Source organism: Equus asinus, chromosome 1 (assembly GCF_041296235.1).
Source record: "Equus asinus isolate D_3611 breed Donkey chromosome 1, EquAss-T2T_v2, whole genome shotgun sequence".
NCBI lineage: Eukaryota > Metazoa > Chordata > Mammalia > Perissodactyla > Equidae > Equus > Equus asinus.
The window spans coordinates 208,986,282-209,130,460 of NC_091790.1; the positions used below are offsets into that span (position 1 = coordinate 208,986,282).

A 144,179-nucleotide genomic window follows, 5' to 3' on the forward strand; every position below is an offset into this window, starting at 1 on the left:
CAGTGGCCTATGACCCAGCCTGCAGGGGCAGGAGCATTTGGGAAGATGAGGGTTCTCAAACTGAATGTGTGGGGCACACTTGGGTGGCTTGTTAGACGCAGATTCCTCTCCGTGTCCCTCCCTTACGATGTAGTCAGTCCAGGGTAAGTCCCAGGAATCCACTTGTTTTCCAAATCCTGATCTTTTAGAAATACTGATGTGTTTGGTGCTGATTGGCCAACCCAAAGAGAGCTTCTCTCTAAGGAGTTGCACAGGCAGACACAGAGGCCACTGCAGACAGCGCAGTCACAGGGGCTGAGAGACACGGAGGCGGATGGTGGCAGACAGAAGCGATGAGGCGGGAGCTCCCATCAGGTGGCAGAGCAGGAAAAACAAACTGGTGGAAAGAGAAGCAGAGATGATGGCGCCGAGTCACAGCGTGGCTCAGGTCTGGAGTTGTTTGTCCCACAACGGCGGGGGACCCTGAGCTCTCGTCATGTGCTGGATGACCCATGAGCCACCTCTGAGCTCCAGTCAGACCTGGCTGGTGGCTGCTCAGGCCGCTTCTGCCCTTATCTCATCCTGTCAATGAACCCCTTAATCAGAGCTGAGTGGTCCTCTCTTCCTTGCCAATCAGGTAGCACCTAACTCAGGAACGCCCTGGACCGTCCCCAGAAGGACAGGGCATCAGCTGGGAATGCTTTGGGCTGCAAGTAGCAGAACACTCGACTTTTCACAGTTCGGACAAGGAGAGGTTTGTTTATCTCACAGGAAAAGAAGTCCAGGAGGTGATGCGGACATTGGCTCAGGGATTCGATGATACCAGGGCTAAATTCTCCTGTCTTTCACTCATTTTCCCTTCATAATCACAAGATGACTGCTCCAGTCTTCACATCCATATCCTGGCCAGGAAGAGAAAAGGATGAAAGGGTGTTTTGTAGACCTGGTCAACATCTCCCACCAGCCGATGTTAAATCAAGGCTTTCCCCGATGGTGTGGGTGGGCTGCCTCTAATCAGTAGAAAGACCTTAAAAGTCTACCCTGAAGTTTCCCTGAAGAAGAAGAGATTCTGTCTCCAGACTGTAACGTAGTGTCCCGCCTGCCGGCCCCCTGCAGGTGGTGGAAGGCCTTCCACAGGAGCCTCTGCCACAGCATGGCAACTGGCAGATGGGTGGTGTGGTTCTGCAACCGGGGAAACGAACCTGGGCTGCCAAAATGGTGAGAGCACTGAGCTTTAACCACTAGGCCGTTGGGGCTGGCTAAGGATTATATTTTTTTATTTGCATTTTGTGTCTATAACCAAAGGGTTCATGCATTTTTTGGACTGTTTTGCTTTGACTCAAGCAGCCTTGTGGCAGCCAGACTTGTGCTGTGATCTGTCTGCAAGAGGAGTGGCCACTTACTGGAAACCTGAAGGCTGAGCTGTGGGCTGGGGCAGCGCTTCCCTCATGTGAGCTGGAGCCAGCCTTCCTACCTTTCAGCTCCATCCTCACTTGTTAAAGTGCCACCTGCTCTGGTCCTTGAGTGAAATTATACACACGTAAGTGCCTCAGAAACAGCCGCTGCTCTGCAGAAGCCAGACACTGCCATCGTTTATGTCAGACATGCCCTCTGCCGACCAGGGAGGCTGGATCTGTGGGAAAAGGAGCCGTGTTTCCTGAGCCAAGCTTCTGAGGTCTATCTTCTGAAATGGATTGTTCCAGAAAAAGTTCCGTGCTATCTGTGTTGAGTGATCTCACAGCCATCAGTGCAGGCCAAACCCCACTTTAGCAAATTATTTTATAATTCATTAATTCTGTATCATCAAAAAATGATTTACAATCTTCAGAATAGGGCACACTAATCTGAAAATCAACATCAAAAAACTCTAGGAAAGTACTCAAATAATGTTTGAACAGAACAGATATTATTTACATCTAGGGCCAAGCTTTCCTAAGAAAAGAAGAAAATGGGTTTGAATGAAGTGAGAGGAGATGAGGGGGCTGGGCAGACCCCCCTCCCGGGTCAGGAGCAGAGCAGTCCCTGTTCCCTGGACTTCGGTTCCCAGAACGTCTGCTGCGTCGGCACTGGGACGCCCTCCGGGTGACGGTCTGTGGAGGTGAACGGGGATGGAAGGAGCTCCAAGGTGGTTCTAACAGGTCAGGTGCAGAGCCACCTCCCACTGTGGAGCCCCATCCAGGACGCATGTTGGAATTCCCTGGAGAGCTTTTAAGGAGTCTGATGGCCAGGCTGAACCCCAGCCCAACCAAGTGAGAAGAAGTGGGGAGGAGCCTGGCCTCACACTGTGGAGCCCCTCGGGGTGAGAACCCTGTTCTGGAGCACTTGCCACTGTGCAGAGGCATGGCTAACCAGGTGCCCACCACCGTGTCCTGGGGGCCGGGACCACCGCCCGAGAAGGGATACTGTGCAGACGGCCACATGCTCCACACCATGGTGGCCCCGGCACCTCTTTACACACACTCATCTTCCCCTATGCAGAAGGTCTCGGCTAAGCCTCTGCACCCCATGCACACTGCGAGGGAAACCCCAAGTCTAGCTAAGGGGGCTCTGTAGGAAGCAGGCCGATCAAGCGCTCTAGCCCTAACCGGGAATCCCCGGCAGTCCTTCCCTGTGCCCGTGTCGTAGGAGGCAGTGTGGAGGGGAGCTGTCTCAGAGTCCAGAACTGGAGGCGTCCCCACAGGACCAGGGGACCCCCTCCCTGCCCCAGAGCCCTACCGTCCTGACTAGCAGAGGGTGCTAACGTCACAGACCTGCCTCTTGTCCCCACTCGCCCTTCACCTAACGGGAACTTCCCCAGGGTCACTGCCTCGCCCCACGGCTGTACTTTGGGCATCAAGAGGCGGCGGTTGTCTGTCTGCCTGGTGTCACACTTAGACGTGACTGAGGGGACACATGCTTCTGCCTGGGAGGAGCGTTTGGTGAGGGTTAGGTCTGAGCGGTCTTCTCTGGTGGAAAGGAGGGAGCGCCTTCTTCTTATTGTAGTGAGGACACAGACATCCCTGAAAATGTACCTGCTCTGTGGGTTACCTCTGATTCAGGGGCTCCCCTGTGTCAGTGGAATAGTAACATGATTAAGGGCATGAGAGGGGAGCTGTGCTCTGTTGTGAGTCCTCAGGCTGGTGGACAAGCCTCTCTGGTCTAGATTTCCTCTGTGGTGAGTGAGGGGTTGAGTTCCACGCTCCCTCAGGACCCTCTATCGTAGAATCAACACAAACTCCTTTCTACTCCTGGGAGATGGGTTTTTGCTATTACACCCCTGATGATGTCGTGTGGATGTGCCAAAGCCCGAGTGATAAGTCGACAAGTTGTTCTTGGACTGTGAACATAATAATTAAAAATGAGAAACTGAATTAGAGAAAGACACTTGCTTACAGGTGATAAAATCTGAAGTGTATTCCTTAACTTATCCTCTGAAACACGTCATCAAAGTTCTGTGTAGAAAGCCACGTTTGTAGCGGGTGAGCTCAGCACAGCCGGTGGGCCTGACCAGCCTGGGGTCTCGGCAGTACCCTCTCTCCCAGGTGGGCCGTCCGGGTCTCTGGCTCTGACGACCGTTTGGTGCCTTCTCCCTTGTCTGCCACAGAAATCCTTCCCACTCTGATGCTGAGGCTGTCCCTCTGCCGGCCTGTCCCATTCTGATAGCTCTGTGGGCCTCGTGAGGAGGGAGCCTGGGAGCGTGGGGCACGCGGCCTTGTCAGGGCGTCACCCGCCTCCGGGGTCTGAGGGCCCAAAGGCCAGCCCGGCAGTAACCGCTCGTCTTCAGAGTCCATGGGGAGCATGGGTTCCTGCTCTAGTTCCACAGACGGGCTTCAGGGAACCCAGGGTCTCTTGAGCTGTGCCCTCAAACCCCCACACGCACGTTTTCCTGGGGTGCCGTACGTGGGTAGGGCTAGCTTGCTTTTGTCAGGGTTATGGGTTCTGACAACGTCAGATCCTGTTGGAAATGCCCTTGCCCTTGACCCCAGAAAGGGCAGGTGGAGGAAACTCTGCACAGAGTCCCGACGGCTGACGCTGGTCCTTTCCGGGTCGGGGCGAAGGTGAGTGGGCAGACGGAGAACTGGAGGCACAGACGTGTTAGTCAAACACAAGAAACTGCAGAAGAATTCTCTCACTTCTCCTCGGGACTTAGACATTCTCTTTTTTCTCCAAACTCAGGGAAAATTTTTTTTCCACTTGAATCTTCAAATGCTTCTTTTTTCTTCTGTGCTTCAAATCTTTAAATGTACAATTAATTCAACAAACATTGATGGAGCCTCCATGGCGTGTCAGGCACTCTCATGAATTCCGGCAAAGAGCAAAGTCCCAGCTCTCACGGGACTGACGTTTTGGTGGGTTCACGACAAAGCAGTCATTTTGTGCGTGAACCCAGTAAGGAATGAGAGGTTTTCTTAACGAAGGCGACAGACTGTTCCTTCACTCTCCTCCCTCTCTTCCTTCCTTCTTTCTTTTCTTTCTTTCTTCATTCCCTCTTTTCTCTTTTCTTTTCCGATAAATTGGCTTTAAACTTATAAACTGAACTCTGGGAGAGAATCTTCCTTTAAGTCTATAAAGGAGCCTGAAACAGCATTGCCTAGCTCTATTTTTCCACCAAATCGGCGGGATTTGTGAATCCTCGAAACGTCTTCCAGAGCCACACGCGTGGCTCACCCAGCCACTCGAGGGTGACACTCCCTTCCGGAATGATCCAGAGGGAACCACATCCTAAAGGTCTGCTCCGTGTTTGGTTGTGAGGGTCTTTGAGGGAAACACAAGCCAAGGAAGACCAGCCCTGCGGTAGAGACGCCGCAGTGTAGCTGTGCCTCCCAGGAGCAGCTTACTTTTCAATTTACAGACCCGTGGAGGCCTCCTTGCCTTTTCTCAGAGGCAGAGTTGACCCCTACCCCGGACTCCTTCTCTCCGTGGCAGCTTTCCCACCTCGCGAGGCTGTTCACCGTGATTCCGCCCCAGTTCCCGAATCGGGACTGAACTTTCCTCTCCGTCCCTCACTGTCTTCAGACGTGGAAGAGAAGCATTGCCGCTTTCCTTGGTACCACCTCGGAAACTCTCGCCCACAGCCGCCGCGCCTTCAGGCTCACTCTCCTCTGATTCTATTCTCTGCTCCTGGTGACGAGGCCACAGAACCGACATCGTCCCTCCTCCTGCTCCCAGAGCAGATGTCTGAGAAGCTGGGGTTTATATTTTCAATAAAGATGAATAATTATTAGGTGCTTAAATGGAGAAATAAAGCCCCAATTAACTAAGTCTCCACTCAGAAATGTTTCCCCAGAATTTCCCATCAGCGAGAAGCTGGCTGACTCTCATCCTGTCAGAGGAGTAAGTAGGTCAGGGCCTGTAGAAACCCCCCCGAGCTCTGGTTCTGCTGGTGTCTGTTCCCCTGTCGCTGGGTGAGGCCCTGGGGTCTGACGATATGGCTGTCATTAGTGTTCCAGGCTGGGGTGAGCCTTAGACGGAGATGGGAGGGGGCCGCACAGGGAAAGTTGACGAGGCCTGTGTGCCCGCCGGACAGGAGGGGCCCACGCTCAGACGCGCTTCTGTGAAGCCTCTCGGCTGCTGGACTTGAGGAGGATGCAGGCGACAGTCTGTCCAAAACCCTGTTTACACCTGCAGGAAACGAGACCTGAGGTCGCCCACCGTGGGAAAAATCTCTCAGGGGCTCAGGGCCCAGCACTCCTCTGGCCAGTGTGTGTTGTTCACCTCTCCCTGGCGCCCAAGACAGCCCGTCTCCAGGGCCCTGTGCCTCTGGTGGGCCTCAGCTCAGACCACGGGCCCTGTGGTGCAGCTTGAGTATTTGTGTGCATGACAAGGATGATACTGGGGGTGGGTGGGGTGGTGGTGGGTCACCAGGAAGGGCCGCACACCTGAGCCCTCTTCCCCACGGCTTGCGCATGTGAAGTGTCCATCTACGCCCCAGAGAGAGATTCAGTCTAGCAGACTCCCGGGGGTGAATGCTGTCCATGCCTTTGGATGAGAAATGGAGTTGTCTACCGCACGGTCCCAAGCCCACGGCTGGAGGTGAACCTGTGCTGCCCATTCCTGTCAATACGCCTGGACGCTCGTCCACGCTCTGTCTGGTGCTTCCAGGGCTGAAGCTGTTACTCACTGGCCTTTAGGGAGAAACCAGCCCTGTATGGGCCTGAATGCCGCTGATGGATTTCAGTGTGGGTCAGGACGCCTGGGAGAAGCCCTGGCATCCAGAGCTGGATGGGTCCACCTCTGAGAAGCGTCATCAAGGCGGGCAAACAGAAACAGTGGTAAAACTCTTGTTTCTCAAAGAGTAGTTCCTTGCAAGTCATAAGGCCCCTAGCAACAATCCTTGTGCTGTCTGCACCCCCAAATTCTCACGTCCTGCACTCCTGGAGCCTCTCCACCCGCGTGTAACCCCTCTCCCAGCCTCCTCCCGTCTCTGATTCCTGCTGTGTGGATCCGCTTCATCTCTTACTCTATCCTCTGACTTCCTCCCTTCTGCTCACTGAAGGCTGGACCTGCCCGGGATGGGGACAGGATTCCCCAGGGTTGGGCTGGGGTTGGTGGCAGGAGCACCAACATGCTCCTGTGTCAGTGATCCTATTACACTGGATTCTCCTCAGTCCAGCTGCTCGGCAATCTATATCCGTATTGATTTTTTGTAGCTCGTTCTATCAATTATACAGAGCGAAATGTGCTAAAATCTCCAACCATGACTATGGATTTGCCTATTTCTTCTTTTAATTCTGTCCATTTTGCTCCATGCATCTCGAAGCTCTGTCATTAGGTGTCTGCACGTTTAGGATCATTTTGTCTTCCTGATGAATCGACCATTTATCATTATGAAAGGGGAAGAAGATGCTGAATATGGGATGGGATATCAGGGAAAGATGTCTGATATACAAGAGGAAATTTGAGTTTAGGCCTCAGGAAGAGACAGTGAGCTGTAAGTGAAGATGCGCACGTTGTCTGCATTGTACTTGAGACCACCTGTGTCAGATGGCCTGGCCTTTTCCTTTTCCCAGGTCATTTGGTCAAAAAGTGGCTATCCTAAATTTCATTACTTAATATCCTTGCTGGGTGAGTAACTGGATCACACACAGACACCAGTCACTTTATGATGGGGATATGTTCTGAGAAACGTGTCTTCAGGTGATTTCATCGTTGTGCGAACATGAGAGTGTGCTCACACAAACCTGGCTGGTACAGCCTCCTACACGCCTGGGCTATAGGGTACTAATCATGCAGGACCACAGTGACTGAAACGTTGTTATGTGGCGCATGACTGTAATTTGTGCTGCATTACGAATGGTTTGCCTGGCAGAGTTAATCACTACAGGGATGCATAATGGTGGGAATTTCAGGCTGCACTATCCAAGAGAACTAGCTCAAGGCAGTGAATGTCGCAGCTTATACAGGGCGGTTAATTGTTTCCCTGCTACTGGTATCTCTCTTCCATAATTTCGACCTCATTCAAGAATGCTGTATCTGGACAACCTAGTGTGCTTTGTGGAAGATGGATTGGTGTGTGGCATACGCTCTGTGTAACCTCTCCCCGAGTGGGCCCTCTGTGTCGGGGTCTCCATCCTACAGTCTGAGTGGAGAGTTATAGAATCATTCTTTAAGGAGTAAACATTTTTATTGTTTCCAGTTCTTTGACCTTGATATTATAAATAACATCATGATGACCACTTCTGCACATTAATCATTGTACACAACTCTGAATATTTAATTACGGAAAATTCCTAGAAATGAAATTACGGGGCTAAATGGAATGAACATTGTAAAATTATAACATGTTTAAAGTTAATAGAGTAAATAAATACGGGATAATAACATGCTGTGTGATGCAATAGTTACATTGATTATGATAACAGTATGATGTACTGAGCCCACCAGATATAAAGTTTACAATGTCATAGCATCAGGTAACCCCACCTCACTCTCACCCAACAGCGCCATTTTGCAGGCGAGACCGGTGTCCAGTTTACTTTTGGGGGGGTGTAACTTTTTCCTTATTCCTTTCGTCTTTTATAGTTTTTGGCTCATGATTATCCGCTTTTTTCTGCTCGTCAATTTTCTGAGTGTTATTTTCTTACTCACCTGCGAGCTCCCTCTGGGGAGATTACCACATCTTCTGTCCAGAAGAGAGAAGCAATAGCTAACACCTTGTGCTGTTACTGGGTCTCGGGCTGCTTCTAGAGCTTTCCAGTGGGCACATTCCACCCTCACAAAAGTCAGGGGCCCGTCACAGGTCCCGCAGTTGGAACTGGGTTCAGGGTTCACACCTGGACGCTCCAGACCCAGAGTCTGCTTGTTAATACCTGGGCTACGCTGCTCACAGGTGCCCCTCGTCAGTGCACTCACAGGGCCTACTGCGTGCAGTGCACACCACCCTGTCAGTCATGGAAACTGCTAGGACACACCTAGCATGTCATGTCTGCCGGAAAGTGCTCCTTAAATGAATGAGTGTTCCTAAACCTCACAGTGGTCAGCTCTGGGCACCCCTTGGATCCCAGCTCACTTGAGGGCCAAGTAATGCCAGGAGCTCATGTGACACAATTTCAGAACCCGTGGTCAACTGTCTCCTTTTGGCCTCTGGATGACTCTCATTCTCTGGAGCCTGCATCCCAGGGTCCATGCCTTGAAACAGCCTCGGCCAACACCAGCCGGAGGGCTTTCTGGAAGGACGTGGAGGATAGAGGGAGCTGCAGGGCGGGTTTGGCCAGCTCCATGAAGGAGGCCTCCTCCAGCCAGCCTAGCAGGGGCTACACGCCAGAATGGGCATGGGGCAAATGCCGACCAGACCCCATCACGGCCTGGACCCTTGTCCCATCCAAGGGGGAAGTAAGAGGGGTGAGGCCTGGGTGAAATCTCGGCCTGTCAGGAACTGGGACCAGATGAACTGATGGTCAAATGCCACCGGGCACCATTTACTTGTCCCGTTTATTTTGCAAACAAGCATTCTTTCCACTTGCTCTTGGATATTATTTAAAGAATTTCTCAGAGAAGCTTCCCTGTGTCCCGGGGCCCAGGGGGCAGACCGAGGCATCTGGAGGTGATGTCCTCTCAGCTCCTCTCACTGCCTGAAGCCTCGGCCGTGGGGTGTCCTGCTCAGGGTCACCTCTGCGCCATGCAGCAGGCCAGGGCATCTTTTCTCCCGGACTTTCCACGGGGTACATGTGTCTCCCGACCCTTGAGCTGAGTGTGCTGAGGGGCCGCCTTGCTCCCATCTCCCGGGCACCTCCAGCGGGTCCTCTCACTTGTTTGCCCCAGCCGCAGATTAGCTGGTGGCCTTGCCTGGGCTGCCTGCAGGACTGGCCAAGAGCTCAGGAACAATGTGCCACAGTAGTTTCTCAACATTTCTCTGGCAGCCACTCGCTTTCTTCACAGGGAGGCTCATCGATGGGGGACAAGGGGATGGCGGAGGGGTGGTGGGCCACCTCAGTGGGATGCAAGGGTCCTTGAAGCGGGGAGAGGGCCGTGAGGGGCTGGCTCTCCACGACTGAGGGTAGGGCATAAGCCAGGATTCAGGGCTTGCTCCAGCACCCCCACCCCCCCAACGTTTTGTAAGGAAGTTGGTGGAGGCCTGGGTTATCTGAGAAATCAGCCCGAAACCACACAGAGGAGGATGCCATCCTGCTCCTGTCGCTGGTGTTTTTCCAGAGCAGCAGGAGGGCGGAGGCCAAGTGCACCGTCTGGATGTCAGCTCCGCTCAGAGGCCCCGAGCACACAGTGCCCCGTCGTCTTCCTGATTCCCCTGCTCAGTGCTCACGCCCAGAAACCATCCCAGCTGGGGCCTGGAAACAGGAGGGAACAGTGTGGAGACCAGGAGACCTCCTGGTGACTGGCCAGGCCGAGACTGGTGGGGTGGCCACAGGAGGGCTGCGTTTTTATTTATTACTTTATTGGTAATCCACAAAAACCCAATTCAAGACGGCTTGCAGGAACAAGCACGCAGGGTTCTGTGGGACGCTGAGAGCAGGGCCCACTCCCAGGCATGTTCACCTGGTGGCCTGAGTGGAAGGCACTCCTTGGGCCATGCCAACTGAGGGCAGAGGCCATCCCTCTGCTGTAAGGCCGTCTTCAGAGGGAGATCCAACCGACGAGCCTGGTGAGCCAAGTCCAGGGGCCTTGGGTTCTCCGCTTTGGCCCCTGGACTACCCGCTGCAGATACGTGGGCGGCTGGGCAAAGGTGCTGAGCAGATGCAGCTGGACACACTCCACGTCCTTGCTCCTGCATCACCCCTGTGCACTACAGCGGGGTCCTCAAGCACAGGGTCCTCGAGCGCCGGGCCTGGACCCGCCTGGTGGTTTTTCTTGACAGCAGCTGGTTCCGTGTAGGGGATCAAACGGCTGGACCCCCACCCCGTCCTCCCAGCGCTGCTCTGTGACGGCCCTGGGCCTGGCTGGACTTGGGTTTGGGGCCTGACTGTCCCCACCCCCTGCTCTCCTTCCTTTGAGCCTCGAGCCCCCCTTACTGCCTCGGTTTGGGATGCTGACCTTGGCCTGGAAGCCTGACCTTAACCTTAGTTACCTACCCTGGGAGGTAATTTTCACTGACAGACCCCTCCCCCCACAGCCTGCACATCCCTGTAATGCCCCAAATAAGGTTCTGTAAAAACACACCTTGACCTGGCTCACGGGACCTGTTGTTTGTCCAGGTTTAACCCAGAGTGTGGGGTGGGGCAGGCAGTCCTGGTGGTCCCAGCTCTGAGGATGGTCTGTCGTGGTGTGGGGCCCGCAGTGACGGCTTCATTATAGCAGGGACCAGACTGTGTGGTGGTTTCATTCAGATGCTCTTTCCTTGCCCTGGCCTGGATCCGCTCGAGCAGATTTCATGCGTAGATTCCTTTCTCTTTTGGTTTAAGGTCAGTGAAAAGAGCTTCTGGAATCAGTTTGGTTGGGGTTCCGCAGATTCACCTGCTCTGCTACGGTGTCGGTTCCAACCTGTCTCTTATGTGATCAGTGCAGGCTGAGATGCAATTACATCAAGATGGCAGAACAGAGGTCCAGAGGGGCCCTTGGACACCCCCTTCACTTGAGAGAACTTCACAGGACAGGAAAAACCAAAGGCTATTGGCTCTTGAGAAAATCCCCTGAGCTGGACTAACAGACATTTTACAAAGTGATGTATTCATTTTACCCTAAAAGCGTCAGAGCAAATGGCACTTGGAAGCTCACATGTTGTTGCTCGGGCATTTAGACCACGGACGTGGATGCAGCCGTCGTGTCCACTGTGCGCATCAGTGTCTCACGGGCGTCTCAGGGACTGTTATTCTGACATCACCTCTTTGAGAAACTTCTCACCAAGCCTGCGGTTTCCCTCCTCTCCGTCCTGCACAGACCACGGCTCACGCTGCTGCTGGCATCTCCTTCTCTTTCCACCAGCCTCGATTCCCCTCCTGAGACACTGCCTCCACGTGCCATGTCCCAGCTCAAATGCCTTGAAAAATACCCAGTTTTCCACCTGCTATGCAGCATTGGCGTCTGCCTGTCTGACCTCACCTCTGCTATTTCTCTGCAGGGCTGTGTGCACCAACCACATCTGTCCTACATTTAAACTCACTTTTAATTCATACTCTTTTATGAATTCCACTCATCCCCTCAAATCTAAGTCAAGGCCTGTCTTTTCCTCAAAGCCCTTCTTTTTCTTGCAGAACCCTTGGTGTTCTCTGCAAAGCCATGTGCAGCCACGTGATTAGACAGTTGGACAGACGGACAGATGGATGGGTGGATAGGGAGACATGATGTGAACCAGATGTGGTTGACAACAGTATGTGCTTATCAATCCACGGTCCATGGTTTCCTCTCCAGGTGGTGAGATCCAAAGAGCAAAGCTGTGCATGGGCAGTGACTATAAATAAGCCAAGTCCTGCACTTGCCTTTTCTGTAGATCACAGAGGAAGCTCTGGGTTTGGAAACTCGTGGTGCCGTTGGTCCCCACTGTCTGGCATGGCTGCTCCTCTGCTGCCTCCTGTGCTGTTCTATTAAAATGGTCCATCACACCCCCCTGCCTCTCCACCCCCCATGAGGAAACCCTCTCCAGCCCTTCTCTCTTCCTGGAGGTTCTCCTCACAGAGCCCCAGGTGTCTGAAAGGAGGGAGAGAGGAGAGAGGCTTGGGGAGGCCAACCCACATCCTCTTCGGAGGGCGATGGGGAGGCAGCCGGGTGCTTCCAGCAAATGCTCCTGTCCAAGCATTCATGTGTGTTGTATGTGCGTCTGCAGGAACTGGAATGAAACTCACAGAGATGGCGCCTCACACGTCTCCAGCTCCTATGGAGCTAAGGACAGACAAATACTCGGGTTTCCATCGCAGGCGAGTCGGGAGGGCATAATTTACTGTTTCAAAATCTGCAGAACTATGAGTCACTGTATACCGGGGTTTAGTGTATTGTGTGTTTTCAAATCTCAAAGGATTTTAAGCATTCATGTTAAGATTTGAAAATCACAAGTTTTGCATCTTCTAGATTCATAACTGTAATTATTCAAACATGAAAGCCTGTGTTTTTAAGGTGTCGAGTTTACGTACTGCTCTCCTAGACTTTATCACTTAAAAACTTCAGCACACGAGGACGAGTAAAATTCTAAATCTCAAAGATAGACTGGTCCTGCTTGGTCTCATTATTTTGTGATTAAATTCTAATAGTTTATTCTTTCTGTTGTTTCTTCAGTTCCCAGTGTTGGACAGAAGTAGCTTTAACAAGGATCCTGTGACGGCTCTGGGGGCAGTGTGCGTGCTGAGGCCTGCTGGTCAGGGCTCCGTTGGGGCGCCCCTGGGCGGGTGCAGTGGGACTGTTTTCATGAGCCACGGCTGCCTCTACATCCCCCACTCTCCTTGTTAAACCTTTAGAGAAGATAAAGCGAGTCCCCTTTCTTCCCATCTTCCAAACAACACTTTCTGTATAAAAGATGCCCTGAATCCTTTGTCACGGCCACACGAGAAGCGGTGCCTCTGAAAGTGCCGGTGGACGACAACGCAGATCACCGGCAGCCTCTGCTGCGAGCGTCCTCGTTTCCCAGGATAAAGAGGTCAGTTTGTAAACTTGCAGCAGGCCTGCGCTCAGGCGGAGCGGCCTCCGGGAGGAGCCGGGGCTGGCTCTCCACTGCGATGTCAGTGGGTCAGGCTGAGGCTCAGCTTTAAGTCAGAACCGAAGAAAAAACTTTCTGTAAAGAGATGTTCCCGTCCCTCATGGCTAAAGACAGGCGACTGGGGGAGGAAGAGAGGAGAGCTCAAGGTGCTGGTGTTTGTGGGGGAGAAGCTGCCACACCCTCTGCAGTTAAACCTGCACACCCAGGACCCAGCGTCTCCACTTCTGGGAGTTCATTCTGTGGGAACCCGGCAGACACATGACCATGCATAGGAACAACTCAAACATTCATCAGCAGGGGACAGATGGAAGGAACCAAGTATGTCCGTGCCATGGAATATTATGCAGCTGTTAAAAATGAAGCAGGTTGTATGTGGACAGCCAAGATCCCCCCAATCTGCCTTAACCAGCAAAGCAAGTGGCAGAAACTTCTATACAAAATGCCCTAATTTCCATGGAGAAAAAGAAGAAAGAGAGACGGGGTGGTGGGGGTGGGGAGGGGTGAGAGGGTCACTTAGACATAGAGGAAAATGTTGGGAACAGGATCAGTCACCCATAAGATTTACGTCTGGAGGGGAGGGGGCAGAAGAAGGATGCAATTCAGAGCTTTTTCACTTTCTAGGTAACACTTATCTATAATATTTGAGGTTTTATAAATCTTCTGTATAATTTCTGCAACTTGAAAACCTGGAAAAAAGCCATTTTGGGGCCAGCCCGGTGGCTCAGCGGTTAAGTGTGCATGTTCCGCTTTGGTAGCCCAGGGTTCACCGGTTCAGATTCCAGGTGTGGACACAGCACTGCGTGGCAAGCCATGCTGTGGTAGGAGTCCCACATATTAAAAAAGTAGAGGAAGATGGGCACAGATGTTAGCTCAGGGCCAGTCTTCCTCAGCAAAAAAAAAAAAAAAAAAAAAGCCATTAAAAAAACTGCCATTCTTGAGAAGGAAGACAGGCTCTTTCCATCACAAGAGGAGGCGCCTTCCTCAGGGCGGCTCCTGAGCGCTCGTGTCTCGGTCTCCATCAAGTCTTCACCCCCTTCAGCTCATCTGGAGCAGCTCCTGCGTGAGCGAGTCCTCACTGAGCCCCTCCACCAGCAGACGGCTAAGAGCATGCTGGTGACGGAGGCCTGGACCAGGCTTCGTGCCCACCCTCCTCCCCATCCTTCCCCTGCTTTGTGCTGGGGAAATTCACCAGAGGCTGGTTGTCTGGCTCATTTCCAAGTTTGGCCTGGAGGCTTTGCTTTTGGTGGATTTGGTGGAAAATCCTCAAGGATTTGGTTTTGGTGGTGTGCTATATTCCATTTGAAAGGAAGCAGTTTGGTTGGGCACGGAGTTCGTTAGAAACAGATTTTATCTGCCTGTGACATAAACGAGGTTAATGGTCAGCTCATAGACATGCACACAGACGTGCACTCACAGGCACACACGCAAACACACACATGCACACACATGCGTGCACACACACTCAGCCCGGTCTCAGGTTCTGAGGAGCTGGAGGGGGTGCTGAGAGACACAGGCCCCCACCCCCAGGGCTGCTGGGACCCCTGGGCAGTCACTGCCACCCCTACCCAGCTGCTCTGTGGAGGAAGCCCTGACAGGCGGCATCGTGCCTTGGGGACACTGGCCCTGCCCTCCTCTCCCTCCTCCATCCAAGCTCCAGGTTAGATGAGGAGACGTCCTCCTGGGGTGACAGCGCTCAGCTGAAAATGTGAGTCCATCCTCAGTTTGAGAGCCTAGGGCCTCCGGATTCGCTGGTCAGAGCGGCTTCTTACTCAGTGGACAGACATGAAATCAGGTTTTATTGAGTGTTTACACGTGTGGATACTCCGTCCACATTTACAAGTTAAAGCAACACAGGAGCACTTGACTCATTTTTACACTTTGTTAAAATAACTCTCTATTTAAATAGAAATGACTTCAAGATTATTTTCATGAAAAAGAGAATAGGTCTCCACGCCCACCAGATAAAACGCCTGGTATTGCCCTGATGACCCGGAGCCTGAACGGAAGCCTGGCTGCAGGTCACCCCGTGGCCGCAGGTCGCCCCGCTGGGCGAAGGGGACTGAAGTCACCCGGGAGGCGTCTGTCCAGGGTCGAGGGACCCTCATGCAGCGCCGATGCCCCGGGGTGACCGCTACGACCTGCTGTCACACCCTGAGCTCTTCTCCGCACTTTCCTCGGGCCGGGCGGCCACGGCGTTGGTGAAGCCGGGAGAGGAGAGCCCTGGACAGTGGGGCGAGCGGGCGCCGGAGGGAGGGCCGGGAGGACTCGCCTGGGGAGCGGCGCCAGGAGGTCGTGCCCCGGCTTCTGCACGTGCTGCAGGCGGGGGGCTGCCGAGGGCCGGGCGGGGGCCAGCGCTGGCGGCACGCGGGGAGGGCCCGCTCCCCGCCGAGAACGCACGAGGCTGGGACCCCTGTTCTCCTTCCGCGGCGGCTGGACTCACGTTCTGGGGCGTCGGCCTCGTTTCGGGGGCCACCTCGGTCTCCCCTATTCTCTTTGAAAATGGGTCTGTCTACAAGGCCAAACAGCATTATGAACAAAATTACCTAAATGACGGAGTTGAACAACTGGATTAAGTCCCCGTCGGTCACGGCCTGACCCTGCTCCGCAGACGGACAAGCACGGGGGGGCGGACGAGCCGGGGGTCCGCCCCGCCCCGGCCCCGCGGGCCCTAGAGGACCGAGGTCTCCGTCTGCAGCAGGGACGCGGCGCGCGAGCCCCGGGGGCCCTGCAGGGCGCCCTCCGAGCCGGTCCTCGAGATGGACGAGCTGTGGAGCCGGTAGTCGCGGCCGGAGGGCTGGCTCCGGCCCAGGCTCCTCCATTTCCTTCTCAGCTCGCTCTGCACCTGGTGGGGGCAAGGCCGGGGGTGCGCTCAGCCAGCGTCCAGCCCAGGCGGGCGCTCAGGTGTCCCCCCGGGAAAACGGCCGGCAGGCCGAGGGGAAGGCGCTCAGCCCGGAGCCTGAAGCCCTGAGCGCAGGTGAGAGAGATGTGCGTGAGACGGCGACACGCCGACCCCGGACGGTTACTGGTACTTTCGGGGAGGAGCTTCCGAGGAGCCAGGGGTGCGGCAGGGCGTCTCGTGGGGTCCTGGTGCCGCTCTGGCCCCCGTGAGGGTGTTGGGGGGAGGCTGGAAAGAGTGGGGAGAGGCAGGTGGGGGGTCGCTTGGACCAGTGTGAAGGCAGAGAACAGAGCAGGTAAGAAATGCTCGACTATGGTAGACGTGGGGGGTGTCCCCACCGAGCAGGGAGGAAGCCAAGAACGGGGGTGGGGGTGGGGGGAGTAGTGGAAAGGACGACTGCGGCAGAGGGAAGAGCGGCCACGGCGTGCACTGCAGCGCCTGCATTTGGGCATCGGGGGCGGGTGGGAGGGTGCCGGGCGTGCACCCCGCCAGGCACAACCACCACCCGGTGCCCAGAAGGGTCCCGGCCTCCCGGTCAGGCTCTGAGGGGTCTCCTGTCTGGGGAACCCGGACGGCAGGAGGTGCCGCCGGGGCAGCAGCAAGCTCAGGGGGAAGAGGATTAACTAGCGGAGCAGGGGGTTGTCCTGCTCCTCCTGCTGGGGGCTCCGCTGGAAGATGGGGAGGGAAGCCGGCCTGTGGAAGTACGGCGCTGACGGCGGGGGGCGGGGACCCCATGAGCATGTAGAGGGCCTGAGGAACAGCGGGGCGTGGGCACGTGAGAAGAAGGGATGGCACCCAGTCAGGGAGCAGAGCAGAGCGCAGTCAGAGGGGAGGGCAGGGGGCAACGCAGAGGGCGGTCAGAACTAAGAGCAGAGGGCAACCAGGGGCAGTAAGAGGGCAGTCAGGGGGCAGAGCAGAGGGAAGTCAGAGGGCAACCAGAAGTCAGAGGGTAGAGCGGAGGGCAGTCAGGGGGCAGAGCAGAGGGCAGTCAGAGGGGAGAGCGAGGGGCAGAGCAGAGGGCAACCAGGGGCAGTAAGAGGGCAGAGCAGAGGGCAGCCAGAGGGCAGAGCAGATCGTGGTCAGGGGGCATAGCAGGGGACAGTAAGAGGGCAGTCAGGGACAGAGGGTAGCCAGAGGGCAGAGCAGAGGGCAGTCAGAGGGCAGTCAGAGGGTAGTCAAAGGGCAGCCAGAGGGCAGAGCAGAGGGCAACCAGGGGCAGTAAGAGGGCAGAGCAGAGGGCAGTCGGGGCAGAGCAGAGGGCAGTCAGAGGGCAGAGCAGAGGGAAGTCAGACGGCAACCAGGGGCAGTCAGAGGGTAGAGCAGAGGGCTACCAAGGGCAGTAGGAGGGCAGGCAGAGGGCAGTCAGGGGGCACAACAGAGAGCAGAGCCCACGGTGGTGGGGCGGACGAGGGGCTCCCGTGCTTCCTCAGGAGCCCCTGGCGGCAGCTGCAGGAGCAGGCGCGTCTCCCCACCCCCGCCCTGGGTCTGCAGGGCCCTCATGTCTGGGCCCCACAGGTCCTGGGTCAAGAAGCAAGACTGGGACCATGCAGACCCCGCCGGGGTCCCTCACTGCCCGCTCGGGAGCTCTCTAAGTGGGACTGCACAGGACTGCGATCATGTCCGGGGTGCGGAGAGGAGGCGGCTTGGGAACGTGCTGGAAGGGCGGGCGGGAGGCTGGAGAAGGCGCTGCCGCAGCTACTAGGCCGAGAGAGCTGCAGAGCCGGGCAGGGCTGACCCCACGGAGACAGGCCTCCTTCTGGGGCAGGGGCGGGGCGGCGCATTTTAGGAAACCCCTCGCGGATGGAACGTCTGCTGCTGTCCTGAGGCGGGACGCAGGACTTACTTCGCTGTTCAGAAAACAGTAGAGAACCGCCACCACCAGGCCCTGCGGGAGGAAAGGGTCGTCAGCGGCCGCCCGTGCCCGGGAGGCGGGCCCAGGCCCCCGCACGCACCTGGAAGGATCCGAGGCACAGCTCAAACAGTATCTGGTACTTGGAGGAGATGCCCATGGGAAAGACGGCGAACACCATGTAGTGGACTCCGAACAGCGGGATGAGCAGCAGCGTGGACTTGGCGAGCCTCCTGCGCCGGAGAGAGGGCCTAAGCGCTGCGCCGGGGCCTGGGGGGGCCGGGGCCTCACCAGGACGCGCCTTTTCTCCTAAGTAACGCCCCCCACTTTATGGCAGAATGTGCAAATGCGGGATGAAGCCACTATCCTCAGAAGGCAGCAGAGCTCTGAGGAGGAACCTCGAGGAGCCGGCCAGCGACAGCGCTGGTCTGTGGGTCCTACTGCCCCGTGTCCCTGGCTGACAGCTGGGACCCTTACCAGTAGTGGAAGGACAGAGGCAGGCCTCACTCTGAGATCAAACGAGCGACTCAGCAGGGGTGAGGCTCTGACAGGAGCCGGACAGAGTCCCTGCAGCTGGTGTTACCCTCCCGGCGGGTACCCATGTGCTAGATCCTACAGATTCTGTGGAATCAGGGAAATGATGTACTTTCTCTGTCCATCAAAGAGTTATCACCCTCCATCACTAAAAAGCAGGCCTTCTGCTGCAATGTTGCATTGTGTATGGGAAACAAAGAGCTGAACTCACTTCCTCCCTCCCCAAGGCTGCAGTGTTATCCTCTGCCCCCTCCCGCCTCAGCAAACGCAGGCGTGGTTCTCTAAGTCAGCACTTCTCCAGCTCATCTGCACCAGAATTATCTAGAGGTCACGTTAAAATGCAGACTGCCAGCCCCACCCTCATTCCTGGCTCTGTGAGCTGAGTCAGCATTTCCATCTGGGTCCCAGGCTGCTGCCTGGGAACCCCACTTCGAGAACTGCTGCTCTAAGCCAGCGACTCTCAATGCTGCATGTCAGGATCACCTGGGGAGGTTTTTAAACTGCTCAAGTGCAGACTTTCTCCTCATTCCAATTAAATCAGGTCTCTGCAGGTGGGACCCAGCATCAGGAGTTGTAACATCCTCCAGGTGATTCCAGCGTGTGGCCAAACTTGACCCCTGCTCTCCAACAAGGTCTGTGGATCAGGAGTACTGGATCACTGCGGCTCGTTGGGGTGCAAGACCTCAGTCCCCAGGCACAGTCAGGCCCCAGGTGATGTGTGTGCACAAGGTCCCCTAAACAAACATCCAGGGGTCTCTCCAACCACCAGTCTTATCCTGGAAACTGCGTGGGGGGAACTGAGGGAGGAGGCTCCGCTTTGCTCCTCTCCCAGCTTCTGTCAGCTGGCCCTGCCCAACACTTAGAAAGAAGTCTCAAATTTCTTTACGTATTTTTGAAGCACTTGCCTCAAACCTAGCAGTCAGGGCCTCGAATGCAGAAATGCAGAAGTTCGATAAATGTGTTCATTTCTCCAAATTTTCCTCACAACAGAACACCACATCCTGTGGAGTTTACAGCAAGCAGGGTTTCCCCTGTTTCAGGGGATCTGCACAAACCCCAGAAGCCCCAATGATTCTGCAGCAGGAGTGAGCACGGCCCGAGCCCAGTCAGTGAGGAAGGCCATCACTGACCACTGCGCGTTGCCCGCTTGCAGGCGCGCACATTGACCTTTATAAGCTCCTGGTGCACCCGCTGCATTTAACATCTTGGTTCCGAGTCGGCTGGTGAGTGAAAGCTGGGGTCCTGTAGCGGGCTGTGCCCTTTAATGAGATGCTGGAGCGGGAGCCTGCCAGGCCCCCACCATTCAGATGTCCAGAGTCTGCTATGGGCGCATCTCTAGAGAAGGGTTTCCGTGAGGCTGGAACCCTGGGACCCTGTCCAGGGAGATTTGCTGCCACTGTCATGAGACAGTTCACAGAAGAGATGTCAAGATATAAGCAGAGGGAGTGTCACAGACACTCTGCCTTTCTTGTCCTGGAAAAAGGGCAGAATCTATTATCCCCAGATGATTTTGTTTCCAAAATAAAAGTGTCTGTCTCTAAGATCTGCCTAGCGAACACTCCAAAGGACCCGGGGAAAAGGCCAGCATGGAAGCTAAACAGGCCTGCAGAAAATAGGCAGTTCGATGTGACGGGCGACTGAGAACGGTCTGGTCCCCGAGCCGCAGGGGCGTGTGGGTCCCGGGAATCGGCCCCCTCCCCACATGAGCCCTAAACGCTGCTCAGATGGCATGGCCAAAACCGCTCTGTCCTTTGTGGTCTGAGTGGAATCCCACCTGTAGGTCCGTGCAGCCTCCTCTGACGTGCGCTGGGCAGAGAAACCAATTCCCTGGACTTTCTACATCCCAGGCTCAGTTAGAGGCACCCTGCTCACCAAACTCTCACAGTGCTCACTGGTGCCAGGCACCGAATGTCTTTCAAATGTTAACTCAAGGAATCCTCATAACCTCCGTGAAAAGTAGTATTATTTGCACTTTACAGGTGAGGACACTGGGGCACAGAGCGTGCGGTCACTTCCCCCAGGCCTCCGGCTGGTGTATACACCCAGCATCGGGCTCCTGACCACGAGGGACGCTGCCCTTCCATCTCCCCAGGTCCCCCGGTTGTCCAAGGAGGGAAGGAGACCCTGAGTGGGCCCCCCCAGTGGGCAGTAGGGTGACCTGCCCAGGGCCACACAGCTCTCAGCGGCTGCGATTCCAACCCTGGTCTGTCTGAGCCCGAGGCGCCCACCAGCTGGAACAACCACTCCACACTAAACTAGCGTTTATTTTATACTCAAGTTGCGGACTTTATTTTTCTTTATAAATTCTTAATAGAAATTTATAGACTTTAAATTCCTTTACAGAGTCCTCAGGTCCTCACTAACTAGCTGGATGACTGTGGGTGACTTACTGAAACACCGTTCTCTTTCCCACTGAATGGGGAGGACGACAACCATCGTCATGTAATCATTTGGTCAATAAACATGAAACATTATTAAGCACGAGGCTCAGCATTAGGTGCCGGCATGGACCATGTGGTCTGATGGGGAGAAAGAATCAAACATAAAATACAAATAATGTGTGGCCAAGGAGAAAAAGTCGATCACAAGACGGGAAAGTGGGCAAAACCCTCTGGCGACAAGCTCACTGCAGGAAGTCCACGCGACAAGGAAGCAGGGCTCACGAGACCGTCCCCGTGCATCGCCCTGCCTCAGACAAGACTCGAGCTCTCACCCGACACACGAGGTCCCTGCACACCAGCCAGGAGCACACTCCAGCGACTCCAAGAGGCACACTCGGGCCATGTGCTGGGTGCCCAGACCAGATCCAGTCTCTGCTCTCCGCCCATGCCTTCGTCCCCTTTGCCCTCCGTCCCAGGCCGTGTGAGGTCTGAGGGCTGCTCAGCACTGGATCTAAACTCATACTCACTTATATTGTGACTGGTCATTGCCGCCGACATCTGGGGATGTCAACTTCTGCAGTAAAATTCGTATAATACTAATGAAAAGGACAAAATTGACCTGCACAGAAAGAGACAACACATTTGTGTGTGTCTTCCCCTGCAAAGGAGGTGGTGTATGGGGGGGTCTGCAGCCTGGGTGGGCTCCTCACCAGAATAGGGCTGGGGGGAGGTGGGGCTGTGGTTACAGAAGCACGGAGCCCTGCCCAGCCGGGTCTGCCTCCATGTCGGAGCAGGGCAGCCCAGGCGGCTGTGTACCCGATCTTATCACCCCAGGCTGTGCAGCATGAGTAAATTAATTGTTAGATGTGAAATGGACCAATGGAAATGCAGTTCAGCCCAGACATCGCTCATCAGCCTGATGGTGATTCCCCTGGAGGGGAGCATGCAGGAAGGCTGAGCAGGACACGGCTGTTTATCTTTAATAGAGGACAAGGGGCTCGCTCTCCACCAAAGTGTGCAGCCCATGGGGAACTCGTTTCGGCACAGAGATTACTTACTATGATAGAAATTAGAATTGGTGTTCGTATGACCCACCAGGGAACACTGTGGTCATTGGTGTCCCAGCAACTGTGGAAGAGAGAAGGAAGATCACGTCACCCCTGATCCCCCTACAAACCAGGTGCGCGAGGATGAGTGCTCCCTCTTATCTAGAGGCAGAGGGCACTGCTCCCTCTCATCTAGAGGCAGAGGGTACTGCTCCCTCCCATCTGGAGGCAGAGGGTACTGCTCCCTCCCATCTGGAGGCAGAGGGCACTGCTCCCTGTCATCTAGAGGCAGAGGGCACTGCTCCCTGTCATCTAGAGGCAGAGGGCACTGCTCCCTCTCATCTGGAGGCAGAGGGCACTGCTCCCTCCCATCTGGAGGCAGAGGGTACTGCTCCCTGTCATCTAGAGGCAGAGAGTACTGCTCCCTCCCATCTAGAGGCAGAGGGTACTGCTCCCTCCCATCTGGAGGCAGAGGGTACTGCTCCCTGTCATCTGGAGGCAGAGGGTACTGCTCCCTCCCATCTGGAGGCAGAGGGTACTGCTCCCTGTCATCTGGAGGCAGAGGGCACTGCTCCTTCCCATCTGGAGGCAGAGGGCACTGCTCCCTCCCATCTGGAGGCAGAGGCACTGCTCCCTGTCATCTGGAGGCAGAGGGTACTGCTCCCTGTCATCTGGAGGCAGAGGGTACTGCTCCCTGTCATCTGGAGGCAGAGGCACTGCTCCCTCCCATCTGGAGGCAGAGGGTACTGCTCCCTCCCATCTGGAGGCTGAGGGTACTGCTCCCTCCCATCTGGAGGCAGAGGGTACTGCTCCCTGTCATCTGGAGGCAGAGGGTACTGCTCCCTCCCATCTGGAGGCAGAGGGTACTGCTCCCTGTCACCTGGAGGCAGAGGGTACTGCTCCCTCCCATCTGGAGGCAGAGGGTACTGCTCCCTGTCATCTGGAGGCACAGGGTACTGCTCCCTCCCATTTAGAGGCAGAGGGTACTGCTCCCTGTCATCTGGAGGCAGAGAATACTGCTCCTCCCATCTGGAGGCAGAGGGTACTGCTCCTCCCATCTGGAGGCAGTGGGTAATGCTCCCTTTCATCTAGAAACACTGTGTGCTGCCCCCTGTCATCTGGGGGCAGTGAGCACATCTCCCTCTCATCTATAGGCAATGGCTACTGCTCCCTCTTGTCTGGAGGCAGAGAGTACTGCTCTCTTTCATCTAGAGGCAGTGGGTACCACTCCCTCTTGTCTGGAGGCAGAAGTGTGGGCAGAGCACTCACCCCGTGTCTTCTAGGGAGAGCCGGGCTGCAGTCCACGCCCCGATGCACACAGTGGGGATGCCTGCAGAGAGACACCTGGTTACCCACAGCCCTGCGCTAGTTACCCTGGAACAGCCCTGCAGGGACATGGTGGGCGCCTCCATTAGCCAGGGTCGTTATGGATGAGGGCTTTCTGATGAGAAGATTAAGTGGAAACTCTTCATAAATGTATACAAGGTTATGCTCAGGCTTACTAAGCATGGAGATAAGTAAATACACGTTTGAAAGCTGAACCTCCACGGGCCTGGAACGAATCCTTGTGCGTGGCGAGCGTTGTCACTGAAGCACAGGAGAGGGTGTGTGCACTGACGTGGCGACAACCGGAAAGGTGCCCCTGCTGTGAAGGTGGGTGTCCCCCAGCTTTACACCCCTTTCCAGTTCTGGCTCCTGCGAGGCCCCTGCTAACTGGTGTGTTGTCAGGCCCTCGTGATGGAAGAACTTCCTGCTGCTCCTTTCTTTCTGACTCCCCCCACCAGGGAATGCTCCACGAATGGGAGTCTAGAGTAGTTTTACACTCGCTTCCTGGTTCCCAGAAATATTAAAGTGTTGCCTGTGGGAACCTCCAGTCATCCTGGAAAATCCTTTCCTAATTTGACCTGAAGCGCCTCCTACAGGAGCGGCAAAATGTTCTTCTGAGCTGAAAAAGTGCATTTAGGTCAGAGGGGACGAGGATCAGGAACTGGAGGCACTGGGGTGGCAGATGGGGCATCGGGCACACACGCGGGGAGCCAGGGAGGGGAGTCCTTACCCCATCCAATGAGGAGATAGGCCACGAAGCGGCGGCTGGGGGAGAATATGGCCACCAGCAGGGTGTGGAGGTACAGCCCCTCCACCAGCAGCCAGTAGAAGTTGGCCATGATGCAGTACTGGAACAGCACCAGGCTGAGCTTGCAGCCGACCTGGAACGTCACAGACAGAGCGAGAGCGTGGCCCCACTGGAGCAGAAACGGCTCATGGCGGGCGGAGCTGCCCCAGGGCACGGGTGTAAGGAACCAAGGACACCCCAGTGCCGAGGCGCTGGCTGGACGTGTGCGCTACGTTAGAGCGAGGCCCTGTCACCCGTGACACCCTGGACTCTGAACTCGCTGGAAGGTAATGGGGGATGAGGCAGAAGTACCCAGCCATCCCTGAGTGTGAGGGACTCGTGACTTTGAGAGCGAGCCGCTGGAACGTGTGGTTTTCAGCCGGCTCGCCTGACCTCTCCTCCCGTCCTCACCACCGTCTTGCGTTCTCAGCCCCACTCTCTCAGTCCCACTTGTCCTTCTCGCTGCTCCTCCTTGCCGTCTTCTCTTAACAAGAGGTGAAAAAATAAAGGGGAAAACAAGAGAAACCTAGCAAATCAATGATTTCCCCTGAAGTTTTGAAAGGGTTTTCACAGGGAAAAGAATCACATGTTATACAAAACAAATAATAGTATTTTAATCTCTCAGACCTTCATATAACTAAACGTACCAGGTATTTCAACTTCATGAGCCGCGTGAAATTGCTTTTAATCACTCAGTTTACACAGTGTACTGAAAAAGAATGCACTTCATTTCTATTCTTTCTGTGTCTTTGCAGGCTCTTCTCAAAATATATATAGGTGGACATACATATTTATATACAGACAGACATATGGATGTGGGTATATTTATATATATAGGTGGATATACATATTTATATACAGACAGACATATGGATGTGGGTATATTTATATATATAGGTGGATATACATATTTATATACAGACATATGGATGTGGGTATATTTATATATATAGGTGGACATACATATTTATATACAGACATACGGATGTGGGTATATTTATATATATAGGTGGACATACATATTTATATACAGACAGACATATGGATGTGGGTATATTTATATATATAGGTGGACATACATATTTATATACAGACATATGGATGTGGGTATATTTATATATATAGGTGGACATACATATTTATATACAGACATATGGATGTGGGTATATTTATATATATAGGTGGACATACATATTTATATACAGACAGACATATGGATGTGGGTATATTTATATATATAGGTGGACATACATATTTATATACAGACAGACATATGGATGTGGGTATATTTATATATATAGGTGGACATACATATTTATATACAGACATATGGATGTGGGTATATTTATATATATAGGTGGACATACATATTTATATACAGACAGACATATGGATGTGGGTATATTTATATATATAGGTGGACATACATATTTATATACAGACAGACATATGGATGTGGGTATATTTATATATATAGGTGGACATACATATTTATATACAGACAGACATATGGATGTGGGCATATTTATATATATAGGTGGACATACATATTTATATACAGACATATGGATGTGGGTATATTTATATATATAGGTGGACATACATATTTATATACAGACAGACATATGGATGTGGGTATATTTATATATATAGGTGGACATACATATTTATATACAGACAGACATATGGATGTGGGTATATTTATATATATAGGTGGACATACATATTTATATACAGACAGACATATGGATGTGGGTATATTTATATATATAGGTGGACATACATATTTATATACAGACAGACATATGGATGTGGGTATATTTATATATATAGGTGGACATACATATTTATATACAGGCAGACATATGGATGTGGGTATATTTATATATATAGGTGGACATACATATTTATATACAGACAGACATATGGATGTGGGTATATTTATATATATAGGTGGACATACATATTTATATACAGACATATGGATGTGGGTATATTTATATATATAGGTGGACATACATATTTATATACAGGCAGACATATGGATGTGGGTATATTTATATATATAGGTGGACATACATATTTATATACAGACAGACATACGGATGTGGGTATATTTATATATATAGGTGGACATACATATTTATATACAGGCAGACATATGGATGTGGGCATATTTATATATATGGGTAGATATACTTCTGTACGGGGGTGGACATACACATGTGGACATACTTTTACATATATGTGTGTGGATAGACTTATATGTGGGATATGGAATATTTTTATATATATATGTCTGTAGATATACTTAAATCTATCTTTGGGGTGGGCATACAGACATACATATGTAGATATACTTGTGAATATGGGATGGATATACTCGCACATATTTTTGGGGTGGATGTGCTCATGGCAAACTCGCAGCAGCCCTCCAGGCCGGCCCCGGGCTGAGAGGAGCTTCAGCGTGAGGCCCCTCACCCTGGATCCCGTCCCTCCGCCTCGCCACACCCCCACCTCCGGCCCCGCTCCCCCATTCTCTCTCCTAAGAGGTGCGAGGTTCAGTTTGCCTTCCTGAGGTGCTCACACATACTGGTTCTGTTTATTGACGTGAGCGCGGATCTCCAGTGCCAGGAGCGGGATCCGGCTGGTGGAAGCCACCCAGTGAATGTTGTGACCTGGGCCACCATCAGTGGAAAGACACACATAACAACACAACTGGGAACCAGAAGAACCAACTTGGGAAACTCGTGACTTAGCACCACTCGTTTGAACAGCCACAGAAATCGTGTCAGGCGTCCAGGACGGCGCACTCTGTGCCCACCAGCGGGCAAAGCGTGACAATCCACGTCCTCCATAGGTGCAGGAGGGAGAGTCTGCACGTTGCTGGTTCAGGTGTCAGTTGTCTCTGGCTTTTGAAAGCAATCCAGCGACATTTATTACAATTTAAAACACACGAGCCCTTTGATGCGTTTCACTCCTGAGTTCCACCTGACAGAAACAACACAGAATGTGAAGACACGTGCAGTGTGTCTGTGGTGGTAAATCCCAGAAAACCAAGGTGTGCGTTACTGGTGGAACGGTTGAATAAATCACGTCACAGCCACACACTCCTGTGCTACCTGACACACTCGTCGACTTGGAGGATTGCCATGATGTCCTGTTGAATGAAGGAAAAAACGCAGAAAGAGTGTGTTGAAGATGATTCCTTTTTCTTGGTAAAATTGTGAAACGCCATCCCTGTACTTCTTTCTGTTGCTCATTCACCATCGACACGCTCCCTGAGGACGGGGCTTGGGGAGTGACAAGCCTGTGCTGACCTTTTATTTTCAGCGATGGTTTCAATCCTCCTCCGTCAGGTTGGACGGGCTGGGTGGGCCACGTGGGTGCTCCAGGGCCGGCTGCTGACCAGACGGCATGCCCCACGGACACCAGGGCAGGAGACTGGCCAAGGCCAGTTGGCCATTAGCAGCAGGTTCCACCCCGACACGTCCTCTGGGCTAGAAGCCTCCTACCACCGCACGCTGCTGGGCACCGAGGGGAATGAGCCTCGTCTTCACCTGGGCTCCTGCAGGAGGTCGAGTCCCAGGTGCTCATCCCGTTGTTAATTTTCTCTACACTAGAGTATGGTTTTCCATGGAAGTTAGATGAAAACCAAACAAACCAGCACAGAGAAGGAGGGAGCCCAAGTGTGCACAGGAGCCAGGCAATGGTGGCACGGGGGGCGGAGGCTCTGTCTCCTGTTTAGCTTTATGACCTCACACAAGGCACCTGGCTTCTTCGAGGCCCAACTCCTCAGGAGAAGCCACACCCACCCCAGGGCTGTCAGAGGCACAATCAGGAACACCCTGGAAACGCTCGTCCACCCCAGCCCTGCAGGGGTGCAAGGTGTTTCCCTGGTCCCTGGGGCACTCACGGCATCTGCACTTGCTGGTTAAGAGCAAGAAAAACAGGCAAAAAAATTTATTTGAATGTGTGAAAATGCCATGAAGCAGACAGCTACAGGGCTGGGGACACGTGTGGGCCTGCATACAGTGAAGGGCAGCGTTGTACGCCCATGGCAATGCCCACTTGTGCGGCCTCATGTGTGTCCTGTGTCCACAGCTGCAGTGCACTTGAGGACATGGGGCTCCCACAGCACCTCGCAAACCCCCAAACCAGCAGTCCTTCCAGGGACAGATCCAAACACGGGACAGAACAGAGTCTGAAGGGGTGTGTGCACATGTGTGTGCTTGTATGTCTCTGCGTGTACACAGGTGCCTCTGTGTCTGCACACATATGCCTGTGTTTGCACATGTGAACCTCTCTGTGCACGTGTGCATGTGTTTCACATGTGTGTGCGTGCATGTGCACATGTGCGTCTTGACGGACTCTCACTCACTTTGTGCTGCTCGCTTCCCTTCCTCCTGATCCCTCTGCCGTTTTGACCTAGGCTGTGGGCTAACACGGCAGCTCGGTGGGCCCAGGACCCTCTGGGATGTGGCACCCTCAGCTGGACCTCCAGCCCACGTCTCTGGCTCCCATGCTCTCCCCAGCCCCCTGAGGCCGCAGGCAGTGGCCAGGTCAGAGGTCAGCTTTGGGCTGGGGTGTCCTTGTTTAGATGTTTCGGCCTCATGGCTGCAGTGTACACCCCTGACCCCCCAGGCAGGGGGACTCGAGCTCTCAGGGAGCGTCTTGGAAAGCCTGAGGCTGGGGTTTTGAGAATCCCCGTAGATCCTACATGCCATCTGCTCTGGTCTCCATGAGAAGAAACTGCCTGTGTGCCCCTCTCTGCCCTCGGGCAGCCTGGCCAGCCCAGGGGCAGCCACTGTCCAGGCCACGTGGGAAGGGGCGTGGCAGGGGGGAGCCTTGTCTTGAAGGCGGACAGACTTCCTCTCATTCTTGGCTCGACTGCAGTCTTGAGGAAAAGACCCCTGCACCTCCCTGGGGAGCTGCCCCAGGTGTTCTGCTTGGGAGAATAATGTGGGTTTGGCTAAACCCACTGGGAACAAAAACGTCCAAGAAACACAGCTGAGGGGAAGGACGTTCACTCCTGTCCCTCTTGCTGAGGTCTGGCTGTTTCTGGCTAATTTACAGGAAACCTCAGCCTTCTCCAGGGGACAGTACAGGGAAGACCCAGTTCTCCTCTCCTGTCCCCACACTCTCCTGCCTCGCGCGTCCTTTCCTCCCTCCTGTTTCCTGCCCCCCTCCCTTCTTTCTTCTGCTGGCACGGGAGTCTGGGTGATTTCTGGTGCCAGGGGTGCAGCTGGGACCCTCCACTCCGCTCTCACAGCTCTGGGACAAAGGACTCCTGCACCTGCTCCCCCATCCCAGACTTCAGTCCTGAGAACTTGCTGGAAACGCAGTGCCAGGCCTGTTCTGCCGGTGTCCCGGGTTTGAGTCCCGACGGCAGCCCATCAAGGGCATGGTGCTGTGAGGCTGGGCGGGTGGCTGGGGTCCTGCAGCCCAGAGTCCTCTTGCAGAACGGGTGAATCGCGCTCTCAGTTCCTGGGCGCTCAGCAACAGCGTCCCACAAACAGCGTGGCTCTGGGAGGAGACCCACACACAGCAGGGAGTGCAGTGCTCCTAGCATGGGGGGCCGCACGGCAGGGTCACCTCTTGCTGCCCCGGGTTCCTGCCACTCCCTGACCCTTCATGAGGAGCCTGTCAGGTCCTTGTCTACGAGCCAGGAGAGTCGAGAGCGCTGCTCCCGTCAAATGCATGGTGTCTGTGGGCCACCAGGGTCACCAGGTCCTTTAGCAAAGGGCTAAGAAAGGAGGGCTTCTCCGAGCAGAGCTTGGAGACTCACGTGCTCCCTGCTCGTGAGCTGGGGTCTCACCCTCGTCGTGCACACTGGAGACTCCTGTGCCAGGGGCCCAAATGTCCACTTGTGGGTGGAGACTTGCCAAGTGAAGGATCTTGTTATTAATTTTGTAATCACAACAGGCTCCTTTTATTAATTCAATCCACGTGCATCAAGAGCCGACTGTCCCCAGGAATATATCGACCTGCAGGCCTACGACACAGTTGATGTTCTGTGGCGTTACAAAGGGCTTTATCATCTTAAAACTAAATTAATTCAAATCCATTGAGTCCAGAGCACAGTGCCAGCAGATGATTCCATCCATTCAGAATGTGAGACGAGAGCCAGCATCCTGGCTCCTTACGGATGAGAGGAGCCAACCTCAGAAGCTACCATCAAATTAAGGGCCATCAACCAGAAACCAAACGCCTGCCAAAGATTCTGAGGACACCGTGGCATTGTATGGTGGCAGAGAAAACCTTCGTAGGATGACTTGCATATCGGAAGAGCTCAATCAGTGTTGTACCAAAATGAACTCAGTGCTAAGACCCACTAATATCCACCACAAACCCAGCCGGGGGTGAGGACAGCACGGGCAGTGTGGAACAGCCTAGACTACATTCGTAGACACTAATAACCAAGATGGTTTATCCTCGTATCAAAGAACTGGACCCAAGCGTATTCACAACATGCAAGGGGCTCCCGGCTGGCGCTGCGTGGAATTCAGGCACCGCACAGGTGACTGCCTCCCAGCAAGCGGATGGAAGCGCCCATTGCTCAGGATCTGGGAGATGCTGGGAGAAAAGAGTGGAAATGTGTGTGTCCATCTATGTCAGGATTTTCCAGCCTGGAGACCTGGGCCGTGTCTGGGACTTGGCTCACTTGCCTGCCTGTGTCACCGCCATCTCACCTGCTGACCTGGGCTGCTCTGGGTCCCGGCCTCTTGGCCAGGCCCTCTGTTCCTCAGGCCTGACACCGCCCTCCCTCTCCCACCACCCGCCCCAGGACCTCCGACGGCTGTGGGACTTCATCACCACGAGAAGTTGAGGCAGAGAAAAGGGGTTGGCAGTGAGAAGGGAGGTTGGGGGGCTAGAGGTCACATAGGCCACCCTCCCTCTGTGAGAGGACTGTGTGCAGGGTCAGCCTTACCCAGGAGGACGGCTGGTCGGGGCAGTGCAGTGTGCCCGAGCTGGAATACAGGACATCGTCCTTGACCAGCACTGAGATGGCTCGAAGGATGAAGGAGAGGAACAGGTTCAGGTGGATGTAGTTCCGGGTGCAATGCAGCTTCCTGTGGGGGCGGGGGGAGAGGGAGGGAGGGGAAGGGGGTGGTGGGGGAGGGATGGAAGCAGGAGTGGTGGGGAGGGATAGATAAACACTGATTTTGTCAACACTTTAATAATTGCCTATGTGGCTTTAATCTTAAAGCTTTCTTCTTTTTTATGGAAGTTGGTCATTTAACTATTCCTGATTGTATGTTTAGGATGTTTTCAGTTTTGTGTTATGATAAACATTTTTGTATATAAATCTCTTCCCTTGCTTGTGACTATCTCCTTAGGTTAGAGTCCTAGAAACAGGATTTCAGGGTAAATGCATGAAGCGCAGCAGCACGGGGTCCTGAGCCTGCAGCGGTGTGCACCCACATCCCCGATGTGAAGACCAAGCTGTACGCAGAGAATTTCCTCAAGAGCAACATCAAATGACCTGTCTTTGAACTACTTTATGTGATATCTTGCCTCTCTAAAAAATGTTCGAAACATTTTGTTTATACTTCTCTTTTAACACAAATTCTGTGTTTGTGAAGAAGACTTAGCTGGACATGTGACCTGACTTGTAAATGTTTAGAGTCATTAGGAAACAAGCTGTTCCACACAAATGCGCTTCGGAGACCATCACACATTAACGTTTTAGGTTTACATTTAGGTTAAAAACTCTTAAGAACATTAAAAAATATATTCTGAAGTGGACTTCCCCTTGTGGCTTCGGAGGAGAAGCTTATCTGACTACCCTCCCACCAAAGGGCCAACATAGTTCAAAAAGTTGTCTAAGGGCTTCGAGAGGAGCCAAAGCAGCTGGGACTTGAAGGACAGGGACCCTGGGGGAAGGGAAAAAGCACAGAGATGTGTCCATCGCCCACCCCTCCTCCTGCTGTTGGCTGACTCTTGCCTCAGGGCATAGCGGCCATTTACAAGGCAGAAGCCTGGAGCCTATAACAGTCACCGGGCAGAGTGGACAACACGGGAAGATAAGGGCTTTCAAGGGAGCAGACGTGAGGAGCAATGATTCTGGAGGAAAGGAAAACACAGGGAAAAGAGTCCAAATTCCAGTAGGAGTTACCTACTAAGGTTTTCCTTTTTTTTATCCCCAAGGTGTTCAAGTGGTGGTTGAGAGGCTGGAATGAAGCAAGAAGCAGCAGCTGAGAAAGCAAAGCAGCTGGAAGAAATTTTAGCAACCTCATGTACTGAGTGACAAAAGTGGAAATTCTGGGTGTCAAGAGTAGAGGGACTTCCAGGCTTTCATTTGAAACCCCTGAAGAGCTAAGACCCAGGAACAAAGACAAACCAGAAACCAAGCAGCCTCCACAAAGCCTGAAACGCAGCCTCAAATCAACTCGATCCCTGGCCGGCTCAGGGTGGTCTGCCCATCGTGCCAGGAAAACTACATCCTCTCTGGAGTGAGACATCACCCAAAACCTCTGCAATTTAATTATTTGTAATTTCAATAAAAAATTACTGGTATGACAGAAATAGGACCAAATGACCCAACACAGCTAAAAAGAAAAAAAAAGCAGATAGTAGATATTCCAGATACTGCTATTTTAAGACATGGACTGTAAAATTACTCTGAGTAATACATTCAAGAAAATGGATGACGAGATGGAGAATTTTATTAGAGAATGTAATTGATTACAAAAATTAAATGAAAATTTGAAAACTTAGAAGGATCCCTGAAAATAAGAATTAAATAGTTGGGTCTAACATTAGATTAGACACAGTGAATGAGAGTATTATGGATTGGAAAACTGATTAGTAGAAAATGTCTAGATTAAAGTAGCGAGGAACAAAATAGTGGAAAAGATAGAAAACTAGCAGGAAATATAGGGAAATGGTGAGGACCTTGACCACATGTGAACAGGGGGTTTCAGAGGAGAGAGCATTAAGATAGAAGAGATGTTTGAGGAGATACTAGCCAACGAGTTTTTGAAACTGATAAAACACAATAACAGATTAAAGAAACTCCATTAACCCCAAGAAGGAGAAATACAAAGAAAACCACATTAATTTCCATGGCAGTGTAACTGCAGAAAACCAAAAATAAAGCAAAAAAAAATTCAAAGCCCACAGAGAAAAAGACGCGTTCCTTCAACAGAACGCCAATTGAGACCAGCAGCTGACTTCTCGAAAGTGAGGATGCCCGTCTTCAGTGCGATGTTTTCTACGGAGAACCCAACACTCCCCAAAATGTCCTCAACAACGGGGGCAAAACTAAGATGATTTCAGGCAATCAAAAACCAGGACAACTCATTCAGTAGGCCGTGCTGGAAGAAACACCAAAGGTTGATCTTCAGGCAGCAGGAAGATGATCCCAGATGGAAACACGAAAATACAGGAAGGACGAAGAGCACCAAGAAAGATAAATGTACGGGTAACTACATAAATGCTGCCTTTTAAAGCAACAACAATAATAATGAAATCTTGTGGTATTTATATGTAGAATTAAAATACGTAACAATAACACAAAAGGCATGAGGGGGTAAATGGAATTAAAATGTAAAGTCTTTCTATTGACTGGAAGTAGTAAAAACAGTAACTGGAGGTTAACTTCCATGAGACAAGCATGCATGCTGTAAATCTGGGGTGACAGCCATAAGAACAATATGTAACTAACCATGTAAAAGGGGAAAAGTAGAATAATAAAAATACTTGATCAATTAAAAAATAAACACAAAATGAGTGTAGAAGCAACAAAGAGCTGAGACAAGAGAAAGCAAACAGACAGAAGGTGGATTAGAGCTCCAAGTTGTGAGTAAGGAGTCTAAATGTGAGTGTACAAATACTTCATCTAAAAATAAAAATAGTTGGACTGGAAATAAAAAGCAAATACCAATTAAGTGGAACTTATAAGACACCCAAATTAAATATAAAACACAGAAGTTCAAAGTAACAGCATAGAAAACAATATATTTTGCAAACAGCAAATAAAGAAAGCTAAGACAACTACATGAACATCAGATAAAGTAGATTTTTAAGGCAAGGGGCATTACTGAGCACAGAGAGTTTAATAGGAAGATAAAACATTAAACTGTATGTCCCTAATAACATAACCTTAAAATATATAAAGTAAACAGAGAAAAAGAATAAAATGAGAGATAGACAAGTCCACAGCTATAGTTGAAGATTTTAACATGTGTCTCTCAGTAACTGACAGAACAAGTAGTTACAACAATCACTAAAGATTTGGAATATTTAAATAACATGATCAACAAACAATGTAAATGACAAATGAGGCATAACAAACAATAACTGCAGAGTTTACGTTGTTTTCACATGAAAAGGAAACTTTTACTGAAACAGACCACATTCTGGATCACAAAGCAAGTCTCAACAAGTTTCAGAGGGTTGAATTCATGCAGCTCCTCTCTGATCATCACACGTCAAGCCAGAAACGATCAACAAAGAGCTGAACTGGAAATTAAGCTGCATACTTCTATAGCCTACGAGTTACAAAGAGTCATAAGAAGAGCTTAGAAAAATTAGAACTAAATGATAATGGGAAACACACAGACATCTTAAAACTTGAAAGACAGAACTGAAGCAGGGCTGAGAGGTAAATCTGTAGATATAAATAAACGCAGTTTAAACAAAGAAAGACTGAACATGAATGTTCTAAGTATTTATCTTCAGAAGCTAGTAAAAGAACTCCAAATTAAAACCAGAGAAAGCAGCAGGAAAGAAATAAAGATTAGAGGGTGTCAGTAAATTAATAAATAAACATACAAGAGAGAAAACCAACAAAGTCGAAAGTTGGTTCTAGGAAAACACTGATAAAATTGATAAAACTTTATTCAGTAAGCTTCATCAAGATAAAAAGAAGGAAAAACTAATTGCCAATACCAGGAATGAAACAGGAGATATCAGTACAGCTCTTATATACATTAAAAATATAATAAGGGAACCTAGAAAATGTAGATGAAATGGATAGATTCCTTGAAAAATACAACTTATAACTAACATAAGAATAGAGAATCTGAATCATCATGTCTGTTTTTAAAAACTTGAACCTAAAAATAAGTCTTCCAGGACAATTCTCAGCCGAGACGACTTCACTGGTGAATTCTATGAACATTAAGGAGGAAACAGCACCTTATCTAACCCAAACTAGTCCAAAGAATAGGAAAGAGGGAACGCTTTCTTATTCACTTAGGGGCCAGTATAACTGTCATATCAAAGCCTAATTTTATAAGAAAGGAAAATTGTAGATTAAATTCATGGATGTAGATGCAAAAATCCTCAACAAAATATTAGAAAATTAAACCCAGCTATATAGTAAAAGAATAATATGTCACAACTAGGTGGGGTTAATTTGAGGAATGAAAGGTAGATTTAATATTAGAAAACCTATCTATGCAATTTTTCACACTAAATGAAAAAAATGATAAAAACCATCTGCTCACCTCAATATATGCAGAAAAATAGTGATAAAATTCAATACTTATTCATGATTAAAAACTCATAAAACTGGGAACTGAAAGGAACGTTCTTAATCTGGTAAAGTGCATCTTCAAAATATCTGCAGCCAAGGTCATGCTTATAGTGAAGTATTGAGAGCTCGCACCCCGAGCCCAGAAGTAAGAAAAGGTGTTTCCAGTCCCTTCTGTTCAACACTGTGCTTCACAAAAACATAAGCTGCACATAGAAGAATCCAAGTGAATTTACAGAATAATTGTAGAATTCATAAATAAATTCAGCAAGGTTGCTGAAGCAAGATTAATATACAGAGATAAATTCTTTTTCTAGAAACAATTAGAAGGGAGTTTTACAAAATATATACAATAGCACAAACAAATACCTAGGAATGATTATCAAAAGATGTGCGAGTCTTTTACTCAGAAAACCACAAATCATTATTGAAAGAAACTGAAAAAAACCTAAACAAATGGAAGTATACACTTTGATCACAGGTTAGATGATTCAAAATCATAAAGATCTCCAGTCCATCCAAGTGGATCTATAGACTCACTGTCATCAAAAATGAAATCCCAGTAGCATTTTATTTAATGGCAACTGACAAGCTGATTTTGAAAAATTCACATGTAAGCACAACTGGAAACTCTTCCTAACAAAGAAGAAGAGTCAACAGGCATACGCTGCTGGAAATCAAGACGTATTATAAAGGTACAGCAATGACAACAGCGTGAAAATGGACCAGTGATAGCAGAGAGCCAAATGGAACAGAACAGAGTGTCCAGTCCCAGGAGACACCATCGCACGGCCACCTCTGCAAAGCCGTGTGAAGGACAGTCTTCTCAGTGAGCGGTGCTGGATAAACTGGATACACGTCCTGAAGAAAACGAATGACCAGAAGCCCTGCCTCACGCCACACACAAAATTAAACTGCAGGTGGATCATAAACTTACATATGAAAAGTTAAAGTAATAAAATTTCTAGGTGATAATAAAGATGAGGATACCAAAGACTTCTTAAACAGGACTCGGGAAGAACTAACCATAACAAAGAAATGATAAGCGACGTCATTAAAATTAAGAGTTTTGTTGATCAAAAGACTCATTAAGGCTATGAAGTCAAACCACAGATGTGGAGATAAAATTTGTAACACCCATATCTGACAAAAGACTCCACTATATGACTCCTAAAAATGAGTTAAAGAAAAGAGAGGCAACAGAATAGAAAAATGAGCAAACACTTGAACTTGTACTTCAAACAAATGACTTCCACACATATGACCTCATTATCCAGCAGGGACATGCAAATTAAAGCCATGATTCCATGTTACTGTAGACCCAATGGGATGGCCAAATCTACAAATTGGCAATAACGAATGGTGGCAAGGATGCAGAGCAAATAGCAATGTCATTCACTGCTGGTAGGTGTGTGCAATGGTACAAACATTTTGGAAAATTAGTTGGCAGTATCTAGAGAGACTAAACCTATGCATAGCCTATGACTAGTGAATGTAATATAAATATGAAATAAACCAATATAAATGTGTAGACATGTAAAAACACACACATGTATATCTAAAGAAGTGTGTCCACATGTGCAAGAGACAATGCATAATGCAATATTCATAGCAGCATTATTTGCTACAGTTCCAACCTGAGAGTCACCTGTACATCCATGAACAGTCGACTGGATAAATAAACGCTGCTACATTCATACGGCAGTGAAAGAGAACAGGATAACTACACACAAGAACATCGATGAATCTCCCCACAAAATGCTGAATGAAAGAACCCAGAGACGAGGCAGAAGCCTCCTATGGTGACGGAAACCTGAACGATGCTATTTTCTGGGCAGCGGGGATTGTGGACAGTGGCTTCGGGGACGGCTTCTGGTGCTAACAGTGCCCTGTGTCTTGATCTGGACGTGGTGTCCACTTGAACACATACAACACTCACCCGCTTGAACATGTACTTCACTAATAAAGGTTTATTTTTCTGTATTTAATGCTGCTGCAGAGCCTCAGTGAATGAAGATATTAAATATAAAGTAAATTTCCTTGGGTCTCAGGAGCAAGCTGGAGCCGCAGAGGGCCGGTGCGTGGTGGGACCTGCTCAGGACCCCTGCCTGCCCTGCACTCCCATCCCTGCTGCTCTCTGGACACAGTTCCCCACGCCCAGGCTGCTGGGTTACTGCCGCTCCTCTCGCCGGCTGTGTTCATCCTGCAAACCACCTTCCCTTCCTCGTCTTTGTCCCCCTTCCCTCCTTCTCACCCCGAGAGCGGGTTTGGGATTCACCGTCACCACTCGGAGAAGAGCACACGTTCATCCCACACGCTCCATGTTTGTGGAGTGTCTTAGCTGCGTCCTTCATCACCCAGCACTCAATTTAAAGCTTCACTTCCAAGTATGGCTCTAGTAACGGATGATGGATGTAACTGAGAGTGTGGCTTCCAGACAAGCCGGGCAGAAATCTGCTCATTAACGACGGCTGGAAACGGACTTTTCAGAACATGCCAACTCCCAAGGTGAGGGGGTGTTGCACGCGGTCGTGAGTCAGGCTCTGCAGTCACCAGCGCACGGGCTGGAACGTGCGGCACCTCCCTGGGCCTCCTTTCTCTCACTGGTAAAACCGGGGCAGCAGCTCTCACCTGGTGGAGAAGTTGCAGGACTAATCTAGAAGCACCTGTAAAGTGCAGGCACGGCACGTGTTAGCAATTACTGCTGTTGTTGCTGCGCTTGTGGGTGCAGAGACACTGTGTCAGGTCCCTGGGTCACATACGCACTGGAGGATGGGCTGCGGCGACCGCCCAGAGACTCCCCACAGAACTAGGCTGTGTGTGTGGTAGCCAGGTCTGCCCTGCACTTTGGGACTCGGCCTAAGAAATAAGTCGCTCCATTTCTCTGTGTGTAAAATAAGAACATGGTCATTTACTGCTCTCTTGGCTTATGGGGTATTATGGGGAATAAATCTTCAGCGACTGCAAAGAATTCTGCTTCCTGGGCGTAATCACCAGGACAACGGAGTGTGTTATTTTTATAATATGGATGTTAGAATCGACTCACTGTCACGGCTCTCCAAGGAAGTGGCATCAGAGAAACAAGCACATCTGACAGATGCAGGCGGGAAGGGGACAGCATTTCGGTGGCCCAGGAAGAAGGCAGAGCCCAGAAGTGTACACTGGCTCTGGGCTCTGGGCTCTTCTCAGCAATTGTTACACACTGAACTGGTGGCAGAATGACATCCAGACACGTCCTTTTTACACTGTGTCACCAGTAGGTGACTGATGATGTCCACGTATAGAAGATTGTGTTTGATAGTCATGAAACCATTTGAGATTCTCTTAAAGGATCATGTCCGTATTTGCGATAACTCTCAAATGCCATTAGGCTGCCTAATTACAAATGTCACCAGCACAAATCTGAGAGAAGCTTCCGATGTCAAGAATACGGACGGTTCCACGTAGGAGCTCTTTAAAAAGAAGCTGACGTGCCCAAGCTACCCTGTGCCAGCTTACCTCCCTAGATGTTTATTATTTTTAACAATTTGAAGATTTAAAATATACAGTAAAAAGAGTATAGCAGAATAAATATTAATATTGTATCAGTGTTTCTTTAATGAACTAGAATATGACGTTTTTCGAAGTACGGCTCTGGATTAAAGGCACTGACTTAGTCTTTCTGAGAACCACAAAGCACTCGATACAGCTGAGGTCCCTGAAGGATGGAAAGAACGACTTAATCACCTTTGCTCGATCTCCCAGCTAGACTCTTCATCAGTTTTCACTCATTTATGTTACTTCCAAGTACGGCTCTCTTAATGAGTTGTTAAGTTCTGACGAGATTTTCACATATTGAGGTAGATGGGGTAACTATTCAAGTTCAAAAACGATTCAGCTTGAACTAGAAAGCCTGACTTATGGCCGATCAAACACACATTGTACATCTGTTTATCCATTAAAGTAAGGAATTTCTCTTGAGTTAAGGAATGCAGACTTCCCCTCCTACACCCTGTTGGTACTGTTGCTAACACCCTATCGGTAACGCCCAGATTGTTCGCTTTCCTGGCATCGTGGTCATGTTGACCTGCTAATTTGCAACTGAATACCTCTTTGAAAATGTATCTTGGGTATGTTTAATGTATCTTCTTTCTTCTAAAAAGATATAAGACTTTACTGAAACCCATGCTTCTGTGGAACGCCTTCTAAGGCCTTCCCAGGTTATAATCCCCGCTCTGGCTCATAATAAACTCACCCCAATTTTGATTTATAGGTTGGTTATGGATTATTTGTGTCGACAGTTCTAAAAGTACTGCACTTGTGATATCACTGATTTTATTTGAGTACTGGTCGACATTTGAACTATATTTTAGCCAAGAGAAATAAGATAGGTGGTAAGCAAAGCCCTGTTAAAATAAGTCAGATACGGTCCATTTTATTTAGTGCTAGTGATGCTTAAGACACGGATTTAACCCTAAAAATACTTACTAGCTTTTCCTAGACAGAAGCTTCTGCTCTGGGACCAAAGCCTCTATCCTCTAACTGACCAGCCACCTGCAGGATGTATGGAGTTGGTCACCGGAGAGACCTACCAGAGCTTCAGGTGGGGGTGCTCTACCCTCACTGCCAGGGGAAAAACAGGCAAAATTTAAAGAGCGCTTATCACATGCCATGTAGGTTCCATTAGCATCCACATTTTACAGATGCACAGAGAGACTGAGTACTTTGTCCAAGGTCACACAGCTCCTAAGAGACTGACCCAGGACTTGAACACAGGCAGCCAGGCTGCTTCCTTCACATTCTGGAACACATTACTGTGTCTCTCAACAGAAACCAATGGGCAAATGTAGGTGCTTCTGAGGGGCAAGGTCAAGATCATGCTGCTTCTGTGCTTTTGAGGCATTTGCGTGATGGCTGAGCACTTACTAAACGACAGTCACACTGAACTCCAAGCCGGGTCTTCCAGGGACCTACCTCTTTATATACGAAACGCAGGGTGTTTCAACAAGGACGTAAACGTCAGCACCACACTGTACTCTCGTACTCTCGCACTCTCGGGAGAGCATGACCAGGCTCGGGGCAGTGAGTCTCCCCGCTCCTCTGCGGGGCCTGACGGCTTACGCGGACCATCTCCCCGCCTCACTCTGTGGAACTGCTCGTTCCCATACTCACCTGAAGAGGCAGAGAATTATGCTTCCGGTCGTGAGGGAAATCAGAGAGACACTGTAGCCCAGGGTATAAACAGCCTTCACCAGAATATAGAACGTGATCTGCAAAGAAGGAAAAACGTGTCTGTGAGCCATTGGTGGCTAGCATCAGACAAAGGGACGGGTCCCAGATCCGACGGTGCCTTTCCCTTCACAGAGGCTCTCAGCCACGGATCGCCTAGACGCACGAGACAGCATCGCTTACAGTCCCTCCTCCATTCTGAACCAAAAGTTATGTTCCCCTCTTTAACCCACCTTTTCCCTTATAATTCATGGTGAATGACTTTGGATGGTGTCTGTAAAGCCAATCTGTCTGGAGGAAACAGGACCTGCCACCCTCAGGGAAAGTGAAGGAAGAAAGGAGGGAAGGAAGGAGGGAGGGAAGGAGGGAGGGAAGGAGGGAGGGAAGGACAGAGGGAGGAAGGAAGGGGCGAGAGAGACAGGGAGCGAAGGAAAGGTTGGACCATGTACAAAGGAGGCTCTGATCTCCATCCCAAAGGGGTTGGAACGGGCTCAGCCCTCCAGGGTGGGGAACAAGCTGTGTGGACACAGGGTCTGAGTAAACCAAAAACCACATGCCTTTACAGGCACACGGAAGACACTCAAACAAAGGGACTCTGCTAACCCAGACCCGGTGGCTGCACTGCAGTATCTTGTAATTGTAGTTTCCTTGACACTTCTGGGTGTAGCAGGCTACACGGCTTGATACTTTTAAACTCCATGAAATCATCAGGAGAGGGGGGATTAATGATAATCATTGTGACATTAGCGCTGGGAGCCCTATTACAACAAGGAACCTACACAGAAGGAATGGGGCCTCCAGGGACGACTTCAGTGTTAGTCACGGCAGGCCAGCAACACCTCTAAGGAAGTGTAATCACTCATGATAACTCTGGGGTACTGCATGGTTTGCATCTTTCTTATGAAACTGGAGCAGGGAGGGGGTGACTCGAAGACGTCGCCAGCTTCTCTGTCTCATCACTGTCCTGATGCTGCCACAGAGGGGCGATTCCCCAGAGAGGGCTGCAGACGACCCAGGACCACAGTCCTGAGGCTACACCCAGAGGGGCAATTCCCCAGAGACAGCCCCAAACGCCTCAGGACCACTGTCCCGATGCTGCACCCAGAGGGGCGCTTCCCGTGAGAGGGCCCTGGAAGCCTCAGGGATGGGTTGATTTTGTAAATAAGTCCTGATCTCGCTGGGTTTTACATTGCACTGGGCACCGGGAGGAGTGTGGATGTAGGAGACGGTCCTCACGGCTGCTGATTTCTAAAGGCAGCTTGGTCCAAACTCCTCTAGAGAAGGGTTGTGTTTACTGTGAGCGTCCGACAGTCACCAGGAGCCGAGGCCTGGTGAGCAGAGTGGGCCAACTCAGGGTCCAGGTTGGGGTTGGAGAGGCAGCCCCACCGACAACAGGTCTGCTGGCAGGCTGTCCTCTTGGGCCCCGCTCCTGCAGCTCCACGGGGCTGTCAGAGGTGCGTGGTGAAGTGGGTAGCCTCTGCTCCCGGCAGGGCAGGTCCGTGGGCCCCTGCAGGCTCATCTGCATGGCACCCATTACCCACCCTACCTTGTTCTTTCCAATCAAAGTGCCACATTTCCAGGAAAGTTTTCTCTCTACTTAATACCACTTTGTCTTGAAGGCTTGGTAGTGGACTAGTAATACATTTTAGAAATAAAGTCTGGGAAAAAATGAGTCTCTAGTTAATATTTAATGAGAAAACTGAATTAATTAGTACAGCCTCTGTTAGTTCTGATAGTTCAAACAATCAAGGTTAGCCTGAAGTTTGATCTGGCAAACTAATGTATTAATAAATTTTAGACGAGACTTTTTTCTGTGTTAAACCTCAATAGGTCGACCAAGGCCCCATTATAAATTTCAAGGAGTCTGAACCTGGGCTGCCCAATACGCCTCTCGCCCAATGTGGTTCTTTAAGTTTAATTTAATTAAAATTAATTAAAATTAAAATTTAAACTCATTTAAATCCAGCAGGAAATCCAGCAGTTATTCAGCTGGACTGGTCACAATTCACGCACTCACGTGTGGCCAGTGGCTGCCACACTGGACAAAGCAGATAGAGAACGTGTCCATCCTCGTGGAAAGTTCCACTAGTACTGGAGACCAGACTCAACCGTCATCATGTAACTGACACTCGTGCACTTGAATCCCACATCTCGGAAGACGGAGCAGATGCTCTGGTCCCTGTGGAAGCCGCTGCCTTCTTGCACAGCTCCAGGGCTTGCGCTCACGTGAGCCTCTGGTGTGTGGAGTGGTGGTGTGTGGAAGAGCAGGAAATGCGATGGGGAGTCACAGCCGGGACCTCACAGCCTGGAGAGGTCAGGTGGAGTCTTCCTCTTCACGCATCGAGCACACAGGTTCACAACGACACTGATGTTCCCCCGACAGCAGAGCTCGGCCTGTGGGAGGACGACACCCTCGTGGATAGAGCCTTGCTCATCTCAGCACCCGCAGTTTCGACCTTTCTTTCAATAGAAAACTCTCAGCTCAATATGGATGTTTTAAGTCTCAAGAGTGTACAGAGCTCAGTTGCTCATGAGATTCTGAAAATGCCTCGATTCCCAGCAGAGAAAAGGAGCGCAATCAAGCAGGAAACGCGGGCTCGGAGGGAGAGGGCGCGAGGAGATGCAGCGACCCCGGAAGCCTCAGGCAGGCAGGTCAGCTCCAGCGCTGGCTTGGAAAGAAGCGCTGGCGAGCCCTGGGCATTCTGTCGAGGCCTGGGAGGAGGCAAAGAGAGTCTCACAGACTCGACGCTCACGTTCCGCTTGCTGAACACAGGGAAGCGCTTCACCCACGTCGTCGAGTGCTGTTTGTGGCCCAGCAGAGCAGTGTCCAGCACCTGGTGTGAGCAGACCCTTCGGGAGCTGCCCACCCTCACTGCAGACCCTCCCTTTCAAGAGCCCAGGGGAGGGTGCCTCGGGCTAACTCCCAAGGCCTGGCCCCTTCGTCCCCAGGACTGAGCTGCAAAGCCAAAAACACGGAATGATCAATTGTTTACTGAAAACCTGAGCCCTCCTGGCACCTGACACCAGATACCAGGATGGCTCTCCCTTCCCTTCCTGGAGGTCAGCTATGTGAAATCACTGAGCTTCTCTCAACAACACGAGCGAGTGACTCGCTGAGGTAGGGGTGGGACCCAGGCCCTGTGATCTTCCTAAGACCGTCCTGTCAACAGACATGACCAACTTCCAATCAGAAGCAAGGATGTTTCAGTCTAGGAGGGAAGTGTTTCCACACGGAGACCTCTGCGTTCCACGGTGTGTGTGGTCTCTCCTTCTCTTGATGAATTCTTGGGGCGAGTTGGGTCTTAATTAGTGAAGATGGCAGATGCTCTGAAGGGGTCACAGCCGAGCTGTGTGAAGGCAGCAGCCAAGGCTGCCACTTCCTTCTAGGAGGCGACTTCCTGCCAAGGCCTTACACGTTGGTCCCTGTGGAATTTCCTCAAGTTTCTAGCTTTCAGACTGCAGTGCCCTACAGCTTAGTTTCAGGAAGAAAGTAGATGACATGCTAGGGTTCCAAAAATGTCCTCGAAAACCGTAATTTTAGGTTTTGTCCTTTTTCTATTTTCTCTCCTGGTTGAGGGATTACAAACAGGACCGGGGGATTCTGAGCAGCTTTCCATCATTGCATCTGGTGATGAGAGTCCAGGTTAAACAGCTGGAAAATGCAGTATTTCAAACCTCCCCAAAGCCTAGAAAACAACACAAGGACAACACATACCTGCTAACAGACACCAAAACCAAAGCCACGTTGAGTAAGTCGTGGGGAAGGTGCCAGGGCAGCAGTCCGAGCGGCCGGATCGCTGTGGTCGGTGTGCTCCCACACAGGACGTGCTGCTGTTGCCCACTCTGATCAGGCAGTTCACTCTGCACGTGGACCTCGTATCACTCCCGTCACCCTATCCGTGGGCTGCTTGCTGCCCAGAGTTTGCTGCCCCTGGTTCTTAGTGCCCCCCATTTCATTATTGCTTTAAACATCTGCTAGGTTCCCCCTTTTTCTTGCTCACATTCTTTCTTGATTCTTAGTTCTTCCTTCTGATTAATTTTTTTCTGAAGCACCTTCTTCAGGCATTTTTAACGAGGGTCTGCTGTTTGTGGATCCTGTCTGCTTTTGTTTGTCTGGAAACGTCTCCTCTTTCATTTCTGAGTGGAGGTCCAGCTGGCGCCCCATTCCGAGTGGACGGGAACTTGTGGGGCGCCAGCTGCCCTGCTGCTCCTGTTCCTGCATGGGCACCCGTCCTTCGCGCTGAATGTCGAAGGCCTTCAGCTCTGGCATTTTCGTTTCACCAGTTGCCTGGCTGTGGATCTCTTTTTATTCACTGTATTTGGGATGGCCAGGCTCTCTGCATCTGAGGATGCAGATTGTGAAGAAAATTGTGAAGACTCTCGGCCATCACCCTTCCGTGTTCCGCTGAGACCGGGACCGGATTTGTGCTGGACCTGACACCCTGGTCCTCCGAGCCCTTTCTGCCGTCTGCCCCTCTCCTGCTCTGCGCTGCATCTGCAGGTTCTATCTACCCTCCCATTCCAGAACTCTCTTTTCGTCTGTGTCTGATTGGCTGTTGGATACATCTGCTTGATTTTCTTTTTGTTCCCAGATACAGTCCTTTTTAAGAGTATCTTGTTTCTGGTTCATATTTTCAACATCCTCTTTTTTAAAAAAACATTTTAAATGAACGTATTTGCATTCTGTGCCTGATGACTCCATTACCTGAGTTTTCGAGGACGTGATTTCACTGTCTGTCACTGGCTGACCTTGGTTTACAGTGGCTTCTTTCTCCACGTAGTCTGTCCACTTGGAACGTGAGCTCCTCTCTGGAGTTGGTCAGTGGGGGTCTGTGAGGCCCGGGGAGACGCCTCCTTCCAGGGGAAGCTGTGTTTGCTTCTGCCAGGGGCCCTCGAGGCCACCACTCCAGGAGCGCTTTGCGTGAAGGTCTGAGCTCAGAGTTCCTGTACCATGCAGGTGACGTAGACAGAAAAACCCGACTCACAGGTGGGCCTCACGGTGACAGACTCTCAGGAGAGATTTAAAATCATCCCCAAGGAATGCGCAGGTGGATAAAGAAAACTTTCCCTGTCACCTCCATGGTCAGATACTTGGTCTAGCTCTTGCCTCCACCTCATCTGCTCCGTGAGGCTGCTCATCCTCGCTCCTCATTAATGAGCCAGCAGATGCCCCGGGAACCAGACACCCCCGCTGCCTGGCACCTGTTTCTCAGCTCTGTTCTGAGATTTTCTCTTTTTCTTCAAATCTCAGCTATGCATTTCAAAGCATCATTGTTATACCTCATTTATCGTTTTCGGGTGATTTGTAGAAGGAGTTTTTTACCCCCAGTTTCTTACGTAAGATTCTTATTTCTTGCTGAGCATGTTTGCTATCACTGGCTAATTAAATTCATCCTGTTCAACACATTCACTGAACACTTACTTGGACCCAGACACTTTGTGGTGCCTTGGGAAACAGGGAGACGGAGAGCAGAGTCCCACCCACGAGGGACTCAGACATGCGTTCACCATGGGAACGTGTTTTGGGGACTGACTGTCCCAGGAAATGACACGTGAGCTAGAAATGGGGACAGGTGTGAGTTTAAATTCCTTGTTTCTGTGTTCACTAAGAAGAAAGAACACCCGAATTTCAGCTTGTGTCAGTTCACTTACAGCTGGTCTGAGCTTTACACATCCCTGGTTTTCAATCATTTAGGAAGCCTTAATTTTGTTACGGGCAAATTGCCTTGCTAAGGCCTCGGGGAAGCAGAGCAGACCCAGAGCGAGTTAGAAACCTGGAGTCAAAGGCAGCGTTGGGAAGGTGTAATCAGAACAGACCACAAAACAGCCATGAGCAACGCCCGGAACGAAGGCAAGGGAGACCAGCTAACGGCCACAGACCCATGCGTGGTGCTTCGCCGACAGGAAACTTTTCTCAAAGCCACTTTTTGAGAGAATGAGGCAAATCACAAGAAACAATGAGGGCTTTCTGCAGAAGGCGGAAGATGAATGACTTTTAGGGTTTTTCTGGGTGGCATCCAATCTCTGTACTACCATCTACATGGACAGAACTGCAGAATAAGAATTAATGTTTAGAACCTGGTCCCTGGGGAGCTGAGCACGGTTATATCAGAAATGGCTGAACCAGCTAAGCAGCTTCAAGAACTGCACGGAGGGTCCACGTAGTGCCCCGTCTGCAGACTCCAGAGTTGTCCCCGGCTCTGCCTCCACCCGGCCTCCTTCCCTGGGGTCCCCCGTTAGACCCGTGGCCTCAGGCCCCTCAGAGCGTGCCTGTCCCCATCTGGGGCTGGCAGAGTGAGGCTTTGGTTCTGAGGTCTCCGTGGTCCCTGCCCGATCTTTGCCGTGAGCACTGCATTTTATTCTTCATGATTCCAGCTGCTCCTAGAGGTCAGAACCACATTCACACACAGCTTGGACCCGAGGCCCAGGCCTCCTCCTTGTCCACAAGGGCAGTTCAGCCAATGAGAAGCAACCTTAAATATTAGGAAGACTGTTCACAAGAGAATAGATGGAAGTGTTTTCCCTTTAACTTCAGATCCGGATAAGGCAAATGAAGAGAGTGCTACGGGCCCCCACATCTTTGCCAGGTGGGAATTCACTATGTGTGCAGCAGGATCATTAGACACTTGTGGGATGAATGAATGATTGCACAGGCAGCAATAAAACACACGTAGACAGAACAGACACAAATAACCAGAGACACAAAGTCCTACATCTTTAAAGCTCACGGAATACGAGACGCGTGATTGTAAAACTGAAGAGAGCAGTGCAAGTAACGAATGCCCAACTTATTTCCTAAGTAAACTCTTAAAGTATAAAAATAAAACTAGAAAACCAGTAAATTTGTTTGAAAAATTTAAAAAATGGGAACATTTCAAACCAAGTTATAAACAGAGTTGTAATTACAGCCTTCAATGCCTTTGTTAATAAATAAGAAAATAAAGCATTCAACTAAAGAAGCTGGAAAAATAATAAAACAAGCCAAGTAAAGCAAGAAGGAAATAATAATGATAAAAGCACAAAAAAGAAGGAGCCAGAAGGTCAGGCCTTTCTGGCAGACACTCCACAAGACGCGGGCTCTCGATTTTTATTTATTGATGCAGATACAAAATGCCCAGAATGGTGCTGGTGTGCAGTGCCTGCTCCACAGGGAGCTGCCGAGGTGAGCGAGTGAGAGCGGCTCAGCGACCGCACTGTACAGGCCAGTATAATGGACACACATACGAAATACCAAAAGAAGGAAAATAACAAGAAACGAACGTCTAGACTGTGTTTCATTCACATTCGCGTTCTAATTAGAAAAAGTGCTCTGCGTAACTCCATGCTCACAGTCAAACCGTAAGTAAATGGGTAATATTCTGAGAGTAAAAACTACCACAACAGATGTAAGGAAAGCTGAAAATAGCAATAACCTGGGAAAACATTTATTAGAAAATTGATGAAGTATAATCTGTAAAAACAGCTCTGAGATCAAGCTGTTTTAACATGTGAGTTCTTTCATCTTTTTTTTTCCCTGAGGAAGACTGTCCGTGGGCTAACATCTGTGCCAGTCTTCCTCTACTTTATATGTGGGATGCTGCCACAGCACGGTTTGATGAGCGGTGTAGGTCCTCACCTGGGATCTGAACCCGCGAAACCAGGGCTGCCAAAGCAGAGTGCATGAAGTTAACCACCACACCACAAGGCCAGCCCCCTCATCTTCTAAGGAACAAATTATTCCTGGGATATAAAAGTTGTTCCAGAATGTAATAACAAATAAAAGAAAAGTATAGCATTTTACTTATGAAACTGGCATGTCTGATATCAAAACCAGACAATATACTAAAACAAACAATAAACAAAAAATTATAGACTAATTTCACTTATAAATACAGAAGGAAAAATCTCAAATAAAATATTTAGGATAAAATAAAGTTAATTTAGAAGCATGTTAAAAACCTCCACACACCTCGACCAAGTAGATTTTCCCAGGTATTCAAAGAAAATACAGCATTATGATTAATACAATATATTACATCCATATGTCAATTAAAAAGTACTTATCTCAATAGACATTCATTAATCCTTGTTATTTTTAATTAAACAGAATGACAGTTTCTTAGGACTCACTAGTCAGGACGATTAACCCTGGGCTCAGGGAGCACCACGCGTAATGATGAAATGCCAGGTCACACTCTAAGCATTTTTTGGGTTGTGGAGCCGTTGTTGGACTATCTGAGGAAAGCCGTGGAAACTTTCCTCAGAAAAAAATGCCTGTGTGCACAAGAGACAATTCTGCATATAATTTCAGGGGCCGAAGGACCTGGAATCCCACGGGGAGAGCTTTGCTCAAAGCTTCTCCCTCATCAGCAATGCCCACTGCTGCTTCCACCACTAAACGACTTTCAAATTTAACCAACAAAATAGAACACGGAAAAGAGAAATTTTTTCCACATGGGCAAGAAGAAGCAGAACTGTTACTTGTGCACTGGGTGCGCAAACCCAGAAGAGAAGGCAACGGGAATCTTCAATGAAACCGCGACGAAGGTGTGATCAGGGCTCACTCAAAATCACCCCACAAATGGTGAACTATGCATGAGCGTGCCTTTTTAGGAAAGTCATTTGACAGTATAATCAAGAACATTAAAAATATTCATACCTTTGACCAGGAATTTGAGATCTGTGCATGTTTGTTTATTAATTAAAATAACAGGATACTGGAAACAACCTCAATTGCGAATGATTGAGTCCTGGCTCAGCTTTGCTGCTCACTCAGCATGGATTCACACCTTCTCCACTGTTCTCTAGAGCCCCCTTCCCCTCCTCTTCACTCTGAGCAAAGAACCTCGACTCCTACTTCACCCCCACAATTGGGACCACCACGTAGAAAGCCCCAGACCTCTTTCCCTCCCTGTTCCCTCTGCCTGGCTCTGGGCCCACCTCCCCGCTCCATCTGAGATCAGCTCAGGATCCCATCTTGGACGAATTGCCCTGGGGATGCCGCCCCTCCTGCCCCACCTGTCTCCCCATCTCTCAGCCCAGAACAGACACACCCTCCACATCTCAGCTTCCTCCCCTTCCTTTTACTGCCCTGCCTTCTGTGGGCGCTGCCCCCTGCTCAGTGAGGTCCGCCTGTGTCTGGGTAGACCTCCATCCGCTGGCCCTCTCTGGCTCCCCAGCATCGTCGTCCTCTCTTGGTGTCTTTTCTTCTCCCCAGAAGGTCCGGTTTCCAGCTCGGCGCTGCTCTTCTCCCTCCCGCGTCCTCCCTGCAGATCTCAGCCAGCCCCTGGGTTTTAGCCTTTGTGAACACTGCTTATCAGAGACCAGAAGCTCCAGTCCTGACTTCTCTGGCACCTCCAGGCATTCGGTCCCTTGGCCTTCCAGAACTCTCTACCTACATGTTTCTAGGCACCTCGACTCAGCATGCATGAAACCTGGCGCATAAAGCCGCCCCTTTCTCTGAGCACTTGGCCCTGAAATCTGAGCCTCCGGCACCACACCCCTCCTGATGCCCTCACATACCAGATGTCACCACATGGAAATCTCGGGGTCACTCCGGGTGCCCTCTCACAAGCGTTTGAGCAGCCGGCAGACCCCACCACACTGAGGAGGGACAGTCTCCCCCCCACCCGTGAAGCACGCCATCTGCGCTCTCTGAGCCACTGGGGCCGGTTGGTCCTGCTTTCTGCAGAGTGGCCTCAGGGCCGCAGTTTTCAAGCCTGGCTGCGGTCAGAGCTGCCTGGTGCTGGACGCCACCTGCAGAGACTGGCTTTCTGCCTCGGTGGGCCCAGGCTCGGGCCAGCTCCCAAGGGACTTCCACGTGCACCCGAGATAGGGAATGATGTTGCCATAAGTGCTTCTCCCAGTGTGGCCCCTGGACCAGCAGGAACACATCACCTGGGAACTTGCTAGAAATGCAGACTCCTAGGCCCTCACAGCCCTGCCTCAGGGTGGGGCTGGCAGCCCCAAGGGGGAGTCTGGTGCCGCTCAAGTTCCAGAGCCGCTGGTCTACACTGCAGATGGGGATGCAGTGCAGCTGTGACTCCTGTCCCGCTTGAGGCCTTCCACAGCGGCCCCTCACTGACTCTGTAACGAGGCACCACTGGCTCCCGCCTCCCTCCTGCCAGCTCCTCACACTCCGTCCCCATGACGACCTCCTCGCTCTCTCATCTCTGGTGACACTTGGGGACTTCGAATGTCTATCTTAATCTTCTCCCCTCCCCTCAGCAGTTACTATCAGGGGTGCCTCCCTGAGGAAGCTGCCCTCCCAGGTCTGCCCTGCACTCGCTAGCCTACGTCGAGGGGACTGAAGCTCTGTGAGAGCCGGCACACGCCCCGTTCCTGGCCAGGCCCCAGCCCAGCCCTGGGAGCTGAGGTGGCAGAGCTTCACAGCTTCCAGATCTCTCAGGGCTGTGTGGCATGATCTTCAAACCGAGATGAAACGGGGGCTGGGGTGCATGTGTCCACCAGCAAAACAGGAGCCAAGGTTTAAGGGCAGTCAACAAATAGACAGCACAGCCACGGTGTTGGGAATATCTAGGTTGGGGCCGGCGGCCGAGCCGTCTCAGTCCTTTCTCTGTACCGCGGGAGTGATGACAGCAGGGCGCCTTTTCCTTCATCCCCAACAGGGACGCGTGACCGCACAAGGCCCTGATCTTGAGCTTCCCTTGAGATGTAAGAGGAGCGTCTGGGGACTATGTCGGGGAGCAGAGGACACCCGTTAGGAGCAGCAGACAGTGTGAAGCGACCAAAACCCACTGAGCTCCCGCCGCAGGAGCCAGGAGCCTGCTGGTTCTCAAGGCGGCTGCTGTCTGCCCGCCTCCGGCCTCAGGCTGGGCTCTTCCAGAGGATGGCTGACCACTGACCGCTGACCGCTGACCGCTGTCTGGGGGCTGCTGTCTGGAGATGGCCACCTGCTGTTCTCCAGCAGGAGGTGAGAAGGGGCGTGTGCACTTTAGCCTGTGGACGAAACGCTGTTGTTCCGAGTAAACAACCTCTGAATGATCACAGCCCTGTCGTCCAGAAACAAGGGGAGACCCAGGCCCCAGCCAGCAGCTGACGGCCGCATGTGCCAGCCAGAGGCGTCACGGACCTTGTTCCTCAACAGTGAGTGGATGTGGTGGGTTCCCTGCTCCTACTGTGAGTCTCCACCATGGGCGCATCCTGGCTGCAGGTGCAATCCCGCGACAGAGCAGCCCTCCTGCCCTGATGCAGAGCACCGACAGGAGCTGGGGACCCGCTTGGCCTGGCCTCGGTCTCCCCACAAGTGACGTGACTGAGTCCAGGCTGGACGTACCACGGTGCTGATGAAGGTCAGGACTCGGTCCCTTGCTCTCGCCCCTGTGAGAGCTGGGATGCATCTCTATGCCGAGAGATCTCAGGGGAAGAGGACCTGGACATCCGAGGCTCCAGTAACCTGTGATTCATTCTTTATCCAAAATAAGCCTTCACTTTTATATTCAATTTTGTATTTTTGATATTGCATTCTTTTTCTTAGCAAGTCCTCAAACTGCTTCAGCTTTGGGCCCCACAGGAGGATACCTGGGTGGCACAGCTTTGCTTAGGATAGGAGTGAAAGCCGGGAGGGAGGGCTGGCAGCGGAGGCCTTTGCTCCCGAGCAGCCCACAGTCAGGAAGGTAACTGAGTCAGGGCTGACTTCTTACAGAAAGGCTGTACATCCTAATTGGTACCGAGTGTCCTTCGGGGGGATGCCCCATGGAGCAGGGACGGGGCTGGCCCTGCAGGCAGGGTGACCCAGTGGCTGCAATTCCACACGCCTGGCAGGAGCCCCCCGGTGACCCGGGTCCCTGAAGACCAGGCATCACAGGAGCCTTGTCACCGCACGTTGACCAGGCGAGATGCTCTCAAGGCCACATGTCACAATCACAATTTTGGGACTCTGATCTACTTGTAAAAGCACTTCAGGGGGGCTGGCCCCGTGGTCGAGTGGTTAAGTTTGCGCGCTTCACTGCAGGCAGCCCAGGGTTTTGTTGGTTTGAATCCTGGGCGCAGACATGGCACTGCTCATATAAACCACGCTGAGGCAGCATCCCACATGCCACAACTAGAAGGACCCACAACGAAGAAGATACAACTATGTACCGGGGGGCTTTGGGGAGAAAAAGGAAAAAATAAAATCTTTGAAAAAAAAGAAAAAGCACTTCAGAGAACATGCTCATCGTCACAGAACCAGGAGTCAGGCCAACAGCTGAGGAATGCTTCTGAGTGCCGCGTGGCCTGAGCCGCGTGTGCTGGGTAGTCTGAGTCGCTCCTGAGTCGGGCAGGCAGGCTCCACGCTAGGCTTCAGCTGGAGTCCTGCCGTTTGGCGGCCAGCACCCCAGGAAGAGGCCTGTCGCTCGGGCTGCGGCTCATCTGGACAGTGTGTTCGACGGAGGTGTCTGAGCCCCTCCCAGTGAACCTTTCCCATTACACGTCTGCCCTGGAGTGACGCGGCAGAGCGCCCTCCTCGCGGGACAGGCGGCCTGGCCAGTGTTTTGCAAACAGTGAGTCATAACTAGGGCGACAAACCCTCCCACTCGCCCAGGCCAGGCCTGGTTTATGTCTGTGGTCCTGCAGAAATTGTTAACAGCTCCCCGTTTCTCTCTTGAGAGGCCAGGTTGGGCTGGTAGGGTATACAGTCTCCTATTTATAACCCGCTAGTGGGTTATGCAATCAGTTCAGTGTAACTACCAACGTTTAAAGAAGGGTAGCATAGAAAAACGTGGATTTGTGAACGTCTGTGTTGAGTCACGGTGAAACGTATTTCTAACTGTGGATTTTAATCAAAAAGTTGAAGCCCCTTGGCTGGACCAGAGATCCCTGACTCAGCCCAGTGCCGTCTCAGAAGCTTTGATAAAAGCCCCATCCGCCTTCACCTTGCCTGGAGCAGATGTGCCGACTCGGGAGACGGACCCTCTTCTGAACCTGTGTGGGCTTCATCACGGGCCTCATCGTCTGGGAAACAAAGATTTCCCCAGCGGCCGCTTCATGTGATTAACCCATCAATGGATGGACAGCACTTTGCACCGTGCTGTGGGGACCAAAAGGAAAACACTGTCGATCCCAGGAGAGCGTGGTTGCAGGATGGGTCCCACCTGAATGAGAAGGCACTGCCCCAGTCCTGGGAGCCCGCGAAGGCCTGTTAGGTGGACAGGACAGCACACACCAAGAATGCACGAGTCAGTGCTCACCTGTGTGTCTGACTCAGAATTCAGCTGCAGGGGCAGGAGCGCAGGTGGAGGCAGGTGGCAGAACCATGGGAGTACTTAGTGGGTGAGGGAGAAAAGAGACGGGCCAGGGGGCTGGGAGGCGATGGGCCGGGACGTGGGGAAGCCTGGGGGAACCCTGGTCAGGCTGGGCAGGGACGTCTGGGCGCTACCGACTGTGTCAACACTGAGCGACCCTCCCCTCGCCTCTCCCTGCTCTGAGTCCTCCCGGCGCACGGTCACAGTCCTGTTTCCCTACCAGGTCTTCCTCGGAGAAGGTGCTGGGTCAGGCACTCACATGCCCCATTTCCTTATGCGGCAGCGGGCGGAGGGCCTAGCGGGGCGCTGTCTGCTTTGTGCTGCACAACACCCTGGCGTGTGCTGGCCAGTCCAGGGCCTTGGTCTGGCAGCTTCCAGCAGGGCTGTGGCTGGATTTCGGGAGCCCTCGGACTAGTAGCCCTTGCCAGAGGCCACCACATGGCCTCTGTCTCAGACACAAGGAGGTGCCTGTTCTCACCTTAAAAGGTGGAAGGTCGAGGCTTTGTTTGTTTTAAAACAAATGTTTCTGAGACAGTCAGAAACTGCAACCTGTTTTCGTGGGAAATGTGGTCCAGGTTGCATTTATTTCCTGAGTGCACAGCAGGCCATCACAGCCCCTTCCTGGCTTATGCAACTGTCTCAAGATTCAGGATGAAGCTCATCGTGACATGTTGTTGTAAAAATCTTAGCAAGTTGAATTTTTCTTCTTGCAAAGTATTGGCAAAATATCTTTTTAGACCCACTGACTCTGCTTGGGAGACTAACAATGATCATAACAGGGGTGAAGCTTTTTGCAATTTATAAAACATAATATAATAATCAACATATTCACTTACTCCCAACAGCCTGGTGAAGGAAGCGGATCAAGTGTTATTGCCATGTTCTGGTTACAGAGATGAGGAACCAGCCCCAGGGAGGTGAGAGGCGAGGTTAAGGACACAGGGCTGCAGGGCCGACTCAAGCCTGAGCCCCATGATGTCATCTCACTCTAGGGGGCTCCCCTCAGGGAGAAAAAACAGTTTTGTTTCATTTTCTTTTCTTTAACAAGAATTGGTTGGATTCGCATCTAAGGAGCTTGGAAGTCATCACTCCACCCTAACAATTAGTAAAAATCTGAACAGACTGAACAACCAGCAGCTCTTCTCAGGTCTGCAAGAGAAGCGAGGACACAAGACAAGTTGTGGCCCTGCGACCGCGTGGCAGAGACAGAGCTGTGAGAATGACGATGAAGCTACAGAAATGAAGACAGGGTGGTGCTGGTGAAAGGGCAGACAAATCTGTCAGTGGAGCAGAACAGAGCATCCAGAAATAGACCCACACGAACACAGTCACCGATCTTTGACGCAGGAGCAGAGGCAACACAGTGGAGCAAAGACAGTCATTTCAACAGATCGTGCTGGAGCAAGGGGACACTCACATGCAAAAAACCAATCCAAACACAGTCTCTACACTCTCCACAAAAATTAACTCAAAGTGGGTCACAGACCTAACTGTAAAATGCAAAACTATAAAGCTCCTAGAAGATAACACAGGAGAAAATCTAGATGACGCTGGATTTGGTAATGACTTTTCAGACACAACAACAAAGGCACTATCCATGAAAGAAATAACTGACAAGCTGGACTTCAGTAAAACGAACAACTTCTGCTCTACGAAAGACAATGTCAGAGAATGAGAAGACGACACAGACAGGAGAAAATATCTGCAAAAAACACATCTGATAAAAGACTTATTGGGGCCGGCCCTGTGGCCAAGTGGTTAAGTTCATGTGCTCTGCCTAGGTGGCCTATGGGGTTCACCTGTTTGGACCCTGGAGGCAGTGTCCCACATGGCACAACCAGAAGGATCTACAATAGAATATACAACTATGTACTGGGGGGCTTTGGGGAGAAGGAGGAAAAAAAAGGAAGATTGGCAACAGATGTTAGCTCAGGGCCAATCTTTAAAAAAGAAACACAGTCATCCAAAATATACAATGAACTGTTAAAACTCAACAATAATAAACAAATGGGCCAAAGACCGTAACAGACACCTCACCAAAGAAGAAACACAGATGGCAGATAAGCACAGGAACAGATGCTCCCATCAGAGCACAGATGGTGGTTCATGGAGCTGGACTAACCACTAAGATCAAGGGCTGTAGTGTAAAGACAGCGGGGACCACCTCAGGCTGTGGGTCTAAATCACTGACGGATGGGGCTGTGGGTTAGTTTCACTTTTGACGTCTGTTTCCTGACCGCAAAGTGATGATAATGACAGCGCTTTATCTCTGGGCTTGTTGGGGGATTAAATGAGATAATCCACGTAAAGAGCTTAGTAACTGCTCTCAGCAAGTGCTCATAGGTGATTTATGTTACTTGTCTTGCTCTCATAATGAAAAACATTTTCATAATGAAAGAGATTTTAAAGGTTATCAATCCAACGACCCAACTCCTCCTCGTTCAGGTTAAGAAATACTTCTCAAGCCTGCTTTGTACACATTCTGTGACGGTGGAGCTCAGGACAAACCCCCACCCTCCACACGCTGAAGCTGGTTTCCTGCATCCCGGTTCTGCCCCTGACCCACCAGCATCGCAGCCGAGGGGTAAGCGATCGCAGGACAGGGCCACATCCCGAGCACCTCCGCCCTCAGTTCCGTGGAGTGATTGGGGTTGTCTGTGGGTGGTCCGAGCACGATGGGACAGGGCACACCCTGAGCTGTGACTCAGCACCTCTCCAGTCCTCGACGCTTCACCCTCAGAGTCAAGGGGGCCAGTGAGGCTCCCGCCTGCAGCCGTCAGTGACATCTGAGGATCTGGGACTGGTGCTGAACCCAGCTGGGCTGGGCTCCCCAGGAAGCTAACAGGACAGGGGTCAGAGGGTGCACGGGGGCATGCAGAGAGGTGCCTCTTGCCGGAGCTCAGTACTAAGGAGCCGGGAGCTGCCTGGGTGGGACGTGACGGGCAGGCACCTGTCACAGCGAGTCCGGGGTAGGCCCGGGCAGCACTGTGCGCCACCCCTGCGAGGTCACCGGCTGTCCCAAGGCAGACGCCTCTCGAAGCAGACAATGCTGTCCAATGTCCCCAACCACCCCCCACCACTTCGAGTAAGGGCTGGCTTCCCGCGGAAACTCTGCATGGTCGTCTGTCTCGGAGCCCGTGGGATTTTGCAGCTTCTCCAGCATGGCCCCGGGGGTGACATTCCACAGAGGAGGCGGCTCTGGAGGGTGTGTATCCTCGGGCTCTTGCACCCCCGCCCCCCGCACAGTCCCCACGACAGCCTGGCTGCCTGCAAGGCTGCGCCTTACTTTAAGTAACTGCGTGGAGCGTCCCTTTGTTGGTGAAGGGCTTAGAAGAAAACTGGCTTTCTGTTAAAATCCAAATATGACATTTCTGAGGTAAAGAAACAGCCATCGATACTTTGGGGCATTTTACCCCACTGAGACCTATTTTGAGCACAGAGTTTATGACAAAGAAAAGGCGAGTGACAGAGGGATTGGGAGCCTTTGCTGTGCTTCCACATTGTCTTCAGAAGTGCACCAGGCAGAGAGAACGTCAGACAGACCCCGACAGAGAGCCCCGCGGCCAATCACAGACGCGCCCTGCAGACACGATGTCAGGAGACACTCGGGCTGAGGAACGTTCCAGACAGAAGGAGACCAAAGAGTTGCGACACCATGTGCGACACACGACCGCGTGCTCTAACAATGCCTGAGAAGCGCATGGGGCCACCGCCGGAACCAAGCACAGACGGCAGTCAGACCACAAACAGCGTCACAAACACACGACGACAGCGCTGAGGCCACATCGCAGGGTATTCCTGCTTTTGGCAAACGTGCTCTCGGTTTCAGGATGTAAGAGGCACGTGCACCCCGTGCTCAGTGATCGTGCCCTTGCTCATGCGCCCCCAGCTCGCAGGAGGGAAGGGGAAACCAAACGTGGCGAAACGTTGACACCTGGCTAATCGGCTCAGGACCGCGTGGGTTTCCAGCACCTATTGCGCAGGTAAATTACTTCCAAACAGGCTTTATGAAGACAGGACAGAGGGAGTGTGACGACTGTGTCCTCTTGTCCTGACGGTCCAGGGTTAAAGGGCAACATAACTGAGAAAGGATTTTGACAACCTTGGCGTACATTTAAGCGGGTTCTTTTGGACTTAAAATTTGATTTGAATACAAAGGTAAGACATGTTTATTTTTGAGAAAGTAGGAAGTATAACAAAGGGCCTCTAAAAGGGAGAACTCTGCTCCTGTAGGGGCTCCTGGCTGCAAGGCCCCTTCTCCTCCGGACCTTCATTAGCAGGCTCCTGGCCCCGCCTCCCCAAGCCCACGTGGTCCCGACTGCCCCACCATCAGTCATCACATGATGTGACCGGTGGTGCCATGCGACAGCCAGTAGGTGACCGTTTCAGAACTTGGTCTTTTTTCTGGGTTTTAGACACAGCTCCTTAGTCCCCAGTCACACACATACTGCTAGTTGCCACACTTTTCTTCAGTATTTCTTAGGACCATAAACTTTTGGTCCTGAAATTTGCACTTCAGGTGGAGAAACTAGCAGGATTCCCCAGCAAGTGGCCTGGGTGCCCCCAACCTGCCCCAGAACCAGTGCCTTCCTTCCTGATCCACCTCGAGGGCCGGCCCTGCATTCCAGCATCACAGCCTGCCTGCGCCCGAGCCTCACACGTCTATCTGCTTCCTCCAGCCTGGCTGATCAGGTATAAGCCCAGTGCAAAGGGGGTATCGGGCGTCAGACGCTCCCCCAGAGCATGGCTCCAGGCTGAGACCAGGGCCCCAGGCTGCAGCCCTGAGTCCTGCCTGGTGACCCAACCCTGTGGACACACTTCGTCCCCATCATCGTCTTAGGAGAAATGGAGGCCGCGTCCATCCGTGCAGGGCCCTGGGCAGCCGCAGTGGACGGGCTCCCGAGTGCACCTCCCCACCTGCCAGGCTGCTGTCTCCGGCCTCCCCAGCACCCCAGGTCTCCTTCCTGGACGACAGCCTTTTCTTCGTATTTCCTTTGACCCACCTGTGTCGTCTCTTGCCTGGACATCACCCTAGTCTGCCCTCCTGTGCTGTTGTTTCTCGATTACCAACCACTAACGTCTGTGCCTCATCTCCCTTCTTGTGGGAGAATCTCCTGGACCCAATCACCCCTCCCCGGGACTCGAGCACTTCTGTAGGATCTCCTCGTAACCTCCTCTCCCTCAACCTGTTTCTCCTTTGGACTTAGACTCACTCCTTTCTTGGACAAGTACTAAGCATCATTGTTACAGGCTCAGTTAATACTAGCATAAAAAGACCTAATAACTGTGTCTGTCCCCCGAATCTTCTGAGCCGTGTTTCTGCTCGTGGTCAGATCTTTGCCTGTTCCACAGAGCTCAGGCCTGTTCCATGGGCGGCGCCGTGTGCCACGCTCTGGGCACGGACGCCCATTCCCCTGCTGACGCGCTGCTCCTCCATGTCCTGTCTGAACCGTGGAGTGGGTCCTGTACATGCCTGGCTCCCCGTCCCCACTCCCAGTGCCCCCTCCCTTGAAGAGCCGCCCGCCTCCGAGGGCTGCAGTGAGCAAGGCACTTGCATGCCCCTGAAAGCCAGGGCAGGAAGCTTCCTCCTGCCGCTCGACGTGAATCAAGCAAAGACGCCGCCCCCGGACCTTGTTCGGAGCTGAATCCCACAGCAGCCACCGTAGAAGCAGACTGTGGCTGCAGGAGCCCCAGACCTCTCAGGTCGGCCGGCACACTCGAGTCTGCTACCTTGAGGCGATGCTTTGCCATCTCTGGGGCTCCAACCCAGGCTCCGCCTCCACAGGCAGGCTGCTCAGCACATCCCTGCGGGACCCGCCTCAGGCATGGGGGTGGCAGCCGTTCCAACAGGCCCATGAGGACAGAGCGGGACCCCAAAGAGGGCCTGACGCAGAAGCACCACGGACACAGGGTGGCCGTGTCTGTGCTGTCCGGGGGAAACCTGAGAGGGGACCTGAGCGGTCAGTGGGAAGGAGTCACCACGTGGTCTGAAAGCGAGAGGGCAGTGCAAACATATTTTTAGGAATATGGCATAATATGGAAGAAATGTGTCCACTTGATGCATGGGACTGCAGACATGCCAGACAGCGCTCTCGGCTAAATTTAGCAGAAGTCTCTTTATTTAAGAAATATGTTAGCAAATACGTAACAGAGGAGACATATGGAGTGCACTGCCTTGCGTGTCTACCACGTAGGACGCCAGGGTGTCACCGGGGCTGCTGTCCTTCCTTGAGGTGGCCGGGCAGTCGGCCGAGGCAGCTGCGAGGGCAGAGTCACTCGTGGTGACTGAGATGTAGCCAAGAGGGAAGTGTAGCCCTGGAGGCCTCTGGATTCTTCTGGAAGACTGTGATATTCAGGAGAAAGAAGGCCACTGCCAGGCCCACAGAGATTTACTGCGGTCGATAAATTCCAGGCGTTCTAGGTTTCTTTGGCTCTCGGCACCCCTGGAAGATCAGAGGTGGGGTCATTGGGCAGCAGGTGGGAAATAGGGCAGAGAGCCTGGCCGCGGGCTCCCTCACGTGGAGCCTCGAGGCCTGTGGTGCAGGAAGAGGGTCAGGAGACCAGGGTCCACGGAGGTGCAGTGGCAGGAGCCACTGAGTCAGGAGAGCCCCTGGGTCTGGGGGCAGATGACCAGACAGATGGCAGCAGGGGCAACAACTGGTACGGGCCAGTCCCACCCGAGGCTGAGAACGTGGTGCTGGGCCAGCCTCCAGAGAGCAGGGACCCTCAGTTCCCGTAACAAGGATGGGGCGGTTGAGAGGGTCTCGTGGTCTCCATCGGACCTGCTTTTCATGCAGCACCCAGTGGGCCAGAACATGGGGACAGAGGAGCTGCTGGTGTGATGCCCTTGGGCCCGGGGGAGGGGCTCCTTAAATCCTCTTAATGGGATTAAACCCTTTGTCCAAGGATTAAAAGATAAACGGCTTGAGATGAAAATGCTCCTCACGCCAAGGCAGACTCCTGAAGCTTGGTTTCGGAGAGGGACACAGCCTGGAAGACCTTGGCAAATGGAAATGGGGACACGGCCACAGAGGGAGCCTGAGCCAAGCCGGGCCGGCTTCAGATCTTGCTGCGGCCGTGAGACCCAGAAAATAAAGGCCCAGACTGCTGTCAACCCCCTCACGACTCTGTGGACCTCCCGTGGTGGGAACGAGAAGCAGCCTCACAACAGTGGCTCCCGCCATTGTGCGAGAGGTCCCCTGGTGTCTTCAAATCTTTTCCTTCAAGAGACTCTCCATTCCTGACTTTATTTTATCTTTTGATTCTCTCACCATGTAGTCAAGCCTGCAGCTTTTGTGGAGGCTAATTTTTTTTCCTTGAATTTATGTAATTTTGAAACCAACAAAGATTGCACACACAACACCCAGGGCAGAGTTTGGCTGTATGGGAGCAGGAAATCCAATTAAAAACATGGCACTGGGAAGAAAGGGGCCGCTGATGAGATGAGGAGTGACAGTGAAGCATGGAGTTCACTGAGGGGCAGGAGGAACGCTCCATCCCTGGGCTGCCCCATCCCTCAACCCGGAGGAGACGTCGCTCAGGCTGTGATGGGTGCGCTCCTGCCCAGAGGCCCGGGGAGCCCATCCCGACCCTTGGCATGTGCAAGGCTGGCGGTTTTCATCTTTGAAACGATTCCCTAAACAACAAAGGAAGGATCTGGACAGTGGAAACGGGAATTGGGAAGAAATCGTTCACTTGGTTTGGGCCATCATTTTCTTCACTTTCTCACGTTAAAATACTTTGACTTTCAATCCATCAGCAGGGAACATGCACTCATGATATTTGCAGAATGTCTGAAATGTTTAAGAAGAAAAACAGCTCTTCACACGGATGGAACAGCATCAGGAAATTATAGGTGTGTATGCTTCACGCAGGCAGATTTGGCTACAGGTCTTTCCAAGGACCAGTCAACCTGGAAGGGCCTTCCTGGGAATGCCGCCTACACAGGGTGTGACCCCGGGGAAACTGAGGGGCGGGGCGCAGGGGTCTTCGACTTCTGAAGTGGCCGATATTACTGCGAATGGCAGTCAGTTCTCAGCCCGTCCTACGTCCACGTCTTTCACAGCCACATCAGGGCTGGGGGTGGTAACCACACCTTCGTGTCTTTTGGGACCTGCGGGGTAGAGTTCAGCAGCACAAATTCCTGTGCCGTTCCTGGTTATTTTTTTTTAAAGATTGGCCCTGAGCTAGCATCTGTTGCCAATCTTCTTTTTTCCCCTCTTCTTTCCAAAGCCCCCCAGTATAGTTGTATATTCTAGTTGTAGATCCTTCTAGTTGTGCTGTGTGGGACGCTGCCCCAGCATGGCCTGACGATCGGTGCTATGTCTGCGCCCAGGATCCGAACCTGTGAAACCCTGGGCCACGGAAGCAGAGCACATGAACTTAACCACTTGGCCATGGGGTCGGCCTCTTCCCGTGCCATTCCTATACTTGCTGAGTCCCAGATGCACACAGGCCCCGAGGCGGCTCTTGCACTGGCCCGAGCGAATGTAGGCACCACCCAAGGCCTTTACTTGTCACAAAGGTGACGAGCGCTGAGGGAACGCTAAATATGTTTGACACAGAAAAGCCCATGTCAGCGATTATGCACAGCAGAAGGGAGCAGAGGGCCGAGCAAAGGGAGGCTCAGATCCAACTGCACAGAATGAGCCTTTTCTCTCACTCACATCACCAAGGCTCAAAAAGAGGCTTCATCTCTAAAGGTCCAGCGTAGACGCCACCCTTGTCACTGCAACGTCGCACAGCAGAGCCCGGTGTCTGATGACACTCTCATTTCCCCGCAGCCGAGGGTCTGAGCAGAGGCCCCCAGAGAAAGATCAGAATTGTGTTGATGGGCTCCAGACGCCTGGTGTGCGCCATGTGGCTGGAGCCGGGCCGGACACAGCCCGGTTCTCTCCCGACCACCCTAGAAGGGCCGTCACGCTGGCATCGCCGTACTTGCAGGGTCAGCACGGCCCCAGGGCCTGGTTGGCAGCCCAGGTGTGTCCCACGCCCATTGCTGCTGCTTCAACCCACACAGGGAGAGCAGGAGTGAGCTGCCCGCCTGCCAGAAGGACGCAGGGGCCAGGCCATGGCTCTGTTTACAACTGGGCCTCTGATCACTCATGTCATTTCTCCCTACCTCAGTTTCTCCATCAGTAAAGTGAGTTGTCATCAAGATGAATGAGATGAGCGGTGGGTGGGGGAACCAGGGGACGCTGGTCAAAGAGCACAAACTTCCAGTGATAAGTTCTCTGTCTCACCAACAAAAAGGTAAATATGTGAGGCGACGGTTAGTTAGCTTAATCAGGGGACTCATTTCACCATGTGTCTGTGTGGAAACATCCCATATGTGCATCTTAAATATATACAACGTCTACTTGTCAATCACAGCTCAATAAAAAACCACAAGAGATAATACTGGTCATTGATCCGGTTCACGGCGCACCCAACAACATTAGCCACCCCACATTGTCCTTACTGGCCAGGGGTCAGTGAGGTCATTTTCTTCCAATTAGCAGGATTTTGGCTAAAATATAAGGTACTTCCTTTTCTAGGTTTTAATAATTTGGTGGGAAAAGAACGGGCTTTAAATTATATCTTGGTGAGGAGAACAAAGGAAGCCCCTCTATGAAAGGAACCTGCGGAGACGTGTCAATCCCCTGGGAAAAGCCGTCTGACAGCAACGTCGCCCATGGTCTCGCCGGGTCGCGGGAGCCAGACCAATGTGCATGTGGGGCGGTGACTGAGGGGCGGGCGAGAGGGGAGCGGGGTGTCAGCGGCACAGAGTTTTCACCCGGCACTTTGTGGGGTTCCCTGAGGCTCTCTGGAGGCCTCAGTGTATGCAGCCACACACCGTTTGCAGGGGACTCAGCCTACTGCAGGTTTATGAGGCGCTCACACACCCTATGGGGTAAAGAAACGCGGCCCAAGGGGACAGCAGGGATCTCGTTTTCTGACGTAACAAGACAAAACCACAGTCGTAGGCGTTGCCGGTGAGCGTGCGGGACCCAGAGCTGGGCTGCGGAGGTTCCTGCACAGGCCCCAGGCAGAGCTGGCATCATTTAGATGATCGCCTCCTGGAGAAAGGCTTCACCTCCAACACCCCAGAACCACAGTGGCCAGTGCGGCTGCCCGAGGGGCTGCCTGCCGCAGGCCGTGTCCCCGGCCCGGCCCCAGATAAACCACCAGCAGCCGGCCGGGGACGGACTTAACAGCCCACGTCATGGCAAATCTTAACCCCAGCGGCAGAAAGGACGCTCGCCAGGCTTGTCTCATGCACAGGGAGCCTGCTCTCGGCGTCACCTTCCACCACACCAACAGCAGGAGAAGGGAACCAGCCCTTCTCGCCTCCAGAACGAAGGAACCATAACTAATCCGAAGGCCTGAAGCAGGGCTCACACGGGATGTGGCTGGACTTGGGCGACGAGAAGCAGCCGCTCGGAGGAAACGAGATCTCAGCTGTGCGGCCGCGAACGGATGCCGCTCAGCGAGCACTGTTAGAAAACGGATGGGAGGCATGAGAACCATGTGGGGAGCCCTCACCTTGCCCTCGTCCTCAGGGTCGTTGTAGCCGCACGCGTCTATGAAATCTGGAAACATCTCCGACCATCCGTCACGTGTGCAGTTTTTGCTTATGTTTCCTGGAAGACAAAGTTCAGGCGTTTGATCTAAGGCCGTGAAACTGGGCTTACTGTGACGACCCAGTCAGGGCTCACACCTGTGTGTCCTGAAATGCTCCCTGGGGGTCAGCGGGGAGCCCCGAGTCTGCCCCAGCTCTGCCGGTTCACAGGGTGTGTGTCCACCTTACTCAGGTGCCTGGTCCAGGGAACCCAGGCAGCGACTCCCTCGCGTTTGTGGGCCCAGCGCCCGAGGGAGAGCACCTGGGTCCTGGGGCACAGGCTCAGTGAGGACGGTAGTCAAGATGGAACTGCTGTCATACTAAGTGTTACTATTATCACGGAGCAGAATGAAAACTAACAGAAACCACACAGACAGACAGTACCTGGTTTGCTGTAAAAATTGCTGAACACCTTTGGACAGGGCACTGTGACCGTCTCGCCAACATCTGCAGGGCGCCAGCACGTCAGGTTGTCCCAGACTCCACTGCAGGCTGGAAGGGAGAGAGAGGATGAAGGGACGGAAGCCTCAGTGGACAGGACGTGTGTTGAAAGCTTTGCAAATAGAAAGCCCATTCAGCAGACAGTTATCTTGCAAATTATTTTTCTGTGAAACAAACCTGTACCAACAATGTTACTGAGAATGTACTTAGCTCTGTGTGCATTTTAATCAGCTTTAGAGAAATGATCAGGTCTGCGGCAGAGAGCATTTGAATAATCCAATGTGCACTGCACACCCTCAAGTTTAATAGAATCATTACTTTCTTCCTCTGATGTGTGTCCCCCAGTGTGATAAAATGGGCACTACTGGGTATTTTTGCGAGTCTTGGAGGCTTAGAGTCCCCTGGACGAATGCCATTTGTGCTTTTAGGGAAGTCAACCTCCAGGATAATTTGCAAGTTTAAACACTTGATAAGACTTAGTTGATTACAGCAGTCAAGATGACATATTTGTGATGAGGTCTTAGGTTACCCTCATGGGGCTATCAAACCACTCAATGTGCATAATGTTACAGCTTAAAACACTTTCCAGATCTCTTACTCGGTCTCAGTAACCACCACTCGGCAAACCACGCGATACTCCACCCATCACCCCGCAGACTGGAAGGACTCAGGTTCAGACAGCGCAGCAATCTCTCAAGGTCACGCACACCACGGTGGAATCCACACTCGAAATCAGGGCTTTTTACTACAAGCCCACGGTATTTCTACTACGTTTTGTGACCTCTAAAATGCTATAATGTATTTAAACTTCAGCATTGGAGGAGCAATGTGCCCAGGTGAAAACAAACAGCAGGTCTGCTCTCTGGCCGTCCAGACCCCCATAGTAACCGCAGGAATGTGTCAACGCAGAATATACACTTTTTGTCTGAACATGGGAGTGTTTTACTTTCAAGAATACAGATGCCTCTGAAAAACTAAGTTTTGCAGATGAAAATACTTTCTAAACGTTTTTAAAGTGAAAATATATTCATTCTAAAAATTGAATTATGTACTAATGATTAAATAAGTACATAAATTCATACTATATTTAAAGAAAATGTTGCTTTTAAAAAAAATATTCAGAACATGTCATCAAGAACAAAGGCACCCCTGGGAAGTCCGGTTACGTGCCAGGCTGAGGGACCAGGGAGCAAGTAGCTCTGTGTGAGGCTGTGGGGACATGATGGTGATGCTGTTTAAAGTGCTAAGCTCGCAGGCTGAGTGCCTTCTGACTCCGGCTCCAGAGAGAGAGGGACGCCACCGAGGCTCAGATGAACACGCCAGGGCCAGGTTCCCGACGGAGAGTCAGCAACGGGAGGAAAGTGAGGGTGTCCAGGTCACCAGAGAAAAACCAAGAGAGGGCAAAGCACCTCCAGCCCTGTGAAGTGGTGCAGTTACTGAAGATAAATCCTGACAGTTTGGTTGCTGATTATTTTGAAGGTTCAACTGTCCACCAGAAAAACAACAAATTTCTGCTTAATAACGACACCTTAATAGAGAGATTACATCCGTGGGTTCGCTTCGGGCAACCTTCACATGGCAGTAGGATTTGACTCAAGTTCCTCGAGTCTGACTGAGCTTCCTCCAATCGCTGGTTAGCCTTCCCTTTCTTTCCTCATTTACTGAACTCCACGTGCAGAAACTTCAGAGGACGAGCACAAACTCGAGGCGTTTGACGACCCAATGGCAGAGATTAACTGACCTTCCACCCGCAGTCCAGGGTGAAGAGCAGTGGGGAGGGCCCAGGGTTGTGTGTGGATGGGGGGTGGGAGCAGGCTGGTACTGAGGCCTTTACATATGCCATGAGTCTGAGAGCAATGCCCGCCGATCAGCGATATATGAGCTTCTCTCCTCTTCCCAAATCTCACAAAAATGAGTCAAGAAACTTGAAAGAGCAGCACCAAGAGATGTCAATAAAACTTTGATGACAGGGCACATATGTGTGTGTTAAACAACGAGGCAGAGCAGAGGGGGCTGCAGCACAGCCTGCGGGAGGGCAGGGAGCAAGACACAGGCGATGCTTGCCCACTGGACGGGCGCTGGGCGCCGGGATACCAGACACGGGTCACGAGATTTGAGAGAATCACGTCAAGTTTGAATTCTGACCATTGAGACCTCCAGCCTTTCTTGCCCTGCTGGGTTTTACTGGAAGTGAGGCTTACGTCACCTAAGTGGAACAGGACCCACAGGAGGCCCCAAACCAGGCCCAGTGGGACCGGAGGATGGAGGGTCCAGGAGCAGCGACGCTAAGGAAAAAATAACACTTGTGATTTCCTCATGTGTCTGATTGTCTTGAGTATGCTGTTGTCGTTGTTCTGGTACAAAGCTTGATGCTTAATTAGGGGTAGATGTATAGAAAACTAAGCAACAGAAAAATGAGGCACTTCCTGTTCCAGGAAAAGCACAAAGTTGTACAAGAAAGGAAAAGTTGATTGTTATATGGTCAGCTGTGCTCATAATAACGTAAACCAACAACTGTGAGGTGACTCTGCTGGAGGCACAACTGGAGGACGGACAGAAGCTGACAAGGAGGGGCCACTCTCCATGGAGGACAGCGTGAGCAAAGACGTTAAACTCAGAGGAGAGGCTTGTTTGGAAAGTCGTAAAGAGCCCAGATCGTCTAAGACACATGGCTGTGGCAGTCAGGGCCTGGGTGAAAGTTTATTTTTGTTTCACATTCATAGCAGCCTAGATATTTGAGACGGTGACAATAAAATCAAGGGTTAGTCTAAGAGGAAAACTTTGTTCATATCAATAGACTCTGAAAAGCTACTTGACGAAATGCAGCAACCATTCCTAATTCTAAAAAACTCAAAGTAATAACGAGACGGCCTTAAGATAACAAAGGCCCTTTATTAAAAATAGCAAGTATTAGAAATGGTTAAACACAGTATACAACCAAAATCGGGAGCCTGGCTGGATACAATGCTGTCACATTGTCACAACAATGTTAGAAGTTTTAGTTAAACCAATAGATGAAAGAAAATGAATCAAGCGGTGTACACCGGCACAAAGAAGAGAAAAAATCTTAGAAATGTACTTTCCAATATGGCAACCGTTAGCCACATGTGGCCATTTAAATTTAAATCTAAATGAATTAAAATTAAATACAATTAAAAATTCAGTCCCTCAGTTGTAGTGGCCACATTTCACATGCTCAGTAGCCACGTATGGCTTGTGGTTATCGTAGCACAGCTCAGACATAGAACATTTCCACTGTCACAGAAAGCTCTATTGGACAGCGCCATCCTAGAGCTGTAGTTAAAACAAACAAACAAAATATAAAATTAACAGGCCACTCACAAATTATCAAGAAGCTTAAAGCAAAGAGAAAATAATAAAACCCATCATTATCGTATATATACTAATGCTCAGGATAAACTAGAGCTGACAGATGAGTTTCCCTGTGTCACGCTTTTTCAGCTAAAAATGCCCAATATAAACCATCTAAAATATTTTATGAATAAATATAAGTGGTAATTTTTTTGTGAAAATGTATATTTCAGTTAACGCACAAATCTTGTCTTTCAAAACCTACCAACAAGGAGGTGAGGAAGCTCTTTCATCCAAAGTGATGGTTAGTAGCTTGGTGAATTGAAAGTATGGTAGAGGACCAGAAAAAAAATGCCTGATCATCACATATTAATTTAAAACACAGAAATGTGTGTGTATTACTTTAACTTTGAACATACAGCCAAAACCTCTCCTTTGAGTATGGGCTTCTCGACTGGGCTTCTCACCGTTTTTCTTGCATAAATCATTTCCCCAACCTGCCCTCTATGATTTCAAATTTCAGAGTATTGAAGGTGGACTCAGACTCTTGCAAAGCTAGATTTCCAGCAATGAACCCCAGTTGTCATTCTCATCTCTAACGCTATAGCTAATCAGCAACTCACTTTTTCTATCTTTCCAAAGCATACAAATTAGTTTTCCTAGAGACGATGCTTTTTTTTTTTGTATTTCATCAACTTACACACTCTTTAATTAAGTCGTGGGGGAGGTAGCAGATTAGGAGGCATCGCTGTGTTGTGACTCGGCAAAGTCTCCCAGAGGCTGCCAGGAGGTGCCGGGAAGGCAGAGAGATCCCTCACCAGGAGCCTGGCCAAGGCGCTGAGTTCCAAGAAAGTTGGAAAGTTGTTGCAGGAGCCCAAGGTGAACTGACGGTGGTGGCTTCCTCAGTTTTCCTTTGAAAGGCAGCATCATCTCCTGAAAACAGTATTCTAGACACAGTGGTTCTGATCAGCTGGTCTCATGGACGGTGCGGCCTGAGGACCTTTCTCGACCTTCACTGGAGCACACGTAGATGCTGGTGAACAGGGTTAGGAGGGCTGCTATTAGAACACGCTCCCATCAATATACTGGAAACACGTGGCACGGAGGACGGGACTCTGAGGAAGACGGCTGTGATGCAACCTGCCTGAGATCCCCTCGTGGATGGGAAAATCTCACCAAACAGGGAGGAATCTGCCACAGTTAAAAGGAACCTAATCCCCCTGTCCCTGAAGAACAATTCTCTCTCCAGAATGTCCCCAGGCAAGTCACACGTCTCACAGGTGACAGTGCATGTGTTGTTTCCAGTTTTGGATTTATTTTCTCATTATTTCAATGATATAAACATCAATTAATTTTCAAGAAAATCACATGTGAATCTTACCAGTTAGCTGCTACACTTCAGGAAAAAGCTTTTACAAATACTGTATTTCATCCTCACAGCCACAACCCCCACACTCTGTGGTGGGGAAACATGGCTCACAGAGTGAATACACTTGCCCCAGGATGAAGAGCAGAGCAGGACCAGAACTGGATGTCATTGTCACTGCTCTCTCCCTAGAAGGCCGCTGTTCCCCACTGGCGTTCTCTGATCTCCCAGGACCTGCTATCGGTCCTGCGCTCGGGGACCTGTGGTGACATGCTCACTTCAGTCTTCCATGTTTACGATATTTTGTGATAAAAGCCCTGGACAGGAAGCCAAACGCATGTATCTGAGTCCAGGTTCCTCCTTAAATCTCATGTGATGGAAATAAATCCCTCCACACTTACATGTGTGGACGAAGGGAAGAGTCTATGGGCACTCCCACAGAAAACACCAGGGCCTATGCTTCAGACAAGGCTGTGACCAGGACCACAGACACCGATGCATTCCTTCTGCCCTCTCCATCTGGGGTCCCTGGGGCACTGCAGGCACTGGCTGTATTCTCATCTGTCCACGTTCCACCACGAGAGAAATCCAGCCTCCTACAAATATCAGCTCACAGAGAGAGACAGCTCAGCAGTGGAACAGCTTGGGAAACTCTGGTGGGCCTGACGCTTGAAGATGGACTTCACCGTCCTCACCTGCACAGTGTGACAGAAGTGCACTTCCCAGGCATGTACAGGGAGCAGTGAGCACTGAGAGTCAGCGGCCACCACAGAAGGAGGGGACTCAGCCACCACTGCGCTGCCTACGAGGAGAGCACCAGACGGACCAGCATCAGAAGACTTCATCGTCAGAATGATACTGTTCCAGATGGCATGTGGGGAAGGGGTGCAGGAACAGGTGAGTGGGACAAGAAAGCGAGAAACAAAACTTTCTGGCACTAAGGTGTGTCAACTTAAAAAGCAAATTTTCCAGTTATTTTACCCTCAAAACAAGTTTAACAGGAAAGAGCCAAAAGAACTGTAACTCAGGACATCCATGCTATGGCGACCCACAGGCAAGTCCAGAGGACAAAGGAGGGAGCTGCTTTTATAGAGAAAAGGGGGAGAGGGAGGGGCTGTCCTAAAGGAAAGTCCACTGGGGGAGAGGAGCAGTTCAGGGGGCAACAGCTTCTCATTGGCTGAGCTGTGGCATTTCTCATTGGCTGAGCTGTGGCGTTTCTCATTGGCTGAGCTGTGGCGTTTCTCATTGGCTGAGCTGTGGCGTTTCTCATTGGCTGAGCTGTGGCGTTTCTCATTGGCTGGGCTGTGGGGTTTCTCATTGGCTGAGCTGACACCTTTTACTTCCTGTTGGGGATGCAAGTGTCCACCGCTTCCTATGTGGTGTAGCTGACAATGTGCCATGGGGGTGAGAGCTCCCCTCAGGCCTCCCTGACTGCAATTTAGTTAAGGTTTCTCTTATTAATTTCCACATTTTCCCCTTTGGTCAAGATCTTTCTCCAAAAGCATCTCTAATCAACAGACAAGGGTCTCTATACATAATGGTCTTGTCTGAAAGCATCTCTGATCAACAGTCGGGTTCTCTGCACATGGTGGTCTTGTCCCTCAGTACCAGGAAGGACCTTTCCTGGTTGTTGTGTCCCACATTGGAGGGAAGGTGCACAGTGGTTGGAAACCATTTAGGCCACATTTGAGTAAGAAGGAAGTTAGGAGGGAGAACTCTTAGGCATTTCCCATCTAAAGTCTATGTTTCTCCAAGGTCGTAGGCACTGGAGATCAAGTGCTGAGCCAGCATCACCTCACTGGGCATGTCATTTTTACAGAGGTTTGACAGGCAGTAGGTATAGAACTTCAGAACAAGTATACAGAGTAAGATTAAGAGCAATACAACAATCCCAGTTTGCAGATGGTTCTAACCCAGGAGCCCAGACCTGAAGGTACCAGCTGAACAAATCAAAAGACAGTGGGTTGTCAGGTGAAATTGGTTGAGGCCACAGTGCTTGCTCTCTAATCTTATGTAACTGGTTTCTACTTCCCCAGAGGCATTTGTCCATGGGCAACAGGAGGCGTTCACCATTGCACAGACACCTCCTTGCTCAGAGAGGAGGTAATCAAGGGTTACATGATTATCCAAGACTGCCTTGGTCAATGAGTTAAGTGACTGTTGCTGAGCTGAAATTGCTTTGGCTGTGGAGTCGGCCAACTCTTCTAGAGTCATGGAGAGATTCCTGATCACTTGTTCATTGACACTCACTCCAATCCATGGGAAGAAAGCTCTTCCCATGGACGTAAACCCAGAGTCACGCACACCTTCTGGAAGCTCTCGTTTAAAATGATTATAGTGGCTCAATGGAGCAGACCAGTGAGAGGCCTCTGTTTGGTTACGTAGAGAGATAGGGCGTGAATACAGCAGAGGCACACTGCCCTTGTGTTCTCCTGCTGTCAAGGCAATGAGTTGCCCAAGCACAAAGGCCATTACCAAAACCTCCACATACGAAAGTATAACCAGGGACTGTACATAAGGCTCCCTCATAAGTACTGTTCACTCATTCACCAGCACAGAGGCGTTCGCATTATATAATCAAGGCTCAGATTCTATGTTGTTACATACTGAGAGGTTGCTTAAATACGTGGACATGTTAAGAAATATACAAATGATTAAACTTACATCAATGGCCCCACAACATTTTTCACAAAATATTCAAAATATTTTGTTTTCCCCTTCCAAGGCTGGGTTAATCAAAGCAAGGAATGAGTTTAGGTGGGCCCAGGACCCTCATTCAGTAAAGTGGACCAGATCAATTTAGACAAACAACAGCATCCAGAATCCCAGTCAAATTACTTACTGGATGCAGTAAGGGGTCATTACTGCCTTGGACAGACCAAGATTTCTGATGGCAAATCCAGCAATCAGAGAGGTTTCTCCCTTTCACAAGAGACTGGGAAATGTGAACAAGGACACTGTCCTTCCAGGAAAGGTAGGGAGAAAATAAAGTAAGAAACAACAGTGGGATGAGGGTGTACAGGTCTGGTCTGGTCATCCTGGGAAAGCCGTGTGCCTGAGATGTCGGCTGCATCTCTTCCTAGTCCATTTGACTTGGAGGTCTCCAGTGTTTGCATAGGACTAGATGTCAGGTGGAGCCTTCCTTAGCTGTGAGGTGTGCACCCAAGGCTCAAGTCCCTGAAGCTAGGCTGCCATCTGGGTAGAGAGTCCCTTCCAAGGAGATTTCAGGGGCAGTAAAATTGTAAGTGTCAGTTTGGAGTATTGTAGCCAGATATTTAAGGGCACTAGAAGAATTCAGAATCCAGTCTGGCTTATAGGTATAACAAAACCTTAAAGACAGTTAATAGGATTAGAATTTAATATCTACAAAGGGGCAAGCATAATTTTTCTCTCCAGTTAATCCCATGTTTATTAAAGATAATCATAGTAAAACTAATTTGTTTGTATTAAACTTGGCCTGATTATTTATATAAATTCAGCAAAAATAGTGATTGATCATACAAGCTCTTTTTTAAGATTGCTTTGCTGAAAACTTGTAAGCAAGGTACTAGGCTGATTTTTCCAGGCAGTTCCTTCAAGCTGTCTGGTCATTTCTGAGTCTATGTACATCTTCTTTAAATGTAACATTCTAGTCAGAGCCTTGGTAATGTGGCCAATATTTCCAATTGTGCCCTGTTATAAGGAGAATAGGCCTTCACTGGGAGCAATTTAGCAACATTCTCATACTACCTTGCTTTGGCTTTCTGCTCGGAGACCACCCCTGAAAATACTGCCACTCCCGGATGCTCAGGCATCCTTTCCCAGTGGCCTTTGCTGACCACACCACACAGGAGGGACCCCAGGGTCTCTGCTCCCTGAGTTCAGGATGCACGGGGCTGAGGGATGGAAGTTATACCCTGAGCAGCTGCTAGGAGCAGTGGTACAAAAACACGGCTTTGCAGAAGCTGCATTCCAGGACTCTTTGTCTTAGTGTCTACTGTAAACAAGGCTCCGGGTGAGGCCGACAAAGCCTTGCAGGACATGGTTGTGACGTCGGGAGGGTCCCAGTGCCCAGCCCTGTGGACCGCGGACACCATCACCCATAAACCTCTCACTGATTCTGGAGACCCCGAAACACTGGCCCACACTTCCTGCTCCCAGATTTTCCTGGCAGCCCCTCGGTCTTGGTTTCCCCTTTGGACATCTCTGATGCTGCTGCTTCAGGCGGCTGGTTACAAATATCCAGTCATGCTAAGTCCTGTAGGATCCCTGGTAATCTGGACACTAACGGTGGTGATCAAATTCTGCTAAATGAAGGGTCCTCCTCCTGCTGTTCTAAGGTGCATGTCCACATCGTTTGTCCTTGAAACATTTGCCAGTGAGACAAGGAAAGCCACATCCAGGCATTCGCTAAGCTGGGCACAGTGCCACATGCCGCTTTAGAAATGGTGCAATCAGGGATGATGAAGAGAACCACTTTTGGCAGGAACAGAGTGGGAAGGAGCCGCTTGAGGGGAAATATCCCAACAATGTCCTGTCAGAACTAACAAAAAGCCTGTGCTCTGGAACCTCAGAGACGGCCAGTGCAGGCGAAGATGACCACATGGGGAAGGGTGGCCGTCGTCAGGAGCTGGAGGAACCACTTGAAAGACAATGAAACAGGACATGCTCCCGTGTGATAACCTGACTGCCCCCGAGACAGAACAAAACAATACCCTGTCGCAGCGACAAGTGCGCTTCCTCGTGACTTCACACATCTTGCAGAACTGCAGCTGTGCCAGCCTGGAACCTGCACTGATCAGTATTCATTCTTCAACAGACGTTTACTGAGCATCGACTATGCCCCAAGGCTGCTCTACCCATGGAGCGACCTGGACCAGGGGGGCCCTGACCACGAGCGCTTCCTGCTGCGGAAAACGTCAACCATGCCAACAAAGGCCTAGCTTGGGGACCGGCTCCTCAGCGCCCCCTGGCTCATAAATGAGTCCACACAGCAGGTCAAGCCTTCAGGCCCCGAGAGAAACAGCTAAGCAGGCCAAGGCCGAGGTCCCAGGACCACGCTGCCTCCTCGGGTCACTGCACAAGACACCCAGATATTGCACAGGGGGAGCCTGGGCCCTGCGGCAGAGCTGGGACTGCAAACTCAGTGAGCGTGCTGCAGAGAACATTTCACCGGGACAACTCCAGGATGCCTCCGTATTCTGCCTGATCAGGGTCTTGAATAATCCGCCCTCAGCAGCCTGGAGGTGAACTACACACTCAGGCCTGGGAGACACCACTTGCGGGACTTCGCCCTGGACAGTGCTTTGAAATGGGCTCACTTCAGAATTTTGAATCCGGAAGTAGCAAAGTGTTATTTTGGGCGCAGTGGTTCTGGCAGATTCCATGCGTGGGAGTCATATCCTGGGACTTGAACTGACATTAAACCAAGACTTCAAACCCAGAATTAACCAAAGCTGTTAACCGAACAAAAGGGTTTTTCAAGGAAACACAGAGATCCAGTGTGAACCTATACATTCAAAAAACACCCTGAATCCAATAAACACCGAAAGTCCAAATGTCCTCTGACATCAGGCCTGTGGTCTGGGCCCCCAGCTACCCTTGCTGCCCAGGAACTCACGAAACCCCTCACAGACAGGAGCAGTGTTCTCACGCCTCCTCCTCCAACACCGCACTGACACGGGAACCCGAGTGAGGTCCCAAAAAAGCGTCACTTTAGGAAAACTGGGGAGTGTGCGAAATTGTGTGCAAAACGCTTGTCCTCTCACCCTTTGAGATGTTTGCTGTTATTATCTTTTATGAACAGCCTCTGTTTCCTTACACGTTAAAAGTTCTTGAAAACCTTCCCTCCAACATCTGGGACGACGTGGGACGCTGTTGGTGCCGCACCAACTCCAGGCAGCAGAGCCGAGCGACGCTTTGCAGAAAGCCAGGCTCAGGCTGAGGCAGGGACGCAGCGCGTGGGGAGTCCTGCCACGTCATTCCCAGGATAATCTCCCACTGATTTACGACGGAGACTTGGGTGACTTCCCGGGACGGTCCCAGCACATACATCTACCAGTGTCATGACGAGGCTGATAAATCATCAGCAGATGCACGGCTGAGTGTCGCTTGAGTGTGAGAACCACGCAAGTGCAGAAACGCCCGCCCTGCTCTCCAGGCCACAGGCATCTACAGCTCCTGCCTGTGAGACCACAGGGGCCACCCTCCCAGACTTGGTGGGAGATGTGGCTATGTCCAAGGTCTGCAGGATGAGGGGACTGGTGTGGCATAGCTGCCTGGCACCCCTAGAATGTCCACAAGTCAGTGTCCGGGGTCACAGTCCTAGCGACCTCACCAGCCCCCATGCACCCCAGCAGCAGAACCTCCCAAGGGTCCTTGTGCCCGGCCCTTTGGTGCTCAGCCTTCCACATCCCTCCCCTGCCTCCCTCCCTCCCCTCCTCTTCCTTCCAGGGCCAACCTACAGGCCGCCCCTCAGTCAGTCTTCCTCCTGCCTCAGTACCTTCTGCCCAAAACGGTCCCACTTGCCGGCTCTCCAGTCTTGTAACACCCTGCCCTTCTGCCCCAGCACACGCGCAACAGTCCCCACCCTAACGTACTTTTCCCGCCTCTTAGCTGCTCCTGTGCTGTCTTCTTTCTCTTCGTTTCTGGAGTAGCCTGCCCACCCTCTCCAGCCACAGGGACTTGCCAGTCTTCATCTCCCTGCAGCTAGGCTTCTGGCTCCACCATCGTTGAAATGACGCTTTCCAGTCGCTGTCCACAACCAACATCTTCATCATCTCCTTAGGGTAGCATCCAGGGTCACCCTGATTCCTCTCAGAAGCGTCTGCTCCATGAGCCTTCCTGACACGCAGCTCACACAGAAACACCCCCCTTTTCAGAATTCCTCAGTTGCCCCCTCAGGTCCCAGCTCTCCACGCCGTGGGGGAACTCTGCTGTCCTCAAACTGCTCGTCCTGTGTCCACTACCCAGCCTGCCCAGCTCCCCTCCTCCCGTGGCCGCACTCAGGCTGCTTTGCGTGGCTGACATGTGCTGCTCCCACCTCACCACACGTCAAATCCTACCATCTCCAGGCTCTGGAACAAAGCCAGCCCCCCGGCCCAGGTGGAAATCCTCCCTCTGTCTCCCCCGAACGAACCCCCACGGTGTGTTCTGGCACGAGATCATCTCGAGTCTGCCTTTCAGTGTCCAGAGCACCTAGCCCAGGGCCTCGCGGGCGCACAGTGTAGGTGCCCGCTGGAGGAACCTAGGATGACCGTGCTGTCCTTGTCACCGGGGGCCAGCGGGCAGGGCCCAGCCAGGTGGCCTGGCCTCACCCTTGGTGTCAACTCAGACAGACCTCTTTCCTGCCCCCGCAGGGAAGGAAGGAGCTGCGAAGAAGTCACAGATTAGGTGGAAAGCCGTACTAACACTTCCCTAGGATGGAGAAAAGGAGCCTTTGCAAGTGCTAATTCTCAGGCGGGGGGAGCCCTGCCAACTGCAGGTCACAGAAAGCACCACGGTGAAAGTGGCGCAGATGTCAGGGAGCTCTGAGCCTGCCTGTGTGATCGCCACCTGCAGATAAACCTCGGCTACTTCTGCTGGGCCTCCGTTCACACACACAAAGACAGAGGACCGAGCGAGCCCCACCAGGAGTGGAACCGCCAGACCACAGAGCTGCTCGAACCGTCACAGCCACCACTGCAGGACAGAGGAGAACGCTGGCCTCACCAGGCTCAGCAGCTGACGGAGTCCTTCTCCACCGGGTCGCTCGGGATGACAGCACAAACAACCAACATGAGTGTGCAGGAGGGCAAGACGCAACCTCAGCTGGTGACACCGGGATACTCCAAGGAGCCTCCTGCTCTTTGAAGCGAACATTAAAGAGAGAACCCCCTTCCAACACACAGTCTCCATCTCCCGAGACACCAGACATGGTCTCGTGAAAAGACGTCCGACTTGGGAGCCCAGGCTGGCTCTGCCCTCTGGACGAGGCTCCTGGGAGGTGCCTCACTTTTCTGCGCTTGGCTGCCTAGTGAGATGGGTTACCTGATGACCACCTCCAGCATCAAGGCCAGGCCTCCCCTGACGGCTGCCAGGTGGACGTCTCCTGCCCTGTCCTGAGACTGGATGTGTACAGCCTCTTGGGGCAGGGCATGCGCAGGGCCTTCCCTCTGCCCGGGCACCGGGGTGCCGTCTGCTCCTTGGATTTACCAGGGCCATCCAGGAAGGGTCCCTCCAGCAGACGCCTTGGTGCAGGAGGCTGAGGAACGCCGGGAAGGGATCCCATGCCTGACGGACAAGAGGGCTCGTGTCCACTGTCGCGACAGAAGCAGCGGGAGGGGAATGGGATGGGGCGCGGGGCTCAGCCTGTGGGGAGGGGCGCCGTCAGCTGTGGTGGGAACCGGGTGGGCTGGGTGGAGTCAGTCCATTCCAGGCCGAGCACAGGACGCACGTGGCAGAGGGAAACAAACACAAAGGTCACGGAACAGCAGGGACGCCTGTGGAAGGTTTACAGGAAATTTCCCAAGTGCCGATGGGTCACCGATTAGCTTACGATCAGAAAGCTGCCGTTTTCTTGGTAGTTTTCCCTCCCACCTTTCTTCTGCCTCTTCTCTGAGTAAAGATGAAGTCAGTCCTTGGTCATTTTCCCATCACTGTCAGTGTCTGCTTCCAAGTAGACTGACGTTCCTGCAAGTTCCCGTTCTCTGGTTTCCCCTCAGAAATCCAGAGGCTCCAAGCCCCGTTAGCCCTGCTCATCCCAATGCACGGGGACTTGATTCGGGTCACAGAGGAGAGACCGTGCCTCCCAGTCTCTCATCACCCCTCCCACCCAGCATACGCTCAGTAAAAACGTGCTGAAACATCAGCGAAGGACAGAACCCGAGGAAGGAGCGAACGCCCCTCATCCCCCGACCGCAGCAACTCCAGGCAGAGGCCCTGCGGCCAGCAGCTCATTTCTGGTGTGCCATTCCTTTACGAGTCTAGACAAAGACTTCACTCAGGGTAGAAGTTTTTTCAGTGAGATTTATTTCCTGTAAAAAATAAATTTACAGCCGTTACTTTAAAATTCAAACCAATACATGATTATTATTTAAATATCCAAGGTGAGTAGCTGATCTTAAAGACTTTAGAAATTAGAAGAAACTCAGTCAAAAAAGAAAAGATCCAATCCTAAGGGAAAAACAGACCAGGCTGTTTACCTCGTCAGCCCGAAGAGAAGTGCGGACCAGAACAAAGACTACTACATCAGAGAGAAAATTAAAAGGGCAGAAACGGGCCACCTTTAGGAGGTCTCCAGCATCACGCTGATGTCAAAGGGCAGCGGCCTATCCCTGGGCTGTGCCTGGGCTTCCCGACATTCAGAGCCGTGTGAACATGACACAGTGTGGTCTGTTCGTGCACCTTCCTCATGCGTCTGTGAAGGATGGGAACGAATGACCACAGTGGCCGCTCCTCAGCAGCTCATGTGCTGACCGGGAGAGACAACACCAAGCTGGGGGATGTGAGCAACAGTGCGCTCCGTGCCTCCCTCTTGGCTGACCTCGATAACTGAGGTAGCATCTTTCTCTGTAGCAAAGGTTGGGCAGGAGCATCAGCAGCTTCCTTGTGACACTGGGGGCTCCTCAGCTATGATACAAACCGACCGTGGGCAGTGCATCTATGTGGCTGCTCCCACGGCTCCTGTGGGACTCAAGAAAAGGGAGCCACGAGACCTGCTGTGCCAGGTGCAATGACGTCTGTCTCTGACCAGGGTCTCGTGTCTCCTGCAGGCACCTGAAGCTGTGGCATGCTAACTTGCAAGCACAAGTGGGGGGACAATCCAAACCCGTCACAGCTCTTCATAAGTTGATCAAAATCAGTCCAGAAGCCTTTGTTAAAAAAAAGTCAAAAAATATCAGGTTTTCAGTCTGGCACCTCCCATGGCCCCAGTCCAAAACTGACATTCGCCGTCACAGCCATTTCAGCCACACAGCATAACAGCAGGACTTGGAGCGTGGAACCACCAAGAAGACACAGGTCCCACGTCTACACCTCCCAAGTACAGGCCACATCCTCTCCAGATCTGGGCATAAATGATACAAAGTCACATGAAAGTTCCTACCAAACCTGTGCATAGGCAGGAAGACTGGGCAAAGCCTGGGATGGCCGACTCATTCCCTCCCACCTACGGGTCAGCGCGGGCCATACGCTGGGAACAGGGCTGCGTCTTAGTTATATTTTTAGGCATCTGTGGCCGCAGAGTGCCTCATATGCATATTGGCAGGATTAAGTTAGTCTCAGCAACAAATCAATATCAAGTCACAAAGCTCTAAGTACCTCCCGAGCTTTTCCCTCTTACAAAGTGAATCCTTTAAAGGGGTTTACACTTGAAATCGCTTTCTGTATGGACTTACGTGTTGGCTGGTTGGTTTGTGTTTGTTTTAGACTCAACAAGGAATAACAAGAATTCCTCGTGAGACTTAGACAAATTACCTCACTAGAACTGAAAACCAGTTTTGTCCTGTTTCTGGTGCTCTTTCACATCAGTTTCTTAATCCTACAGAATCTAAAAGTGGCTACTGCAGACCCTTGATGTCTCTTCTCACTTCTCACTTCAAGAAGCAGACGTCCACTGCCGACGTGCTCTCCCCGTCCAGTTAGAAGGCCTTCCCTCTGCACACTGGCTGTGTCATCTCATCTACGCATCTTTATTCTGGTAACTTATTACTATTTATATCCTTGGCATTCAAGCCATGCATATTTCGAAGAGTAAAAAGGAAACAAGGAATTTAGAACACAAGTTGTCCCTCTTTACAGAATGCTGACGGGTGGCCAGGCCTAAGCTACCGTCACATTTTCGCTGAAGGGCCTGTTACCCAGCTCTTCCTGCAAGTCACAAAGGTGGGGCGAGCCAGATGCAGATATTTTTGCTATAGAGCTAACGTTAATAGGGAGAGCCCTTGATATGAGAAAATGTCCAAGGACTGATACCTGTCCTTGCAAGAACACTGAGTCATCTCTTTTTCCACCGCTCCAAACAAGGGCCACGTCTGGTGGCCTTTGTCTAAAGCTACCTCATTCTGATTGAGCTGAGGCCGAGATGAACTCGGTGATTTTCACAGACTCTGCCCTTAGATACTGCCACCTAGCACATCTGACGTGGGCGACACACAGACCACCTCTGAGAGACTCTGAATCAAGGCAGGAGGAACAAGAGCTCCCAGTGAATATTTAAAATGTCCTGACGTATCTCTGCTCCATGAGGTGTCTCCAACAGTGGGGTCAGGCTTGCATCCAGCCACCACGTTGAGAGTTGAGAGCCGCCTGGCCATTCCCAGGCAGTATCTGCCACCCAGGAGGTCTGCCTGGCTCCCACAGAAGTTTTTTTAAGCACTAGTTGCAAACTTTTAAGAAACTGGAATATTTTACATCAACTTTGCATTTCTGATGTTCTCTGAAAATAGGAAGCTGAGAATTCAGTGCCTGCATTTCCTCACAGCGACAACCCAGGCTTGTGAGGAGCAGCTGCCCCTGCCCCATTCCCCCCCACCCCTACCCCCTCCGCCAGCGTGTCATCCCTGACTGGCCATCAGCTCCCCCTGTGGCCAATGGCTTGTCCTCCTGAACAGCTGGCCAGGGATTAGGGGTCAAACCTGTGCCTGTGGAATAGAGTAAAACTAAAATGACATTGTTTTTAACTAATTAAGGCCACGCCCCATCTATGTGAGCCAACCAGTAAAAAAGAATCTTTTATACAAAAAAGGCCTGACTGTGGATCACAACATTCTGTTTCACAACGGCAGAGAACTTAGCCTCCCTGAACTAGTCCTGCTTCCCTTCGTCCCGCATCTGTCAAGGTGAGTCACTGGCACAAACTTACAGATGCTCCATCACTGTCAGCCACCCCCTGACCAAGTGTGAGGGGACTTCCTCCGAGGGAAAGTCCTGGCCACATTCCACATTTAAAAACTTAAGAGCTCCCTGCTGCCCACTGGAACGGGGCCAGTCTTCTGTTTGTTAACAAAATGTTCCTGATGAAAGCAGGAAGTCAAGAGTGACAAGAAAGAAACACTAAAACAGTATTTTAGGAGCTTTTCCCTAAAACATCATTTCTGGGAGAGGCAAGGGGAGGGGAGCAGTTGCCAGCCGAGGTGTCCACAGGGGAGAGGTGCACGGTCTGTAGAGAATTTACCAACAATGATAAAACCGACTGCGACTTGGTCTGCTTTCCATTACGACCCTGCGTCAGCAACACCAATGGTACAGCTCTCCTCCCTGCACCATTTCGGGAGTGCCTGTGCGTCCAGAGCTTGTGGCAGAGGGCCTGGGACGTGCGTGCGTCCTGAAGATGGATGCAGGAATTGGAATAGAAGGCAGCGCTTACGAACACCCTTTAAATGCTGGAAGACGCACTCCTGGGAAGGAGCACTTCTGTTCACTGCTGCTCCAGGAGGCAAATTAATGCCCGCGAGTGGACACCATCCTCAGGCAGCCTCAGGACCCATCAGCAGCATGACTGTCCAACATGGCGTGAGGAGGTGGAGTTCCCATCCCCGGGTCTTCGGACAGAGGCCGAGGTCAGCAACTGAGGATGCAGCAGACGGCACTCCTGCCCCCCCCACTCCATGCAGGAGGCCTCGCCAGTGGGCTGCTGGGATGTGCTGACAGGACCTGGGCTCACTGGCCACTAACGAGATGCTTCTAAAGGCTTTAGACCATCTCCACTCAACACTTACTTTTCCTAAATTTCTTAATTTTCACTGAAGGGAATGGACGTCAGTGGCCATGACGACTGTTTTGTCACGAGGCCCTGGTTGGCAGGACCCATGTCTCATCCATCCCTGTAGTGGCTAATGGTCAGCACATGGCTTTGCATGGGACGGACATCCAGTCCACGTCTGCTGTGGAGCTGAACTACTTCATTTGCCTTCCTCTGGACAGAGATCAACCAGACCATTTGGAAGATGTGGGCCCCAGGGCCATGTGTGCCCCGCAGAATCACAGATCTTTAAGGCTGGAAAGAATCCTGGAGCCAGAGACCTCACTTTTCAGCTGCGGAAGTGGAGGCTCCAGAGGGGACAGGAAGGGGCACAGGATGCCAGTTTTAGCGTCAGTCCAGTGCAGGAGCCACTGGCCACCTGTGAGCACTTGAAACATGGCGGGTCCAAATTGTGATGCACTGTAAGTGCAAAATACACTCTGGGTTTCTAACACTTAGTATACAAAAAAAAAGAGTAAAATTTCTCATCAGTATCTTATATCAGTTACAGTTGAAATGATAATGGTTCAGATATATTTGGATAAATAAAATATCTCGCATGTTTCTTTTTACTTATTTTAATGTGGCTACTAGAAAATTCAAATTCTTATGTGGCTCAAGGTCTATTTCTATTGGGCAGTGCTGGTCCAAAGCAGAGCCCACATCTGTGACTGAGGGTCTGGGGTCCCCTGCGGGACACTACACTGTTTTGACACATAGTCATATTTTGATTTTAATTTGTTCTTGAAGAGGATAAAATAATAACACAGAACAGAGAAAAAGAAAGCTGAAGGGCAAAAGGGTTCTGCTCCTGTTGTCCTCTGGGTGTCATCCCAGAACCTTGTGAGTTTATAGGCATGTGAATGTGCCCACGTGGAGTGCCTGCTGTCCTGGCACTCCTTCTCGACCTGGAGAAAATAAAATCAGCCACTTCGCTGTAGTCACAAAGATATGTCTGCAGGAAAACATGAGTCTCATTTTCCTGTTTGATTTCTGACAAGTTCCCACGGTTCTTAAGAGGACCCAAATCATCTGTGATGTAACTCACTTTAAAATGCAAGAAATTAGATAAATACTCACTCCGTGGAAATGAAGTTGCTTTTGCAAAGCATAACAACGCCATGAAATTAGTAACTGGTGTATTATCTCAAACCACGGAAACTGCTACTGTTAAGGATCAAGGCTTTCTTCTAAAAGGTTTACACGAAGCTCTCCCTTGGCCCAACACCACCATGCTCTCTGAGTTTTACCAGAGTTCATGAAAAAACAGTGGAAACGGACCTTTTCCCTTTTTCCCGAAGATGCAGGCGACCAGAAATACCCGTTCCAGAGGGCCTGTGGGGTCTCTGAGTCCCCGGGCACAGTCCTACTCATCAGCTCCCCACCTCACCTTTGTATTTCTCTGATTCGGCCCTTAGAAGCTCTGCACACTTTGTTTCTTCCTCCTGTATTTCCAGATGAAATCGGCATTCTGGGTGAATGCTGTTCACCTGGTCAAGATTTAAAAAAACAGAAATAACTAAAAAATCCCACCAGAAGAAGGAAGTCAAGCAAAAGTTCTACAAAACCCCCAAAATCTCACAGTTCTAAACCACTTCCAAATTAACACTCATTTAAAAGAATCACCTTCATATTTCTGGCATGGTTATTAAAAAAAAAAACCTCCACTATTTACTTTGTAAAGGAGTTATACAACAAATATGAAACCTAATAGGATATATTTTTTTTTGCACGGAAAACAAACTTACTAACGTAATACACTGCATGTTGCTAGCACTAATTTGGCGGCAATAGAGCTCTTTAATCCAATCATCTTTCAATACTGGAGTCCTCCATTTCATAGGCTTCGATTTAATTAGAGTAAATACATGTTTGTTCCTAAGACCATTCTTAAGGATGGCACGCCAGCCACCCTAGAGCCGGCTCATCCTCCAGGGACAGCCTCTGCCCTCGTCACTGCCAGGAGCCCCAACAGGACAGCCCCAGTGTGAGAGGCTGCAGGTCATCGTGCAAACCCAGCCTTAGACTCTGGTGTGAAGGAGCTTTTCAAAAAGATTCGAGGGGTAAACAAGGAGAAGAATTTGGGGAGAGCCCATCACTGTGGCTTCCACTAAACAAGGGATGGGTGAGTTCACATCGGATCTGTCACAGGAACTAAAGATGTGACACAAACAGTGATTAATATTGTCTGTCTGTGTGTGCAAAGACAAAACCACGTGTTTCAGTCTTAGAAGATAATAGTCTCTGATCTCTATTTTTACAAAGGTCCAACATTCTCTTTTTGTATTGGCCCCCCCCAAATACATGGTAGGTTGGAGGTGCACCCCCTCCTGTGTCTGAAGAAAATTTTACTTTTACTAAAAAGAATCATACTCTTGGCTATATTATGACCATCTATGTTTAATTATCCTACTATTGAAATAGGTCAATTAGAATTCTAACCAGGAATAGAATTTCCTAACAGAATTAAGAGAAGAAACGTAATGCTGTATACTTTCATCACATTTACCCTCATTTTAAAAAAGATCTAAAGCTTTTTTTTTCTTCCCCTAGCTTATTACTGGACAACCTCCAACTGCAGAAGATCCTGGTTTCAAGCAGGCTATATTTTTCTATGGGAAAAACAAGCCAATGGTTTAGATTTCAGAATCAGGGAAATCATATTGACTTAAAAAGAAAAATAAATTTTTGTTAAGGTATTAAAAGACACTATAATACCTGACATTCTTGGAATATGCAGAGCGATGACTTATTTTGGGACATCTTAGAAATTAAAGCAGCATTAACCACAATAATTCCCGGTACTTTTAACAAACTAGCTCTTCCAAAGCATTGCAATTAGTAGCAAGGTTCTTATTCTCACAGCCCTCCTCCGAGGGAGGAGAACCTTTACAGGACACAAGGAGGGCGGCAGGCTTATGCCCCCCCCCGCCCCCCCCTCGCCCCCACACGGAGGAGACAGCCTCAGCAATTACTGCTTTCCCCAGATAGCTCCGTCCTCAGCTGCACAACCTTCAGGGGAGATGAATCAACAGAGCCTGCGATGTTGGCTGGACGTGCACACACACAATACGACGTGCACACACACAGTACGACGTGCACACACACAACAGTCTTCAGTCCGCGAGGAAGGAAGCAAGAAATAAGGTTCGAACTTGTTTCTAAAAGGTCTTCAAATAAAAGGAAGAATTCTTGGGAACTAAATAATCTATTAATGCCCTCATTTAACCAGCTTCTCTTCGGAATGTAATTTCCTTCGGTGCTTTTAAATAATGGTAGAAAAATCAAAGCGGAATACTTCCAAAAGGAAACTTTCTTTCGCCACATTGCGTCTGCCCCTGACACACACTAAAACACAGGGAAACTAGTGACAAGCGCCAGGAGCGGAAGGAGAAGCCGTTAATGACGAAGCAAACCCATTTCCCAGAAGCGGGAAGCCTGCGCAGGTGGGCGCCCCGGGACCCGCGGGCCTCGCCGGCGCGATCCCTGGAGGCGGGGGAGCCAGCTCCTTTCTGACAGCCCCGGGGAAGTAAAGCATCCTGCCCAGCAAATCCGGGGCGGTCAGTGCCGGGGAGACGGCGCGTGCATCTCCCACCGAAGGCTGACTTCGGCTGGCGCGGAGCGCGGTGCTTCGGCTCCGCTGGGGAGGGTCCGGAACGCCCCCGGGGACCCTATTCCTTCTCCGGAGCACTCAGGGCCAGCACTGCGCCCCCGGCCCGCGCCTCTCGCCAGCCCCGCGCCCCCGACCCCGCGCCCCTGGCCGGCCCCCCTGGTTAGCCCCGCGCCCCCGCCTCGCGCCCCTGGCCAGCTCGGCATCCCCAGCCCCGCGCCACCCCGCCCCGCGCCCCTGGCCAGCCCTGTGCCGGCACTCGGAAGGGAAGTGCAGCCCGGCGCACGGGGCGCTCCCCTCTGGGGGAAACATGGATCCACGGTCAGGGAGCGGGGGTCCCGGGCGCACTCACCGGGGCGAGCAGCCAGCAGCAGGTCAGCAGCGCGCGCGGCAGCAGCGCGGGCGTCCTCATCCCGGCTCTGCTCGCCGACCGGCCGCCCGCCCGAGCGCAGCACCGCGCTCCCCCCTCGCCCCCCGCCCCGCCCCCGCGCCGCGCGCCCGCAGCTGCCGCCGCCGGGGCCCCCGCCCCCCGCTCCGCCCCCCGCGGCCCGGCCCCGCCCCCTCCTTCTCCCGACCGGGTCCCCCCTCCTCCCGGTGACCCCCTTCCTCCCCTGCTCCCGCTCCTCCCACGCCCAGCCTCTCCCTCCTCTCCCCTCCCACCGCGCTGCCCGTTCCCCGCTTCCGCAGCCAGGAGAGGCGGTGAGGGGTGCGCACAGGTGGGTGGGGGGGCGCAGTGCCCGCCCACCTCCAGGCTGAGCAGTCAGGGAGAGGGCGACTCCGGGGTGACAGGGAACGGGCAGACAGGGCTCCAGGCGTGAACCGGTGGGTTTGCACCTGCTTGTGTCCTCCTTGTTAAATAATAACCTAAAGACGCCCCCAAAGGTGGCCGGAAACCCAGTGGGTGGGTGGGCTGCCTTTGAAGCCCAAGGGTTGGCTTGGGGCAACTGAAAATCAAGAAGAAAATTGGAGTGCATTTTGGTGGAGTGCATTTTAGGGGGCTCAGCGTGGCCGCAGGTCTTCCGTGCCTCCCGTGTAAAACCGGGAAAGTCATTGTCTCCCGCGGACTCACAGCCAAAGGGGCGGTGGGTGGGGTCGCGGGGGCCTGAGACCCCCTGAGCCTCCGGAAGGCGGTCCCCTTAACATCCGAAGGATGTGTAGCCTGGATCCGGCTGTTACCCGGCCAATGGAGAAGCATAGAAATGAAAAATAAGACGTGACTTTTCTGTGGTTTTAACTTCTTGGAAAATAATTTTAAACTTACACAAAAGTTAGAATAAGAAGAGTACAAAGAACATCCTTTTGCCCTTTACCGAGGCTCAGCTCCTGAAGTTTCACCTCACTGGCTTTAGGGTTTGTATCCTCTCTGACCACCCCACCACCGATTCGTCCATCAGCATCTTTCTAACATCTGTGTGTCTGGAGTCGTCCATCTACCTGTCTGTCTGTCTATCGTCTGTCATCTTTCTTCCTATCTCAGGGGGACAGTATTACAGACCAAGATCTGCGAGCTCAGGTATGCAGCTTGGGGTCTGGAAGCTTATGGACTCTGCATCCAACATTTCTTTTACTCGCTCTCCAACCCTGGACAAGCTGATGAACTTCTCTGAGCTGTTTGTCCATTTGTGGATGAGAATGCTGGTGCCCGCCCTTCCCCTAAGGCGGCTGTCAGATCAAGGTCATCACTGCACATGAAGGCTTTGCTGAGGGCCTACCCTCTAGACACGACTGCCCTGGAGCAGGGAGGACACAAAGTCTCCTCTGAGACGGGAGTCTGCAGGCCAGCAGGTAGGGGTGGGTGACACCGGGGAAATAAGCGTGATGACAGGACGCAGGCAAATGGGAGGAGGAGCAAGCTCTGAGTGAGACTGGAAGGATGCTCAGGAGTGAGAGATGGGGGTCCCTGAGAACAACGTGCTAGGGGCACTGGAGAAATCAGGAGGTGTGGACAAGTCCAGAGGCCTGAGGTCCTGAAAGAGGGTCTCGACCCAGTGGAGATAGGTCAGAATTGAACCGGAGTCAGACTCTGACACACTGCAGAACAGAATGCCCAACTGAGGTTCTTTCACTCTGTCTGTCCCTGCCTTGCTCAGGATCCCGCTGATGCTGGGTCGGGTGGGACTTCCATTTGTCAGTCAGAGGGGACTCTGTCTCCTTCGGGTGATTGCCCACTCTTGCAGGAATTTTTCCACTTGGCCTTGCGGGGGAGCCTACGTGTCCTCAGGGCTGGGGGGAGGGGCTCCGCTGCGCGTGCCTGATGTGGGGGGCTGGTGGTCTTGTGGCTGGACCCCTGACACTGCCGGGCTAAGGTGTGGCAGCCCCTGTGGGAGCTGGCCCTGGTCACAAGGGCCCCGCCTCTGCCTCCTGCTCCTCGCCGCTTCCTACCACCCCACCCTCAGCACCTGCGGGGGTCTGTGTTCTGAGGCCCCAGTGAGGGGACGTCAGCCCTGTGAGGCACTTCTCAGCTGCTACCACCTCCTGCCTGGACGCCGGGCCCGCACTTCACGCGCTTCCTGGCCCTCCCATGCCTGTGGTTTCCCCAGTTTTCCAGGCTGAGCTCTGAGTGGAGAGAATCAACCCTCTGGGGGTGGAAGCTGAGCAACTACTGCTGTGCTGTCCCCACAATCAGAAGCCGGAAACCTATTGATTCGCGAGGGGAGCCTCTGGGCTTGGTGCTCAGAAGAGGGTGGAATACTGTGCCGGCACCCTGTGCTTTCCCAAGAGGACCGAGCCTCGAATACACGGACCCCGAGGTCCTTCTGGCCCCCTGCCTGCCCAGAGTCCAGGTGCATGACTCTGGGGACCATGCCTGCTTGGGTGGAGGACACGCCCCCATACCCCACAGGCCATTTTTAACTTTACCTACGAAGAAACTCACCATTTGCCTGGGTCCCTCCTTTGGTGTCTTTTAAAAGCCTGAATGCTAGACTTCAATAAACAATTTACTTCCTCCTCCCCCCTTTCTTAAGCCTGGTGCTCACAGCTGTGATGGGGCATCAGCAGGTGGTCTGGGGAGCGCCCTCCGAGCCTGGCCCCTGATTTTGTGCCCCGTGGGCTCCTGGAAGCTGACTCAGAGCATATCTTCTACAGCTGTTCCCAGTTCTGATGGGCACATAGCATCCTGGCCCCTGGGCACCCCCACACTCAGGGCATGCTGTGGCACACAGCTGGTGCCCAGTGCATGCTTGTCACATAAGACTGCATTCGCTGTGGCGTGGAATTCCTAATACGTGCTTGGCCCACTTCTCAAGGTGATTATGAAGCTAGACTCAACAGTGGCGGTGGGAAGCCTTCACGAGCATTTTTTGGAGTGTACAGATGTCATGTGCTGCCTTGGGGATGTGCCCCTCTCGGCCCCACCCCTGGCTGTGCTGTGAGCGGACACAGACACAGCCCAGGCCCTGGCCTCAGGACGGGTCAGTGGTGTCTGAGCGGTTTCCAGCCCCTCCTACTATCAACCGCAGCCGACCCACTCAGTGAGATGGAGTCACTGGCGCGAGCCTGCCTGTGACTGCAGCCCTGCATGACCCCACAGTGCAGTCAGCCATGGACTCTCTTCCAGATGTTGAAAAGCCCAGGACCAAGCGGTGGCAGAGTTCTTAATTTTCTGTAACTGACAGGGTCTCTTCCCGCCGGCCCAGTCCCACACAAGGCCCTGGACCTGGGCTGGGAGCTGTGCACAGCGGTGGGGGTGGGAGTCTCCTCTTTGCTTCGCCTTCCGTCCCTTCATCACTGCAGCCTGCAGGAGCCCAGGGTCAGAAAGCTGGCACAGCAGGGGCTGCCTCTGTGAGCGCCTCAGGCCTCCCCCAACCCCGCACGTGGAGACTCCCCAGCCGCAGGCCCTCCAGTGCAGGCTGCTCCTCAGGCTGCTGCAGCCCCCACAGGTTTCCCTTCTATTGGGATCACCTTCCTTCTCCAGATGGTCCTCTTAGGAGAAGGAGTTTCAAGATGGTCCATGGGAGTCGACACCTGCCTGAGGAAAATGAAAACCACCATTTGCGTTGCCAGTGGGGCACGCAGGCCGCTGCCAGCACCGCTTCCTCTTCAGGTTCTGCATCGGGCAGCCCGCCAGGCCAGCCGGCCAGTCGCAGTGGCCTCACCTTCAGACACTCCAGGCGCAAGTCAGAGAGGTTCCTGCCTCCCTCGGAGGACACAGGCTGAGCTGCCAAATGGGTCTTGTGGCTGCTTCCCTTGGTTTGTGGGAGGGGAAGCACCCCCGGTCCCCTTATGAGGAGGGAGCTGTGAAGCATCCCTACTGTGTGCCGCCTTCTGTCCCTCGGCCTCCAGGTGGTTCTGGGCTGACGGGCGCAGACCCTTCGGGTCCCTCTCCTGGCAAATCCTCTGTCGGTGCTCCAGCACCTCACTTTGAAACGTGGGGCTCTTGATCATAGTGGGGATGGCCTTTGGGCATAAACGCTGAGGTAACTGGTTGAGCCCTCTCATGTCCTGCTGTGTCACTCTCAGCTGAGCCTGGCCCGGAGGCTGCAGAAGCATGTGGAGAGACCTGCTCCTCAGGGTTTCCCAGAGGAGGGGATGCAGGTGGTGACACCTAAGACGCATCTGGAAAGTTGTGGTTTTGTAAGTGGACCTTGGTTTGTAGAGCAGTTACATGTTCACAGTGAAGCTGAGTGGGTCCCCCTCACGCTTCCACACAGGTTTCCCTTTATTAACATCTTGCACTACTGTGGCGCCTCGTTAAAGCTGACGAGCCCATGTTATTATTGACTGACATCCATGGTGCACCGTCTCCACGGTTCTGCCTTTTCCACAATGTCATATGGTTGGACTCACAGTGGGAGCCTTTCCGTCTTGCCTCCTTTCACATAGCAATATGCATTTAAAGTTCTTCTGCGTCTTTTCGAGGCTTGATAGCTCATTTCCTTTTAGCAGTGAATAATATTCCATCTTCTGGATGTACTACAGTTTATTTATTTACTCATCTACTGAAGGACATCTTGGTTGCTTCCAAGTTTTGGCAATTATGAATATAGCTGCTATAAACATTCATGAGCAGGTTTTTGTGTGGACATAAGTTTTCAACTCATTTGGGTAAATACCTAGGGGCATAATTGCTGGATTGTATAAGAGTATGTTTAGCTTTGTAAGAAACTGCCAAACTCTTCCAAGCTGGCTGTACCATTTTGGATTCCCATCAGCAGTGAACGAGAGCTCCTGTTGCTGCCCGTCCTTGCCAGCATTTGGTGTCAGTGTTCCAGATTTTGGCCATTCTAGTAGGTGTGTAGTGGTATCTCATTGTTTTAATTCGCAATTCCCTGATGACATATGATGAGGAGCGTCTTTTCATGTGCTTATTTGCCATTCATATATTTTCTTTGGTGAAGCGTGTGTGCAGATCTTTTGCCAATTTTCAAAAATTATATTGTTTGTTTTCTTATTATTGAGTTTTAAGAATTTTTTAATACATTTTGGATTCTAGTCCTTTATCAGATAGGTGGTTTGACAATATTTTCTCCCAGTCTGTGGCTTGTCTTCTCATTTTCTTAATAGTATCTTCCACAGAGTAGAAGTTTCACCAAACCCAAGGTCACCTAGATTTTCTCCTACGTTATCTTCTAGGAGATTTATAGTTTTGCATTTTACATTTAGGTCTATGATCCATTTTCAGTTAATTTTTCTGAAAGGTGTAAACTCTGTGTCTAGATTCACTTTTTTTGCATGTGGATGTATACTTGTTCCAGCAACACTTGCTGAAAAGACTATCTTTCTTCATGAATTACTTTTTTCAAAGATTAGTTGACTATATTTGTGTGAGTCTATTTCTGGGCTCTCTCTTCTCTTCCATTGATCTATTTGTCTATTCTTTCACAAATACCACCCTGTCCTGATTTCTTAATGTAGACATTATAGCAAGTCTTGAAGTTGAGTAGTGTGTATTCTCTCAGTCGCTTCTTCTCCTTCAATATTGTGTTGGCTATTCTGGATCTTTTGCCTCTCTATATAAACGTTAGAATCTGTTTGCCCATATCCACAGAATAACTTGCTGGGCTTTTGATTGGGATTGCATTGTCTTTCTGGATTAACTGGGGAAGAACTGACATCTTGACAATATTGAGTCTCCTATCCATGAACATGGAATATCTCTCCATTTATTTAATTCTCCCTTTATTTCATTCACCAGAGTTTTATAGTATTCCTTGTATAGATCTTGTACATATTTTGTTTGATATATATCTAAGTATTTCTATTTTTTGGTGCTAATGTAAGTGGTATTTTATATTTTTAATTTCAAATTCCAATTGTTCATTACTGGTATATAAGAAAGTGATTGACTTTTGTATGTTAACCTTTATCCTGCAACTTTGTTGTAATCACTTACGGGTTTCAGTAAGTTTTTTCTTATTGTTGATTCTTTGGGGTTTTCTACATAGACAATGATGTCATTTGTGAACAAAGACAGTTTTATTTCTTTATTCCCAATCTACATACCTTTTATTTCCTTTTCTTGTCTTATTGCATTAGCTAGTATCCAGCATGATGTTGAAAAGCAGTGGTGAGAGGGGACATCCTGGCCTTACTCCTGATCTTTTTTCCCCTAGATGTTCTTTATTAAATTTAAAAAGATCCTCTCAATTCCTACATTGTTGAGAAATTTTTATCATGAATGGGTATTGGGTTTTGTCAAATGCTTTTTCTGCATCTACTTTATATGATCATATGATTTTTAGCCTGTTGATGTGATAGATATATTAACTGATCTTCAAATGTTGAGCCCTCTTTGCATACCTGGAATAAATCTCGCTTGTTTGTGGTGAGTAATTCTTTTTATACATTGTTGGATTTGATTTTCTAATATTTTGTTAAGTATTTTTGCATCTATGTTCATGAGAGGTATTGGTCTGTAGTTTTCTTTACTTAAACGATGTCTTTGTCTAGTTTTGGAATTGGGGTAATGCTGGCCTCATAGAATGAATTAGGAGTATGCCCTCTGCTTCTATTTTCTGGAAAAGATTGTAGAGAATTTGTATAATTTCTTCCTTAAATGTTAAGTAGAAATCCCCAGTGAACCCATTTGGGCCCGGTGCTTTTTCTTTGGTAAGGTTGTTAATTATTGATTCAATTTCTTTAATATATAGGCCTATTCAGATTATCTGTTTCTCTTTCTGTGAGTTTTGGTAGATTGTATCTTTCAAGGAATTGGTTCATCTCATCTAAGTTATCAAATTTGTGGGTATACAGTTGTTCATAATAATCCTTTATTATCCCTTTAATGTCCATGGGATCAGTGGTGATGGCCCCATTAGTAATTTATGTCTTGTTTCTTTTATTCTCAGTAAACTTGCCTAGAAGTTTATCAATTTTATTGATCTTTGCAAAGAATCAGTTTTTGGCTTAATTGATTTTTCTGTATTGATTCCCTGTTTTCTATTTCATTAATTTTTGCTCTAGTTTTTATATTTATTTTCTTGTGTTTACTTTGGATTTCCTTTGCTTTTCTTTTTCTAGCTTCCTAAAGTGTAAGCTTAAATGACTGGTTTTAGATCTTTCTTCTTTTCTAATGTGTGCATTCAATGCTATAAATTTCCCTCTAAGCACTGCTTTGTTTATCCTTCACTTTTGAAGGTTAATTTTGCTGGATACAGAATTCTAGGCTGATGAGCTTTTTCTTTCAACACTTTAAATATTCCACTCCACTCTCTTCTTGCACAGCTTCTGAAGACAGGTTGGGTGCAATTCCTGTCTTTACTCATATGTATATAAGGTGTTTTATCCCTCTGGTTTCTTTCAAGACTTTCTCTGTATCTTTGATTTTCTGAAGTTTGAATATGATATGTCTAGGTGTAGATTTTTTCGGTACTTCTTCTGCTTGGTGTTCTCTGAGTTTCCTGGATCTTTGGTGCTCGTCATTAATTTTGGAAAATTCTTAGTCATTATTGCTTTAAATATTTCTCCTCTTCATTTCTCTCTTTCCTTTTCTTCTTCTGGTATTTCTGTTATGTGCCTGTTACACTTTCTGTAATTGTACCACGGTTCTTGGATATTTTGTTGCATCTTTTTCATTCTTCTTTCCCAATGCATTTCAGTTTGAGGGTTTTCTATGGACGTTTCTTCAAGCTCACTGATTCTTCCTTCAGCCGCGTCCAGTCTACCGATGGGTCCATCCTAGGCATTTATTTCTGTTAATGGTGTCTAACCCCCCAGCATTTCCTTTTGGTTCTTTCTTAGAATCTCTACTCTCTGCTTACATTACCCATGTGTTCTTGACATTGCCCATGTTTCTCCTTAGCATATTAATCATAGTTGTTTTGATTTCCCAGTGTGATAATTCCAACATCTCTTCCATGTCTGAGTCTGTGTCTGATGCATGCTCAGTCTCTTCAGACTGTGATTTATGTCTTTTAGTATGCTTTGTAATTTTTTTGTTGAAAGTTGGACATGATATACTGGGAAAAAAGAACTGAGGTAAACAGGCCTTTAGTAGTGGTTTCTATGTTTATCTGGCCAGGGGTTAGGCTGTGTTTACTGTGGCTGAGGCTGTGGGTGTCAGAGGCTAAAACTTCCTCTGGGGTCCTTGTTTATTTTTCTGCTGTGCTGTCTTTGGGTTTCCCTAGAGAATTCTTCTCCAGTAAGGTCTGAGAGGAGCGGTTCTCTGTTATTCCCCTTGTCCCACAGGAGCCCCGTGGATGTGGCAGTGGTGAGGAGTGGGGAGGGGAGCATCTGCAGTCCTGGGTGTAGGTCCCAGGCCTTAGTGAGCCTTTGCCTCAGGACCGTGAACTTCGCCAGTGCTTCTGCTTTTCTTCCCTGTAGGGAGGGATGGGATGGCTACAGTGGCTGGAGTCAGGCATTTCCCTGCCCCCAGGTTGGCTCTGGTTAACTAGTTTCCCCTGAGGCAAGCCTTATTAAGAACAGAATGATCTGGAGTATTTCAAAATGGCTCCTTTCCCCCTTCCCTTGTGAGAAGCACAAAGGAATTTTTCTCTGATATTCACTGTGAGAACCTTATCCACTCCTGGAGGTAAAAGTCACAGAAGTGTGAGGCCCTCCTAGGACTGGGTCCCCCCAGAGTTTTTAACTCTCAAGTTTGTCCACAATGAACCTCCATCAATTAGTCAATTACAGCTTAGGTTTTCCTACCCCAGCACTGGTTCCACGAAGTTCTGCTCCTGGGTTTTTGCTGCTGTGAGCTGTGATTCTCTGTATGGGCCTGTCTGTCTCTCGAATTTTGGGGGCAGAGGTTTGCCTTCTGACCTCAATTCTCTGATGGATCTAACATGAGTTTTTGATTTTCAGTTTGTTCAGCTTTTTCTTGTTGTGAAGACAAGAGTGAGGGCTTCCAAGGTCCTCACATGCTGAATTAGAAATTGGAATTGAAAGCTGTTTTTTTAGAAATACAGGCCAGAAGTGAGGTGGAATGTACTGGATTACTTTTCAAAGTATTTTCCAGAGTATAAATCAGATGGACTCCAACGTTTACTCAATATTTGGTTAAGTTCAGGGAGAATAGATCAACTCATTAACTGACCAGCAGATTAGCTGATAAATCGATGAGATTTTCTGTACTTTTTTAGAAACAGGAAAGCCTTGGCAGTTATAGCTGTAATATTTTACATGGCAGGCTGACTTTACCGAGTGGATAGATTCAGACCAAAGGCTGAAGATTAACAGCTTGGAGAGCAGTGACCTCAGCTGCACGATGCTTTTTATTTCTGCTCCACTCTCTCCACTTGGTCTAGAATCCTTGAGATTAGTGCAGATTGTGTGTTATTTCCAGCAAAAGAGAAGGGGAAAAACAGAGCAAACCTTTCAACACACCTTCAACTCCCTTTGGCTTCTGCAACCCACACTCTGCCATCTTATACCTTGTCCTTCTTGTCTCTCGATATAAATTATACCTAAATGGTGCAGTTGCTCTCCAAAGCAGCTGTCGGCTCAGGTCCGAGGTGATGCCAGTGCCACTTTGACCCCGCAGTGAGCACCAGGACAGAGTCTGAGCTCAGTGCGGCCCCTCCTCCATTCTTTTCTGCTCCTACCCTTCCCAGGGCACTTCAGACAAAGCAGTTTCTTCCACATTAAGCTGGGATCTCCCAGTGCTTCATTGCTCCCCCCGGCTTTTCTTTTAAAAACTCACAAAGGGCATTTAGCATTTTAGATACCCAAGTCACGTGTTTCTGTACTAAGCAAGAAAGCAGCCAGCAAGGATTTAACACTATTTCTACCCAGGATGCTGAGCTCAAGCCTTCCAGATGTGGGATATCCTTACAGGTAAGACCTGCCCAGATGCCTCACTCCCCCAATACTCTCTCCTCGTCCCCCACCTCAAAGGTCTGCCCTGTGCCCCAGGTTCTGCTTCCCGCTGACTGCCACAATCGTGAGCTATCAGAGGGAGCTCAGGGGCTGTGAGCAGGTGGTGAGGGGGCAGCTGGGAGTTCCTACAGGGCTGGAAGGAACCTGATGCCAGGCTCCTAGCAGTGACAGGGCAGAGGGTGGGGGATGTTTGCAGCCACAGGCTTTGCTGAACACCCACTAAGCCCACCCTCGGAATGCGTGTTGATCTCACCACTCCCTGTGCCCAGCATCCTCCTAGGCCCACTGCTCTTAGGAGAGTGGCCCAAACCCTCAATGTGCCTTTCAGTGAGTTGGCTTCATGCCGTGCCTGCATCGTTGCCTGTTTGCCCTCTGCCTTGTGACTGTGAGGGGCCCCTTGCATCCTCAGCAGTGTCCTGTGTGGACGTCGTCTACAGTCACCCTACGCTTTAAGGTCCCGGGTGACCTGACCCCTGCTTTACTCCCGCCCCGACCTTATGCGAGCCTTGACCTTCCTTCTGCCTGAGAGACTCCCAGGGCCACCAAGTAAGCACTCTCATCTTCTCCCATCTTAGCTCAGGCGTCCCTGCCTGAGGAAAGCCTGCCCTGTCCCCCATTTCTGGAAGCATCTTGTGTTTCCTTGTTGAGGAGAAATGAAGACTCTTGATCTATCTAAGCAAGTTTAGTGTGAGGCCAGCCAGGGCCCTCCCCCCGCAGCGCAGGGCGTGTGATGGCCCCAGAACGGCTACCTGAGAAGAGCTCAGAGGATGTGTGCGAGTGCTGGGCGTGGACGGTGCATGGGCGTGTGGATTCATGGGGGTGGGCAGCCCGGGGCGGGGTGGGCCTACAGAGGCGAGGCCTCCGGCTCTTGAGGAGAAGCTGGTCAGTCTAAAGAAGCCTCTGGCTTTGTGTTTGGGGCCGGTTGTTGACAGTGGAGCTCAGTGTGGGCTGACAGCCGAACCCAAATCTGATTTTTAGGAGCCGTGGCCACCCACCTTCTCTCTTCTGTTGGGTCTGGATGGTATAGTTGGGTCACAGACCAGGCACAGCCCATGTCACCACCAGGAGGTTTTACTTCTGATTGAGACCAGTTCTCCAAGAAGCAACTGCCTTATTCTCTTCTGGGCCTTGACTCTGCTGTCTTGCAACAGGGCTCAGAGCTCTGCAGGTTCTCCTTCACCGAGAGGGTTCATCGTCTTCGTGTAAACTTGTTTTTTGCTGAGGAAGATTCTCTAAGCTAACATATTTGTCTTCCTCTATTTTGTGTGTGAGTTGCTGCCACAGCATGGATGCTGAGTGGTGTAGGTCTGTGCCTGGGAACTGAACCCAGGCTGCCGAAGCAGAGCAGGCCGAACTTAACCACTAGGCCCTGGGGCTGGCCCCCTCACGTAGACTTCTTAATTTGCAGTTATATTATATTATATCATGTTATATTAGTTTAGAGAGATGATTTGATTGCTGTCTGCCTTCCTTACCTACAGGTTGGGAGGTTCAGCACTGTAGGAGGCATAGAGTGGGCCTTCACTGTCTGCTGAATGAGCAAGGGAGCAAATGGGTGGGATGACCCTGGTGGTGCTGACTGGGGCTGGCCTGCCTTGAGACCTCAGTGGCTCTGCCCCCCATCTCCCCATCCGCCCAGCAGAGTGCCTGCTGGCCAGTGGGCTACCTTTTCCTGAGAAGGGTGGACTCCTGACTTGGAAATCGCCGGCCTTGGGGCTCCGCTGCAGACTCGCTGCCGACTGGCACAGTGAATTAAGTCCAGGCAGTCCCTCGGGGAGAAATAAGCCGTTTCACTGTGTTCACCTGAGCCGGCTGCTTCCTCTCGAGAGTATTCATCTTCTAACCGGGCAGGCTGGGTTCTGGCCAAGCATCTGGGGCAGCGTTTCCCTCCCTGGGCGGTCACAGAGCTTTCTGAGGAGGGGTGGCTGTGTGGCCGAACAGGGCGTGCATCTTTCATGACCATCCACTCCAGACATGGGCACAACTTCAGTGTCCGTGGTTTCCTAAAATTGGTCCCCACACTATAGGGTGGTGTCAGAGAGGGGAGCTGAGAAAGAAATCTCAATTTTTTAAAATTTAAAACATACAGAGTGGGAAAAATCAATTCCCTTCTTTTCTTTCTGTTGGAGATTGTATGATTAACATAAAACACAGGCCTTAAAGACAGGGAACTGACGGCGTCCTCTGGGCGAGGGTGGCAGTCGGGTGTGATCTGTTGTTTCCCGACAGACTAGAAATGCCCGTGGAGAAGCTCAGCAGGGAGCCGCTCTCGGAGTTAGAAATCCGAGTTCCCCTTCTCCTCGCCCTTGTGTGGTCTGGGCGACCCCTGAGCTTCTCTGAGGCTGCTTTTCTCACCGAGAAAGAGGGAGTGAGATCTGTGACGACTTCCTGAGGTGGAGGGAGGTTGAGTGAGCAGGAAAACATCTTCCTAAACCCACGCACCAGAGGCATGAGGCCGCTGTTGCTAGTGGGAAAAGGAGGGGTGTTACTTCTTTCCCCGGGAAAGACGGGTGGATTGCACGGTGTCTTGCAATGAGCTCTCATCCCTCACGCCTCCTGGAGCCTGTCACAGGTGGGGCACGTGAACCGGTCTTTGGGGCACGGGGCCTTCTCCAGGAATCTCTCCTCCACCTGGGCGCTCGCACTTTCCTGGACTATTCTGTTCCCTCTGATTCCCTGTCAAATGGCTGATGTTTTCAGGAGAAGCAAAAGGGGTCCAATCACTCATATTTGGCATGAATTGGTAAATCAGACCTTTGCTCCTTGAGAGAAGAAGCCGGGGCAGAGGGAGCCCTGGTGAGGCGCCTGGCAGAGGAAGGGGACTCGGGATGGAAAGTGCTTCTGGCTCCAGCCACGGTCAGCTGGGCCTCAAGTTCACTGGGTCGTTGTTGTCACATGTCCCCTCTGTGCAACATTAAAGCCCTTCCTTCAATGAGAGTGCCAAGGGGGCGACAGGCCAGAGGGAGAAGGGCCCGGAAGAGGCCTGGGAGTGCAGACGCCAGAGGCCACCTGGGTCGGAGCTTCGAGGGGCCAGTGCAGCTGTCTGGGTGGCCGTGGGACCCGGACTGCAGAGAGGCCTGTGGCCAGGAGCAGATCTGGAGGTGAACTGTGTCCGCCACACTAAGAACGTGGAGTTTTCTGCCTTGTGGACAAAGCGGGGGTCATCAAAGGATTTGAGAAGGGCCCCACCTGACGTCCTTTTACAAAGCCCTGGCCACGGCATGGGGAGAAATCAGTGCACAGAAAGTTATGAATCTTTAGAGGAAGTCAGGATCTGCAAGACTGTGTTGCCCTTCAAAAGGCTTATTTCTGCTTTTTAGGGAGAAGAGAAGAAAATGAACAAGTTTAAAGGAAAACAAAATAAACAACTCCTGTTTTTAACTGAATATTCGGCAGACATGAGAATCTGAGGAGTAAACTGGTGAATGGCACTAAGTTTAAAGGTTTGCTTCTAAAGTGAACAGGGGAGGATAATTAATTACTCAAACGGCCCTTTAAATAATTAGTAACACCTGCCGGGAGCAGCTGAAGCATCGCGTGGACGTGAGCGCTTGCTGCGCCCGGCTGTCCTCCATCGCTAACTCCTTCACACAAAACCCGGGGAATAAAAATGCCAGCTGGTCTTGTCCTTTCACTGAAAGTGGCTGTGTATTCTCTGTTCTTTCATCTTTTTTGCTCCTCTCTAATCTCTCGTTAGGTCCTTGCTGTAGTTTCAAATGCGCATCAGAGACGGGGTGAGGGGACCATCGAGTCACGTGGGTCCCACTGAGCAGAGGATCCGCAGCGTTGCCACCAGCTACCAGGAACGCGTCCCCAGCCGTGGTGCTCGTGGTGGCTGATCAGAACTTCCTCTCTGACACAGATGCCCAATTATTAGGTAACGTGGTCTCCTCTCGTTTGTAACCTGTGGCATCCGAGGAAAGAGCCTTGGGAATGGGTTTCATGGTGGCCTGGCCGAATGCCCCTGGTGTTGTGTCACCCCTCGGGTGGTGAGTCCCTTCATTTGTAAAATGAGCGAGTAGAGAGGATAATGGTTATTCTGACTCCTCTAACACTCTGAAAGCAAACTAAACTGATGTTTAAAAATTAGATTCTGCTGCGTTTTCATGTCTATTTGTATTCTTTGAAGAACAAAATGAGGCTTTTTACCTTCTATGCTGTCAAAGCTGGAAAAATTTCCTCTATTACAATTTATTCTATTATACATCTTTAGAAGACAGAAGCTCAGGACTGATTTTACACCTGGAAGCAGAGAAAACTGCCTGTGACCGTGGCTGGGTCTCGTGCTGACTGTAATTTTGACCAACAACCTGCGATCTTGTGTCAGTTCTTCATCTGAAAGAAAAAAGAAGCGCAGGGGTCACTTGCTTTTCCAGGAGAGTCGTCGAGTGGAAGACGCCAGGATCAGCAGCACTGGTGGATCTGTGCACAGCGGGGTCCATCCTCGCCGTTTGTGGCTCTGTTGTCACCACTGGACGTAAGCTTGATGGTCTGATTTTCTGGCAGCCAAGTTCAAAGCAGTTTAGAAACTTTGAGTCAAGTTTACTGGCAACCATAAAAAATGAGAGGAGCAGACATTAAATTAGTAAAAAAGATAGAGGAACTGAAAAAACAGTGTCTCTGGGGTGTGGCTGCACATAAGCAGACAACAGTGTCCAGTGTTCATGGAGTCACGGCCGGATGACGGAGAGAACGTGTGTGGGGGTCACGTTCAGGACACTGAGCGGGGAGAGCGTTTTCCACGAAAGGTGGCCCAAGTGTGGCTCCAGCAGGGGTGACATTATACCTGTGGAGCCACCTGCTCGGAGCCAAGGCCCAGCCAGTGTGGCAGAGCAGGCCTGTGGCAGGAACGTGAGGAAGGAAGCCTGCACCAGGACTCCGAGGGACTCGCAGGGGTGGAGAGCTGAGACTGCTGGTAGCTGAGGCCCTGGGGTCACAGGGCTGGTGGCGTGCAAGGGGCATTTGAAATCTTTATTAGAGTTTTAAAAATGTATTTGTATTTCACTTTCACATTGGCATCAAAATGCATGTATGGAGATGTTTTATCAGGTCTGTGCATTTCTATCAGAAAAGTTTAGAAGTTGGCTATAGGACTTTCTGAACTGCTGTGTCCGGGGCCTGGGCAGCCTGCGCCCTGCGTTGTCACTGCACCGTGGACCCACCCACCTCACTGCATGCATGCCAGGTCCACGTTCCGTTGTATCCTTGGTTAAAGAAGGCTGGAGTGATTATCTTAATTTCTAGGGGGAAAAAGCCAGCTCACACAGTGCAGAGGGTCCCTTACTTGGTCATTTTGGTTGGGGACCCGTTGCCCCACTCCAAGTCCCCTGCCAACTCAAGGCCCTGGTGAGCCCTGCCCTAGGCGGCCAGTGGCTCACATCCGTGTGAGGCTCCTGGGTCCTGAGTGCATCTGACAGGTGGGCACTGATGGCCCTCGAAACAGGGATCCAGTATTTGAGACATTTGACAACTTAATTGGACTTAGTATCATTACCTAGAAAGATGGTCAAACAGGCCGTTTCTGAACCATAAACTGGCAGATGACATGGCAGGAAGGACCCTGGACTCCATGCACCACCATCCCTCCCTCGGTCCTGGGGGTTCCACCATCAGCACTTGGGCTTCTGGCCAAGGCTTGGTCAGGGTTTTTACACACACTCATGGGGGGCTTCACGCTGGAGACTGAGGGGGCGTGAACAGAGAAAACTGGGGGGATGAGCCACGGACATCGAGGGGGATCAGGGGTGGCGGTTCTGAGGGTAAATCTGTCAACTGCAGAATTTTGCTGTGTCTTCACGCTCAACTGAGCCCGGTTTTGTGATAGCCAGTTTTGTGTGCTAAAATGCAAGAATTCCAATCTGCGTCTTTTACATTTTTCTTCTATTTCTCTATTTTTTGCTAAAGTTTGTAAATAATTACTTTAGAAACAAAAATAAAAGTTACCCTTGAAGTTTTTAATGGAACAATATACCTGTAGAAATACATTTTCTTCAGTTTAACTTTTTCCTGTGGTTTCTACTTATTTTAGTTTAATAAATATACATTTAATATATGTATTAAATAGTGTAAATGTTTATAAATATTATTTATTAAAGAAATATATTTAATAAATTTATTAAATATACACTTAATAAATTTAATATAAATTTGTTAGTACAAGGGCTGTATCAGGCACCAAGCCAGGTACTAGGAGAGATGAATAACCAGAGGCCTCTCCCTGCCCGTCAGGGCTGGCACCACCGGGCTTAGCAGAGTCTTAGGAAAAGCCACACATGCACACACACAGACACGCGCATGCGCACATGCATATGCACGCACACACAATGCACACACAGTACACACATGCACACACACAGACACGCGCATGCGCACATGCATATGCACGCACACACAATGCACACACAGTACACACATGCACACACACATACACGCGCATGCGCACACGCATATGCACGCACACACAATGCACACACAGTACACACATGTACACACAGACACGCGCATGCGCACACGCATATGCACGCACACACAATGCACACACACAGTACACACATGCACACACAGACACGCGCATGCGCACACGCATATGCACGTACACACATGCACACACACAGTACACACATGTACACACACAGACACGCGCATGCGCACACGCATATGCACGCACACACAACGCACACACATACACACATGTACACACACATACACGCGCATGCGCACATGCATATGCACGCACACACAATGCACACACACATACACACATGCACGCACACATACACGCGCATGCGCACATGCATATGCACGCACACACAATGCACACACAGTACACACATGCACGCACACATACACGCGCATGCGCACACGCATATGCACGCACACACAATGCACACACACATACACACATGCACACACACATACACGCGCATGCGCACATGCATATGCACGCACACACAATGCACACACATTACACACATGTACACACACATACACGCGCATGCGCACACGCATATGCACGCACACACAACGCACACACATTACACACATGTACACACACATACACGCGCATGCGCACACGCATATGCACGCACACACAACGCACACACATTACACACATGTACACACACATACATGCGCATGCGCACACGCATATGCATGCACACACAACGCACACACATTACACACATGCACACACACATACACGCGCATGCGCACACGCATATGCACGCACACACAACGCACACACATTACACACATGTACACACACATACACGCGCATGCGCACACGCATATGCACGCACACACAACGCACACACATTACACACATGTACACACACATACACGCGCATGCGCACACGCATATGCACGCACACACAACGCACACACATTACACACATGTACACACACAGACACGCGCATGCGCACACGCATGTGCACGCACACACAATGCACACACACAGTACACACATGCACACACAGACACGCGCATGCGCACATGCATATGCACGCACACACAATGCACACACACGTACACACACGCACACACACATACACGCGCATGCGCACATGCATATGCACGCACACACAATGCACACACAGTACACACATGCACACACACACACGCATGCGCACACGCATATGCACGCACACACAATGCGCACACAGTACACTCATGCACACACACACGCGCATGCGCACACGCATATGCACGCACACACAATGCACACACAGTACACACATGTACACACACAGACACGCGCATGCGCACATGCATATGCACGCACACACAATGCACACACAGTACACACATGCACGCACACAGACACGCGCATGCGCACATGCATATGCACGCACACACAATGCACACACAGTACACACATGCACACACACATACATGCGCATGCGCACACGCATATGCACGCACACACAATGCACACACACAGTACACACATGCACACACACATACACGCGCATGCGCACACGCATATGCACGGACACACAACGCGCACACAGTACACACATGCACACACACATACACGCGCATGCGCACATGCATATCCACGCACACACAATGCACACACAGTACACACATGAACACACACATACACGCGCATGCGCACATGCATATGCACGCACACACCATGCACACACAGTACACACATGTACACACACATACACGTGCATGCGCACATGCATATCCACGCACACACAATGCGCACACAGTACACACATGAACACACACATACACGCGCATGCGCACATGCATATGCACGCACACACCATGCACACACAGTACACACATGTACACACACATACACGTGCATGCGCACATGCATATGCACGCACACACAATGCACACACAGTACACACATGCACACACAGACACGCGCATGCGCACATGCATATGCACGCACACACAATGCACACACAGTACACACATGTACACACACAGACACGCGCATGCGCACACGCATATGCACGCACACACAATGCGCACACAGTACACACATGCACGCACACAGACACGCGCATGCGCACATGCATATGCATGCACACACAATGCGCACACATTACACACATGTACACACACAGACACGCGCATGCGCACATGCATATGCACGCACACACAATGCACACACAGTACACACATGTACACACACATACACGCGCATGCGCACACGCATATGCACGCACACACAATGCACACACACAGTACACACATGTACACACACATACACGCGCATGCGCACACGCATATGCACGGACACACAACGCACACACATTACACACATGCACACACACATACACGCGCATGCGCACACGCATATGCACGCACACACAACGCACACACAGTACACACATGCACGCACACAGACACGCGCATGCGCACATGCATATGCATGCACACACAATGCACACACACGTACACACATGCACGCACACATACACGCGCATGCGCATATGCATATGCACGCACACACAATGCACACACAGTACACACATGCACGCACACATACACGCGCATGCGCACATGCATATGCACGCACACACAATGCACACACAGTACACACATGCACACACACGCGCATGCGCACACACACACAATGCACACACAGTACACACATGCACGCACACAGACACGCGCATGCGCACATGCATATGCATGCACACACAATGCACACACACGTACACACATGCACACACAGACACGCGCATGCGCACATGCATATGCACGCACACACAATGCACACACAGTACACACATGCACACACAGACACGCGCATGCGCACACGCATATGCACGCACACACAATGCACACACAGTACACACATGTACACACAGACACGCGCATGCGCACACGCATATGCACGGACACACAACGCACACACATTACACACATATACACACACATACACGCGCATGCGCACACGCATATGCACGGACACACAACGCACACACATTACACACATATACACACACATACACGCGCATGCGCACACGCATATGCACGGACACACAACGCACACACATTACACACATATACACACACATACACGCGCATGCGCACACGCATATGCACGGACACACAACGCACACACATTACACACATATACACACACATACACGCGCATGCGCACACGCATATGCACGGACACACAACGCACACACATTACACACATGTACACACGTGCACATACACATACATGCACATGTACACACAATACATCTCATTAAGAAGATGAACAATTTTATTCCCCATTTTTGTGCTGAGATTCCCATAAGGCTTTGGGACACCCCATTTCCAGCTGACACGATGCTCTTCAGCCTCAAACTGTGTGAAAGGACAGGGGCTTGAACGCTTTCACTGGCAGAGGGTCATCAAAGAATAAGACATCGGAGGGCAAAACTCACTTTTCAGATACTTAATTAGTCCATTAGTGACAAGTTTTGAGTTTACAAATATCAGATGGGAAATTTCCCACACGAATAGATGGATAGGAGGGAACAAACACAAGCTTTTCAGGCAAGAGGCACCTGGGGGTGCGTTTCCAAGAATCCCCCTGTCCACCTGTCCTCTCCAGCTCCTGGTGATACTTCCAGGTGCCCGGCGAGGCTTTGTGTGCTGGAAACACCCAGGTTTCCACATTCAACCAAATGATGCACATGGCTGCACTTCTAAAATGCCTGTTCCTCTTTACTTGTTAGAATGAGGCATAAGTTACAGCAAAGGACACGATGAGAAGGGCTCAGCCAACGTGTTTCATGAACGTAAACACCTGTGGAACCAGGTCTAGACATTTGCAGAACCCTGGGGCTCCATGTCCCCCTCCCCGTCATTATCTCATCTCACTGCCCGGCATAACTGGGTCAAAGCTCCAACATCATGATGAAGGGAACGCTGTTGGGATGTGGTCTCACCGTCTGGCACAGGGATGGTAGCTGGAGTCAGAGCCACTCATTTTGACACTTAATCACGTGCTGACCTATGTAGCCGTCTGCTTGTTTGTGTTTGCCCCCTCAGCTGTGTCGTGAACTTGTCAAGGATGGGCCGTGTCCATATTTCTGTCATCTCCTGTGGTGCCAGGGTAGGGCCTTCAACATGGCAGTCTTTGCTGCATCATAATTTGTGGCATTCTGCCACCCCCAGCCCATCTTCAGATGATCATGCAGTTTTCAGACAAAACCTCAGTGTCCAGCTGATTATCCGCCAGTTGACGAGTGTTCAGTTAGCAGCCGGTATGTGTCAGTCAGACAACAGAGGAACATCCCTGAAGACCAGGCCCTTGGCTCAGGCCTCACGGAGCTCACAGTCTGCAGGGGAGTCACGTCCAGCAGTCACGGGAAACCATGTTGGCATCAGTCTATTCTAGCAAACTCAATTGCCGATTATACAGAATTTAGATGGATAGGTGGATGATAAAGGAAATAAATACTGAACTTTAACTCAGATGCCTTTATGAGTCAATGTAACAGCTAAACACATCAATCTGGACACTTCGTAGCTGCAGAAAACAAAGATCCGCTAAACCCACAAATCAGCCCACAGTTCTGAAAATTGTTCCTTCTTATAATTGAGAGCACTTTCGCTGATTGCTTTAAAGTGCTTCTTTCCTCAAGCGGGTCACGTCCTGCCTTAGCGTTCTTTACGCAGCGTACTCTCCTTCCAGCTTGTAAAGTACATTTGAGTGAGGATTGAAAACAGGATGTGGGAAACTGGAAAAGGAGGCTGAAAAAGCAGAGAGCAGACAGGACGATTAAAAACTACCCCACGTTGGCTTTCCCACGCTAGCCACGGGAGGCCGAAGTTTCTCGGGAAGGAGTGGGTGGCGAAATTGGATTATCTGAGATCATCGGACTTCCGTATGTCGTCACCGGCCCAAGGTCCCCCCAGGAACTCCGCAGCAGCCAGGGTCTCCACAGCCACAGGGACCTGAGGGACCCTCACCCCACTGCGTGGACGCAGCCTTGGAGCAGAGGGATACAACGTGTGCTGATGGGCATGGTGGGCTTGTGGCTTCTAAGCAGCTTCCCCGGCACGCACTCCCCCCTCATCCTAACATCCCCGTGTAGACAGTGGTGACTCTCTAAGCAGGTGTGGTGCACCATGCCTACCAACTACCCCAGGGTTCACCTCCTGCCATCACAGGCTGTCACTGGCAAGAAGAGCTGGTGCAGGGCGCGTGCTCCCACCTGCCATCAGGCAGCCTCTGGGTCCAGCTCCTCAGTTCTGGGGCCGTGCGGGTGCAGGGCACGCCGGCAGCCCTTCAGAGAGAGGACTGTCCTCAGGCCGCCTCCCTCCCGGCCCCAGCCCGGCCAGCCCAGAGGCCTGACAGCTGATGTCGTCCGGCACTTCCCGTGAACATTTTCTTAAACCCACCAAACCCTGTGGAGTAAATGCTACTGGAATTCTTGTTTCAGTGAGAGGGATCCTGAAGAGAACAGGACCTGAGACACTGGGTGGTAGAGCTGGAGGCAGAAGCCCAGCTGTCTAATGTTAGGGCCCATAGCTTTGTCTACACATGTGCCCTCCTCCTTGAAGGCACCTCTTTCCTGGCACCGGGAAAGGCAGGACCCGGGAATCCGATGACAGTAGCTGAGCCTCTGGCTCTCAGGGCCACAGGGAAGCATGGGGCCGAGAGCAGCTGCCCCTGCTGCCAGCAGGGGAGTGCAGTCACGTTCTGGCAAATGAGGAGCAGGCGAACCTGGAGGGAGCTGCCTCCTGCCAGGCCCTCGCCACCTCAGCTGTCCTGGAGGAGAGGGTTCCACGACTCCAAGTTCCCGTCCCTGCCTGTCCACCGAAGAGGAAAACCTCACTCATCCAGAGACGATCATTATACTTAGAAACACATCATTTATTCAGTTGGAGACAAGGCCTAGCCCAGCCACTGCCACGAATATTGCAGAACCGTTTTCCTATTTTTTTAAACAATGATTTCCCCTTTCTTTTTTTATTTTTTCTCTTATTTTTGAGGAAGATTGGCCCTGAGCTAACACCCGTCCCCATCTGCCTCTATTTTATATGTGTGACACCTGCCACAGCATGGCTTGACGAGCAGCACGCAGGTCCATGTCCGGGATCCAAACCGGCGAACCCCAGGCCGCTGAAGAGGAGCGTGCAAACTTAACTGCTACGCCACTGGGCCAGCCCCTATTGTTCTTTTAATTGAAGAAAAGGACTATTTAAAAAGAAATTTGTTGATGTCATTACCAAAGTGTGTAGGAACCCAAAATGATGAACCAGCTTGTGGCAAACTCCCTAACTTCAGGATAGGGAATCAGAGTAAGTTGAGGGTAGATTAAGGAAATTGAGGAAGTCTATTAAAAGTAGGTCAGCGTGACCTTTATTAATGCCATTTTGCTGCTTCACATTCTTTTCGCTCTGAATAAGAAAACACTTCTTTCAACCTTTCCATTTCTTTACAGTTCTGTTTATGAAATGCTCTTTTGGAAATGCAATCTTCTTAGAATTTAATTCCTAAGAAAATAGAAAAATAAGGTGCTCTCTTGCCTGCCAGAAACCATGGCTGGGGGCCCAGGAAGTTGGTGTGGTCACAGTGGATGAGGTTCCTGGGAGAGACATCGGCCCGGCTCTCTAAAGCCACAGCTCAGTGCCAAGAACAGGCCTCTCCCCTCCTCCGAGCGTCTCCACTGAACTACTCAGTCTGCTACCTTCTGACCTGAACACTCTGCTCAAATCCAGTGCAGACATCTCCTGTCTGCAGCGACATCTCTGGAGCTGCCCCATGTGAGAACTCCGCCCTTGCTGCTCCTGTCCAGGCCCTGGTCTCCTCAGCGAGGCCCAATCACCCCTTCAGACAGAACCCCCCCACTCCCAGCACTTCTGTCCCTTCCACCTCTGAGCACGTGGGAAGTTGTAACCCACGCACAGGGACCATCTAGCCCAGGTCTGGGTGAGCTCTGGACAACTTGTGCAAGAAGAAATCATTTACAGCGAGTTTTAAAAAACCAATAAAATCGTATCTTATTTTTGAAGTTAATGCTCATGAAATAATTTTGATTTTTAAATTCATTTTATTAGCTGTACTTTTAAACAGTCTGCTAATTTGTCCTTAAAAACCAACTTGAATTTTTCACTTACTGAAAGCTAGAGCATCGTGGGCTTCCGCCTGGTTCTCGTGGGGTGCTCACGTGGGGGAAGACAGTGTGAGAAGTCTGTCGGGAGGGCCCCACGTGGAGAGGCCGATGTGGGTGCTCTGCCTGACTGCCCAGCTGAGCTCCCAGAAGTGAGCTCCCCGACATGGGCTGAGCCGTCACAGGCATCCAGCCCTGGGGCCTTCGCACAACTGCAGCCTCGGCTGACATCAGGCCGCAACTACATGAGAGATCCCAAGTGAGAACTGCACAGCCAAGTCCTTGTCAAATTCCCAGCCCCCGAATTTTGTGTATAAGCAAAATAAAATGCTTGTTTGAAACCATTAAGTTTCGAAGTAACTTATGCAGCAAAATTTGCTGAAACAGGTCCCTGGTGATGTTGAATGTCTTGCAGCTGCAGAGAGAATGTGACTGATGATGCCCTCTCCTCACTGACTGCCACACCAGGAGGGTCCTGCTGGCACAGGGGAGGCCGGGGCATTGCCACAAACACGGAGCCTCCAGACGAGCTCTCAGCACAGAGTCTGATGCCTCCTTGAAGGTTTCAAGTCAGCCTGTTCCCAGATGCAGCCACCAAGAGGTCATCTTCACACTTCAAGCTGGAAGCTGTTAGAAGAAGAGACGCCCCGAGTTTGGAGCCGTTGGTTACGTGGTATCATTTATTAAGTGCTGCGTGAGCTCGACTCTGAGCGTGTGATGGTCTAACTGAGGAGGCTCACGCTCTGTCCTCACCGCGCGAAGCCACACAGCTGCCTGACCCCGAGGCTCTGCTCGGCTACCATGGTGCGTCCACCCCTGACGCTCACAGCAATGAAGATAAGACGGGGAGAGTACAAACAACAGAAACGTAGGAATCTTAACGACCTTCTAGAACGCAAGCTCCATGAAGTCAGCGACCGGTGAGTTTTGCTTGCTGTTGTGTTCTGTGCGTGGAAAAGCCTGTGGGTGGACCCTGCCCCTCCCTACAATGGTATTTTGGCTATTTATGGCTGGGTAACAAATTGTATGAAAACTTAGTGGCTGAAAACAGCTGTTTTATTTTGCACCTGACTCTGTGGGTCAGGACTGCAGGAAGGACGGGGCTGTAATCTGACCCACTTGGCACTGGTGGGAGGCTGAGGCCAGAGGATGCACTCGTAGGTACAGACCCAAGATAAAGCAGAAATGTTCACCAGGACACATGTGCAAGGATACTCTTAGCCGTCTTGTTAATGGTACCCCCAAATCAGAAACACCCCAACTATCCACCCACAGCAGATGGATAGGTAACCTGTGCTGTGCACTGGGGGGCTCTGTGGAAATGAACGGAGGACCAACCGCTGACATGACATGGTGAACACCACAGACAGAGTGATGGGGAAGGAGCCCAACAGGAAAGTCTACGAAGGATGCACTGCCGGGAGCCGTGGCTACATCATTTGATCGGCTGTTTGACAGGGTCCAGCCAATTAACGCCGAGGGGTGCAGGGTCGCCCCTTGGTGAAGAATAACTGGCCAGCCCCTCACATAGTTCTGAAACCTGTGCTGCTTCTAATTGCCCTTCATTCCTTTTCCTTTCTTAACCTCCAGTTTTCACTCCTTTGGGTGGCTGCTTGGGAGGCACTACCTCCTGGGAAAATTAGATATAGTAAGAGAATGTGACCACCTGCAGGTAACTTTCAAGATATTTTTCAGTTAATTATTGGAGGAGCACACAGTCCCATTTGAGACAAGCAGAAAGGAATCATTCCCAGATAAGATGTCGAATTAGGTTTATGGCCTCTGTCTGCTTAATGTTTCCTTCTCCCTCCAGTTCTTTGTCTAAATATATACATGCATCGTCCTTCTAAGTTTGCTGGTTAATTGGATGATCAAGAAGTATCTATATATTATTCTTGACCTTCTGCTTTCTGTTAAAATGTTATAGAGGTTTTCTCCTAAAAGCAATAAATAATGAATAATTGATGAGTAGAAGGGCCGAGGGGTGCAAGAATGCCCCTCGGTGAAGAATGGCCGGCCGACACCCCTGATATTTTCTGAATTATATGCATGCTTTCTAGCAAGGTTGTCTATACTTATTTCTGTTTTTCATTCTTGAAGATATATAGTTTAGCTTAGCTTTTGAGCCCTTTACTTTACTAACAAAGTGATACTTTCTCCGGCAGTGTGCTTAAGGGACTGTTAGCTCTACAATCTAAAAGACAAAGGAATGCTTCCACACCCTAAAGGGCGCGCAAAAGTAAAGATGTTTAACTGCCCGCTGAGAATGCAGATAGCCCTGGGGATAAGACACCCTGGAGTCGCCTTTTGTTCCCATTAACCATCTACACTAATGGCGTAAATGATTGAGGGAGGCAGGGATGGCTCCACCAGGATGCAACCAGACGGACTGCTGTCCTGTCCGGAGGCCTGGACCTTCTCTCTTTGATTTAACTTTACCATGAATTACAACAGACGCCTAGGTACCTATCTCCTTTAGCTTAGAGACAACAAACACTAGTTAGTTGGGGAGAAGACGATCATTAACCTTATGCTATATAGAATGGAATGCTAATAAATATTCTTGTGCTCGATTTTTTTTACTTCCTTATCTCTCTGAGAATATTTGTAGAACCATTTCTGTACTAATCCTGAAAAATATATAAACGACACTTGTGCACAGTAAAGTCAGACTTGCTAACACCAACCCAAGTCTCACGTCCCATTTATTTTCCCCTCATTGCGCCGACGCTGCCGTCCATCCCTCAGGAACCTGGACTCAGTCGGGGCGGGACCCCGGCAATGCACCCAACTATGCAAAGTCTGAGAACCAACAAAACTGATCCTATTGACAGTAGTCAGAACAGGGATTATGTTGGGGGGCGGTGTGTGGACTATTAAGAGACCCTGGGGGACTCTTGTAGGGTATCGGAAATGTTCTGCATGATCTGGGGGGTGGCAACATGGGAGGTGTGTGTGTAAAATTCATTGAGTTCTACGCTTCAATTCATTCACTTTGTACATGATGTTTCTCATTAGTTTTAGGGCCGAGTATTTATTGTCACAGGAAAATGGCCTCATCTCACAAAAGCAATTCGTGGTGTACTCTAAAGTCCATTTGCAGAAAGACTGAGAACTCTAACATTAACTTTTTTGGATTCTTTTCAGCCAGTTGATGGATTTTCTTTTATATTTTAGATAATTTCACATGGCTTCAAAGGACAGTGAAAATGTCACAAAACTGATACCCAGTCAAAAACACTCCTTCAGGAAAACAGCAGGCACTGTCTCCAGCAGCAGCATGCTTGGCTCCATCAGCAGGAAATTACGGTTTTCTTTCCACATCACAAAGACCTATGTGGCTAAGTCTGAGCGAGGGCTGCTTTGGGAGGTGGGCCTGAAGCGCCGGTAGGGCCGTGGGCAGGAGAGACAGGGAGGAGAAGGGTCATTAGTTAGCAGATGGTCGCTGTGGACAACGGGAGCTCCATCCCACTGGGCGTCTCTGAGGTAACACAGAAGGTGCCTCGGAGCTGTCCCAGCCACAGGCGTGAGTGCCAAGGCCTTTGTCCTCCAGCTCCCACCTGCCCTTGGCATCCTGGGCAACAACTCACCTGCAGTCCTGGCAGAGACTCGGAGTGGCCTGAAGTGGGCATGTCCTGGAGGGTGAGTGCTGAGGGCGCCTGGCGGCCACAATAGCACTTCCTCTGTGCCACGTGCTCAGAACATAGGAGTCGTTTCTAAGTTACATTTGAAAGCAAAATAGACTCTTTTTTCCTTCAACACTTTTGTTTGGGCACAAATTGGTTGTTTAAAACTAAAATGAGGTAAAGATTATTACTCAGGTATTTCAGGCTCTATCTCCCTACTCCTGATATGAAAAGGTGACAGATTTTGGTCAGAATGAAATCCTCTCCTGAAGATCTCATTTGCCGGGGGACAGTCCTCCTCACTGTCCCTTCCAGGGTCTTCCTCCCACGCAGAGCCCGTCTGCCTCATGCGACAGGGGAAACCGTCAGGACCCCATGAAGACCTTCTGCCAAGCTCAAGTTTTATTTATTTCCAGGATAGAGAGACGTTTTGAAGATTTTTTAATTTTTTCTATTTGCTCTTACAGGCAAGACTCAGTTCAGACTCCAGACGCAGGCTGCATGTAGACCAGGCCCTCCTTTGTGTGTCTGGAGAGAGGGGCCAAGGGCCGCAGACCCAGGTGGTCAGGCAGCTGCTCTGCGGCTGACAGCTCTCAGGCCAACGTCCAGAAGACGTTTGGTGGCTGGAAGCCATGCGGGACGTGGCTGTTGGCTCTGATGATTTACTGTTGCCTGTTCCAAACTGACATTGTCACATCCTGGATGAACTTTGCGGGGCCGTCTAAAGCTCCGTTCCGTCTACAAATGGAAACCAAGGATCCGATGCTAAGCCTGGTACTTAAGTGTATTTTTCTAGTAGTGAAGATGGATTTGCATGATGCCAAATACCCTCCTTCACCTTGCCCTTCTTGGGCGCTGGCTGTAACTGGGGCCATCCCTGAGAGTCGTTTATCAAGGTTTCTCTGGGAGACTGTAATCTGTGGAACTGGCGGGGGAAAGTCATCGAGTCTGTGTTGCTTCCATGGTGGAGCACAGTGAGCCAGAACAGAATCCTGGTTTATCCCAATATTGTCTGGTCCCTGTTGTCACTTTGCACAAGTTTCTTCACCTTTAGAAGACAGAAGAGGTCCTTGGCTGCAAAGCGAAGATAGTGATAACACCATTGGTACAGGCTGTTGTGCGGATTAAATGAGGTGAAGCACAGATAATTTGGAATGGCTGTGGCATCGAGTAAGTGCTGAGTAGATGGTCACTGTTGCTGGCCAGGACAGCTGCTTCTGTGAATGGTGGCGCTCCATCTCCCGCTCTTGTCCCCACCTGCCCTCTCACCACCTGCTCAAGGTCTTCCGTGGGCACCAGCCAGCCTAGGGCTGCCCAGCACTGGGCCTTTCCTGACCCCACTCTCCCAGGGATCTTAACCTTTCCCTGACCACCTCAAACGTTCCTCTGCTGGGCTAGCTTCAGTCCAACAAGCATCAACTGTCAAGCCGTCAGTGGGTGGTCCTAGTCTATGTGGCGAGTCACTCAGGTGTTCTTGTCTTGGCTTTTCATGTCAGCGTCCAAGGGTTCAACCCAAAGGAATGAGGAGAACAACAACAGAGATTAAACCTAGCGGAGGAAAGAGCTTGGACAGGAGAGGCTGCCCTTGCTGACGGTTAAGCTTTAAAATGTTCACCTTGATCTTGGCAAACGTCTCTTAGTAACCAGCCCACCTATGTCCCACTCAGCCTGTACTGAACAGGTAACGTCCCACCTTCCAAGCCTGTGGCCACACATCGTTCCTGTGGCTGCAGCTCCTCCATCCCCCACTCTACAGACCGGAGGATTGGAGAGGAACATGAGTGAGTGGACCAGAGCTGGGCTGGCCCCTCACACCTGGGGGAGCCAGCAAATCTCTCTCTCTCTCTCTCTGGCCTTGTTAATAAAACAGGTGGCCTGGGTCTTGGTAATTCCCCTCTTCTTGAATAATTGGGAGTCCCTGGAAAGCCATATCTTCCTGGGACCCACATCTTAGCCAGAAGCTCCTACCAAGCCAAAAAAATGCTCCTGAATTCCCTGTGGGTGGACTGACATGCACGACCAGAATTTATGATTTTATTTTCCAGACAGAAGAAATTCTAGTTTCTTAACATTTGCAGACTTTTAGTCCAAAAAATGCAGGGGAATCTTGATTTATTCCAGAGTTAATCGTGGGCACAATTTTGAAGTAGGTCATAGTGACTATCGGCTTTTCCTTTCTTGCTTTTTCCTCTCTGAGCTCTCTGGGACCCCCGGTGCTCCCTTAGCTGCCGAGGAGCTCAATGCAAGAAATGCCCCTGGGGGAAGCCCAGCCTGCACTTGGCACTTCTCTCTCCTTTCTCCAGGTGTCCTGTCAAAACATCCCTGCTCTGAGTCTTATTTCCTTAGAGATGTGTGGCTGGCTTGCTAAGCCCCCGCAGAAACGGTTATTGCTGGGGCCCAAGCGTCTGATGATGACTAATCCCTTCATTTCTGACTGAGCCTCTATCAGCACTGGCCACAGTGGTTTAAAATTTCTCTGCCTTTTTTTTCTTACCATGTTAATGTAAAGGCAATAGACACAAATATAATTCTCCAGGGGAATTTAGTATTAGGCAAGCTGTGGCTATTTTTTAAAACATGAGCACAGATTTTTTAACATTCCTCCCACTAAGACTGGGCATCTATGTCCCCTCCTCTTTAATTTGAGCAGTTTTCTGGCTGCTCTGACCAGTAGAATTAGTGGGAGTGACGTTGTGTGACCTCTAAGGCAGGTTGTAAAATGCCCACAGCTTCTGCCTGGTCGTCTGCTGAGCGAGCTCCCTCTTGGGGCCCAGCTGCCACATGGAGCTGGGAGAAGCCCAGGCCACACTGAGCTTGGCCCTCGCAGGTCAACGGCCATCTCAGCTGGCCCAGCAGGGGGCCAAATACGTGAATGAAGGAGGCTCCGGATGTTCCAGCCTCCAGACTTTCAAGTCAACCCAGATGCTGCAGTCTTCGCAGCCAAGGTTCCCAGGGTACCCAGTCAGACCTGTGGTGCTGTCCACAGTCCTGAGCCACAGACAGCTGAGCAAAGGAAGTGCCTGTGCTTGGGGTAGTGTGTTACTCAGCAAAGATAACCGAAACCGAAGCCCAAACCCGAATCCTGGGTAAAGCAAGTCGTCCTTGAACTTAACCACTTGTGAAGTTTTACTTTTCTGGAAGGAAGCCCCTCTGTCATTTCTCATGGAATCACTGATTCCAGTGTCCAGACACATCAGCATCTGAAATAAGTCATAAAGAGAATGTCCTAAAATTTCTGGGAAATTAGCTACAGAGGTACTCACAGAGTCTGTGGGTAATGAGTTCCCTTTACTGCTGCACGCATCTGCAGGTGACCTACTCACGCTGGTTCCCTCGAGAATTATGAAGGGTCGGAGATCTCACCCACTCGCAGCTGTAAGTCAGCCTGGAGATTTCCTGCTGCCGTTTGAGATGTGGGTCTCCTGGGTCAGGCGGGAAGGACAATCACTCACAGAGATGGCAGCAGCTACACGTGTGCTGACTCCCCGCCCGGTCCACCTGGTGATGGAAGAGGTCGGCAACGTTGCTCACTCGGTGTGGAGCATTGAAGGAGAGGAACCCGCCACGGGAATTCAGGGTTTCCCCAGAGCGAGCCACTGACTTATTTTGCTGGGCAGTCAGTGGATCTGCCCCTATCTCCACAGGGAAACACTGTCTGTGTCTCCCAAGGCTGTTTACTGTATAAACAGCCACGAAAAGTTAATCCAGAACCAAGGCTGTCAGCCTCTCATGCCAAATGTGCAGAAACACAAGACGCCGGGTTTCATTCCTGTGTTCCCTCCCACGCGTTAGCACCTGACACACAGCTCAGCATGGGCGTCTTCATGCGCGCTGTCCTTCCTGACACTTCAGGGTTGCAGGGACTTATGACGTCAGAGTTCTCCTAGTTTATCCTGAATTCTGAAAAGGCAGACACTACCCTTGCCTAACATTTCAATGTTTTTTTAAATGTCTGGTTCTCCTCTTTCATATTAAACCCCCACCTCCTGTTGTCACTCCGGCACACAGAGTTTCATGTTCTTTTTCTGCTCATCCTGTCAAAATCTGCTCCCAAAAGACATCTGACTGACAAGGTTACTTTATCACAAGATTGACGAGCCATGGGAAAATCTTATCCCTGCTAACGTGCAACAAAGTTGAAGCCCAAAGAATGAATCGTTAGTCATGAAATTACGGCTATTAGTGAACAAAGTCAACGTGGGTTTTCTCTGGGGCGGGTAGCAGGGGGCCATGCCTGAATTTCTCTGAGGCGCTCCCTAGTCGTTCCAGACCTGTACCTTCTCTCCTCTTGAGGTCTGAGTTCCATCTCTGAGGTGACAACTCATGAGTTTACTCACTAATTCACCAAACTAATCTATGAGTTGATGGGGCCACAAAATTTAAGTCTCATTGCAACTCGACGTGCAGAAAAATGCATGCTGATTCGTCTATAGTTTTCCAGCTTTGCCCTGAGGCTCCACCCACTGATTAGCAATATTTTAAAAATTAACTGTTTGACTCAATCATTTAAGTAGACTTTAAACTCAGTCTTTCCTGGGGACACGTGCTCTGACTCTCTCTGCAGGGTCCCTCCTGTGGTGATGCCCGGATGTGGGGCGGGTGGATGGTTTCAGGGCAGCAGGAAAGAGTCAGGTCCTCATGGGGAGCCTCTGCCTCCTCAGATATTCAGGATGATGCTTATTGTCTGACCGGATGCTGCTGCCTCCTGGACACGGCCCCTGGAATCGCGGGTCGTGGTGTCATGCAGGTGCCGGGCTGGTGGGCCTCAGCTTGGCTCCTTGCAGCAGGTGACGGGCCCATGTTGTCTGGTCGGGATCCTCTTTGGTCCTGGACTGGGTAGTATCATTTAAAGTCCTCCAACGTCAGGATGACCCCGTGTACCCGCCAGGCTTGAGGCCTCTTCTGGAAGGGAAAGCACGGCTGAGCTGACCACTGCACATTGGTCCCAGGCAGCCTGTGAGGCAGCACCAAGCAGTCCCAGGGCGAGTGGGAGCAAGGCATCTCCCCTGACCTCAGATCCCTTCACATGTCTGATGTGTCCCTCCTGGGCCTGTCCTCCCCCTCCTGGGGAAGGTCCAGGCACTCACATCAGTCCCTCTGGCCTTCACTCTCTTTGTCCTCCCCTAGGTGTCTGGGCCATGGGACGGTCAGGTGCTCCCCACTCCTCTGTCTCCTGTAGGTGGAATTCACTGGTCTAGGCCAGGAGTTTCCAAACTGGTCAAAGCCCAAATCCCGTCAGGTGATAGAACCACACTCCTTAAAATATGCATGTAGGCTGTGCTCACTTTAATAGTAAGCAAGCTGAACTGTGCAAGCAGTCTGAATAGTCAATGGAAAAAACAAGTCACACTTGTTTCCTGATCTTCAAAATTTTTTGTGAAAACATTAAAAACTCTCTTACTGCTGGGGAAATGAAAAACAGTAGCACTAATATAAATTTAGTACAATGTAACTTAAAACATTAGAAACATCAAGAATTAGTGTCTCAGGTCTAGTATGAACAATGCTTACCTTCTTGTGTTCTAACTTAGCATATGAAGAAGGCATCTTTTCTGTGACGTGGTGGATTGTGACACCCCTTTCTCGGTTTGGATCCTCTTCCAGCATTTATCTTTTGCCTGTTCAGTGTGAACATCTCCAGGTGTCCCTTCATTGTGGATGTTTTTGCCAGCCTCACCTCCTCCTCTTCGTCCTTCCTCACAACCACATCCCTCGTTTGTGTGCATGAGTCGCCTTCACCAAGGTGAACTTAGGTAGCCAGGCCAGAAGATAAAAGATAAATAGGAGAAATCCTGCAGAGACATCAGAGGTTGCTCGTGGGCATGAGTTGCTGGGAGGCAGACTTTAGAGGAGTAGTTTAGTCAGGGCACTGAACAAACCACCTAGCAAACAACCCCAGGCAGGGGCATCAATATTCAGAGTTGCTGCAATATATTATCTAAAAGATCCTGTTTTTAACAAAAAGTTCTGAGATATGTAAAGAAGCAGGAAAGTGTGAACCATACATGGGAAAAAAAGCTGGCAACAGAAACAGCCTTTGACAGGGCCCAGATGGTAGACGTAGCAAAGACTTCCATGCAGCCACTATAAAGATCTTCAAAGAACTGCAGGAAACCTTCCTTAAAGAACTCAAGGAAAGTATGGTGACAACGTCTCGTTAAATAGAGACCGTGAAGAAAGAGAGAAATTTTTGAAGGAATGAAATAAAAATTCTGGAGATGGAAATTACAATAACCAAAACAGAAACTTCATTCGAGGGTCTCAGCAGGGGATCCGAGCTGGCAGAAGAGAGTCAGCGCATTTGAAGAAAGATCAGCAGAGATCAAACAACTGCAGGATGGAGGGAAAATGACAAAAACCAGAGAGAGCTGCAGACGTTTGGGGCTCCATTAGGTGCCCCAACACACGTGGAATGGGAGTAAAGAAGCAGAGAAAGAGGAAGGAAGTGAAAAAAATTCAAAGAAATAATATAACTGACAACCTCCCAAACGTGATGAAAAATATCAACCTACCCATCCAAAAAATTAAAAGAAATGAAAGAAGGATGAAAGCCCAGAGATCTAGACCCAGAAGAACACAGCTCACGTGCTGCAGTCAAAGACCGACAAACCCCAGAGCAGCGGGAAAAAATGACTCTTCTCTCGTCAGAGAAGGGGGATGCTCTGAGTTTAAAAAAATAACATTTTTAAAAATTTTGTTTTATTGTGATAACACAATACACCCTCTTAAATTTTTCAGTGCATGACTCACTATTGTTGACTATTGGTACAATGTTGCATAGCACACACACAAAAAGCATTTTTGCTGAAAAGAAAACTGTATGGCTGAACAAGAAAATGGAGACATTGTTAATATAAATTCAACAAAGCGAGTGGTCCTAATATAACATTTTGTTTTGTTAACTCGGGACCTCTTGATCTACAATTGTTTAAAATAAATAATCCCTAAAGGACTCAAAAATAGCCCTGGAAAGCTCAGAAACCCCTCGACGGAATGTCCCTACTCCACATGGACAGGCGTGAAGGCTTCAGCTGAGGGCGAGGCTACCTGAGGAGCCCCCTTGCAGAGGGTCCACCTCTGGACAGACAGGCCCTGCTCACCAGCAAGTCTGCACTTGACTAACACAGAATCAAATTGAGAAGGAAATGTGGACGAAGAACAGAGCTCTATCTGTGTTTAAACCACATGGTCTGAAGTGAAATGAGAACAGACCTCATGGCAGATGTGTGTTAGGAAACTCGAATGAAATAAAAGGGCTTTTCAGCTAACTGAGCTCAGGAGATTAACCTAGGTTGTAATTTAGACTCTGATTTCAGCATCGCTTTCACCTGTGCCTCCCAACGACCTTCCTCCTTCTTAGTTGAGGCTCTGTGGGCAGAGGGTATCCAAATTGCCACCCTCTAAAAAGGGGTTCTAGGGGGACACATTGAACAGGTATTGATTTGGTCTTGAAATAGGACGATTTTTGTAAAGTTCTCATTTACTCGAATGTTTCCAGGTGTAACGTATTTAGATGTGAATTACTATTTAGCACCTATGCTATTTCACCTCAGGAGCAACGGAAACAACTAAAGAGGTCACCACGTATCAAACTTGAAAGAGCAGCTATTTTATGGTTCTTCTCATGTTTTCACAGTTTGGCAATTCTCGTAAGGGCTGTAAGCTCACAGGATTTAGAGTTGAGTCTCTCAAAGGCTGTGGAGGATGGCGAGTCCTTACAGTTCATCGAGGAGTCTTGACTTATTCCACAACCTTCCCTCTCTGCTGGGATGCTTTTCTTCTATTTCAATCTCCTCTCTCGAGACTCTGACATCTCTTGCACTCTTAGCTCTCTACCTCGGGCTGTTAATGTGCTCAAATAATTTACAACCCGTGAGGAACAAAGAAGAGATGAATGAATGTGAAACCTTCTCGCATGCTCTCTCACCTGGTTGCCTTCCAGCTCTTCCTCTGCGGCTTCCCAGCAAAATCTTCTGAAGAGGAGCCGGAGCTCACCGCCTTCGCTCCCTCGCCACATGTTTCCTCCTTGCCCACTGAAGTTAACAAGCCATGAAAACTGTGCTGGCACCGTCCACTGCGACCTCTAATCGCCCCATCCCAGGGGTCAGTCTTGGTCAATTTGGCTCCCTGGTGGCGTTTGGCATGGGGGCCAGCGCTGCTTGAGGCTCTCCTCTGTTGATTCTGTTCTGGTTCATTCAGGTTGCTCTAACTCCAGGACCAGGGACTAGGCAGCCTAACCCGCAGACACTTGCTTCTCACGGTTCTGGAGGCTGGGAGTCCAAGGTCAAGGGGCTGGCAGATTCCGTGTCTGGAGAGCGCCTGCTTCCTCATCCCCAGACAGCTGTGTTCTAGCTGTGTCCTCACCTGGCAGAAGGAGTGAGGAGCTCCCTGGGGTCCTTTTATAAGGACACTAATCCCATCTGTGATGGCTCTGCTCTCATGACGTCACCTCCTAAATGTCTCACCTCCAAATACCATCACATTGGGGGTTAGATTTCAACATATGAATTCTGGGGGGGCACAAATATTCCACCTGCAGCAGCTTCTCTTGCCATTCACTCCTGATTCTCCCCCTTCACCTTGGCCCATGTCTTAATCACCTCGTGGGCTCCCTTTCCACTGACATCTCCTGAACTGTCAGTGTTGCTAGGGTCCTCTCCTCTCCTGTCTTATTCTAAACTCATTCCCCATACACTCCTCCCTATGCGTCTTTGAGTCATATATATATTTCCTTATAGCACTATCATGCTACAATAGGATTATCTTCCCCCAAATTGAACCATTTGATTTGAGCTATGAGGGGAGGTACTGCGTCATGTCTCTGGGTCTCCAGGACGTCCAGCTCAGGACCTGATACATAGGAAGGTGCTCACTAAGAAACGGTTGGCTGGCCTGAGAATGAATTTCGTGCACTCCCGCAATTGTAGTGACCATTTCTGGCTCAGTGACTGAACTGTGTCTCAGCTCCTGCCTCTCATCTGAACTGCGGACCCGTAGCCCTGGCTGTGCAGCAGAGAGGGGACGCGTGTGGTGGCCCAGAGCAGAGACTCCATGTTCAAATTTTAGTTCTGCCTGGACTTGTCACCTGCTCCTCTCAGGCTTTTCTGGAAGACAGTGATAGCAACAGCACCTGGTGAAGGGATGGCTGTGTGATGGTGTTTGCCAAGCACTCAGAGCAGTGCCTGACGGAGACCAGGCATGATTACTACCTGCCTTTACTCTGATTCTCACTGGGATGTTTAAGCCCAACTTACCCAAGCGGAGTGCGAGCTGACACCTCACCTGTGTTTGTGGCACCACAGTCTGGAAACCACAGGAGCCGGGTCTTCGAGTCATCTCAGACCCATCCTCTTCCTCTCAGTCCCCTACAGACAGGCCCCTGCCCGCCAGTCCTGCCTCTGGAACACGTCTCAACCTCCCCCATCTCCACCACCTCAGTGCCACCTCAGGGCCCCGTCTCTCCACCCACAGGACTCTCAGTGGGCCTCCCTGCTCTTGGTTTTCAGATTCTGATCCATGCTCCCTGCTGCCACCAGGATATGCCTTCAAAAACCAAGCTCTGACCTCACCATTGCTCCACTTAAAATTCCACGGCTTTCAGTCACCTGCCTGGTGAAATGCAAACTCAGCGCAGTGTTTAAGGGTCCTCACGATGTGGCCCCGGTCTTTATCTTGATCTTCAGTCTCAGCTGAGCCCCCATCTCACATTTTACACCACAGGAGTGAGTCTCTTGCACTTGCCTGCCAAGCAAACACCTGTTCCTCATTCAAAACCCATGGATTAAGGACTATAAGCTGAGATGGAGCCCATTAGCTCCCCCCACCCCAGACAGATTCAGTCATTCCCCTCCTTGAAGTATGTCTACACCTCATACGTTTTCTTCTCTTGGATTCGTAACGCTGTGTGGTGAACTATCTTCCCTACTATTCTGAGCTCCCTCAAGTTTGGCTCCAAGTATCCAACACAGTACGTAGAGAGTATAGAAGCCACTTAGGGCGTTTTTTTTGAAATTATTTGTGATAAAATGGAAACTAATTCTGCTCAGAAAATTAAGCCATTTCCATCCGTGTTCTATTTGATTTACCTTTCCTCGCCATCTCAGTCTCTGTGGCTTCCCCCAGTGAGAGGGGAGGTGTTGGTCTGACTCTAGAGGCCCCATGTGTTGGGGAGAAGGTAAGCACCTGGTGTCTTTTCGAAGCGTCCTCCTTGTAGGCCTGACCTTTTCAGTGTCTCTCTTCCTGTGGAGGGTGTGAGCTGAGGGGCCTGGGCCCTCTCCCGTCTGGAAGAAGGTTTCTCCCCTCCCACACTCTAACCTGCCCCTGGTCCCCTAGGTCTTAGAAGGTCAGACAGCAGCCAGTGAGGGGCTCAGGCAAAAGGCAGCGTGGAGTCGATGCTTTGTACGAACAGCCGCTGGATTGAGGGGGCGGCACTGGGGAGGTGCTGGGAACCAGACACAAAGGTGGTCCATGTCCTTTGCCACACGCACTTTGTCAGATGACCACACCTGACTGCGTGGGGCCTGGAAGTGCGGTGTCACTGGGCAGCTGTGTTCGCAGTTAAATTCTCTTAGAACAAAAGGAGGGGAGAATTTTGGTGGACACAGACTCTGTCTCAACTTACGGCTTTTGTTGGATTTGTTGAAGGAGTGGGCAATGGTTTAAGAGAAGGTATTTGTGTTTGCCTCAAAACGCAGTGCATTCCATAATAAAGTTCAAAATCAGATTCCCTTCCCAACCTAAGTGAACGTTTTCATATTTTTGTTTTCTTGTCAAAAATTCCATGAAAATAGCTGTCTCTGCTACATTCCTTCATGCAGACCCACACCACGACACACAAACACCCACAGGTCTAGGTGGGTAATTGTAATGCCGCCATTTAGGAGGAAGAGAAGAAGCTAATTGCTGGAATGATAACATTGTGTTGATGTGATGATTTCCAGAATAGGTCTTTTCATGCACAAAAGCCTTCTTTTCACATTTTTATGAAACAAACTTTCCACTTCTTCCTAATGGATTTTTAATTTTTTAAAAGTGTCTGCAAGAAACTTTTCCGTGGAAACTCTTTTTGAAACTCCATATTTTACATGGAGAGTTGACTGCCTTCTGGCCCCATTCTTCAGTTATCTCCAGTAATTGGAATCACACTTCAAAGCAGACTTCCCAAGCACAGCTTTGTCTCCCTGCGTCCCTCATGCCAGGTTTCCCCTCTTGAAATGCCCTTCTTAAAAGAAAAAGCAGAGCCTTGTAGCAAATACTTTTTCCATCTGACAATGTAATGATAAAACCTGTTGGAGGGGTAGAAAAAAATGTTTAAATCATCATAATTTTCCTCTGCATCAAAATCTCTGGTTTGGTTTCAACTCCCTGTAAGGCAATAGGTTCCACCAAGTTTTCTTCATCATTTTCCAGTTCTAAGTGATTCCTCTGAGCAGTTTCTCCATACCAAGATCTGGAAGTCCTTTGTCTTGGCTCTCAAAGTCTTGACAAGCCTGTTAATACAGAGCACACTAGGATAAGGTGACTTTGGTTGTAATTCATGGCTTGGATCAGTCCCTGAATTACTTCAATTCTCAGAATAATTAAATATTTATCAGGTTCGTTCTTTGTCTATAAGTTTTCAACAGATAGAATCCAGTCATTTTGGCTTGTTTCAAGGGCTTCTCCAATCATATATCAGCCAACACTTGTAGTCACATTTCCCCACTGTCCCCAACTAGAATCCTATTGTTTGTTCCACCAATTTGGTCAACTACCTGCTCATAAACCTATCTTTAATCTTTTTTTACATCTGTTTATTGCTGCATTCATTCCTTTTTGCATATGTAAATCTTACCCATCTTTCAGGGTGAAACTCAAATTCTTCTTTCACTAAACATTCAAGTAACTTACAAGACTCAAGTTGCCTCCTGTGAGTTTTAATAGTATATATGATTTATATTACTCATTTGGCACTTACCAAGTTCTGTCTTATATTAGGTATCTTTTTTTTTTTTGCTGAGGAGGATTTGCCCTGAGTTAACATCTGCTGCCAATCTTCCTCTTTTTTGTGTATGAGCCGCCACCACAGCATGACCACTGACAGATGAGTGGTTATGGTGTGTGCCCAGGAACTGAACCCTGGCCACCAAAGTGGAGTTCACCGAACTTAATCATTAGGCCACCGGGACTGTATCCTTTTAATTAATGCCTATGGATAAGCTCTTTGGGGGTATTTTAGTCACAATAGACAGAAAACAATAAAGGCTTAAACAAGATAGAACTTTATTTCTCTACAAGATTCCAGAAGTCCAGAGTGATTGATTGAATATTGGCATGATCATCCATAGTGGCAGGAAGCCAGGCTTCTTCCATTTTGTTGTATTGTCTTGCAGTCTTCCATGGCCAAGGCCATCTCATTGTCCAAGGTGGGTAAAAGGGCCTCCAGCCATGTTTCTCCATTCTAGACAGCAGTATGGGAGAAGAAATGAAGAAAATCATGCCATTCTCTTTAAGGAAACTACCTGGAAATCACGCACTCAAGCATACCTAGCTATAAGAGGGGCTTGGAAAGTTAGGCTATATTTTAGGTGGCCATATGCTCAGTAAAAAACCAGATGTTCTATTCCTGAAAATGAAGGGACAAATGGATATTGGCTGTCTCTGTCACAAAGAGTAAGGTCCATTTTATTTTTCCACCACCTCAGTGTGGTTAATTCAGAACCTTATATCTAACATAATCACCATTTAATGCATTTAGAATTTTCATGAGTTGAATTTAAAAATTATTTTGGGGAGATTCCACTTTTGCTGTGGTAGACCAGATAAATCAGAAAAAGCCTACTGATGACGACAACTAGGAAAGCTGGACAAAGATAAAAGCATTGTTTGAAGGCCTCAGAGAGCTACCAGGGATGCGGGGCCAAGACTAGGGAAAAGAAGGAAATCCAGTGATGCTTCTCCTGTAGAAGCATCCACTGATTCTGAAAGGGCAAAGGCAAATGAGAGGCTGAGAAGCTCAACACAGCCTTTCAGGGAAAGAGGAATGAAAATCGGAATCTAGGATCTGCCGAGAAAATGAGGGACCTGATAAACCAGGGATTTACCTACTTCAAAGCAGATTCAGAAATACACCACCTCTTGCAAAGGCGGCAGCCAGATTCACATCCTCTCAGTCCTTAGAAATGGATTAAGATGATCTGGGATTTCTGATGCTCTTAGCCCAGCTAACTGTTAAAAATAAACAAAATTCTCTCTGAAGAAAGATAACTTCAACCTAGGCCTTAAACATTCTACATAAATATTTTCATATAAAATGTACACATCTAAATTTAAAAAAATAATTTTGTTTCAAGGAGACAAGTAATGTGATTGAAAAAATACAAGAAATAGTAGGCAATATAAAAAGACCCACAAGTTCAGTGGGATTATCAGAAAAGACTTTAAAATAACCATTCTTAATAAAATGAAGGCAATAAAAGACAAGACTGATGTTTTGGAGGATATGCACGTAAGACATAAGAACTCAATGGGAATTCTAGAATTAAAAAGAACCATAACCAAAAGTAAGAATAAATGAGATTAATAGAGACAGAGCTGAAGAGACAATTAGAGGATTTGGAAGATAGTTAAGAAGAAAATTTATAGAATGAAGAATGAAGATACAAAAAGAATATAAAAGAAAGAGATTAGGAGGCATAGAGGAAACAGTGAAAAGTCTAGCACGGTGGTGACTGTAATTGCAAAAGGAGAAAGGAGAGAAGGAAGCAGAAACAACATCTGAAGGGACATCACTGAGATTTCAAACTGCGACAAAGACATGAAACCTCAGCTCCAAGAGGCACCATGGACTCCAAGCAAAACCACATTTAGACATGACATGGTATAACCTGCAAATGCTAATGATAAAGAGAACGTTTTTCAGGCAGCCAAAGGGAAAAGACAATTATTAAATGGAATAATAATTAGAAGACACTTTACTTTTCAGGAAAAAAAAAAAGAGTCCAGAAGAAAATAGAATGCTATTGTTAAATGCTAAAAGAAATAAAAATGCCAAGTTAGAATTTTATATCCAGAGAAAATATTCTTCAATAATAAGAAAACAAAAAATTAAAACACTTATTACAAGCACAATTGAGAGATTTTGTCACAAGAAGGGCTAATTCTCTAAAGGAAATGTGTAAAGTCTGCTTAAATATTTTAATCAGAGGATAGTGATACTGGATGATAGAATCGCAGAAATTCAGGGAGGAATAAAGACCAATGAAAAGAGTGAATTTGTGTGGTAAATATGAATGAAGATAAACACACACACACATACATGATATAAATAACATATGGTTTGTGAGGTGGTAAATGAAGTAAAACATGTTCCAAGTTCTTTGAATTTTTAAGAAGAGGTACACTATAGTGTAATAAACTAGGCCTGATTAACTTATGTGGAAAACTACTCCTCAAAACATCAAAATACACATTTTTTTCAAGTGCACATGGAGTAAAAATTGGCCTGTATTGAGCCATAAAGCAGGCTGAATAGATTGTGAAGGGTTGAAATCAGATGAAATATTTTTCTGATCATAGTACTCCAACATTAAGTTGGAGTAAAAGAAGGCAAAACATAACTAGAAAATCCCTTTATGTTTAGAAATTAAAAATATATTTCTGCATTAACTGAATATTTGTTGGTTTTAATGAATTATTTTAATTTTTAATGTGTGATATGTAATTATGGTTATGTTTTTAAAAGAGTAATTATCTTTTGGAGAGGCATGCTGAAATAATTATGGGTGAAATTACTTGCTGACTAAAATATGCTTCAAAATCATCCAGTAGAATGTGTGGTGTGCAAACCAAATAAGACTGGCCCCAAGCTGATGACCATTGCAATGAGTGACAGTTATATGCAGGTGCTCTGCTCTACTTTCTCTTATTTTGTATACTTCTCAAAATATCCATAAAAACAGGTACAATGAATATACTTTAAATAACTGATGGTCAAAACAAATCAAAAGAGAAATTAGAAATATTTGGAACTAAATAAAAAGAAAATACTATACATCGAAACTCGTCATATGCATAACCAAATAAGCACAGCAAGAGCTCTGACCCAGAATGTGGTCTATCTCAAGGAACGCTCCGCCTGCATTTGAGAACATGACTTGAGATACATATTCTGCTATTGGTCGAATTGTTTGGCAGTGTGGGTTAGATATGTTCATCCTCACTGATTTTTGTCTACTTCTCAACTGATCACTGAGAGGAGTGCTGGAATCTCCAAATACAACTGTGGATCACATGTAACTTCTATCAATATTTGCTTCCTCTCTGAGCCTGTTGATCCTTCCTTCACCATCCTTCACGGCAATTCTGGTATTTCCACCTCACTTAATGTGGTGGAAACATCCCTTGCTCTTTCACTCTTTCCATGCTCCTAGGAGCCAGCCTAGCTGTGTTTCACCACCTGCTGGGGTGCTTTCCTTTATTCTGTAAGAGAGCTTCTAAACAGACAGACTCCCCCTTATCTGTGGGCACGGGCTCTGACAGAGCAAACCTGGTGAACTTGAGGGTTTAACCTTCTTGGCAGCCCACCACTTTCATGACTGAATCCTGTGATGGGTCCTGCTTTCCTCCTGCAGGAGATGAGAGCCGTTTTTATGCTACTGAGGGCCCTCTGGTTTCACATTCAGCTCATAGTTACTGACTAATCACTCCCTTTCATCTTCTTTTCACCAATTGTTCAAGTTAGCAACTGCTATCTGGTTCCACTGTCCTCCTAGCTGTTCCTTTCTCCAATTTCTCAAATGTCTGTCATATCGCAGCTGCCAGTACACCCTGCCTCTTTGATCACTGGTTGAAGTTTTCGCTGTGGCACACCTGTCTTGTGCCAGGGGCATTCTCTGCTTCTCCTTGCAATAAGTGCCCTGTCACTGGTGGTTATTTGCTCCAAAATTGCGCCCCAGTCTCTGTCCTCTTATACCGCTGCTGGTATGAACTGTTCATACTGGGTTCCCAGGTGGACCATGAGATGGAAATGATTATGCTGGGGTTTTAGTGTGGAGGGCTCTGGGGTCAGTACCTGTGAAAGGGAAGGAAGCAGGACTGGGTGAAGAAGACTCCAAGCTGGGATGCAGTCTCAACAGAGGCCTCAGCAGACCCTACAGAAAACTCTGGAGCTGGGATGATCCTTCAGAGTGGCCCTTAATTTGGGACTTCTTCCCCTACCTGGATCTACCAATGGATATGGGGTGGCCTGGTAAAAGGTGTGATGTTGCGCCAGGCAGTACTCTTCAGCTGAGCAATCCCGGACTGGAGCAGACAGTTGTGGGTTCTCTGCTGATGGCACTTCCTGCAGGTGGAAGAATCTGGAAAGTAGATCTGAGTTGATCATCATGGCAGATACCAAATGTGCCAACAAAGAAGCCAGACCCAAAAGAATGCACTCTCTTCTATTCCATAAAGTTCAAAGCCAGGCAAAGTAAACTAGTGAGCTGGAACCAAGGAGTTGTTTCCTTCGGGGAACATGGCAAGAGTTGGTTGGACCAGGGTATGGGCACCTCCCGGATACAGACAACATCCTATTTCTGACCTGGGTGGTGGTCACACAAGTGTTTGCTTTGTGACAATTCACTGGGCTGTACATCTATGTTTTGTGCACTTTTCTCATTTGTGTTGTACTTAAAAGGATGGGTGTTTGTGACATGTGGGAAGCACGGTGTGTCTGAACTCTCGCTTGCCTCCTGTGGGTGTTGAGGTGCCTGGAATTTCCTGGTTTGCTAGTTGAGGAATACTTCACCCAGGTGCAATCCATCTGTTTTCATTTTCTGGACGTCGAGTTTGGAAGATTCTGATGCTTAGTTGGACTCCTTTCCTTTATTTTTTTTTTCTGGTTGAAATGAGTAAAGCAATGTGTGTGTTGTTTTTAGAATGGAAGGCTTTGTCCAACGGAAGCCAAAATTATTTCTCTCAAATCACAGTGCAAATTGTCTACATTTGTATTAGACTCACTGTTAAAGTTAGGATATACATCACTCAAGAGTAATTTTGCTTTTAAGATGAATCAAGATAATGCCTTGTTTCTAATATTTTAAAAAGTCCTTCACAGCAAGAAGGAATTTTGCTGATTTTGGAATAAGAGCCTTGAGAGCAGGATGATCCAAAATCATTCATTTTTAGTACTTCTAAGAGAGAAGTTTCTAGTGCAAGGAAATAAAGCCTATATGAAGCGTTCCCAAGACACAGTGTCTTGGGAACCTGGAGAGCCTGCACTGAGGACCCCATTCTGAGGAACAAGTCCCTTCTCCCATAGACGGAGACACGGTGGGGGTGGGGGGGCTCCTTAAAACATGTGTCCCACTAACAAGCTGGTACCTTAAGTCACACGATCGGGGATCCAGACCTTCCGTTCCACGTTTAGGAAAGGTGCTTTAGCCCTGGTAAGGCCAACCCATCACTGTCGTTTAGTACAACCTGAGAACACGGCTGAGACTGTGCCCATGTGGCATTGCTCAGTTTCACCAGAAAGAATGAAGAGCAGGTAGACACCAGGAGAAAACACAGATGAATATCTTCCAGGCCTTGACAACAAATGATTTCTTAAATGAGACCACAAGTGCTGTTGATGATAGAAAATCAAGTTACCCTAAAGAACTTGAAAACACATTACAAAGTGGGAGTAGTTATGTGCAACGCATGACTGACAAAGGATTCGAAACTGTAATTCAAAGAACTGTTAGAAATCTAAGAAAAGGACTAATAATATCATTTTTAAATGTCCAAAAGACAGTAGCACACACTCCACAGAAAATGAAGTACGTACCTAGCAGATGTTTGACGACGGCACAGCATCATTAGTGATCAGGAGAAGGCATCTCCATCACGCTGAGAGGTCACTTACTCCCATTCAAGGAGAGAGCGCAGTGGGAACGGGCAGACACAGACCCGTCCACGTTGCTCATGCGAGTTATGTTAGAACAGCTGCTTGGAAAGCACTTTGTCATTATGCTGTGAGTGCGAACATTCACATTTCCTGCGACCCAGGAGAAACCCTTGAGTGTGCACCAAGAGAAGTGAGTAAGAATGCTTCACGTGACAGAAAATCTGGAAACAAGACAAGTGACTAAACAGCAGGAAAATAAACTGCCCTATATTCAAACAATTAATTATTTTATAGCACTGCAAATTAAGACCTCAGCTACATGCAACCGGATGAATGAATTTCAGCAACGTAATTTTGCGTGCTAAATGAAAACCCCCAAAGAATTAAAAACTACTAAAACGGAAGCCATATGATTTTTAGGAACGTATGTACAGGATGGAAATATACATATAAGTGTGACACAAGATATCGGCCCTCTAAGGAGAAGTGTGGGGGGTTATTATGACAGAGGTAGTAATATTCTGGCATCCTGGTCTTTATTTTGGGGAGCGCTTTTGTACGGTTTGCTAAATTATTTAAATAAATTAATTTTAAAAAGCAGGCTTTGGATGAACAACAATGGGAGTGTCAGGAACTGAAGTTTCAACGAGAAGAAAATAAACAGGAAATGACCATATAATTGAAGTGGTTGAGTAGGGCAAAATTTGTCAAAAAGTGGGAAAACAGTGAAAAACAGAAAAATACAAAAGAAGGACAGTCTGAGGTGAGTGTGAACTTGGCCTGCTCTGCGGTTCTGCTGAGGGCCGGCCCCGACGAGGACGAGCTCTCGGGTGGAATCCCAGAGGAGCAATTTTTCTGAAACTCTTTGTCTCCTCTTGGGGATCTAGGGCTGGTCTGTGAGGATGTGCGTTCTTCTCTGCGTCCTCGCTCGGCGGATGTATTTGAAATCCTCCAAGAGCTTAAGTGTCTGCCTCCTGGCCACTTGCCCAGGGATGTGCTTTAAAGTGACCGGAAATGGTCTTTTCAAAATGTATTTCCTGGAACTTTTATAAGGTAATAAATCAGCAGGAGAGTCACCCAGCCTGCTCCTTCTCACTGCTTCTGTAATAAATGTAAAATTTCCATTAATATTTCATCTGACATTTTTAGTTTAAACTAAAATGATACTATGAATTAACTTAGAAATGAGCGATATCACGTAATATTAATTTTTCTGCTTGGCTTTTAAGTTTATAAAACCTTTATCATCTTATTTGAGAAAACCTTAGGAAATAGGGCTTAAAAAAATAATCCCCTTCACAGATAAAACAACTGGTTTTAGCGTGGGTTACCCCTGGCCCCAGCAGGGACTCTCAGCCTGTCACCTGGGTGCTTTCTTCACGCTGCTCACACAGCAGGCATCGCCATCATCTTGTCTAGCTTTCCTGGTTTTTTAACCCGATTTGCAAGTCTCCATGCAGAAATGTTGGTGCCGTAGGGAACATTCTGGTCACTCACCTGGCATGCAGTGGACATTCATCCGCTGGTGGAAGACTGGGGACACTCCTGCCTCCCAGTCTAAGTCCACGTGTCGGCCAGCACCCTGTGCCCAGGAACGGGGAGGCTGAGGCTCAGATTTCCATGCCTTGGGTGGCTCCAGACTGAAGACACATCAGTGGTGACTGTGTAGTAATAAGAACCAATGCTTGCAGTACAAAGGTTACTGTCAAAGCAAATTGCAAAATTGTACATATACTATGATTACATTTTTTGCACAAAACATTCATATAAAAAAGAATATAAGGAAATTTATCCAAACGGTTGTGTTAGCCATGCTCAGTGGTAAGATTAGAGGTAAGAATTTCCCCCTTTGGTTTATTTTCAAAATTTTTCAAATGTGTTTATATTACGTTTACAAACTGTCTTGATCAAGGATGCCACGCCCTGAGTCACCTGTCATGTTTACTAAGATAATAAAGTACAGTGTGGTCTCTTTGTTCCTTGGAAGACACTGTGTATAACTGAGGCACGAGGCCGTGGAGCCAGCCCATCTCTCCCAGCTGTGCCTCGGGTTGAATGTGGCCACAGATTCAGGAATCTTCCCAAGTCGTCCTCGCTCCTTTGTCTGGCTAACTCCTTCTGGTCCTTAAGACTCAGCTCACGGGACCCCCCTCCCAGGGAAGCCCCCAAAGCATCTGGGGGATTAGCAGCTCCTCCACGAGCTTATCTTAGCAGCCGTCATGCCTTCAATGATCTGTTTGCCTATTTGTACCCCCAGCTGGCCTGTGTGGGGACAGCAGCTGTGTTCTGTCATAGCATCCCCATACGACACATTGTAGAAGCTCATTGTGTACACCTCGGATACATGAATGGACAGATAAGTGAGATGTTCTGGCTGGGTGCGCACATTTCTGTGTATTTTTGCACAAGTCAATCTATCAGGGGTGTGTTTTTTCATCTGCAAATGAGGATGCTGAACCACTGATGCACAAGGGGAATTTCTCTTATCCTTTCTCTTTCTTTCCTCCTTTCCTTCCTTTCTTCCTTTTTTCCTCCTTCCCTCATCAAATTTTTTGGGCTCCTGTCATCTATATGCCAGAGAAGGAGCCAGGGCCAGAGAGTCAGGGTGGCCATCACCAGCCTCAGAGAGCAGACAGAACACTGGCCTTGATACAGGCAGAGGGCAGCCCCTTCACCCACCTTCAGAACTGAATGCCTCAGATCCCCTCAGAACGCCCACAGACTTTGTCATTGATCATTAGTCATTTAGGCCTAAGTGCTAATGAATCCGTCACTGGGGTAAAGCTCAGCATCACTCCCCAGAAGGGCCTGCAGGCTCAGGGCTGGACCCCAGCTTCGAGCAGCTGCATAATCCAGGTTTTGCTCAGAGCACCACTGACCTTGGGGACAGTCACCCAAGGGGAGAATGGGGCACCGAGCAGGGAGATAGGCAGAATCTCGACAGAAGGTGCTCCAGGGCTCTCCTCCTACGCGAATCTCCTGTTCTTTCCTCACCTTTGAATAGAGGGCTGAGGGTTTGATAAGCTGCTGTGGGCTGCCACAGCAAAGAGGGTGGGTCTCTCCTCGCCTCCATGAGTGTCAACTGAGAACTCGGCTTGTCTGTTTTACACGGTGCACTTCTGTGGGTGATTTCACTCAAAACATTGCTGCTTAAAAAAGGGTGCATGTGTGAAAACCACTGTTCAGATGCTTTCTGGGGTCTAAGGGAGCCATGGGGGGCAGCACACAGCAACTCCTGTGTCCCTCCTCAATCTCACACACGCATGCACATGCACACAGCTCGCGCACTCACACATTCCATATGTGCACACACACTTCTCACACACTTGTGCGCACACACACACACACGACCCCCCAACAATGCTGTGCAAAACCCATTAAATGCTAGAGCTGAGGATACACCCGCCCTTTCCAGGTGAGTTCCAGGAGCGACTGTGTGCGTGCAGCCCATGGACAGCTGAGTGCAGCTGTCGGGCGTCAGCCTTCAGGACCCTGATGGGATGTGGCCCCTCACAGTCCCCCAAGGCGTGATCAGTGCCCTGCCTTGTCTGCCAGGCGAGGCCAGCCTGGGGGCGTGGGGCTCGCATGTGTGTGGGGCTCGCACGTGCGTGGGCACCGCCCGCTTCTCCTGCACAGCAGGTCCACACCGTAGTGAGTGGTACCTTGGACTACTTCGTCAGCTGTGACGGAGAAGTGACTGTGATTTTACAGAACGCACGGTTGGTGCTGACTGCTGACGAGAGATTGAAGGTGTCGCTTGCTTCACGCTGGATAAAGTTGAAAGGGATATCCTAAACCGGCTGAAATTGCTTAATCTCTCCTCTTCCATCCCATCAGCACTCCTCTGTCAGACAGGTTTCTCCAAGTTTCTAAAGACCAAACGTGAAAAAAGTCAGTGTCCGTTACCCCTGCGTGTACGTCTCGTCGTCTCTCCAGCCTAGATGAGATAAGCAGAGCAGGAAGCAAGCTTATGCGTCCCACTGACTTGAAACTGGCTCTTGCAGGGTGCTTTCAGCCCTGGCGCAGGGTGATGGCTGTTTCTAAGGTTTCATTCAGTTACGATTGCAAAACTACAAAGTATTACACGTGCGCTAGCATGCACACTGGCCAGTGAACCATGGGCATGTTTTTGGTAATTTGCCTACACTATGCTTGTTCTGATTATATGTATTTAAATATGTTTTTATGTCTTTTGAATCTAATTAAAAAACTGGGCTTGCTTTTGGACATCTTTTTAAATTTTATTTTTCTGGTAATTAATTTTTATTGTATTTTATAACAGTATTGGTCTGTAATGACTTGGAAATTAAAAATATAAGTGAGTCTTCTCCACAGATGGTTTGGAAAGTGCTCAGGATTCCCCACCATGAGCTCTGAGTCCTGGGAGACGTCTCTGGGCCGACAGACAGTCCCCTGTGAGGGGAGCAGGTTCACAGTGGAGCAGGACTCACGAGCCTGGGAAATGTCCTTGGGGTGGTAGTGAGGGGAGCCAGGCCTAATGTTTAGTAATTTAGCTATAAAATAACATGGGGAAGTTCCAGTTTATCAGAGTCCAACAATTCAGAATTTTATTTTAAAGAAATGGGGCAGGATTTACTCGACTTTCGAAAGAGGCAGATGACATGAAAACAAGCTGTTTGCAGAGAATTACGGGAGACACAGGGAAGAAGACCTTCAAGCAGGCGATTCCTGGGGGTCAGTGCAGGTTCAACCCAGTCTCCCACACTTCCTACCAACAGTGAGAATTGATGTTCTGAACCAGGCCTCAAACCACAGCGAGACGCTTCTGTGTCTTCTGAATCATACAGAGTCAAATGTGTTCAGCCAGAAAAGTGAACCAATCCATTTCAGAAAAGTTTCAGCAGTACGTGGTGACCCAGGAAGGGCTCTGGCGATCAGAGTTGCCCTCGGCTCCCGGTCGGAGGCTCTTCCCTCCGTAGGTTTTGTTCTGTGTGGGGGCCTCCTCGACATTCTCTCCTTTACAGAATCTGAGCCTCCACGCAGGATGGAGGACAGTCAGTTTTCCTCCCTGCGCCAAGGCTGGCCGAGGTGAGTTTACTGGCCCAATGAGCTTATTTGTCCTCACTCATCTGGCAGATATTCAGTGACAGCTTGGTGTGAGGGTCTCTGCTGGGTGGTGGAGGCACAGTGAGGTGAGGTCCCTGCATTCTGACCAGGGCGGAGAATGGACAACTCCATCAGCAGCCCTTGGCCCACTAATCTGACCAGAAAACCATGAAAATGTCACCTTAAACACAGAAGTGCATTCGCTCACTTGTGTTTTGATGGCAGTCTGTAGCTTTGCATTTAACAAAGTTTGCTGATTCAAATTCTACTTCTTTCCTGGAATAAACCACACCCATGATACACCATCTGTGCTGTTCAAATATTGTGTGAGTAAAAATGAAAAAACACTTAAGGACACTGAGGTAAGGCCATTTGAGAACAACACAGTTCATCATTTTTACAATTTTTAAATTTTTAGAGGCTTTTTTACATACTGATTTCAACAAGCAATTTTTTTTAGCAAAAGGCATGAATCAATCCTTTCCAAAGCATTCAATTTAGTTACCATAAAACAAAAAGCTGTTTTTAATTCTCTGTTCATATTTCTCCAATGTGTGTGCTACTAATTACTGTTGTTGGTTAGTAAGTACAGGTGGGCATGACACGATGAGGAAAGATGGGTAGAGGAAGAGATATGCAAGGGAACAGACACGCTGAGGAAGAGACATCCTGAAGAACAGACACCTGAGGAGGACAAAGCGGAGGAAAAAACAGGCTGAGGAACAGACAGCTGAGGAAGAGACATGCTGATGAAGAGACAGCTGAGGAAGAGACACACAGAGGAAGATACAGTCTGGGGAAGAGACAGGCTGAGGGACAGACAGGCTGAGGAACAGACATGCTGAGTAAGAGACACGCTGAGGAACAGACAGGCTGAGGAGGAGACAGGCTGAGGAACAGACACGCTGAGGGACAGACAGGCTGAGGAGGAGACAGGCTGAGGAACAGACACGCTGAGGAACAGACACGCTGAGGAACAGACAGGCTGAGGAAGAGACAGGCTGAGTAACAGACATGCTGAGGAGCAGACGTGCTGAGTGACAGACAGCCTGAGGGAGAGACATGCTAAGGAACAAACACGCTGAGGACCAGAAACGCTGAGGAACAGATACGCTGAGGAAAAAACAGGCCGAGGAACAGATGTGCTGAGGAAGAGACACGCTGAGGAACAGACAGGCTGAGGAACAGGAATACTCAACCTTGCTGGTGGAAGGGAGGGTACGCATTGCTCAGAGGCGTCTGGTGTGCTGCTGTGAGCATTGGCCATTTGTGGTGAATACAGTGAGTTGGTTTTGTGTGTTTTGTTTTAAAGTGCTTCTTTTTTAAGGAAATATGTTGTAAGAATGGTTCTAGTGGGGTCAACAATGAGAACATCGGCAGGTCCACTTGTTCCGGGCACTGGGTGGAGCTGGTGACCTAGACGCTGTGCTGTCACGAAGACCGGGTGTTCTCTGGGCTGTTGGGCACATGTCCCGGCAGAGTCCAGCCTGAGCACATGGTCTGGCACTGCGTCTCAGGACGCCCCACACGATCCAAGTTCCCCAGGTGAGCAGGGCCGTGGAAACGAGTTGGTGGAGTCAATGCTCACCCTACAGGGACGGAGGATCAGGAGAGGGTGCCCTGATCAGATTCCACTTGTCACAGGAACTCCGGGGGCAGGGTGGAGGTGGAACTGGGGAGGATGGGGGTAGACGAGGCCCGCTGCAAGGGCCCAGCCTGCAGAATATGACGAGGCTACAGCCAAACATAGCCCCAGGGTGGAGAGGAAGGGAGACCCCAGTGATCGTGGGGGGCGTCTCTGTGAACAGAGATTCCACGCACCAGGTGAGAGCTCTGAGGCTGCGAGTGAGCTGCTGTGCGACTCTCCAGAGAAGCCAAGGTGAAGGCATTGGCATTAGGCACCATGCTTACACCATCTCACCTGAGCTTCATCAAAGCCCTGACAACTGAGGCCAGAGCCTGGGTAACTCACCTGGGATCCATGCCCACTTAGGGCCATGACTCCTCAACACGGATGGGAGGAGCCTCAGGGCCCACCTGCCTGCCTGGGACAAGCAGTGTCAGGAGTGTCGCCCTGAGGTCACCAGCAATCAGAGGACCAGTGCCGGCCTCAGGGCAGAGAAGTGGCCTGAAGAAAACAGTGTTGCTTGGGCAGATCCCACGGCCTAGTGGTTAAGTTCAGCGTGCCCTGCTCTGGCAGCCCAGGTCTGGTTCCCAGGTGCAGACCTACACCACTCATCTGTCAGTGGCCAGGCTGTGGCAGCAGCTCATATACAAAACAAAAGATCAGCAGCAGATGTTAGCTCAGGGTGAATCTTCCTCAGAGGAAAAAAAAAAAAGAAAGCTGGGGACTCAGTGAGACTTGAGAGACAGCCTGGGGACCAGCAAGGCAGGCTGAGGTCGTGCAGCATGGAGGGAACTGGAAAGAGAGGTACAGATGAGAAAGACACCTGAAAGGAAGAGAAATCCATTGGCCACTGCCCTGAATCCCACAAGATTCTCAAGTTCGCACCGCTGTGCCTGTTTACAAGCAGCAACAGTTCTGCCCTAAACCTGACCTCCAAGAGGACTGGCTGTCGTTTGGTGGTCCTGACAACAAGCACATCAGAACAGCAACTGCCGAAAGCGAAGCCAGCTCCACGCCCCAGGGATGAGGGTTCCTGCGACTCCCCATCCTGCCCGGGGCTGCTGGCTCCCCTCTCCCGCCACGGTCCTCCCCACCAACACATCCCCAGAAGCAATCCTGGGCAGACTCAGGAGCCGCGATTGTTGGAAGGTTTACTTTGTCCCTGTCGAAGGTTTGTTTTGCAGTGAACTACGAAACTGGAGAGAGAATCTGTAATCAGAGCTTCAGTAGCGTCAGGATCCGGAGTTGGCTGTTATGTGTGCTTGGAGGAACCGGTTAGAAGAAATGTCAGGAAGCACATTTGACAGAAGGTTTAAGAGATGATTATAGGATTCCAGCGTATTGGAGTGGGAAAGACTCAAACCTTTCAGAGCTGGAGACTGCTCTAGCGAGACCAAGCTAGCCCTCCTCATTGCACAGGTGAGAGTTTGGGGCACAGAGAGGCTTAGAGACTTTTCTAACATCACACAGGTTGTGTCAGAGCAGAGACCAGCATCCTGGCCAGTGTTTTATCCATTGAACTGTATTGGTTTAGACAAACAACTTTTTTCTTTTTCCTTTTTTGCTGAGACAGATTTGCTCTGAACTAACATCTGCTGCCAATCTTCCTCTTTTTTTCTTTTGTATGTGAGCCACCACCATAGTATGGCTGCTAACAGACAAGTGGTGTAGGTCCATGCTGGAGAACTGAATCCGGGCTGCCAAAGCAGAGTGCACCAAACCTAACTGCTAGGCCACTGGGGCTGGCCCTAGGCAAACTGCTTTTTGAAAATCATGGCATAAAAGTGTCCCTTGCCTCCGTTTCAATGATTTATCAGTGGCTTTTCTCTGAGTGGCCATCCTTATAAAGTACTTGCACAGCCACAAAGTTCTCCCTTGGATGCCCTTGGAAACCAAGGGCCTGGGGCAGCCCGTTTGATGTTCCTCCTCCCTCATCTGGGAGAAGCTCCAGGCCTCAGTGTGGGCACTGTGTTGACACCTGCTCATGGGTGGGGTAGCCGGGGCTCCCAGCTTCCAGGGCAGCAAGCCATGAGGGGTCAAACAGAAGCAACACCAGATGGGCCACACTGGCACCAGGAAGGCCTCACGCCACTTACCTGCCACCACCTGACTGGCCAGTCCTTCTGAAGCCTTTCGCTGTGCCAGTGACCTCAACTCCTCCAGAAGGCACATCCCATCCTGTGTTGTGTAAACGCCATGTAGTGAAAGGGCCCAGGGAACTGGCACATGGCCGACCCTCCTCTTGGTTTACGGTAAGTTTCCCACTTGATGGACCCTCTGGTCCAGCTGCCCTCTCAGAGGGCTCCACGTTACCCCTGACGTTGGGTTCAGTCTAAGATCTTTCTCATTATTAATATCTTTCTTTTGGGTTACAGGGATTCTGATATGGGGTGAACTGGTAGGAAATCTCGACTAAAGGGATAGTGTTCTCCACACCCTTCAATGCTCCCTGGAGACCTGGGTCTAAAGCCTAGCTATGTAGGTGGCGTATCTCCTGTCTGTTTCTCTGGAGGGTGACTGGGGAGGTGCACGTGGAACAGCTCCAGCTCCAGGCCTTCAGACGCAGTGGGCCGGCCTGAATTTCGCAGCTCCTATGACTGTTTCACAAAGCTTTCCAAATGTAGGCTTTATCAAGGAAGACGTGGGCTCTCAAGGAGGCAACAGAGGACAGGAGGAGGCACGGCAGCAAAGGAGGAACAGGCACAGGTCCAATGCAAGGCACCTCAAGATCGTCGCGTGCAACTGCCCAGCCGTGGAAGCTCCGCCTAGACTGGCCGTGCCAGAGACCCCGGGGAGAGCCAACAGCAGCGAGTGGCCCTCTCAGCAGCAGAAGGGAAGGCGCAGGGCTGGAAGGCAGATCCAGCTAGCACGCTGGACGTGAGCGCAGCGGCACACGTGGAATCAGGTCTCCAGACACACCCCTTACACTCCGCCGGGGCTCAGCTCAGAGAGACGCTGGAACAGAGGACAGAAGCGCGCTTGCCAAGGCCGGATCAGACAGTCACAGACATTTGCTGCTTTTCTGTATTTGATCCCAAAGAGCCTCTGAAACTTGACTCTATGTTACCAATTCTGTGGTAGGAACACACACACTAGCTCTGCCCTCCCAGAGCTCACAGTTTACCAGGGAAGATAAATAGCAAACGGTGCGAAGAAGCCGCATTCCTCAGGGCCTCCGAGTTCGGGAATGGCCTTCTAAAGGAACCGACATTTAAGCTGAGACCCAGGTGATGGCAAGGGCTTGGACAAAGATTGTTCCAGGTGGAAAAGTAGGACAACATGTGCTGAAGCCTGCAGGAGAGGCAGTGCATCCGGGACCTGGAGGAGGACATGGCACCCGGGATGCAGGGGACAAGGGAGAGGGACGGGAGAGGACTCTGGGCCCAAGACAAAGCATGGGATCCTGTCCAAAGGATTACAGGAAAGCGGGAATTCCTCCTTTCTGCTGGAGTTGCTCAGAGAACGGTGTGTGAGCTGTGTCACCTGAGAACGGAGCTAAGACCGTGAGCAGAACAGACCAGAAAGGAGGAGAGACTGGGCCCGTCTCAGTCACGTCGTCCATGACCACTAACCCTGCTGGACTTAGCTGCGTGAGTCAGTCAATTCAATTTTTGCAAACTGGTTTTAGCTTAATGTATACCATTGGCCACAGTAAGTGGCTGGACTATACATCCTGCCTTGCGTTCTTGCCCCCGTGCCTGACCTTTTGTCTCACCTGTTTACAGTTCCCCTGCCCCTGACCTGACGGCTGATGCCGCTCTTCTGATGTCAGCCTTGGCTCCTCCCCAAGGCTGCAATGTGTACTCACCCTGGGCTGCGTCTAATTCTGGCTGCTCCGGGTGACAACCAACACGTCCAAGTTTGGCTGGGGTTATGGCTGTGTTGCCCAGGGAACCTCAGGCAGACAGGGAAAGTTCACAGCCTCTTCGAGTAAAGTATTCTCATGTCTCTCAGAACCAACAGAAATTCCTCCTAATTTCTTAACTAAATTAGTCACGGAGAGAAACATTCAACTGAGTTAAAGGCAGTTGTCCTAAGCCTTTTTTCTAACCGTCCAGGCTGATCCCTTTCTCACAGCTGACTAGCCTCTCGTAAGGCAGCCTCTGCATCTCCATCCCAGACCCTCGTCTCCTGGTCCAGTTACGAAAAGGGATCTCTGTTGTCTGTGGCAGGTTGAGCAATCAAGAATGTGTTTTTTTTGTCTGCGTGCCACGCTCCTGCTCAAGAACCCCAGTAGTCCCCGATAGCCACCAAGTCAAGCTGCGGCTCTTCCACCTGGAGTCTAAGGTCCTTCACAGCTGGCTCCATTCTAACTCTTCGTCTGTTTTTCCTTGGGTGATCTCTCCTTTATTTTCCCTCCCTTTGCTCCCACTGGCCTGCGCTCTGGAATGCCTTTGCTGTAGCTTTCAGGGGCCGAATTTTATCCCGAATCCTCACTGCCCACCTGGAACCCTGCCACCTCTATGAGACCATTTCCAGTCACTAGAGCTCTTAGACAGAATCGAATCGACTCATCACTTACAGGAGATCTATTGCGTGTTTGGCAGATACTGTGGCTCGGTGGTAAAAAGATGAATGATCCCAGCAACTGAAAGTTTACTTTGCAGTGGATGCGATGAGTTACATAACAAAGGTACACGCAAAATGTGTGGGAGCAGGGGTGAGGGAGGGAATCCTTCAGCTGGGACAGTGGACAGGCACAGCATGCTGGCGGAATTGGGGCTCAGGGGCTGTCTGCACCTCCAGGTACAGAGGAACTCAGACGAGGGCAAGTGACAGGGCCTGAGGCCAGGTGCCTTTGGGCAGGTGCCACCAGGGGACTCCGGGCAGTCCTCACAGTCCACCACCACATCCCTGGGCTGTTCCTTTGAATTGCTACCAACAAGTTACTTGTTGATTTTGTTACCAGTTAATCTTTGGTCACTCTACTAAATTTTTCTGGGAAAAGATTTGCATATAACTCTTGGCTTCAGTGTAGCAATAATGACTATAAAGTAGGTTTTTACTAAATACCTGTTAGTTGATTTACTTTTTAAATAAAGTTATGGAGAGGCCAAATTTATGGTGTATATTTTCAAAAAATCATAACTGAGGAGATAGAAAATTGATTGAAGGGAAATACAATGTTTTTTGCAAATGCCTGTCCTAGAGAAAAACAAGAATGATTTCTGACTGTAGGCCTGCCCTGCAGAAGCTGCTGGACGGGGCTCTACAGCCTCACTGTTTCTGCCTCTCACCCCACCCACACCCCAAAACTGGTTTCTGTGGTTTACCTGGGTTTCTTTCCATTTCCTCACAAGGAAGCTGGAACTCACATGAGCCTCAAAGAAAGAACCCTAAAATCCTAGTACTGAGCAGGACCACCCACATCTTAAAGGTTAGAAAAAGAGGCTCAGAAAGGAGAAGCGGTGGCTGCAGATGGCAGAGCTGGACGCTGGCTGGGCCTGGGCTGGGACCCCTGGCTTGGAGAGATTGTGGGAACTCTCCAGGAGCCGGTGGGGTCGAGTGGCCGAGGAGAGCCAAGTGGTCACAGTGCTCTCTGAGCCACACTATACGTGGAACTTGGATTCGCAGGGAGCAGATTAGAAATTGTGCCAACGTGGAATTTTATCAGTTTGTGTTAGGAAGTGTCCCCGTGGGTATCACTCGGTGCTGTAATTGTAACCCTCAGGGGCGTTTACAACTTGTGACTCAGATCCGTGAGGAGCTAATGTCCACACACAACTTAAACTGCCACTTTGTCCTAAAACGTCTCTTTTCACTCCAAAGATTATGTTGGCCTTGACACGCTTTCTTGACCCAGGTGAGGGAAAGCGAGAGTAAAGATGGCTTGAACTTAAGTCTGTTTTTCCTTCTCCACATTCAGTATCTTTGCTTCAAAGGAAGCTGAATGCAATTATTAATAATGAAGCCCTTGATACTGTTTTTCAGACATTTAAAAGATGTGATTCTCTGTGGACTTTGCCAGTTAGACCTGGTACAGAACTGGGTTTGCTCAGGAGTAATGATTGCAGACGAGCTTGGAAGTTGTTTCTGTTGCCACACCTACATACCTCTGAGAACAGGCTCAATCTGAAGTTAGTCTAGACTCAAAAAGCAATCAGCTGGACCCTTAGGAGGGAGTTTCTACCTATATGTTGGTCAAGGGTCAAATTGTTCTTTTGAAGAACAAAAATGGAAAACTATTATTTTCATCTCCTGGCTAATTTTAAAAGTGAGAAGGTACATTTTTTGCAGAACATATTTTCCATAAAGAGTTTAATGCCCATGCGGACAAAAGGCCCAAGTATGACATCATAGGGTCTCCAGGTGCTGCACGGGTCATTTGCTCTTTGAGTATGGGGAGTGTGAAGTAAGCGTG

The 144,179-nt window shown here is 50.0% G+C and overlaps 1 protein-coding gene and 2 long non-coding RNA genes across 3 annotated transcripts; all 3 read right to left on the minus strand.

The window, feature by feature from the left end:
• Positions 1-14,811: 14,811 nt before the first annotated feature.
• VIPR2 (vasoactive intestinal peptide receptor 2) lies at positions 14,812-86,270 on the minus strand. The gene is made up of 13 exons (XM_044765648.2): positions 86,150-86,270; positions 83,578-83,677; positions 64,753-64,860; positions 64,293-64,390; positions 40,489-40,586; positions 30,787-30,928; positions 23,799-23,949; positions 23,012-23,072; positions 21,755-21,824; positions 21,224-21,315; positions 17,885-18,014; positions 17,776-17,817; positions 14,812-15,878 (listed from the first exon to the last, which is right to left on the minus strand). The coding sequence occupies exons 1-13, from the start codon at positions 86,207-86,209 to the stop codon at positions 15,705-15,707; spliced, it is 1,326 nt and encodes a 441-aa protein (XP_044621583.2). The 5' UTR covers positions 86,210-86,270; the 3' UTR covers positions 14,812-15,704.
• A 39,258-nt stretch (positions 86,271-125,528) lies between these two features.
• Positions 125,529-133,609, minus strand: LOC139045318 (uncharacterized). The gene is made up of 4 exons (XR_011503424.1): positions 131,065-133,609; positions 129,325-130,860; positions 126,360-126,479; positions 125,529-125,712 (listed from the first exon to the last, which is right to left on the minus strand). It is a non-coding gene; the product is annotated as an uncharacterized lncRNA (long non-coding RNA).
• Positions 133,610-135,378: 1,769 nt separating this feature from the next.
• Positions 135,379-142,510, minus strand: LOC139046128 (uncharacterized). The gene is made up of 3 exons (XR_011505709.1): positions 141,627-142,510; positions 139,915-140,773; positions 135,379-137,780 (listed from the first exon to the last, which is right to left on the minus strand). It is a non-coding gene; the product is annotated as an uncharacterized lncRNA (long non-coding RNA).
• Between the last annotated feature and the right edge of the window lie 1,669 nt (positions 142,511-144,179).

Excerpts from the sequence above, each read along its gene's own strand:
- VIPR2 (XM_044765648.2), bottom strand. The coding sequence starts at position 86,209 with ATGAGGACGCCCGCGCTGCTGCCGCGCGCGCTGCTGACCTGCTGCTGG. Across the intron at positions 21,825-23,011 it reads CTCTCCCTAGAAGACACGGG|TTGCTGGGACACCAATGACC; the intron begins GTGAGTGCTCTG and ends TCTCTTCCACAG. Across the intron at positions 17,818-17,884 it reads TGTGCCTCGGATCCTTCCAG|GGCCTGGTGGTGGCGGTTCT; the intron begins GTGCGTGCGGGG and ends TTCCTCCCGCAG.